Here is a 144,179-nt window from a genome sequence, read left to right as displayed (position 1 = left end):
GGATTGAGTATAATGCTTGGCCAAAGGCAATGAGGTGTTGGCTGACCACAGTGGGTTGGTCAACAGCTGGTGGGTTGGGTGTACGGTTTGGTCACAGGTCAGGCCCTGTGATCAACTCCACCACCCATGGCCAAAGGCTGTCTACATCAGGAGTTGGGAGTCTGACAGCTGGATATAGTATATCATAAAAAATAGAAATACAGTAAAATAAACACAGTTAACAGTCAGTTGCTTTTCAAAGAACACACAACTGAAGAACCACTGAAATTCAACAGGTAAGGCATGCACCACAGAATTCACACAATAGATGATTGCCCACCATGCTCAGTACACTCTTTTGCTGAAGGCCTGGATGAAAACGACTGGCTTATGTTATGAGTTTTGTAATGCATGCCACAATTGCTAAATTTCAGTCATTTTCTGGTCAACTAAGCTGTAGCTGTGTTTTTTCAGTATTTATAAGTAGAAAGGGAGGATACCTTTAATCATCATCCAAGAGTGACAGTTGTCCCACCCGAAAGTGACATCGTCATTGACCGGGACGTCCGGTCCCTTGCGGTCCCGCCCCAGAACTGACGTTGGGGTCATGTGCCCTTTGAGTGGGATCAAGTGTGTTTTGAAATCACTAAGGTCATGTGATAGTCACGTGTTCAAGGTCCTACAGGTGGGGCGTGGCTATGCGTAAGCCCTCAGCGAACCAGAACCGTTGGAGATCCTGTGACCACAATGTGATGTAGAGGTGTACGCCTCTTTTGGGGTGCTTAAGATACATATAACGAGCTCTTAAGCAAGCTGTGCAACAACCAAGAGCCGTCCTACAGAAAGAAAGCGCCTTGTCAATATGAAGAGATAAAGTCCCCTCATCAAAAGGACCCCCTTGGCTGGAGGCCAGGCTACCATCGATAGATATTAGCGTCTCCTAACACCTTTGGTATTTGACGTAAACGCGCAACAGGGAGCTCCTAAAGATGTGGATTGCGAAGTTATGGATTTTCACAAGTACCTCTGCTATCGGACTGAAGTGATTAGCGTCAAGGACGGACCTCAGCTGGTATCCCTGATTAAGGACGACAGCAGCTGCAGCGAGGCCTTGAGTACTGAAGTAAATGTTGGAAACAATTTCTTCGACATGAAAGAGGCTGAAGAATCTATAGTTCTTCCTAACTCACCTGTCTATGAAGATATGTGGTTTTTGGATGAAGCGGCTCCCGAGGCTGCCGTCATGCAACAGCCAGGTGCAAACTCCAATGCCTGTGACGCTTCGATGGACCTCTGCGACTGTCAAGATTTCAGAGCTGCTGCCAAGTACCATGAAAATGACGAAGTTAGTAAAAATGTTATAGACACTAAACATTTATATTGCGATATTTTGTTTTTTAACTAATTGATTGTCTCTCTTTCTTTTTTCGAACCATATATAGCCTCGCAAAAAATAACCATGGCAGAGGGGCGGCCGTCAAAAGTTAACAACGTAAATGTTAACTTTACTGCTTATGCTTTTCAGACTGAAAGTTCCACAAGTCAAAACAAAGAGTCTTGTGAGAAATGTGTTGGTACCTCTAAGAGCGTTGATTTTGAAAAGGAAACTCCAGGAGTTCCCTACGATTCCATATTGCCTGTTAAAGGTTGTGTGGCGACAGTCGTACTCGCATGTGTCAAACGTGACTATTACAACCTTTGTTATGATCATAAAATTAAGGATCCGCAGCAGGAGGCTCACAAGTGTCTGCTCGACTCATACACATCAAGAACAATCCGTAATGTATGTTGTTTGTTAGTCCCATACAGGTTGTATAAACTGTTGTGGGTGGTGTATGGGCTGTCCAAGGAAAAGAAATATGTCCACCCAGATATGATTAAGGTCTGTCAGAGGCGCTCAAAGAGATCAGATACTCCAGAGCACCATGCTCAAAACTCCGTTGTATTCCACAAAGTTTTGTGAGCTGGCGGAATTGCTGAGGCTGATGCTGAAAGTAAAACTGGAGTTGGCATTTAGCTTTTAAAACTTAATTGGTGCCAACGCACCTCATTACTCAGAGCCAAGCACTTCGTAAATCCCTGTGATCCCTGCCTCCCCCACAGCCCTCGTGCACTCACTCACTGTGGTTCAGCTGGAGGCAGGACATGAGGTGTTCGCTCACAAAGCCTCCTCAGCTGGTGCTGATTTGCGTATCAGCACCTCGGGTCCCATCCATGGGTCGGGGGCTTCAAGGAGAGCCGCCTCTTCCCTCAAAGGCCCCCCGCTCACCGCAGTCCCATGCTGAAGAAGGCACATCCTGCAAGGAGTGGAGCAGCCAGTGTGTACTGTGTGCCTGACCATGCTGCCCAGAAGGCAGCAGAGCTCAGCTCGGGTGGGCGGAGAAGGGCAAGGAGGATCAGGATGTCACATGATCTCATCGCAGCGAGTGCGACTCAAAGAGAGAAGTAAGCTGACACACGAACCACATCGGCCGTAGAAAGAGCGTTGAAACAAGCCCGTCCCCACAACAAGCAGATGAGGAGATCCACTCACCCAACTGTCAGTCTGATGCAAACTTGAAAAGCACGCATCGCGACTTTTGTAAAGAAGCCCAAACAATGTCTTGAATCCTCAATAAAAGGTGGAGGCTACAAATGTAATTTAATTTTCATATGTCTCTCATGATGGGTGCCAGTAAACTCCATTACGTCGAGGATGCGGAGTTTCTGCCAAACTCTGCACTCCGAGCAGAGCATAGGGTGAGCAAACTCCACAACCTCGGCTGGCGAAGCAGAGTTCACTGCACACCGATACCTTACACAAAACATGCGTCTTCCATTTCCTGGGCTGTAGTGGCTGATAACATGTTGGTGGACAGGTTAAGAAAGCTTTATTACGATACAAAAGGGTTCAGAAGCTTTGGAAACACTGAAGCGTTGTTTAGAAAGGCTTTATTTGAAAATGAAAAGGTAAACAGAGCCCTGGGGAAGACTTGGTTATCTAGGGAGGAGGCGTACTCACTCCACAAACCAGCCATGGGGCGCTTTAAGAGGAGACCGACTATAGTTAATGCACAATTAGATTATCAATGGCAGGCGGACATAATCAGTCTTCAAGATTTAGCAAAGCATAATAACACCACTCCATGTATATTAACGGTCATAGATGTATTGTCCCAGCACACCTTTGCAGAAGCGCTAAGCGATAAATGTGGGGGTAGCATCACAGAGGCTTTTAAAGACATCTTTGGGAAATGTCAAACCCCTCCAAAACTACAAACAGACACTGGAACAAATTGTTTCAGAAACTATTAAAGCAGCACTCTGTTCATAATTTTGTAATGCACACTGAGGTAAAAGCAGCTGTTATAGAGCGCTTTAACAGAACTTTAAAGTCTAAGATGTGGAGATTTTTCACGGCCTACAACACCTACCAATATGTGGATGTTCTACAGGCTTTTATAGATGTTCATGACGCTAGTTATCATAAAACAGCCCCTGTAGACGTAACACCGGATAATTCGCTAATGGTACAGTGTACAGGAGCTGTAAAGAAACCTCTTTTCTAAAAAGGTGATCATGTTAGGATTTCAAAGTTGAAAGGGGTTTTTGCAATGGGGTACCAGCAGACTTTTAGCGACAAGATATTTACAGCAGAAAGTGTGGAGCTTAAAGAGGGTGTACATAGTTACAGGTCAAAGGACTACAATCGGGAAACAGTGTCGTGCGTCTTTTACAAGGAAGAGTTACAAAAGGTACTAGACGATCCGCACATGGTGTACAGGGTTGAAAAGATTCTGAAAAGGAAAGGTAGCCAAGCTACCAGACAGGCATTTCTCAAATGGCGAGAATGGCCCAAGAAATTTAACAGTTGGGTGTTAGCCAGCTTCCTGCAGGGTGTGTGAGTACGGGGTGGTCTCACCGCAGTCGTCAAGATGGGTACAGCACCCTTTTACATTACCCTCCCATCCAATGCCTCTAAGGACATGTTCCCCCGAGAATCACATTTCTAATTACACCATGAAAATAGCTAAACATATGGGTCTGAAAAGGGACTGGGAGGTAGCCCTGAAAGAAATCCAAAACCAGAGAATCTGGCATACAATTACAATGACCAGGCCAAATTTAAATTAAAACTCGAACAGGAGCCTTTGAGCATACACGCCGACTTATCACCCGGTTATTGCCCAAACATCGCAGCGGTTGTCAATGCCATCAACAAATCCATAGCCAGCATTGAAACATATACGAATATTCACCTGGTGTTAGATAAAGTTAGAAGGAAGGTGTTTCTTAAAGCTCCAAATCCAAATACCATGTTTTGCTGTGCTGGTAAATTAAGAAGGGTTCTAGGCAGGGCCGGCTTTAGCGCTGGTGGCGCCCTGTGCGACAATGTTTGTTGGTGCCGCCCCCCCCCCCCACCATGACCACCTCCACCACAGATTCTCTCACTAGCACCCTTTAACAGTCTCCATTAACCACACTCTCTCAGATACATTGAATTAGTTATATAGCGCCACTCATACCAGTGTAGGGTGTCAGAGCACTTTGCGTCACACACACATTACACAGAGACAATCAATCATACGTGTTTTAAATCAGAGTATAGGAAATGTTTACATAAGCCAAAGGACTAAAAGTGTAGGACTCACATGTCATCCATACTGGTAGGCAGTATAGTTTAAGAGTGCTTGGTGTGGAGAAGCACACACTCGAAAAAGAAACAGCATAGTTGGGAGTTTTCTTTAATAATAAGAATCGATTTCTAGTCAAATTAACCCTTTATGCAACATTAATCAATGTTCTAATGTATGCTTTGCAGTGTGTATGCAGTTCTGTGATGAAAGTTAATAGCTCACTGTTAAATATTCGGACTTTAAGTTATAAATTGCAAGTAACAAAAGGATGTCTCTTTTGAAAGCAGTAACCTGCTGATCTGTTTACATCATACGCACTCTGTAATCTACTTGGTACACGTTCTTTGCAGCAGGCATATTAACCCTCTGCACTAACTTCACCTAAAAGTCAAAACCTCAACTATACACAACACTGATCTCTCTCCAGGAAGATAATTAATCACAGGAGTTATCTTGACATTTATGTGAGGCCTGGTAATTGCCGGGAGAAAGAAACACTGCAGCAGGTGCTTCAAAAGCATATTAAAATTCAAACAGGGCGCCCCCATCAAGCCAGCACCCGGTGCAGTGGCACCGGTCGCACCGCCCTAAAGCCGGCCCTGCTTTTAGGTACCGTGCAACATATAAAAAGCCAGGTCGAGCCTGATACTATGTACACCGATATTAACAGGGGTTCTATACACTCTGCGTGTATAGCGATATTGTAGAGGCATAGAGGATCGGTGATAGTTATTCACGGCTGTTACGATGGGTCCAGGTGAAGGGCAAAAATAATACAATAGTTAATATTCAATTTAACAAGGCTGACTAGTAGCACCATTTTGACACTATTTCAATCATGATCTTCAACAACCAGTCTAAGCCGGTATCCTTTAAATACGGCAAAGTTATTGTTAATCTTCATTTAAGACCGCGACTGCGACTATTAAGAAGGAGTCATGTTGATCATGAAAACATACGGCGATTCTGCTATTTACAGGGTCTATTACAGAAACCAGGCCAGATATGGAGGGCCGCCGCACTTTCAAGGGGCACCCTTTATGTACGGGCCGGTTTGGGAGGTTTCTTCTTTAGTTTGTTTCAAAGAGCTATTCCTTTCTTGAGAAGAGGTTACAAAATATCAAAATCCTACCTTAAAGCGGCGGCTACCAACAATGCCCATGATGTGGTTGGTTCTGTGATGTTGGCTGTCGCCAAGCACATGAACAAGCAGCCCCAAGAAGGAGCAGGACTTGTGTACAAGCCACGCACAAGTGTTAAAAGGAAGCAAAGGTCTTCGAGGAAAAGGGGGCCGCCGGCTCCCTATAAAAAAAGGATGAATTCTTCAAAAAGTGCTCACAAAAGAAGAACCCCAAGACAGAAGAGAGTTTCAAAGAAGAAGAAAACAGCCTCTAAAGTAAATATTTTTTAAGGCGCCACAATCTGAAACATGGCCTTAGTACATTGGCATCGGGCAAATGCGCCAAATCAGAGTTAAACTCGCTTTCTCTAAAACCCACGCAGACCAGCATCGAAAGCAGTTTTTTTATGGAGTTGTCGCCTGGTGTCGCCTCCAGCCACTTTGGCGCCGTTGGTGCTGATAAAGTTTTTTGTGTCAGGGTCCATGGATATGTATCTGGATCTCAACAACACTCTGCTGCTGCATCTGTATGTAAAATCGTAAAAGCGAACGGTGCCAGCAGCTAAAGTGTGACGATCACTTACCCCATCGCAGCCATGTCTAATCAGATGGACATCACCCTCGGCGATCGACTCACCATGCAGAGTGATAAAATTCATGCCTACAGATCCTACATTAACAGTATTCTAAATTACAGTAGCCATTCCCTTGACACGCAGCTTTCAGTGGGTCTCTACAAGGATACATATGCTCAGTTTAAAGACAAGCAACTGGACGGTGACAATCAAGGTTTTGTAAAAAAGAGCAAGGTTTGTGCAGGCAGTAGACAGTTTGACCTCCTAGGGCGTATACATTCAGATGGTGTGCTGAAAAAATATTGAGTTGGAAATGTCGAACTACAGCAATATCGAGTCATAAATATAGTCAGTGAGAAATATCGACAGAAAGAATATCGTGGTCAAGAATTTCGAATTTAAGGTAAGAAATATAGTTTTTGAAAATTTAGAAGTCAATAATATCATTTGCAAAAATATAGTTGTTTAAAATATCAATTTTTTAATTACTGTTATGTATTTTAGTATATATTTTAAATGTATGTGATGTATTTTTTGTATACATTTTGTTTATGTTTTTTAATAAATGTGTTACATCTTTAGTAGTTATCAATTTTATTTTGATTAAATGTTGCAGTTTTTAGTTCCATAGCGGGTTGTGAGTTTATAGGGGAATAGGGTGGGAAGTAATTTAATTATAAGAAATTAATGATATTTTTTTATTAATTAATATTTGTTTAATTGATATTTTATAGTGTCAACTGTGGGAAGTAATTTATTTTTAATTAATTATTCATTTGTTGTTAATCAATATTAATTAATTGAAAATTAAATGTGAAAATCATGTAATTAATTTTAGGTGCAGGTTGTGGGGTTTATATTGGTATAGGGTGGGAAGTAGTTTATTTTTAATTAATTCATATTTAGTTGTTAATCAATATTAATTAATTGAAAATTAAATATTGTAATTGTGTAATTATTTTTAGGTGCAGGTTGTGGGGTTTATAGGGGTAAAGAGTGGGGAGTAATTTATGTTTAATTAATTAATAATTAGTTGTTAATTATTAATAATTAATTAATTGAAAATTACATATGAAAATTGTTTAATTAATTTTAGGTGTGGGTTGTGGAATTTATTGGGTTAAAGGGTGGGAAGTAATATATTTTTAATTAATTAATAATTAGTTGTTAATATTAATTATTTAATTGAATCCTGAGTTCTGTAGATGCGCGCAGACACTGATCCCAGCCTCTAGGTGCATTCTGGAGAGATATTGGTTTGAGGTGTGTGAGACCTTTGCCTAGGTCGAACATGTGGGTCTCAACACTCGTCTGCCCCTTGTAGAGGAATTCGCTCCACTCATTCCATGAGGTCAAGTCTTTAGAAGCTGCAATTTTACTCAACAACATTAGCGCTGCTCCCTGGTACCTTTGACTTATATTTTTTAACTGGTCGTCAACAAAGATATCTGTGGCTGGGGGTGGTGTCGGCGGTGGTGGTTGTTGATGTTGAGGCATTGCAAGGGTTGGTGGCTGTTCAGAGTCAGGGGTTCGCTTATTTTTTCTGTAATGTTTGAAAAAGCTTTGTAGAGAGTTGAAGTAAAGACCTGCTTCGTCGTACGGCTTTAAATCAGTCTGGTTCAAAATGTCTTTGATCTCATCATCCAGACGGAGAATCTAATTTTTCCTTACATCCCATGCATTGTCTGTAAATGGACCCAGCTGTTCCAGCTGTTGTCTAGGTACCATATACATCTTCATGGTATGCTCCATCACTGCCCAGATAGGATGCTTGTAATTATAGGTATAGCTATACCCAACAAAGAACCTATTAAACCACCAACTACCTTACCAGTTTCTTCTTGGAAATAAGGGAAGTCCTTTTATTACTGAGCTTCTTGATAAGGCAACGCTTCATCTTCAGCACCCCTAACTAGCGCTCTGATATAGGGACATTACTTTATCGGTCGATTTCTGAAATGGCTGCCACTAAATCGTTCGAAGCCGTGCACAGGATGATCTTTCTTTGGTGGGGGCTATCTGTAATCAGCATTTTTAGGAGAGCGAAATGATGGCATAGATGGCCAGAAAGGGTCAATACCTTATATCATAAGGTCTAGATCGTAAATGTTAGGAAAATTCTATAACACCTCTTTTTATAGGCTCTGGGCTTGGTCTTAGATGTGTTAGCGATGGGGAAGTCAGGGGGCGAAATGCCAGCACGTAGTCTGTAGTCTTCTAGAGTATTATTGTTAGAAATGGCCCTTTTTGCAGGGTTATCCCCAAACATTTTGCTACCTCCTCCTATTTTGTTTCCTGACCTGTTGTTGTTGGCTATAGGACTCTGGGCACTTTACCACTGCTGATCAGTGCTAAAGTGCATATGCTCTCTGTGTAAATTGTTATTGTGATTGGTTATCCATGATTGGCGTATTTGATTTACCAGTAGGTTCCTAGTAAAGTGCACTGAGTGTGCCAGGGTTGGTAAATCAAATGCTGCTGGTGGGCCTGCAGGACTGATTGTGTCAGGGGGCGAAATACCAGCACGTAGTCTGTAGTCTTCTAGAGTATTATGTTTTAGGTTGACCAGCAAGTAGCCGTGGGGTTTCTTGGTAGTGTTGTTAAATGCTTCCAAGAAAAACTGTGTGTTTCCTGGGTACATCTTTTTAGATATGATAGATATCTGCTGTTCCTACCCTTGTAAAACAAGTTCTGTATGATGTAGCATATGCTTAGATTGCAATGGTGTGACTATTGAGTAAAAACTTTCTCTAGCTCTGGATGATCCCCACCTTCATGCATAAGGTCATCTACAATCACCATGTTTACAAGGTTCTTAGGTAACAATGCATCATCATTGAGATTATTAGGTATACCTTCTATAAACCTGATGTATGGGAATCTTAGGGATAGTTCAGTAGAAAGATCTTGCCAGCAAGAATAAAGCCATTCAATATTGTTAGGGGTATGAGATAAAGGCTTAGGATGTATATAAATTATTCAAATAAGTTGGACGGCTCAACCGGCGTAATAGGAATGAATCTATAATATCAGCATACAAAGTATTTATTGGCTGCACGTACGGGAGAAGACTACTTTCACTAGAGATCAGCAAGGAATTGAGGGGCTTATCATAGAGCCCTAGATGCTGTGTAAATTATCATCTATACTTCCTACGAGAATATTTTGACATACAAATATTGTATACGAATTGCCCAGGACACGACCAAGGGGTCTATTAGGATGGAGGTCGAAAAATCACCCTGGCCGCCTGCCTTTCCTGTGGCAAAACAGGCAGTCTTATTAGGATCAACCGCCCAAAAAATCCAACCGCGGCGGAACGAGGCCACCAAAGACCGCCCGGAGCAGGCGGAGCAGGTGGAAATCTGTCTGCAGTGGTCGGATTCGCGGCGGAAACACACCAAACCGCCGCCAGGGCAGCGGAGAGACCGCATGGAAAATTAGGATTCCCCCGCTGTGACAGGGTGACGCAGCGGTCGCAAACAGTGATGAATAGGAGAGCCGGTGGAAGGGCTGTTGCATATCCACCGCTGTGGACGCTCCGTGACAAATATGGCGGTCGTCCAAAAAAAACACACAACAAGGCCACCAAATGCACACAACAAACTAGCCCTGCCCCCAAAAACACCTAACACATCCCAATGACACACCTCCATGGCAACTTAAAAAATACAAATCCCAGGACAACCCACACAACACACCTGACAGCAATACTCCATTTTGACACACCCACATAGGGGAGTATAAAACCAGCCCCTTCCCTGACCAGAATCCTTTTCACTACTCCAGCACTGAAGGAACCAAACCCTGCAGCACATTGGATAGGCAAAACACCACACATCTCACCTGCACAACAACACACACACACCACCTACACCACCCTCACAACTGCACCTCAACACATTAGCACATCACACACCATGGCACCACACAAAATGCCCAAATTCACAGAGAGTGAGTTGTAAGTCATGGTAGATGAGATAATCAGAGTAGAAACACAAGTGTTTGGTACCGGGGTCCAACAGACACCATTAGCCACAAGAGCACAAATGTGGGCAAGGATAGTCGACAAGGTCAATGCAGTAGAGACCACCCCACGCTCCAGAAATGAAATCATAAAGCAGTGGCATGACCTGAAGAGGGTTGTGAGAGAAAAAAGGAACAAGAAACGTGAGCTGGCTCAGAGGACTGGCGGCGGCCCTCCCATCCCACCAAAAACATTCACTGCATGGGAGGAGAATGTGCTTGCCGTACTGCATCCAGAGAGTCTCACAGTAATAGCCGGGGGACTGTAGGCTGGTAAGGACAAACAAATGTCTACCATTACACTGCCATGTACTGTCTTACACAACTCCAAAGCTACACCTCCTAGGCCCAATCCCCTTCATCTGCACCACTATACCCAACAAAGGTCTCACAGATGCAACATTCACCCCATCTAAGTCCCCCCGAAGGTAGCCAGCTACATTCCCACGGTTGTATGTGTACAGGCAGCCAGCCAACACTACAACTCCCACCAATCCCCCTGTCCCACCCCTGAGCAGTATAGAGCACTCCCTCCCACCCAGAAGCATGTGGCAGCCATTACATTGCCCTCATCAAACTAACAGGTAGGTAGCCATCTAAACAGGGAGGGGTGTCTGTGGGTGGGAGGCCAGCACTACAACTCCCAACAGGCCCCCATGTCCCACAGTTCAGCAACATGGAACACTCCACCCCAGCCAGAAGCATGTAGCAGCCATTGTATCTCACCAAACAAACTTACAGGCAGGTAGCCATCTTCCCAGGTTGTGCTGTCTGGGGGTGGGAGGCCTGCACTACTACTCCCACCAGGCACACTTGTTCCCCAGCTCAGCAAGATAGAGCACTCCCCACCCACCCAGAAGCATGTGGCTGTCAAGTACCTGTCCCAGAACTTCAATCTTCCGCAGGAGCCGATAATTGTTCCGCGATTCCCAAACTCCGCTACCAGTGTCATATGTTACTCTGACAACGAAGAGGGGGAAAGGGGATTGGGAAGAAAAGAGAAACGCCACGTCTTCTTTCTGCTGGACAGGACTGCTACCTCTCTTGTGTATTCTTCCTGCAAATAAAAAAACGTTAGCAATTTCTATATGTTCATTTCTAGTCTAATTTCAAGCCCCTAAGAATAATTACCTGTCCTAACTTGGTGGCTAACGATTCTCTTGTAAATATGCTTTCTACTAAGCCTCAGCTAATCTGTGGTTCTCCGGCTAAGTAGACATCTAAGGTAGAAAATGCAATAACAAGAAATTAGATTAGGTCTTGATCCCTCTCAAACCTCTCCCTATCTCTTGTTCTGTACTTTCCTTTACCTTGCTAATATCTAATGATGCATTGTACATTCTTCCTTGGTTGTGTAGATGTTCGAGATCATCACCTTGGCGAAGCTCCAAGAAAGTTCACTCCACTAGGTGGGAACTTCACAAATGTCCGTAAGTATCTATCTATATATATATTAAAATAACAGTACATAAATGCAATTAAGTTTGTTTCAGCTCATGAATGGTATAAACACCAACCTCGTGATAATATATGATGTGAGATGCGAAGTATCTCTACTATGTTTATTGGGTGATGGTCACGTGATGTATGATGCAACTGGTTAAAAACAATGGCGGATGTAATACCCTGTGTGTGATCAAGGGCACTCAGTGCTCGAAACGCGTCGCAGAGGGAGTTAAATGAAATAAAATCTTCCTGCCTGAGCCGTGAGGGTCCGTTTCTCCTTTTTTCGCGAGTGGAAGCAGAAACTTCGTGAGAGTGTGGAGACTGTACTATTTATATATATATATATATATATATATATATATATATATATATATATATATATATATATATATTCAAAACCACAGTTTGCCCAAAAGCGAGGCGCACTCCCCCTCGGCGTTGTCAGGTCAAGGAAGGTTGCAGGTAACACCGGCGTCTGCAGCAACCGACGCGTTTCAGGCTGACGCCCTTCTTCAAAGGTTTATGCTGCTTCCCACAGAATACCAACAATCAGAACATCCAGTGAACGCCCTTTATTTGAAATGAGAAATAGGATTCAGGTGAGTAAATGTCACAATGAATTCTGGGACTGGAAGTTCTTTAACAATAACACCCCAGTGGGCTGCTGGCAACTTAGAGGCAAATGTCCAAATTAATATCCTCGGTATGCCCACACTTCCTTCCTCCATACTGCCTTTTGCCTGTTTTGCCCACAGCGCTATCACAGAAAACAGCAGCGGGACCGCTCATATGCGGCAGTGCGCCTCCCGGCCGGACCGGCCGTAAATATTCAAAACCACAGTTTGCCCAAAAGCGAGGCGCACTCCCCCTCGGCGTTGTCAGGTCAAGGAAGGTTGCAGGTAACACCGGCGTCTGCAGCAACCGATGCGTTTCAGGCTGACGCCCTTCTTCAAAGGTTTATGCTGCTCCCCACAGAAAACCAACAATCAGAACATCCAGTGAAAGCCCTTTATTTGAAATCCGAAATAGGATTCAGGTGAGTAAATGTCACAATGAATTCTGGGACTGGAAGTTCTTTAACAATAACACCCCAGTGGGCTGCTGGCAACTTAGAGGCAAATGTCCAAATTAATAACCTCGGTATGCCCACACTTCCTTCCTCCATACTGTCTTTCGCCTGTTTGGCCCACAGCGCTATCACAGAAAACAGCAGCAGGACCGCTCATATGCGGCGGTGCGCCTCCCAGCCGGATCGGCCGTAAATATTCAAAACCGCAGTTTGCCCAAAAGCGAGGCGCACTCCCCCTCGACGTTGTCAGGTCATGGAAGGTTGCAGGTAACACCGGCGTCTGCAGCAACCGACGCGTTTCAGGCTAACGCCCTTCTTCAAAGGTTTATGCTGCTCCCCACAGAATACCAACAATCAGAACATCCAGTGAACGCCCTTTATTTGAAATCCAAAATAGGATTCAGGTGAGTAAATGTCACAATGAATTCTGGGACTGTAAGTTCTTTAACAATAACGCCCCAGTGGGCTGCTGGCAACTTAGAGGCAAATGTCCAAATTAATATCCTCGGTATGCCCACACTTCCTTCCTCCATACTGCCTTTTGCCTGTTTGGCCCACAGCGCTATCACAGAAAACAGCAGCGGGACCGCTCATATGCGGCGGTGGGCAAACTGTGGTTTTGAATATATATATATATATATTCACTGAAAAACCATAGGTTTCACACATGTTATAGTTAGCTGGACATTTTACTGATAAAAAACCAATGAAATTCCCCCGTTATAGTTACTGTAGGCAACTATAACTCACGCGACCGTAATCCTCTGCTGATGCTAATACTGTATTTAGACACTTATTTGCCCATGTCTTCTTCCATTAAATTTTAGCTATACATATATTACAAATATTTTTTTTTCATAAAGACACATATGTCATCAGCAGAGGATTACGGTCGCGTGAGTTATAGTTGCCTACAGTAACTATAACGGGGGAATTTCATTGTTTTTTTATCAGTAAAATGTCCAGCTAACTATAACATGTGTGAAACCTATGGTTTTTTCAGTGAATTTGCAAGGTTTTTTAAATGCTAATTCCTAACTATAACGTGTGTGAAACCTATGGTTTTTTCAGTGAATTTGTATGGTTTTTTAAATGCTAAGTTACTTTACGCCATTTGTGGCGTGCGCGCCCACTTAACGCAGTTCGTTCCGTGCACGCGCGGTGCGCTTCGTGCACCGTGCACGCACAGTGAGCACGCGGTGCGCTTCGCGCACCGCGTGCCCACGTTACGCTAGATGGGCCATGAACGCACGATGCGCTTCGCGCACCGTGCGCACATGGAGGACATATGATGAGCATCGTTGTGACAGGTAAAATATATGTTTTGTTTTGCTGCAATAAGTCATGCACAAATGGTGCCCTTCGGGCACCATTTGCACACGGGGTGGGGAGAATGTGGATATTTTTTTTTATTTTTTATTATTTATTACCGTACGCGTACGGTAAGCGTAATCGGCGAAATTTTCGAAAAAATTAAAATTGCCTTTTTTCACTTGGGGGATCGTTGGGGACTCCCTCGACATGGCTAGGTGCTTGGGAGCTGTCTAAACAGCCCCTTTAGATATTTTTGCACTTTGTTTTTCAACCCCCTGGCAGAGTGCGAGAGAGAAAATGGCGTCCGCCGCTTCCTGGTTTCGACCGATTCGAATGTTTACTAAGATCTAACGGCCAATCAGAATCGCGCTCGCGCACGTCACCGTACGCGTACGGTAAGCGCACCGTAAGCGCACCGTAAGCTGGCTCAGATATATATATTGATTTAAAGGCTATTTTCTCAGAATCTACTGAACAGATTTACACCAAACCTACAAAAGGCACTTCCTTGACCTGAGGACTACCTCTCTGCCAAATTTCATTAAATTCTGTTCAGCCGTTCGGGCTGTAGCTCTGTCTAAAGGTCCTATGGAAAAATGCATGGGAAAAACGCGTTTTGGGACCCCCCTTTTATCTCAGCCCCCGCTTGACGAATCCCCCCGAGACTTTCAGGGTAGGAGCGGAGCTCAACGCCCCACCTATTTTGAAAATTTTGCGAGGATTCGTCGACCGGCGCCAAAGTTATTCAAAATAGAATGTTGCGGATTTCCTATGGTAAGAGGGTCCTAACTATAACTATCTACTGGCGACCGCCAGTAGATAATATATATATATATATATATATATATATATATATTACCTACTGGCGGTCGCCAGTAGGTAGTTATAGTTAGGACCCCTTTTCCATAGGAAATCCGCAACATTCTATTTTGAATAACTTTGGCGCCGGTCGACGAATCCTCGCGAATTTCTCAAAATAGGTGGGGCGCTACGCTCCGCTCCTACCCTGAAAGTCTCGGGAGGATTCGTCAAGCGGGGGCTGAGATAAAAGGGGGGTCCCAAAATGCGTTTTTCCCATGCATTTTTCCATAGGACCTTTAGACAGGGCTACAGCCCGAACGGCTGAACAGAATTACTTGAAATTTGGCAGAGAGGTAGTCCTCAGGTCAAGGAAGTGCCTTTTGTAGGTTTGGTGTAAATCTGTTCAGTAGATTCTGAGAAAATAGCCTTTAAATCAATATATATATCTGAGCCAGCTTACGGTACGCTTACCGTAAGCTTACCGTACGCGTACGGTGGCGTGCGCGAGCGCGATTCTGATTGGCTCTTAGATCTTAGTAAACATTCGAATCGGCCGAAACCAGGAAGCGGCGGCCGCCATTTTCTCTCTCGCACTGAGAGTTAGGTTGTTAAATAAAACCAATACACATGTAAAGGAGCTGTTTTGACAGCTCACACACACATAGCCATGATGAGGGAGTCCCCCAAGACCCCCCAAGGCCAAAAATGCCATTTTTATTTTTTCGCTAATTTCGCCGATTACGCTTACCGTACGCGTACGGTAAAAAATGTAAAAAAAAAAACACTATCCACACTCTCCCCACCCCCTGTGCTTTTGGTGGCCGCAGGCCACCCAATGTGCATGGCTTATTAGTTGTGTGAAAAACCACAATATTTTTAACAAAAATAATAAAAGAAAAAATTATCCACACCCTCTCCACCCCGTGTGCAAATGGTGCCCGAAGGGCACCATTTGTGCATGGCTTATAAGCACCGTAAGCACAGTAAGCACCGCGTGCTTACTGTGCGCGCACGGTGCGCGAAGCGCACCGTGCGCGCACGGAACGAACTGCGTTAAGTGGGCGCGCACGCCACGAATGGCGTAAAGTAACTTAGCATTTAAAAAACCGTACAAATTCACTGAAAAAACCATAGGTTTCACACACGTTATAGTTAGGAATTAGCATTTAAAAAACCTTGCAAATTCACTGAAAAAACCATAGGTTTCACACATGTTATAGTTAGCGGAAATTTTACTGATAAAAAACCAGTGAAATTCCCCCGTTATAGTTAGTGCAGGCAACTATAACTCACGCGACCGCAATCTTCTGCTGATGACATATGTGTCTTTATGAAAAAAAAATATTTGTAATATATGTATAGCTAAAAATGTATGGAAGAAGACATGGGCAAATAAAGGTCTAAATACAGTATTAGCATCAGCAGAGGATTGCGGTCGCGTGAGTTATAGTTGCCTGCACTAACTATAACGGGGGAATTTCACTGGTTTTTTATCAGTAAAATTTCCGCTAACTATAACATGTGTGAAACCTATGGTTTTTTCAGTGAATATATATATATATATATAACTAAACCTACCAGTAAATTTAAGTCTTGACTCTGCTCTTGCCTCTAGTGTCTGTAAATGTATTGTTTATTTCCAAACAATGCTGATGAAAGAACTGTCCTATGCTGACCAAAGAACTGTCCTTGGTGTCGCTCCTTTTCGTTTGCCTTCAGATAATTAATGTCTCTGTAAATAAAGTCACTCTACCACTGTGGTCTGAACTGGTACTAAAGGAGCACTCTTGTACTTAATCTCCTTCTTCTTGAAGCCGGCACCTGAATCTGAAGCGCTCACTAAGATCTTGTGCCCTGACTGAGGAAGCTCAAAAGATTAATTTTATCTGGAATTCTCCACGTAAATATTGGAAAACTTTCCACTTACCGCAGCTCCAAGCACTACTTATGACTCTGGAATTTGTCACGAACGAAACACCGCAAAGGAGATGCAACCGTTTCACAGGATTCTTCAGTTGAAGTGCGCAGTTTGCCGCGAGCGAAGTCGCGAGCACAGATGCGCTTGAGGAGAAGAGAAACACTAGACCTGCAACATCAAACTTCTCCACCGGCGGCCATCTTGGAATTCCGCCGCGAGAGAAGCATTCGTCTATCTAACAAAAGGGAAGACCATCTATTAGGTAGGTATTTTCGTGATCTGCCCAAACGGCCCAGATGACCCTTGCAAACTACAGGGAGGAACTTTAGACATAGGGGTGGCTTGGTCTGAACAGTCCTGACAGTGGCAGCCATTGCATTGTTCACTTTCACCTAACAGGTAGGTAGCCATCTTAACAGGGAGTGGTGTGTGTGGGAGGCCAGCACTACAACTCCAAACAGTCCCCCTTGTCCCACCCCTGATCAGGATGGAGCACTCTCTCCCACCCAGAAGCACGTGGCAGTCATTGTATTGTTCACCTTCACCGAACAGGTAGGTAGCCATCTTAATAGGGAGGGGTGTGTGTGTGTGGGAGGCCAGCAGTCTAACTCCCAACAATCCCTCTTGTCCCACCCCTGAGCAGGATAGAGCACTCCCCACCCACCCAGATGCAGGTGGCAGCCATTGCATTGTTCACTTCAAACTAACAGGTAGGTAGCCACCTTATGCTCTCTTGTCCCACCCCTGAGCAGGATGGAGCACGCAACCACACACCCAGAGAGATGTGTCACAAATTCCACCCAAATGTGACTACAGGACAGATAAGTAGACAGTGCATGCACCCCGCCATCCCTCTAAAAAAGCATGGAGCCAAATGACAACACCAGCCCTCACATCCCACCAAAATGTACACAGATACAATTGCCACTTACAGTGTGCAGACAGCTAAGCGTATGTAACTGTCACAGAAACAGAAGTGTGACTCAACAAATCACATCTCAAAGCAAATCAGGGCAAAAACATGCACAGCACTGAATGCTATCTGTAAGTTAAATGGCTGCTGAGCTTGAAGGACCATATGAAAACAAACCAAACATGGTCTGTCGAACCAATAAATCTAAGCCCAGGACATGACAAAGGTATGCATGAGATGACAATGCCTAGTACATACGCAGATGTAACGCCTGCCAGGCAGAGTAATCAGCAAAGAAGCCTCACATCAAGTTGTATTGCCGCCAGTTGTCAGATAACAACATGTCCTCGTAATCACAGAGTCTACACGTGGGGCGTGGTATCTATCGACATGTCACACCATGGAAATTTAATGTATGTACCCCCAAATCATGTCATGATGCACATCACTGTGCAGACATACAATGTGTGAAATAGTTAACTGTGTGTTGCATAACCAGTAAATAAGATACATCAACCACAAAGCTTGAGGGGTCAATGACCATTTCCTCTCTGTCCCACAGGTGACCAACAACTGACTGGAGAGGACGACAACATCAACCTGCAGATCCAGTCTCCACCCCCGGAACATGGACTCTCGGATGAGGACTTCCTGGAATTTGAGGACGCTGAGCTCAAAGCCGGCCCATCTGGTGTGCCAGGACGCAACAGGTCCCAGGACGCCACTGCCCCCCCCCCCCCAGCACCCCAGCAGCACCAACAACATCTACGCTTACCCCTGCTGGAACGACTTGTGCGGCCTCCACCACCACCACCACCAGTGCTGCCTGCAATGCTCTCCCTGCCTCAGAGGATGAACACCCCACCCCACCAACTGAGGAAGGCAGGGAGAGGAGGCGGGTGCCTACAGTGGTGAGGCAACAGGTCCGTAACAGCAGGGCAGGTGGGAGGGCAAGGGGGAGTCAAAGCCAACAGGACACTGGGACCGAATCCCTGGACAACATCAACAGAGTCCTTGGAGCCTATGAAAGGGGCCCAGGGACGAACGGGCCAGGCTGAGGAAGATTCACGTGAGCTCCGCCTGCTGCTGAGGTCCATCGACACCCGCATGGGCCAAATTGTGGACCTCTTGGGCCAGCTAGTGGTGGTTCTGAGGGACAGGCCTGCGGCACAACCAACACCACCACCTCCCTCCGTTGTCCCGCAGGATGACAGTTCCACATCCTCCGCTGCGGGCACGGAGACGGGGGACTCCTCAGACCCCACTGGCCCCGTAGCAGAGGCCCCCCAACAAAACTACCAAGGGGCCGTCCAAAGAAATCTGAGGGAGGAACCCGTGGCAAAGCACCTGCCAAACGCCAGTCAAGGAGGCAGCCATGATGGCAACCCTCTTCACTATTGCATTGACTTTGTTGACTGTCCTTCCCCACACTGCCTTGTTAATAGCATCCGTCTGTTGGACTGGGTCACCACATCAATGTGGTGACTACTCGATTGTCTCATCTACCATCAACGACAACTCATTGCTTCACTATTCACCTTTTTGTAAATATGGACTCCTCTGTCACATGTACCCATTTTAAATAAACACTCCTTACACACACATGTCGTTGTGTCTGCTCCGTGTTTATTACAGAATGTGCAGTCTTCACCATGATCACAATGTACCTGGAGTACGGATTGTTCGTAGGCAAGGAGTGGCTGAAGAGACCTATGAAAACACAACAGAACAATATTCACTAGTCAGGTGGTGGCATCACAGCCATCACACAACACTTGTCAGCAGGGTATTCCAATCTGCACACATTACAATGAGCAAAAGTACCGACATGAACATCCTGTATCTGTGCCAAACTACCCTGTCCCAGAAACATTGGCACCCAGCAGGCTGCAGGCTGCAGTCACAAAGCTCACATACACCTTACCACCAACAACGACATCAGCAGACAATGGCTCAGTTGTACATTGTCTCTCACCTTCAAGTAAAGTAGCGGTTGATGAGCTGTTGACGCAGGTCGACACCTTCCTCCTCTCCACTATCCTTGTCACTGGACATGGGTTGGTTTGCAGGCGGGAGCCTTGGCTGCTCATCAGCATCCAGGAGCAGGGAGATCTCCTTGCGCAAGGCCAGGTTGTGGAGTATGCAGCATGCAACTACAATCTGACACACCTTTTTGGGCGAGTACATCAGTGCACCTCCGGTCTTGTCCAGGCAGCGGAAACGTGACTTCAGGAGACCGAAAGTACGCTCCACCACACGACGTGTCCTCCCATGGGCATCATTGTAGCAGACTTCGGCCGGGGTCCTGGGATTCCGCAGTGGGCTCAGCAACCAAGGACTGTTGGGATATGCAGAATCACCTAGGTGGGAGATACACAGAGCAACTTTGTAATGTAACTGTGGCAGAGGACAGCATGTCACACACACAGCATGCTACCTGACTCTTCGTACTCACCCACAATCCATGCATGCTCCAGAAGCAGATTATCCATCAGCTGTGGCACAATGCTGTTACACATGATGTACGAGTCATGGGCCGAGCCAGAGAATTTGGCACAGACGTGTGAGATGATCATATCCGCCTGGCACACCACTTGCACATTGATGGAATGGAATTCCTGTTCCTGTAGATGTGCTCCCGTGCCTGTGGTGGAACCAGGTCAACATGTGTGCAGTCAGTGGCACCAACAACATTGGGGATGTGCCCAAGTGCATAAAAATCTCCCTTCACAGCCGCCAATTCATGCCTCCTGGGGAAATGGCTATATCTGTCCTTGTAGATCATCATAGCGGACAAGACATCACGTGGCACCATGCTGAACATAGGTTGCGACATCCCACCTGCGCTGGACACCGTGCACTGGAATGACCCAGAAGCAAAAAAAATGCAGGGCCGCCATCACCTTAGAAGTTGGTGTGGAAGACTCGGATATGTCCTGTGAGGTAGCAGGTGGGGCTCCAACATAGCACATAGGTCTTGTAGGGGGGGTCGATACAGACTGAATTTCCATATGACCTCCTCATCCTCCATGTCTGCCAGCACTGTGAAGGGACGATGCACATTTGGTCTCCTCCTAGGTGAGATGAAAGCGGACACATGTCAATGCAATCCACCAGGAGATGTGTCCAACATCTAACGTTTTGACTGACCCAACGCCAACAATGACTAGCATCACAGTTCAGCTTACAGCACAACTTACATGTAGGGACACCTTCAGCTACACCATCCATACACCTGTCCACTTTTCACACAGCTAGCACCTCCAAAACAATATCCGACTATGTGAATGCCCAAAAGGATATGGCCACATCTTGCATGAGAAGCCCTGATAGTAGTTCATACAGCATATGTGTGACACAGCATCACTACTGTCTCCTACCTAGCTGCTGCACCTGCCGCACCTTCTTGCGTAAGTCGAACAGGGCACACATCAACCACACAATGAGTCCAGTCTGTGCCTAAAAAACAAGTATGTGCATGAGCCAAGAAATGTTGACAGTCAAATATGCGAATTGTGTAGTAAGACATTCATCACTGTGAGTTGCTCAGCCCTTTCACACATTGACATGTGTACCCATTGGAGAGTCCATCACAACACTGTTCTGTGTACATGCCCAGCAATATCAAAATTGACATGTGAGGGAGTACATGCCAATGTTTTCAAACATATACAACAACATGGCATGTGTAGTCAACAGTGGGGTAAATGTTACATTGGCATTGAGTGCACAATCTTGTGCCATGAATCATGTGTCTGTTGTGCACTGGCCATTGGCCATTCACACAGCATGACGCGTCCATAGGTGCTGTCAAAGTGATCTGCATCACAAGTCATGGTCACTGGCACCAATGTATGGCATCCATAGCACGGTAGCGACCGCCTGGTCCCAGTGGTGTGTCACCCCCAATGCCCAAGTCACACTTGCGGTACTGATACATATATGTGTATTGCCAAATGGCGGTTGGCATGCTCCGCCACCTGAATCACGGTCACTGGCCCCAATGTATGGCATCCATATCGCAGTTGCGACCGCCTGGACCCAGCGGTGTGTCACCCCCATGCCCAAGCCACACTTGTGGTACTGATACATATATGTGTATTGCCAAATGGCGGTTGGCATGCTCCGCCACCCAAATCATGGTCACTGGCACCAATGTATGGCATCCATATCGCGGTAGCAACCGCCTGGCCCCAGCGGTGTGTCACTCACAATGCCCAAGCCACACTCGCGGTACTGATACATATATGTGTATTGCCAAATCGCGGTTGGCATGCTCCGCCACGAAAAATCACGGTCACTGGCACCAATGTATGGCATCCATATCGCGGTAGCGACCGCCTGGCCCCTGCGGTGTGTCACCACCAATGCCAAAGCCATTACAGCCAATGGCAACCACGATTGCGGTAGCCTAATGCAATTTTGAAAATCGTGGTAGGCGTGCTCTGCCACCGCGTGGCCGGTCATTGGATGCAATTGAAAGAAGCATGATCGCGGTAGCGCCCGCCTGGCCCCTGCGGTGTGTCACCACCAATGCCAAAGCCATTACAGCCAATGGGAACGGCAATCGCGGTAGCCTAATGCAATTTTGAAAACCGCAGTAGGCGTGCTCCGCCATCGCGTGGCCGGTCATTGGATGCATTAGAAAAAAGCTGACCTGGAACACCAATTGCCGTAGCCCAGAACCTCTGAAACGACCCCAGGGGGCTATATATGTGTGGGAGAGAGCATCACATTTCCACTGCTTCCAGAGCCTGCTGCCTGACACCCCTCACCACCAACTGCTGCTGCTCCTGTCTCCAGAGCCTGCTGCCTGCTGCCTGACACCCCTCACCACCAACTGCTGCTGCTCCTGTTTCCAGAGCCTGCTGCCTGACACCCCTCACCACCAACTGCTGCTGCTCCTGTCCCCTGGACCCAGTGATGGCGAGGACTGAGAAGATCCGGGCCCGTCCCTTCACCACCGAGGAGCTGGCGGTCCTAGTGGACGAGGTACTCACACAGTATGCGAGGCTGTATGGTGCTCCAGATGTCATGGTAAGTGTTTCAGAGTTGACGTAAGAGTGCAGGGAGTGCACACACAAAGTTGATCTGCTGCAGTATGTGCCTGAGAGTGTGGGTTGGTGTCATACGCTGCCTAGCATGCTGTTCCCAGGGGTCAGGGGTGTTAAGCCTATTTTACACGTTTCCCTGCCTGCACATCAAAATTGGAGGGACATGTGTTATTTTGCCAGCCATACAGTGACGCAGCAAGTCGGTTATGCAGAAGTCAAGACAGAAATTGCCTGTGTGAATGGATGTTTGGGTCCTTGATGTTCATCACAGGCTCATCTGTGGCCTTACCAAGGGTTTACGTCCAGAGGGTACTGATGGAAGTGTGTCTGACTCAAAATTGACATCATGTATAGGTCAGCACTGTGCTCAGGACTTAAATGCCAGAGGGTGACACTCTTGGTGGTAATTCACCTATGACACAGCAGATTGTCGTACTTCTGTACAGAGCCCCTTCTATTTCCACCAGCATGTGTACTGACTCGCATGTGTGGGCACTGTTTACGCTCTCAATTTGTCCCTTCATGTGACATTTATGATGCCCCACGTTGGACCTCAGTGTGAGCCCACCTGGCCTGCACAGTCACTGCCCAAAATGACAAGGACACATCACTGAATGTACAGAGTGAAACATATGGGTTGTCTTATAGACTATCCATCAAAGAGCCATCTCAGCCCTGTAGATTGCACACGACAGGCCTTGTGAGAAGGGTGTGAGATTGTAAGGTCATGTCTCTAAATGTGACCTCCATGACACAGTGAGCCATTCACAGGGCAAGAACATTGAGGGCTACGCAGTGTTGGACACAGTGAGCCTGCCCCGAAACATCACTCCCTATGTAATGTTTGTCTTGCTCACCCACAAACTGGATAGTAGATGTGGGCAGCCTACACACAGCTTTCTGTGCTGGAATCCTGCATGTGTATGAGATGGGCAGGTACTGTGTCCAGTCTCATATCTGCATGCATTTTCGTATGATTCTCCCATGCTAATGTACTATGTGAGATGCTGTATTGTCTCTGCTAGACATATCTGTGAAGTTGTGCTCAGTTAGTATCATGCTCCTGTACTGAGAGATAGTGGTACATAACCCTGTGTCACTGATTTTTCCTCCTCTTTTCTCCCATGCCTGCAGCTCAAAGTCGACCAGTGTAAGGCCATGTGGAGGGCCATTGCACGCAAGGTGCGGGCTCTGGGTGTCTCCAGTCGACGGCGCACACACTGTCACAAGAGGTGGGATGACATCTGCTGGCTGAGCAAAAACGTGGCAGAGATGACGCTAGGGCTGCTTCCCCGGATTGGCTGGTTGGCGCGCAGGAGCATGACACCACTAATGGCCTGCATCTTAGCTGTGACACAGCCTGAGCTGGATGCACGTTTGAATGAGCATCAGCAGCAAGCTGGGGGTGAGTATTCTGGGAAGGGTGACTTTGGTTGTGAGTGGCTGTATGTGTTCCAAGCCTGGGCCAGTGCTGGTCTCTGTGATGTTGCAAGTGTGATGCAATGGCTTGTAAGAGGCCTCTGTGTTGGGTGCAGCTGTCATGCATTTTTCCTACCTGTACTTTATCATGTCATTGAAGTAATGCCCCTTGACATTGTATTCTGTGTTGTGGCCTTCTGGCATCGTCCAAATTGTGGAGGTCAGGGACATCCCATGGAAGGGAACGGCAGTGTGCCTCATCTGACTGTGCTTTCCTCAATGTGTGCATTGCCTGACATCAGAATTGTGAGGACTACATATCTGACACCAATGTGCAACTGTAGTTGTGCCCCAAAGTACGACATGGTGGATGGCATGAGCTCATGGCCATTGTAGACTGATATGTTGGAGTCTGTATCTGTGTTGTCCACTTCTGCAGCCTCCAGATGCGACAGTGGCAACATGTTGGGAGGTACATCTTTTCCCCCCTCAGGGCCCTAGTTGTGCCCAGAGGGATCTGTGTGTCTGGTTACACGGAGCCACCGGCAGGCTATTTGGCTGTGTGATCATCACATGGGTCACTTATGCCAAGTTTGCATGATCACTCGCAAAATTAGAGTTTGGAATTGAGGTTGCACAATGTTACTGCACAGGGTGGTGTGCAACATGGGGATGTCATCATCTTGTTCAGTGCTTTGCTTGTATATGATGTTTGTGTTAATGCCACTGAACTGACCATACATCTCTGTCTCTTGCAGCATCTACCGTGGCAACAGAAGGACAGTGGACGGACACCAGTGGTGAGGCATCAAACACGACTGCTACACACAAGCACAGTGACACTGATGTGACCAGCGCCTCAGAGGGGGACAGGAGTCTGCTTGAGGAATCACAGCCAGAGACAGCAACCTCAATGCCATCTGACGGCAGTGGTGACACATCTATGTTGACGGGCACAGGGAGCGGGAACTCGGCCTCCTCTTCCACCACACAGCGTCCAGTGCCCACCCTCCCAGCTACTTCCAGTAGTGCTGCCCGTGTTCGCACCAGTAAGAGGGGAAGAGTGTCCTTCACCCCAAGCACCGATGCCCCTGCCCCTGTCTCCCTCCCCTGCTGCCATCAGTGTCAAGTCTGTGGACATTTTGCACCAGCTGTGTGTGAGCCAGACAACTCTCATCAATGCCTTCCTAGACCACGACAAAAAGTTGACACAGGTAGTTGCTTTCATGGAGGGCATTCATTCAGACGTGCTCGGGCTACACTGGACTGTCCAGTCTTTGTCCTCAGCAGTGACGGCAGCCATTCAGCTGGCACAGTCTCAGAGTCCAGCTCTAGTCCCTTTGGCCACCCCCCTGCCAGTGGTTACATCTGACGATAGTGACCACACACCACAGACCTCAGGGTCAAGATACAGCACACGCAGCACACAATAGCAGCAGCCCAAACGGGCCAGACTGCAGACACCATCCCCCCAAAAAACCAAAGCCACCCCAGAGCACAAAGGCAAAAACCCTTCAGGCGACACTCAGGGGCATAAAGCCAAGAAGCAGGCCTCAGGCTCACATGCCTCAGAGGCATCCCCAGCCAAGGACTCTTCTGTCCCAGAAACGTCTCGCAAAGAAAAGCAGTTTGTTTCCGCTAATGCTGTGAAGCTGGTGCCTGCTAAGGGTCCACAGAAAAAGCCCGCTGAGGCAGATTCACCCACAACCTCAACTCCCATCCCAAGCCCAGTGAAGTAGGGGAAGGTGGTCAGTGTAGGGGGTTCACCAGTTCAACAGGTGATGGGGGAGAAAAGGCAAGGCCAGGCCAAGCGTACCTCCGGATCCTGCAGGTCCCCAGAAGGAGGGCCACCGGCTGCACCTGGTGCAGCTTTGGTGGAGAGTGTGCCTGTTGTGGCCGCAACACCAACCACTCCTCCCAAGAACAAACCTCCATTTAGACTCCCCAAGAAGTGGAAAGGCACCCCTCTACATTCTCCCTCCCACACTGTCTCACGGCAGCATTACTCCACCTCCACGTGCCACCACACCACCTGATCCAAGCAGCCCTCTGGCTTCCAAAGCCACTGATCTCTACCTCAGCTGAGCCTCTCTCTCCCCGGTCCAGTCCTCCGACTGGCCACGACACTCAGCCACCTCCCAGTCCGACTGACAACCAAGTCTGAGTCAAAGTCCCCCTCACACACCTGTCTCCCCCAGAGCGATGCCTGGACTGCCCATTATTATCCCCCTAACTGTGTTGCTTACTATGGCAGGGTACAGTCTCACCCATTCCCTGTGCAGGATCTAATGCACACATGTACCTACTCTGCACTCTGGTCTGGCCACTGGCCTTGATGTTCCTTGCTGTGTTTGCCCATTCCCTGTGCAGCCTCTCATGTACCTACTCTGCACTCCAGACTGGCCACTGGCCTTGATGTTCTTTGCTGTGTTTGCCCATTCCCTGTGCAGCCTCTCCTGTACCTACTCTGCACTCTGGAATGGCCACTGGCCTTGATGTTCATTGCTGTGTTTGCCCATTCCCTGTGCAGCCTCTCACGTGCCTACTCTGCACTCTGAACTGGCCACTGGCCTTGATGTTCCTTGCTGTGTTTGCCCATTCCATGTGCAGCCTCTCATATACCTACTGTGCACTTTCCACTGACCTTGATGTTCCTTGCTGTGTTTGCCCAATCCCTGTGCAGCCTCTCATGTACTTACTCTGCACTTTGCACTGGCCTTCATGTTCCTTGCTGTGTTTACCCATTCACTGTGCAGTCTCTCATGTACCTACTCTGCACTCTGGACTGGCCACTGGGCTTGATGTTCCTTGCTGTGTTTGCTCATTCCCTGTGCAGCCTCTAATGTACCTACTCTGCACTCTGGACTGGCCACTGACCTTGATGTTCCTTGCTGTGTTTACCCATTTCCTGTGCAGCCTCTCATGTACCTACTCTGCACTTTGCACTGGCCTTGATGTTTCTTGCTGTGTTTGCCCAATCCCTGTGGTGCAGCCTCACATGTACCTACTCTGCACTCTGGACTGGCCACTGGCCTTGATGTTCCTTGCTGTGTTTGCCCATTCCCTGTGCAGCCTCTCATGTACTTACTCTGCACTTTGCACTGGCCTTCATGTTCCTTGCTGTGTTTGCCCATTCCCTGTGCAGCCTCTCATGTACCTACTCTGCACTTTGCACTGGCCACTGGTCTTGCTCTTGTCTACTTTTCATGCCTATCTGTGTAATATGCGAATAAAGACATTTACTCCTGCTGTCTGCTTTGTCAGTGTCCTTGCTAAATAAAGGGTTTTCTGTGTGGGTATGGTGTAATTTGACACATGCTCTGTATGCCACTTTAACATTGCCAATGGCTTGTTTACATTTTCAGGGTTTTGCAGAGGTGACAGACACTTCAGTTCTTCTTTACTCTTACGCTTGAGGGTGCAATGGTGGTTGTTTGTGATGATCTACTGTTATCCTAATCATTCTATGGTCAGGTTTGCTAAATTGTGCAAATGTCATGTTAGGATGCACTACCAGCACAGAGGGGAATTCTATCCACAGGATTACATGTGGGCTGGCCAGGGTCCATTAAGTCTGTGTGATTTGTCTTGATGTGTGAACAGCATTATTGATGTATGGTCATCTTGTGATGGCCTGTATTCCTAGTCACATGGGTACATTTGAATGTGTGCACTTGAATGGTCATGATGTTTGAAAGGGTGACTTTGTCAGTAGTGTTGATGTGTGTTTGCCCCTGCAATACCAACTGCACACAGATATGACCTAGGAGCTGAGTGACTGCTTGTTTGAATTGTCAGCCCTGTGCTTGTGATTGTGGACACATGTGGGAGTTGTAGGTTGTGCACTGTGCAGTGTGTTGGTGTGTCCTTGCACATCTGGGGGACACCTACTTGTTGTTGTTGCCGCCTATTGTGAGTATGCAGAGTGTGTGACTGGCAAGTCAGTATTGTGTTTTGTTGATCAGCCATGTGTCTTGTTACTGTTTGTGCTCACTGTGCAGACCTGCTCAGCCACACTGACATTGTGGGTGTGTTTTCTCATGCATTGCTGTAACTTGGGGCATTTCTGGCTCCAGTATGGCATGTGGGATGTGGAGTTATAACATCAACTATCTGTGCTTCTGATGCCCACCCATTGTGAGTGAACACTCTTATCTATTTGTGTATGGTGCACTCCAGACATGTTCACTACTGACGTACACACCACTTCACTCTCATGTCATCTGTCCCCTTGGGTTGCCAGTGTGTGTGCCTCCCCACCACTTTATTTGTTACACTATGCTTTGTGGTGCTGATCTGTGCACAGGAGCAATGTGCCACTCAGGACAGTTTCCCAATTGGTTATGTGTGACTTTCTTGTACTGTTTGCAGTCATGGTTCCTCATATGCAGTTCAACTGTTTGTGCTGCACAGTCCTCTGGTCATGCTGTTTTCACCTGGGTGTCCCTGACTTGTGCATCTGTGGGTGATGGGTGAGCTGTATGTGTGTTTGCTGAGGTACCTCTTCCCTTCCTGAGTGTGATGTTGTCTGTGTGCTATGGGGATTTGTGTTATGGGTGTTCATGGTGTGGCACTCATGTCTGTGTGGAACTGGTATGTTTGGTGTGCACACACTGCTTGTCGTGCATGCAGTGCTGTGAGTGTATGTTGCCTTGTCCTTGCCTGGTGTTCATCCCCTGATGTCGAGCTGTGTTTGCAATGGGATGGATTTGCATTGCATCTGTTGTGTGTTTGATGTGGATGTGTGCAGTGTTTGGCCTCTGTTGTCTCTTGCAGCTGACAGATGCTCTGTGTGTGATGTTCTATTTGCATGTCATTATGTGTGAGTTGTTTGTGCATTGTGATACATTGAGATGTGTGTTGCAGGTGTAGTGTGCATTACTTGTGTGTGTGTCAAGTGCACTTAGGGCTGTTCTTGTTCCTGGGCTTGTTTTGGGTGCATCCTTGGGGTTTTCTCCTCTTATATTTGACCTGTCACTTGTCAGGATTGTGCATGTGCTAGCATGCGGTACACTATGACATCATGTTGAGTTGATGGGTGGTGTGGTATGTTTGTCTGTGTTTTCTTATTGGCCCATTGCTCCCAGTTGGTGTCCATGACTGTTTTGAGATGATGTACTTCTTGTCTGTGTTGGAGTATGTTGCCTGTGCATTGTTCCTGAGTGATGATGTTGTGTACTCCTCTTCTATCTGAGCTCCCATTGCCTTTCCACTGTTTTACTGCACATGTCTGGGCTTGTTGTACTTCTGTGTATGTTGTTAGTGAGTTTTGTGTTTGGCTGTTGTTTTTGTGCCAGCATTGGTTCAGGCATCCCTGAGTGTGTGTATGTGATATTTGTGGATGCCCCCCAGGAAGTGTGATTGTTTGTCAGTGTATTCACTGGCCATTATTGGCACCATTCTGTGTGTTTGACACTGGTGTTGAGTGTTGCAGGTGTGAGGTGGGTGGGGAGGGGTATGTGTGAATGATCCAACTTGTGTTTGACAGTCATGGAGTGTGTCAATGGGCCCTGTGTGTTGTGCTGATGGCATACACCTGTCAAGTTGTTGGATACAGATGTGTGGCTGATCACTGTTTGACTTCAGAGACTTCCTATCATCCCTGTGCCTATGCATGGGTTGCCTTACTGACTCCCTGAGTTGTTGCACAGAGGTAACTGTGGTTTAATTTCACTCACTGTGCCAGCCATGTATGATTTGATGGCCTAAGGGTGTTGTGATGTGTTCCTTCTCTTGCATGTGATGTACACATGATTTGTGGCTAGCTCCTTGGCTTTCCATTAGTGTCCACCTCACTTTGGTCTTGCCCATTTGTTGTCCTCCATTGCTGCTGACATCTGGTCTGTGTATGTGGCTGTGTGTCACTGTGGGGTGTGCCTTTGTGACTTGACAGGCTGTGTGTCCAGTCGAGTGATTGTTCATATTCAGTGTGAGTGTTCATTTTGTGTTTGGACTCTGTTTGCTTGACATGAGTGTAGTGTAGGTGTGGTGGGAGGGTTGCCCCGGCCCTGCGCTTCTGTGCTGTGTGTTACTCTGCAGCCCCACCTGCTGAGACTGTCTCCCTGGTTGTTTGGTGTGTGGTGCAGGGTGTGGGTTCGCCTGGCTGGTTATTGTGCATGGGGGAGCACAGGAGGGGCACATAGCATGTCCCTTAATGGGTGTGGGGGACCTAGTGTGTGGAGGGTGGAGGTGTGGCCTTATGTTCTTTGTGCACTGACCATGCCTGGCGCCGGCCCTGCCTTCTACATTGTGCGCATGTTTTCCAGCGTCTTCACCGCTGTCGTGACGTGACCGGGACATTGCATTGATATCGCGGTTGGTGGGTGACCTGGATGCGGAGGGGTGATTTGGTGACAGGTAGGACATTTGTGGGTACACTTGTGGATGTGTTCCTGTCCCCACCAGGGTGTCTGGTGTGGACAGGAACCCTGCATCAGCCCATGAGTTGTGGCTGTGTGCGGAGTTGAGTGATAGCGTACCTGCGGCGTTGTCCGCGACGGTGCATAACTTGCTGGTAGTGTATCAGGTACAGCACCGGGAAGATGTGTAGAGCTGGATCCATTGCGGTCGGGACCGGGTGGAAGGGACCAGGAATCTGGTATCGCGCTCCGCAGTCGTGCTTCCGCCGTCTCTGGTTGGGCGGTTTCTCCACTGCGGTGCGACTGGCTGTTTAGGACATTCTGATTTGTACGGCAGTCGGGACGTCATTCCACACGGCGGTGGGTCTCCATTGGCTCCTACCGCCATGGTGGCGGGGGCATTTTTATGGCAGTTCGTGTCGAACTGCGGCGGACAGGAAATGGGCTGTGTTTGACTATACTAATATGGCGGGCGTGAGGACCGTTGCTGGCGTGCGGAAAATGGCATTTTCCGCCACCGCCAATACCACGGTGGTGCCTCCGCCCGCCATCCTAATAGGCCCATAAATGTATTAACTATGGCAATGGAGATTGAAAATGATCTAGATACTAATAAAGACTTTGTATGCTGATTTTCCAGATTCATTCCTATTACGTTGGTTTAGCCAACATATTTGAATAATTTATATACTTCCTAAGCCTTGAGAAAGTCACGGTGGTGGCGAAACGCGTGTTGGCTGTTTCATGTTTCTTGGAACAAGGGCTGAATCACTGTCTCCGTGATTGCATCAATCAAGGGTCTGTTCTCGCTTCACACCTTCCCACGTTTTAAGTTCTCAGAGTTCAGCTTGTGTTTTAGCTTTCTGACAGCCTGCTGTATGTCTTTGATACATGTCCCTAGTATAGTTTTTTGGTCTAGAAAATCATATTCCGGAGCATTAGGAGCAGCCATTAGGGCGGTGCATATATTACCCTGAAGCACTCCATGGACAGTTCTCTGGTTACCCTCAACAGCCCCTTTCTAAGAGGTGGGACTTGGGGGGATCAAAGAAATGGGGTCCCAGTGTGAACACCCTGATGCTCAGGAGGATGGTTCCCTGCTTTGATTTTGACATCAACTCCATCCTGTACTACTGTTGGGGTATGCTGAGGCGGGTCATGGCGGATTTACACTTGACGGGGGCTGGTGGGGGTCATACATGCCTGATAGTGTAATTGGGGACATAGGGTACATAAGGTATGGGGAATTTAAATGTTGATCGCAATAACTCAGGGCCGCCAAGGTGTAGGAATCGGCGGGACTGTGAGCAGGTATTTGCCGAACAGATGCCTACAGCTCTTCGGGGTCTACACAAGAAGGACCTCGATGTGTGGCTTCGGCAGGTGTTCCAGGACTCTCCACCACCCGTGCCAGTGCCTTGAGAAACCCTATACACGCAGAATAAGGGTCCTCTATTTTCATGCCTAGAGTCCTCTGGGGAGCACATCTACATTAGACACCTCAGTCGCTAAACATTTAGAGGCCTGAGAGTTATGGGGACCAGTCTGAGGTGTAACGGTCTTTTTAGGTCGAACCTAGCAGCACGCATGCGCTGGTCTGTGAGGCGTCATGTATCTCTTAAGTGAGCATAAATCACACCCCTCGCTCTCCATTAGTTCTTTTGTTTACTTGTCAAAAATCCCTTTTGTTCATTGACTCTTTTTCGCATTTGTCCCTCCTTTCGGTTGGTGGATCTTGTCTTTGGCGAGTGGCCCCACTACATGCATAATTGCTCCTCTGTCTATTAAATTTAATTAGTGCACTTCTTTTCCTGTTTCTGTTTTCCTTTGGTTTGTTTATCTCGCTAGTTTTGGTGGGCATTAGGAAAACAGACTCTGGGCGACTTATGGAATGTTTTCGTACTAGTTTCATTTTTCTTTATTTAACCTTTTTAACACTTTGTTACTGCATTGGTGCACTGAAACTAAACACGCACGCTGATGGCATTGACACTTTATTTGAAATATGTATTTTTCGTTTTTCTTCATTAAAACTTAGTAGCTGCATTGGTACACTGAAACTATACATGCATGGTGAAGGCATTTACCTTTCACTGCATTCAAACAAGGCCCATATGTTGTGTGGTAGAGCGATAGCAATCTTTATAGTTATGCCCCCAACTTTATTTTCATTATACATTAATGATATAGCTGATCGCCTCCTAAAAGCGAATACTGATGCCCCCACTCTCGCCAACACAAAAATCCCAATTTTAATGTTCGCGGATGATGCGCTTTTAATTGCTAAGACACCTTGCGGTCTCCAGCGTTCATTAGATATTTTTGAGAATTTCTGTGTAGAACGTGGCCTTGAAGTTAATGTAAAAAAAAACAAGCTTATGGTATTAGGCCACACAGACTGTTTAAAAATAAATTTGTATTGTTTAACCATCCTTTAGAGCAAGTACAGACTTTTAATTATTTAGGGGTTAATGTTCAAAATAATTTTATGTGGAAACAGCAGAAGGAATTGTTTACTTTAAAACATAGGCAGCTTGCAGGAGCAATATCTGGTGAATTCAAAAAATCGTTAACGAAACCGATTAGACCCGTCCTCCAGATCTATAGTGCTAAAGCTGTAAGTGCAGCACTCTATGGTGCTGAGCTGTGGGGATATGAGAATTTGTCTTCCTTAACCATCTCGGAAAACAAGTTTCTGCGTAGTATTACTTCTCTCCCACAGAGCACGCCCATAGTTCCCTTAAGATATGACCTGGGTATGAAGCCCATTGCAGATGTAGCTAGACTACGACCTATTATTTATTGGTGTAGATTGTGGACAACCCCGGCCTTAGCCCAGTATGCTGAGGGTTTCCTCGATGTAATGTCCTTGGTTGGTTCCCGCAATATTGGCTGGTTCAAAGAACTTAGAAGATCTCTAGTGGCTCTGGGAATGAGTGATCTTTGGGAGAATCCCTCGGGTGCCTCTTTTCCATCTAGAGCACTGTTGAAGGAGAAATATTGGGAGTCGGTTAACGCCAAGGTACTCTCTGACAGTAAATCCCTCTCCTTATCTGATGGCGTTTTGAGCATAAAACTCGCTCCAAGGTTAGAACCTTTCTGGGATCTTGTCACGAAAGTGCTAGACAGGAAACTATATTTCCAGATGCGGGTGGGATCGCTGCCTTTAAAATCATTTACTGCTCGGTGGGACTTTGATAGTAATAATCTATGTTTTTTGTGTAAATCCCACGAGGAAACAATTGCCCATATGTTTTTGTATGCCCTGCCTATTTAGTTCCGAGGCGTGTCTGGCTGAGACCCATCTGCAAATTACTAGGTACTAGACTGAGTGGTGAAGCAGGAAGAATTCTCCATACTAGTACTGATCCGGCCATTGTTGTGGCTGTTGCTAAATCTTTGGGGTGGGTATGGATTATAAGAAGCTAGAGTATTTGCCAGTAAAGTGCTAGCTGCCTTAGATGTTTCCCCTTATGATTTACTTTGAAACTGTTCAGATTGTATGTATATTAATCTTGTATATATGTTATGAGGTATTGGATTTTTAAGTGTCTTGTTCCTTGTTTTACTCTGATCTTTTATGCATTGTGTACCTGTACTTGCTTTGTATTGCTTTTATGACTTTTGTCGAATAAAGCTGTTTTGGATTGGATTGGTATCTCTTAAGTGAGCATAAATCACACCCCTCGCTCTCCATTAGTTCTTTTGTTTACTTGTCAAAAATCCCTTTTGTTCATTGACTCTTTTTCGCATTTGTCCCTCCTTTCGGTTGGTGGATCTTGTCCTTGGCGAGTGGCCCCACTACATGCATAATTGCTCCTCTGTCTATTTAATTTAATTAGTGCACTTCTTTTCCCGTTTCTGTTTTCCTTTGGTTTGTTTATCTCGCTAGTTTTGGTGGGCATTAGGAAAACAGACTCTGGGCGACTTATGGAATGTTTTCGTACTAGTTTCATTTTTCTTTATTTAACCTTTTTAACACTTTGTTGCTGCATTGGTGCACTGAAACTAAACACGCACGCTGATGGCATTGACACTTTATTTGAAATATGTATTTTTCGTTTTTCTTCATTAAAACTTAGTAGCTGCATTGGTACACTGAAACTATACATGCATGGTGAAAGCATTTACACTTCACTGCATTCAAACAAGGCCCATATGTTGTGTGGAAGAGCGATAGCAATCTTTATAGTTATGCCTCTGCTTTCAGTTCTTAACCAGAGCCCATTCAGTTCTCCTCAGTTATCCCTCCCTCCTTGTCGCACCCTTTTCACTGCCTAGACAATAAGGTGTCAGCGCTTACCAGACAGCTTCACTGCTGGCAGCCTTTTCACCCCATGCCACAATTACAATAAAAATACACAGCAACAAAGTCACAAGCACACTCTCCATAACATGCCGCATAAGAAGCAAAACACAAAGCAAATGTGCACTTTTTAAAGCGCACACAATCCTATACCAAACTCAAAGTTACAATAAAAAGATACAGATACTGTCCTGTTAACAGCACGTCAAACGAGTCTGGGATAAGCTACTTATAAGGTGCATGTTTAAAGGACTACTTCTCTGTTTACATTTGGGGGATGTTCTGAAAGCAAAGCAGATATTTAATAACGTGACCGCATACAAACTCTACACCATATAAATGCATATATAATAACTAAGCCATCTTATTTTTAGTAATTAGCACATAGATAAGACGCATTAAAACAGTCTGCCCTTACCCTCACTATTAGCACACAAACTGCCTGTGCACCGTTTTGTCACCTTAACCTGCCACATGTTATTTTTTGACAATTCAGACAATGTGGGCATATAAGATACTCATGTTTTTCAAATCTATTGAATTATGACTTCATTAGCATTTTACATGGTGTATCTTTACATATTTTAGGGCTATTGCTTTGCTAGGGGAGGGAGGAGGACATATGTGCCAGAAAATATTTGTAACCTTATTACCCACGGCTTCCATGCAATCCAAGAAGCTACTGTCTGGGAATTCTGTGCATACTGTGTAACACAAGAGACCTACATACTGCCCAAGTGTTCCCAAACACGTAAAGCAGATGCCAGCAGAGGGCGTTTAATCAGTCAGCCATCTTGTCATGTCTCCTTAAGGCATTTGCAATACCAGGGCATTTTGGGGGGATTTCTGATTTTTCACATTATTGCAGGTTGTGGGTGCTTGTGACATTTCTGATAGAAGGACATCTCTAGGTACAGTGCAAAGTGGTGCCTGAGACCGGTTTGACTGCAGTGCACTGGTTGTACATGTAAGATCTCAGAGTGCAGTGCATGGTGGCACCTGCGAAACGTCTGACTGAAATGTGCTGGTGGTACGTGAGATCTCAGAGTGCAGTGCACTGGTGGTGAGAATAACGAATGCATCAATAAATGTTTCCTGAGGCATGCATGTATTCCTGAATGAGACTACATAATCCAGTGTGTAGCCATTATATAGCTCTTCCGTCGCTGGTTGCAGAGCACCCAGGATAATGTGCTGCATGGCTAAACACTTATCAGGTCCCAAAGGCGAGACCTATTGGCTATGCCACTGCTTGTTTGAGGAGAGGTCCAAAGGAACTGTTTGTAGCTCAGGGGCTGCCTGGTTCTTCTTCCGATTCTTTAAGGAATGGTGATTCACTTTTGTATTTTGCGGTTGCTTTAGATCCTCTTCAATGGTTTTACACAACTCATGCTGGTGCTTGTCGTGGACTGTAAGCACGCACCCGCTGGGGTATCCAATCGCTTGCAGATATGGAGTTATTGTAGGAGTGTTCAATGTATTGGTTGTAGGTTTGCCTTGTAAAGTGGTGTGCGGATTAAAGACAGTACTGGGTCTATGACAAATATATACAGAGTCAGAGCAGGGTTTGTCCTGTTGCACACGCCTACTCTCACCGGTTGTTGATGTCTGACAGTTTTGAAGGGTCTTTGTTAAGTCCTTAAAAGGTGTTGACGTCCTCTTAGCCTTATGGGGAACTTCTCCACAGATCTTTTGCGGCATTTCTATGATGTAAACATAAAAATATATATATTAGAAAAAAATTAAGAGCATGTACAGATGTTTACAGTGCAGCTAGACCACACCCCATCCAGCATAACGTCTACATCACACTTTATACACCCCCTTACTATATGTTGGAGGACTGGGCTGTTTGAGAGAAAAAGGCCTTAGGGTTCTTTTGACTCATTTTGTAAAAACACACCTATCATGCTCCTTTGCGCCGCTCCATTCTTTGTAGCAGGACCGTCTTTAGGCGTTGTAGCCTTCCTTTTGTTGGCCCTCTTTTTGGATCGCTGTTCTGCCTTTTGTGCCGGCATGCTGTCCTTGTATACCTCAGCAACTGTAAAGAAAAAAAAATTAATAAATGTCACATTTACAGTATAATACAAGACCTTGCCCAGCTCTCTGAGGACCCCTCCTATAGTGCTTCTATGGGGTTTTTTTTAACTATCTGGGCCTAATGATTACATAGCGTTTAGGGCTCTCTTTATTTACCTGTTAGAGCAGGATTATGTTGTAAACTGAGTAATGCGTCTTGAGTCTCTAGTATTTGCTGTAATGCGTCGATAGCCACTGGAACCACAAAGTCATAATCTGAAAAAAGACATATACATAAGAATACAATTAGAGAAACCAATGTGTTGTGACACACCGGTTAACGTAGACCTCTCTTTGGCCCCCTTGGTCAAGGCAATCTGCCCGTACTCAGATGCTAAATCAAATGTGCTGAGGAACTTGGCAGATACCAACCGATCTATGAGCTAATCAGTTCGGGGGATGGGGTGTACGTCAGTGGTGGCAATGAGCCCGCAGTGATCTGTGCAGGACCTAAGGTCCTGGGTGGTACCTGGAGGAGGAGTCTTGGGGACCAACACATCTGGGCTGGACCAAGGACTGTTTGTGGGCTTAATGACCCCTAGCTTCAACATTTGGATACTCCCTCCTTTATGCTGTCTCTCACCTTATTAGAGAGCTTGTAGATTTTACTCTTCTCAGGCATACATGTCCCCAGTCATATCATGGGTGCACCATGTAGTGAGTCCTGGCGTAAGGGAGAATAGAGAGGCAAACTGCCCCAGCAACTGGCAGCAGTTCCTTTGTTGCTCTGGCGACACGGTAGGAGAGAGGCAGGCACCCTCCACTGACCCGTCCTGCTCCTTGGAAGAAAGGAAGTTGGGTAGAGGTTCACTCTCCTCATCCAGTTCATCATCCATGACCTGGAGCATGGTTACCTCGGACCTCTCAAAGGTGGGCTTAAGGCAGTTGACATGCAACACCCTTAAAGGGCTCCTGGGAGTCTGGAGGTCCACCAGGAATATGACCTCACTCTTACGCTTCTTCACCTCATAGGGCCCATAGTATCTGTCTTCGAAGACCCTGTGCTTTACAGACTCTATCACCCACACTTTTCGGCCAGGCTGAAACTCAACCAGAGTGTCCTTCTGATCATATCACAATTTATTGGCGTCCTGGCTTGCTTTTATATTCTCTTTGGCCTTCTTCAGAAGCCCTTCATCTGTGTATGGAGCGTCAGCATGTAGGTGACCACATCCTGGGAGGCTTTCCTGGCAGCCTGTTCCCAATGCTCCGTCACCAGATTGAGCGGCCCTCGTGCAAGGTGCCAGTATAGAAGCTCAAAGGGGTTGAATCCAACCCCTTCTGTTTTACCTTCCTGTACGCAAACAATAGGCATGGCACACATCCGCCTCAAGGGCTCTGGTATGCCCATGATCATGCCCTCCAGGGGCTTATTCAACCTCACAACAAGTCAATTAGTTTAAGAATGGAAGGGTGTGGAGAACTTATAGGTTACCCCACACTCCTTCCACATTGACTTCATGTATGCAGACATGAAGTTGGTGCAGGATCAGATACTACATCCTGGGGGATACCACATGTGTAAATATCCTTATCAGTGCCCTGGTCACTGCAGGCCAGTCATTGTTCTCAGAGGTATCGTCTCCAGGTACCAGTGGCATGGTCCACCAAGATCAGGATGAACCTCTTGCCCAGTACTGTCTTGGGGTCCAAAGGCCCAACAATGTTGGTGCCCACCCATTCAGAGGGGTTGCCAATAACAGGAAAAGGCTGCAGGGGAGCCTTGCTCTTCCCTTATGACTTGCCACTGGCCTGGCAAGTAGGGCATGACCTGCAGAACACATCTGAGGCCATCCTTATCAGGGGCAAATAAAAGTAGGTGACAAGCCTTTCAACGGTCTTGGCCTGCCCTAGATGAACTGCCAGGGGAACATCTTGAGCCAGCTCCAGTAGAAAGGCCCTGTAGCACTGGAGGACCACCAACACATAGGTTGCACCAGGCTCAGGAACTGTTAGAAATGGGGGTCTCTAGTTGACAGAGGTAGGTACCTTTGTCCAAATAGGGACCCTTGCTTCTAGTCAGAGTAAGGGGGATACACTTCCAAAATAACCCCTGCTCACCCCCTTGGTAGCTTGGCACGAGCAGATAGGCATATCTCAGCGGCAGCGTGTAAAGCATTTGTGAACGCATACAGTAATACAGTGAAAACACTACAAATGGACACCAAACCAGTTTAGAAAAATAAGTAATCTTTATCTAAACAAAAACAAGACCAAACGACAAAAATCCACAATACAGTATTAAAAATAAGTCTTTCAAATGGTATAAATAGTTCAGGTCAATGCAAGTTGTAAATGCGACACTTTTCTTACAAAGTACCTTGGATGCGTCACGCAAAACCAACAAAATGGCCGCAGGGAAGGTGATGCGTTGGTTCCTTACACTCAGGGGAGGTGATGCGTCGATTCCTTACTGCGTGGGGAGTTGATGCATCTGTTTCTTACTGCGGCCCCCAACGATGCAACAGTCTTGCCGCCTCAATGCGATGTATCGATCTGGTACGATGTGTGGTTTCGTGCAGCCGCACAGCAGGCTTGAATCGGAATCGGTGCGCGATCTCGGACTTCAGAGATCGGTGCACCCGATGGATCGTGCAGCGATTTCTCGAGCCACGGCTGGCGCTGCAACGGTTTCTTCGGAGATGCTTCGGAAACAGGTACAGATGCATACGCTTCTTTGATGTTGCGTCGATTTTCCAGCTCCCAGCGACAAACAGTCTCCAGAGGAACTAAACAGCAGCAGGCACCTCTTTGCAGGTTGGAATTCCCAGCAAGGAAATTCAGGGGAGCTGGTGGGGAAGTCTTTGTGTCCCTGAGACTTCAGAACAGGAAGCAAGCTCGGTTACAAGCACTTGGAGAACTTCCTCAAGATGACAAAGCAAACAGCAAAGTCCTTTTCTCCTTTCCTTGGCAGCAAGCAGCCACTGCAGGCCAACCCCAGACAGCAAACAGCACAGGGGCTGTATTCCTCCTCAGCTTATCCGGCTCTTCTCCTTGGCAAAGGTTCCTCTTGATTTCCCAGAAGTGATCTAAAAGTCTGGTGTCTGGGCCCCTCTTTTTATACCCAAAAATCTTTTGTTCTCTGAAAGCAGAGAGTGTCTGTACCCATCCAAAACCAGTTCTGTGGGGCACTTTGCAAGTGCACAACAACCTCTATTGTCAGTGTGAGCCCTGGCTCCAGACAAACCACGGGTGGCGGAGCCGTCATTGTGGAAGGCAGGCACAGCCCTATTGAGGTGCAGGTGTTACTCCTCCCACCACTCCAAATGCAGACCAGGCCTATTCAGCCCAGCCCTGACTCATCAGACTTCTGTAGCCGGTGCCCCTCTCCAGCCCCTGTCACCCAAAAGCCAGACATGCAATACACAAACCTAGCAGAGGCACACTGGATGGTTAGGCAAGAAAATACCTACTTTCTAAAAGTGATATTTTCAAACACAGAATGTAAAAATCACCCTCACTAAAAGATGCACTTTAAAATTCTGAGTTCAGGCATACTAAACTTTATTTTTCAACCTTGTTCTCAGGGCCCGTTATGTTTATAAGATGTTATAAACAAACTCCCCATTCTGTCCTACCTTTCACATACAATGCATCCTGCCCACAGGGGTACCTTGGACCTACCTTAGGGTGACTAACATGTAAGAAATGGGAAGGTTAGGGACTGGCAAGTGTGTGCACTTGCCAAGTCGACATGGCAGTCCTAGACTGCACACAGGCTCTGCAATGGCAGGCCAGAGTTACATCTTACAGGCTGCTTCTGTGGGTGGCACAATCAGTGCTGCAAGCCCACTAGCAGCATTTGATGTATAGGCCCTGGGCACACACAGTGCACTGTACTAGGGTCTGACTAGTAAATCAAATATGACAATCATGGAATCACCAATCCATAAACACAGTTTACACAGAGAGCATATGCACTTTAGCACTAATCAGCAGTGATAAAGTGCCCAGAGTCTTAAAACCAACAAAAACAGGTCAGAAACAATACAGGAGGAAGGCAAAAAGTTCTGGGATGACCCTGCAAAAAGGGCCAAGTTCAACAGGAACCTTAGGCTTGCTATACAGGAGATCATTCTTTCAATAGATCAGATTTACCAGGACATGTAAGACTTAAAAGTAGCTGTCCGACTTTTTAAATACATTGCACCCTACCCTCTGGGCTGTCTAGGGCCTAAATAAGGGATGCCTTATGTGTATTGAAAAGGAACATTTGGGCTTGGCAAAAGGTTTGCCAGAGCAAATTGGCAATTTACAAACTGTACACAGGCTGCAATGACAGGCTTGAGACATGTTTAACGTGCTACTTAAGTAGTTGGCACAACCAGTGCTGCAGGTCCACCAGTCGCATTTCATTTTCAGCCTCTAGATACACATTGTAACACCTTACTAGGGACCTACACGTAAATTAAATATGGCAATTGGATATAAGCCAAATCTACAGTGTTTTAAGGCAAGATCACAGCACTTTAGCACTGGTTAGCAGTGGTAAGGTGTGCATAGTCCTAAAGTCAGCAAAAACATGGGGACAGATTTATAAGCCCTGTGCGTCACTTTTACTCCGCCGTTGCGTCACTTTTGTGACGCAGCAGTGGCGCAAAGCCAGCGCCATGCTGCGGCAGATTTACAACGTGACGCATCTAGGGAGATGCGTCACGTTGTAAAGCTTGCGCCACATGTGCGCGTACCTTCACGGGGGGCGTTCCGGCGCAGGAACGCCTCCGAAAAGTGGCTGAGTGAAATCTACAAGATTTCACTCTGTCACTTTTCCGGCCATGCTGCGTCAAATCCCTGCGCCTGCTTGAAGCAGGCGTAAGGATTGACGCAGCATTGTACCGATAGGGCACCCCCGAGCCTTGCTGGAGCTGCGTCGTGCTTGCGACGCAACTCCAGCAATGCGCCGCCCTTCCGCCATCAGAGGAGTCACGCATCTGTTTATCCTTGCGCCACGATGCGCTGCATTGTAAATGCGGCGCATCTATTGTGGCGCAAGGGTAAACTTGCGTGACGCATCTTCCCTGGCGCATCCATACTGATTTGCAGGGATGCGCCAGGGAACATAAATCTGACCCAAAGTCAGCAAAACAGAAGGGCTGAAGGCAAAACGTTAGGGGGGAAAACCAAGTCAAGGGTGCCAGGTCTAACATATTAAGACAAATGCAAAAAATACAACTTTCAAATAAAATTAAAACTGATGTAAAGGAAAAACTGTGTGGTGGGTGAATAAAACATATATTTTTTTTTACGGTTGTACTTCAATGCTTTATTTTAAAAAGTGTCTTTAAATAGTTGAGACCCTCAACTTGTTTGCGATTAGATAATTAAGGCTACCCCAGCCGAAAGACATAATGTTAAAAGTTTGTGACGTATTTGTGTTTGACAAATCTGAAGTGACACGTTGTCATTCTGTCCCATCCTGTGGCAGGAACAGGCGGTGAACTTGTTCTCCAGCAAGCAGAACGGAAACAAAGGACGGACAAAACTGATCAGAAGACGTGAAAGCCTCACAAGAGATGAAAGCTGGTGAGCCTCGATTCATCTTCCATTGATTGCAACGCAGTCGAGGCACCACCAGTCAAGATCAAAGAAACGCCCAATAAAGAGCGGCACAGTGAACTCCGAGCAGGGTTGTGGTTTTCAGAACTAGGTCGATTTGCAGTATTGAAGGGAACTCATACAAAACCTTTGTCCCAAGGCCGGTGCATGATTGTAAACGCATGCATGTCTTACTAAGTATTGCGAAAAAGTGGTGAGAATTTTCAGCTGTATAGGCCTAGTTGAATATAAACTATGGCAAAGAAATTCCAACTTGTACAAAGGGTTCGAGCCTCGAAGTCGCGTCCACATCCTGTGATTCTGGGCAAATCACTTAATCTCCCCGTGCCAAAGCGCTCCAATACCTTCGGGTCGAGTTCTGCAAAAAAAAATAAACAAGCATTTACAATGCAATGGTCTCGGCAATATTATAGGTAGAGCTATTGGTATTGCTCATTATTTTTTTATCATTTTTGTATCCCTAAATAAATGGCATTGTCATTTCTATTGGCATTCGTTTTTTTTTTTGCATATGTGATACCTATTGCATTAGCAGAGAGAGAGTGAGGTAGGCAGATAGAGAGTGAGGTATTGAAATAGAGAGTGAGGTAGTGAGAGAGAGTGAGGTAGAGAGTGAGGTAGTGAAAGAGTGAGTTAGTGAGTGAGGTATTTTCTGATGTAGTGAGATAAAAACAGTGAGTGATGTTGTGAGAAAGATTGAGGTAAGGAAAGAGAGAGTGAGGTAGTGAGGGATGTTGTGAGGTATTAAGATAGAAACAGATAGTGATGTAGTGAGGTAGTGAAAGAGTGAGTGTAAGTGACTTAGTGTATTTGAGAGAGAGAGTGAGGTAGTGAGATAGAGAGAGTGAATTAGTGAGTTAGAAAGAGAGAGTGAAGTTGCGAGGTAGTGAGAGAGTGATGTAGTGAAGTTTTGAGAGAGTGTGTTGTGATATAGTGAGGTAGTGAGAGTGAGATAGAAATAGATAGTGATGTAGTGATAGAGAGTGAGGTAGTGAGATAGAGAGAGAGTGCATATAATGTATTTTAACCTGCGTGATTGTTGGTAAATCTGACGTATATACCCCTCCCCCCCAATCTTCCTGAAGAAGTTACCCCCGTGCATTATGCGAGGCTGACTGCAAATAATCGAGTCCTGTATTTCACAAGAAGCATTGACCAATAACCACTGACAAGAAGAGCTTGTGCCCCAAAAACTTGCCCAGGGCTGTCTGCCTTGCAGGCCAAAGAAGGCAGAGTTCCCCCCCAAGCCGTGATCTTCGTGCGAGCAAGCAAGTCCTATCTGCCGCCATTTACTGTAACCTCACAGACTTCGCTCAGGCGTCCCTGCAAAGGACCCCCAGGGGTGAAGCTTCCATTGGTGCAGCAGGTGCAGTGGCACCAGGGACACACTGAGCCTTGAATATTATTGTATTTCACACTTCAAACAGCAGCCGGGGAGGCATGTCCTTCCTTGCACTAGGACCACTGACACACTGACTACAATAACAACACTGTGAACCCCGCTCAGTCAGGGGGCAAGCCTCGATATCCGCATCCGGCACGAAGGCGCGGTCCGACTGAGGAAACTGCGCACTCCGTGCCCCTTTGAGGAGGGAGATAGACAGTTGTGTCAACAGAGCTCAGTCCTCAGGGGGACATTGTGGCGACGAGATTAGTAGCTTTCTCAGTACTGTCTGTAACGCATGCGGGGCCTGAACTCAGCTCAAAATTCATATTCAACATCAGAAATTAGGTATTGCCTGAAACCGACTCAAGCGGGCATTGACTGCTGGTTCACACACACTGGACATAGACGCGCCGCTCGTCCGCACTTAAACTACTCTGATAACTGCACAACGTGCACGTCAGTTCTTAGGTTTCACGCGCTAGAGGAGTTTATGGAAACTGTAACCATTAGGGAAAGCCCCTCTGTAATGGTCACGGGGACACTACACCCTCAGTGCTCAGTCTTGTTAAACACTGATATAAACTGTGTCGACGGCGCATCACTTGTTAGTATGACTGACGCAAACTGACCACAGCTCAATTTTTAGTCAAAATGTCGTTTTTGTGATATAATGAATATTTCTTGTAAACTGTAACAGTTACTTTCGCAAATCTTAATTTTCCATTTGAATGCCATATGGAGTATTTATTTGTCATTTTGTTTGAAAGTGTGCACTTGTGGTATTTACGTGGGCTGCATACATGCACCTCGCTGCTCCGGTGTAATGTGATGAGAGTGGTATATTGTTAACTTTACCCACGCGGTGGGACTCGTGGTACACAAGTACCGATTTTAAAGACGCCCCATGTTCATAATGAAGCGCTAGGATTTGCATGTTTGTTGTATTGGCAAAATGTGCCCATTCTGTAGTACTTTGGGTAGACTGGCACAGACTCATTCAACACACGCCTCGGTTTTCAGAATAACCCCGGCGAGGACTCAGCAAGACAGGGGCATTGTGTTGGAATGTGCGAAGATGCCCTTCCGGGATGGGGCATCTCTTGAATGTCAAAGCCCCTTTTCCAGGGGGTCCGGGCTTTGTTTATATCCAGATGGCGCCGATTACTTCCCAGTAGGGACAGTGGGCGGTCATTAGCAGCTCACTGTGAGGTAAATTGGTAGGAGTCGCTAGGGATACAGTGGGGGTGCTCCCGTGTGGGCGGGGGCGTGCCTAAGGTGGTGGTGGGCTGCATGGCTTTTGTAAGTGCGTTTACATAGCGCCTCAAACCTGCCGAGGCGCGAACAATTAGGGCGTCGATGTTGCAGGGTCAGATTCAGGCAGGGACAGAAAATAGACCCGGGCTGATTGACAGAGACTCGTTGCACGGCCTTTTCACAGAGCCTCGTTCGCGTCCTTTCAGCTGTGGATTACGGGCGGGGCAGCCCCACTTCTGTGGAGATTTACGTGGCAGCGCGCGCAGCCAGTCACCCTGGCAGCGGGCGAAGCAGCAAAGCTAATGCCGCACAGATGGTGGCATGGCGTGTGTTTCAGTCTGGAGCAAAACAGGGCTTTAACAAAACATTGATTTGCACACTTGTATGATTTATTGTCTCTTTCTAATGTATGCGTATGCTCTAAAGTGCTCAGATGCCCCATATTGGGATGAGAGAGGTATTAAAGAATTAAATTAAACATAAATTAGTGCATTTAACTTATTTGTTTTGGTATTCATACAGACAGATATATCCGATATTCTTACAGTGAATGCATATCTCTTACACACAAAGTCAAAAACATGTCTCCAAATCACAGTTTCTTTTAAGAATTTATGAAGTGATAACCTAAGAGCCTTTGTTTCCCTCCGTGGAATTGGCATTTAGATGCTACGATCAAGATCGCTTCCAGCCAGGACGATACTGGAACACAAGTGAGACTGATGGCTCTTTAAGTGAGGCCTGTGTGTTTGGACCCAGTTGTAAGTGAAAGTGGGAGAGACGCCTCGTCACCGGCAGGCTGCTGCTCTCTACGGAAAGCATACCATGCTACAAGCACATCTAGAATGCATCCCGGTGTTGGCAAATTCAGCATACTCCATCAGGCCAGCAGAACCAGAGCAGGCTCCATAACAGCTGCTGGTTCCCTGATCTAGCTTGACCCCCTCACTTCCTGCACTGCCTGCACGTACCATACGAATCTATGCAACAAAGACATTAACCCACTGAGCTCAGCTGTCTTACATAAAACACATCTGTAACCGACATTTATAGGCGATGCTGTGAAGCAGGAACATTAACCTGCTGTGTTATTGTAAGAGCTAAACATGAGATGAAAGCCCACGCAGGTCACTCCTGCAAATGCATTTAACACCACAGTCACCGTCTTCCACCCAACAAGTCCTGGATACGCACCGATCGTTGCAACTGGTGCCTTACCCCGTAACCTAGTGTAAAACAGAGCCTGCCTGTGACTAAAGTAAGCCAGAAGAAATAAAATGTACTATCCAACTTTTCCCTGCTGCTAATTTCTCTGAGGAGGGAGTTTGTAAAAAGAAATAACGCATAGCTCTCATGACTACCGAATTTCTGCAGCAGCCTTCGCTGAATATATATCGATTGTCCGAGCATTGTTTTATTGCTCATCACCCCTGCTCTCGCTTGCAGCTAGGTACATTACTCTATAGGGGGACTGGAGTTCGTAGCTATCACTTCTGAAACGGTGAAAGCAGCAGCACCGAAACATGAAGGAAAACACACGACGAGCCAAGAACAGCGCAGACACAAGCAAAGCCGGAGTTCGTGGACGGCGCAGTTCTCTGCCCGGCGGGTCTGTTCCCAGATAATAACATCGCACTGCGGTCTGCGGCGGGGTACGCAGGACAATCTCTCGGAAAGGGAGGCGCTGGCCGAAAGTTCATGCACTCTTTGGAGAACCTACTTTCATACACGGACCCAAAGACCTTTCATTTGACAGGCATCCCATTTCGACACTGCGCACAGTTTATTTTAGTGTGCAAACTGCATGTAACCACGCTGGGCAACCTACACTCGGATGGTGGTGCTGTGTCGTATCACAGCCCCCGTTTTTCAAGGCGGGCCCGACTTGACGTTATGTTACGCCTTATCACTCGCTCGCTGTAAGCTGAAGCGCCTCGCGCTGGAGGCAGATGTCGCCTGCCACACAACGGAAAACAGGCAGGGATTTGTAGGAGAGCTCCATACAATTTAGCGATAACTTCAGGCTCGACATGAGGCTGCATCACATAACAAACACCTACCTGGTTACTCCTAAAGCAGGTCAAGCCACTTAAAGTTTTGTACGCTCAACATGAGAGGACTTAATAAACCGGTAAAACGCAGGTGCTACTGTCCTAGCTAGGGGGAGAGGACGCCATGAACACCACCGCCTTTCTCGAGCGAAGAAGAAATGCCTCGGAGAAAGGCAGCGGCCGTTTCAGATTCGGGGGCGTGTTTCTTTTTCTCTCCTCTTGCCATTGGCTGGAGGAGAGAAAAACACGCCTGAGAAAGGGCGTGGCTAAAAAGTAGAAAGAACAGCAAGAACACGCCCCCGAATCTGAAAAAGACGGAGCCTATTTGGAGGGACGGCTCTCTCCTCCAATGCCTGGCCTCCGTTTAGGAAGCCAGCCAATGGATGAGAGGCAAAAAGAGAGGCGGGCTAAGGAGCCACTCTAGGAAACATTAAATCTCGACTTCCGGTTCTGCCTTCGGCAGACCGGTAGTCCTCGACCTAAAAAGGAATCTGTTCTTGAGTAAGAAAAATGTATATATGTACTTTTCTCGGAGACCAGTGTTCGGGTCTTTGAGTGGCAGTCCTTCGCAAGTCTGCTGAAAGTGCAGATAATAAAGGGCATGCGCTCCAGGACATTGGAACTGTCAGTTGGATAAAAGTGCTGACTGTAAAATGGTATAGCTCACTCAGATGGAAAGAGTACAGGGACGGTACTTCTAAAAGTAGCCTAAGAGATTAAAATGTGTTTGGCCAGGGTTCACGTTCCCCGGAAATGGTCATGCTGATATGGAAAGACCACCATAGGCTAATGGGGACTGAACATTTTTTACGGAATAGCGTACAATGCTAATTACATACAACCGGAATATCACATCGAGATATTTATCAAGTAATCATATTCTTATCAAAGAGCATAGGACAACCAGTCAGATGCTTAAATGTGAGCGGCATATCTATCATATTCGGTATGACCCAGAGCACTTCAATTCAGCTGGGTCCGTCCTTTACCGGCATTGAGATAGTCCTAGTGCAGAAGCCTTCCAAGAGCAGCACAAAGAGAAAGCCGACTTTTGCAGCACGAGGAATGCATTCACAGCGACATCCACGAAAAACCCAACACGAGTTCTTGATTTCTGCACCTTGTTTATAATCACACTCGGGGGCATATTCACAAGAACGTGTGATAACTACCGCAAGAGTAGCGTAACGCAACTTTCAATATCGCAGCCCATCGTGAGAAAATAACCCTGTTGTCAATGTGGAATTCACAACAAGGCGGTACCATGCGATAGCAGTCAGATAACGCCGGCACTGTCAGCGTCAAAATCAACACCACACCGCAAAAATGCGAAACGAAAAAAAACATGCGATGAACCCAATCACGGTACAGAAATCAGCGAAGACCAGCCACAGGCCTGCAAATCCCAGGCATCTGGCGGAACAATGTACTATAAAAGCAAGAAAAGAAAGCCACAAAACAATTCAAACTGCGTAGCAACATGGATGCACCTGGACCGAGTGCAGAGGACAAGCCGAACACCACAAGCCCCAAGGCGGATCAGCCAGGAACCCCACGTCTGGGGAAGGGCAAGGACAAGAGGAAGTGGAAGACGGAGTTCAGTCGCAGGAAGACCGGATCATCGTCACAAAGGTGACCCAACACCATCAACAACTGTTCGGCACCTCCACTGCAGCACTGGCAACCCAAGCAGAAATATGGCAGGCCATCGTCACCACTGTCAATGCAGTCGGAGTGTCAAGGAGGTCACTGGAGGACGTCAAGAGGCGCAGGCATGACCTGAAAAGGCAGACCAAACATAAGCTCGCCGCCAACAGGGAGGCAGCAACGGCGACGGGAGGTGGGCCTCCTGCGACACAGGAGGAGCTGTATGAGCTGGAGCAAATGGTGGCCAAAGTCAGCAGTGAGGAGACGATGGCAGGATTGGGGGGCCTGGACACAGCATGATACAACCTGACACAACAGCAACAGGGTGAGTAACGACCAGGGACAGGGAGGACGGGGGGAGATGGGCACAATGGCACACATGCACAAGTATGCGTAGCACACTGCACACCCACAATGACCATGGAACATGTCCCTGATTGGCTTTTCACACTGCAGTACACATAGAAATTCCAAGTAGGCCTCCACCCACAATGTGCACAGAACCAACATCACAACCGACCCATGCACATGTGCTGAATCCAGAAAAGCAGCAGCTCTGTAACCCACACTGACTACGCAAGTAACACTGCATGTCCGATAGCATGGCAGCAGACCAAAAAATTACATGGCTCACGAATCGACATGGAGGTAGCCCAGTGCAGATCACATCCGTAAAGGAGCAGGTCACACTCTGACATATCCACGTGCACCCACAACCCATGCCCTATGAAACACGCAGCAGACGAACAATCACCAGGCCACAAAATCTGTCCGCGAGCACACATGACCCAAGTCAAAAGCAAATCAGGCCCCGATAAGCACATAATTCTAAGGCACTCCACCTCTAAGGGAGAAGGCCACACGAAATCAGAGCTGCAGGGGCAACTCCCCCACAATGCAGCACACACACATAGCAATCACAGGACATCAGCAACGACGGCAATGTGGTACAATGTGCAACACCAGCACCACAGAACAGAGCTCACAACAGGTTCCGCTCGTGCGTAGTCACTGTCCACTCACATCTGGCATTGCCTGACACAGTGTGATGATAATGAAGGGGTACTACCACACATCCGTCATGTATTCGGAAAACACACTGTCTGCCATCAAATAGCCAGCTCCTCCCAAACAGTCACAATGTACATTGGCATGCAGTCTGAATGTAAACATCTGAAAATCAACAACATACATGTGAAAGTCTGTTAACCTGCATCTCCCCTTAACATTTCAGAGGGACAATCACCACCTACTGCAGAGCAGAACACAAACCCCATCATTGATGATGTAGACGACAACCTGCACATATGTCAAGATACCCTCCAACGGATACTGGACAGCCTCTGCACCCCAGCCCCAGGAGCAGGGCAGGCCAGCTGCCTCGAGGTGACCCCACCACCTGCACAGCCCACACAGCAGGAAACACACACCACCACGGCTGTCTCCCAGGACCCCCCGACCAATACATGGAGCACATTCAACGTGTATGGTCTTCCCAGGTGGAGTTGGCTGAACAGCTGCGGGTGGGTTTCGAGCTCATGGCAGCCAAACTCGATGCCATACGTAGGTGTCTGAGTCCCATCAGGGACTACGTACAATCCCTATCAGACATCCCCTGTCCGCACCATGCTCAGCCAGAGATGACTGCAGCAGGAACATCGACACACACAGCTCCGACCCCTGATGGTTCCGTGGTACACAGTGATGCTGCACCCTCACCTTCACAGTCTGATGTGCCAATGGCACACAGTGATGCAGCCATCACCCCGCCACACACACCGGACACACCGTACACAGAACCCATATCAGGGGAGTAAGAAGGGGATGTGAACTATTGTGTGAGGAAGGAGGCAGTAGTAGCCATCACAGCCGTATGGCCTGTCCCTGCCTGGTTATGACCTATGCATCATAGCCTGGGAAACCCCTCCTAGTGACCCCCGGAACACTCTGCGGCTTTTACCCGGACCCCAACATGGACTGACAGGTCAATTACACAGCTATCCTGCTGCTGACTGCACTCTCCCTCTTCCCAATCACTGTGAAATCCCCATAGGACTCTGATTGGCCCACCACTGGGCTTCCATGTGATGTGGGCTTGGATGGCCATGTACAGCCCCAGCTCCATCAATCATCTGGATGTGAATAAAACATTCTAAATCACACAGATGTGTCATCACTATGTTCACTCATGTATGGAGGTATGGCTGGAAGTAGGAACAATGTTTGCACATGAAGGTACACCCTGGTAGCTGACATCTATGCGCATGTGTATCCCTGAGAGACATGGCAATTGGCTGACTGTGAAGGTGAATACTAGCTGTGTCGCCATGCACATCAACAACAATCTCACAACCCCCAACGGAGGCACACATACATGTACTGAATAGGGCTGTGTGTAGGACTGACCCAAACTAAAGCAGGCCAGGAGTGGTGTCCTACACCACATGTGACACCAGAAGTTCACGTCGCCTACCTACTCACACACAGCTGTGTGGACACATTCTGTTGTGATATATGACATTGTTCCACATGGTCAGAGGTTGGACACCATACTCACATTGCTGTAGTCACGTAAGTGCACGACGTCCAGCACCAATCCAAAAACACTGTCTGGCTCACAGAGGTGGAGCTTGCCAAAGGGACACCCCCCATTGCACAAGCATCAGTCAGTTCCTCCCTGTGTAGGGACGATGCTCATTGTGGTACACGAGTGGACAATCCAAACAACACACCTCAGAGTTAGACACCAGTGGAGTTGCATTGACTTTATTGGCATGTGGGTGTCAGTACAGACGAGGCAACGGCCACAACAAGCAGGGACATGCTTGAGACACTTACACGCAGCATGGGTACATGTCAAGGTTCAGGAAATGTTGGGGATAAAATGGGCAACAATCATCACAGATGGCAATGCTCTCAGTCCACCTTGCCTCGATGGATGAGTCATGTTTTGTTTGGTGTATGCCCATTGCCCCTTGTGAGGGGGAACGATTCACTGCCCATGGGATCTGCATGGTGCTCTGCCTTCAGAGTGCGCCGATTGTCTGCTCTGCTGATGGTGATCAGGTGTGACGGTCCGAAAGGTTCACATGTCGTGCTACATTGCCATGTGTGTGCTCTCCCCCAGCAGGGTGTCCGAATTGGCAACTTTGCCAAACGACGCTGTGTTGCACTGGGCATAGACCTGCAGCACCTTGCACAGGTGTGTGTACACAGGCGTTGTACCACGCACATGCATCCAGAGCCCGGACGAAGGCAGACGTTTTCCGATGTTGTGGTGGGATATGTGAGCAATCCCCACGATGCAACAAGTTGTTGGGATATGTGCTGTGGGTGACAATCGGATGTGGCTGCAGGAACGTAGTTACTCATCCATGAATGCCCGTGCAGCTTCATGTGCAATGTGTTCCAATAGTACGTCGTTGTCGTGTTCAAGGAACACCAGGGTGAGCCAATCCATTAAGTGGTCCGGGCAGGTGTGCTCAGCCCACGCCGTTTCACCAATCTGCATACCAGCCCAATAGGGGAGCGCCGCGATGTGGTCACTGATGCACAACTACCAATACATACGCAGCATGTCAGGGCATCCCATGCACGGCTGACTCGGTTACACTCCTGTTCGTGATCCAACAGGGGGCGCAGCCACAGGTCATAGTCCAATTCATCAACAGTTGTGTTGGATAGGCAGACATCCATGGGACACTCGTAAGTGCATGGTCGGCAGTGGAACCAGGGCTGGACGCAGGTGACGTAGGCAAGGCGGAACCTGAGTCGGTAAATGATCCGCAGTACTGCCAGTGGCACTGCGCCCAGTAAATGCAGCATATGTGCACGGTACTGTTCCACATGATGGGGGTTGTGCATGTGCCCGGTGTGGCCTGCCATTGCGTTGGTGCGTCTGGTGGAACCGGCACTATTCTGAACTGCTGCAGTTGTGTGGAGGATATGCTACAGCTCTGAGTAATGATTTGAATGTGTGTGCAATGTTGGGGAGAGTGGCTTTCTGATTCCATGTTTGTCAAGGGCATCCCATGCGTGGGTACCACAGGCAGGGGCTTCTGTGTATGGGGTTGTGGATGAGTTGGATAGTTAATTTGCGGAATGCATGGTGTGGGTGTCGTACCGGTATGCCACTCAGGGTGTTCCAGGTGCATTCTGGACCAAGGTCAGAGGTGCTGGTGTCCTCCCGCCTTCTGCATTGGAACAATGGAGCTTTCATCCCTGATGTTTGTCTGACTACTACTTGCGTTCTAGGGATGTGATGTGGCTTTGCCGCTGAGATTGGGACCCAACCTTGGGCTCATGGTGTACGGATGGCGATACACACACACCCATGTTGGTATGTGGAGCCAGGTGGCCGAGAGGCCTTGCACTGCTTGTGCAATCTCACTCCATCTCTCTCCCTTGCTCTCTCCCTCTCTTTCCTTTGGTGGGTGCATGGCACACCTTCGTCTCTTGGATTTGGTCTTCCAGGCTGTGGGCTACGGATTGTCCAGTGAGGAGCCGCTAGGACTCATCCTAAAGGTTGTCTTGGCTTTTTTTTGTATGGTGTGTTGTGTTGGTGATTGCATTGCCGTTTGACTGAGTCTCCATTTTCTGCCAACGCAGGTCTGTTGAATTTCCTGCTTGTGTGAAATCAGGCAAAATGTTTGTATTGGGATTCATGGTGTTGGTGTGCAGTCTGTTTGTCCAGGGTTGGGGGTGGTCCCGAGGGGGGTGGGGTGTTGCGGGCCTGGGTGTGGTGTTGGTGGGTGTTGTGGCCCTCTTGGCTGTCCGGGCCGCATGATGGGTGGCTCCATGGCATCTGTTGCCCTTCCGATGTGGCCCTGGGCTGGTCTTCCTTTTGTGGTGCTGGCTGCCGTCCGACTTTACACCAGGTCAGATCAGGTGTAGATTTTCTGGTGCTAACGCGCCTTATCGCCGGTTTTGTGTTCTTATCGCCGATCTGGCTGGTCGTTGTGAATGTTGAGGAGTGGTGTTGTTGCGGCTTTTGGCATGGGAACACCTACTCTGCATCTAATTAGCGATAGTTGCGGGGATCCTCTGTGGCGATGTTTTTTGCAGCTGCTATCGCAGGTAAACTGGTGCTGTGGGCTGTTAGCACCAGCATGTGAATGGGGAGGTAAATTTATCACGACTTTTCGGCAATGGCTCCTTGTGAATATGGCCCTCAATGCTTCCATAAGGCCATACTTGGAGGAACGTTTTTCCAGCATAGAAGCGCATTTTGAGAAGCATATTAGGAAAGTTATTGGGATTACATCTGCAATTTAAAATACAGAGCTCCAGCTCTCAATTAACCAATTTTAACTCGTGACAGAGAGTTCTCAATGATGTAATTGCCTTTAGAACTGATATTCAGCAGAGATGTAGAATTGGCTCACCCTATGACTGACTATGTGATGTATTTGTGTGTGGGTGATGGAATGATTTTGGAGCTCACAAATATGCTGCAACCTATAGATGGCTGTTCTCAATTGATCAAGAACATTTGTAGCTTTAAAGATTACTTTGCCTTGTGCCTAGGTGGTCCGCAGTGGTTCCTAGCACACTGTACCCTATATCTCGCCCTTATGGTCTGTTATTCCTGCGAACCTGTGCACTGTAGCATGGACTGTATGCACCCTCTTCTTGGGTGTATGCATGGATCCTATAGGGACAGGCGGTGTTCAATGGTGCATGCTGGATGTGCATGTGGTCCACTAGCCCTTGATGTGCTTCGGAGAGGCCCATGAGTGTAGGTACAGTGTCTGCCTGTACAATGTATGTTGCCTTCTGAATACTTTCAAATGCTCCCTCAACAGGTGCATTCCCTGGGGCAGAGCCATTGAGTTACAATCTGTCTGTGCGTCAGAAAATTCATAGAGCGGGGAAGTCCATGGAATGTTTAGAATGTAACCATTGGTTATAATAATAAATAATTCAATGGACTGTCATTGCAGTAACTCTTTTTTGTGATAACTGCACACATTAATAAACTTTTCCCTTTATTTGTTGACTGCTGTCTGTTAAACAGGTTTCGTTTAGATGTGTGGCAGTGTCACAGTATCTGCTTTCCTTAAACCTTGAGTAAGTGTTCAGAACTCAGGGGCATATTAGCAAGGGCTACTTTTTGCCGCTAAAGCGGCGATTTTTTTATCGCTCTATTAGCAAGCTGTCGCTAACAGCAGTTAACAACAGCTTTCAGGCGATAGCGACCCGTTTGGGGCCCGCTTTGCATGTCAGCGATATGTATCGCTAATGACATGCAAAGTGGGCGTACCCAAACTGTTAGCGACTGAAAGCAGTCGCTAACACAGCTATCGCCTATTAGCAACGCAGGCTGTGTGATAAAAAAAGTTGCGCTAAGATAGATTATCACCAGAATCTAACACCTGCTCAAAACATTACTTACCTGTGTTATCAATGCAAGGTGGATTGTCAGGTTAAGTCCCCATTGGCATTAATGCGTGAATATCGCTGGATTTCCAGCGATATTCAGGCATTTCGCCGCAATCGCTGGATATATTAGCACAATGAAGATAAACGTTGCTAATAGCATGCTTTCTCCGCTAACATATCCAGCGATAGGCACCAATAACAATAAACGCGCTAAGCGAGTTTTGCGATAAATATCGCAATTCCTTGCTAATATGCCCCTCAATTACTTAGCCAGGTACACGTTCCATGAATGGTCGAACTTAAACTGGTTGTCATTGTGGAATGTTGTGGAGTTTAATTGAGTGCAATCAGAGGAGTAAGGAATATGGTTCATTGAAACAAAACACAGCGACATTTCACACATGGATCGTTGCAATCCAGTGGTGTGCAAAGGCACCTTAAGAGATAAATATCAAAACAATTACCTCTAATGAATCCTAATACCCATTTGGGGTTTTCGTTTAAAGTTCACATTAGAAAAACCTTGTTTCATTAAAGCAAGTGTCTGTCGAATGCATCAAAAAGAGATGATATTTAAAAGTAATGTTTCCTAGATGTTACTGTGAGTCTCTATCAAGCTGCCAGAGGAATGGATCTTTGGGACCATTCTACAAGAGGGGGATGAGAGCTCATCAGGAGTAGTGAGAGTTGAGATTGGGCATATATTCAGTGGAGGTGGCAAACAAAGACTTTGAGAGTGATAAACATAAAAAGAAAGTGTGAAAAGAAGAAAAGGAGGGGAAGAATAAAGATGTTATAACACGTGGGTATCCATGCTGCTGAGGGCACATCAATCAACTGAAACCAATCAAAAGATAAGGAAGGGGGAATTCCTGGATATTTGCAAGTTACTTCACAGGTACATCCAGGCGAAGGAGGAATCCAAGGATGAGGCTTGGGAATTAGCTTGGAAGCCGAGAGTGTCTGTCAAAATAAACACATGGGCATCTGCCTTTCTTACGTATGCCAGTGGGAATTGCAAAAAAAACCCAGAGAGGAATTTGGCCACATTTAAATATATTGACATCATTAGAAAGGAGCAAATGCATTTTGGTAGTTTAGCCTGGCTACGTAATGATGAGGAATTTTGGGCCATGTTTAGCATTGCACCGGAGAAACCATGAGGTGAAGTTGACATTGAGCTGTGTCTCCAACAGATGTCCCCCACCAGAACAGCATCCATATTACATTCAGCCAGTGACTTACTGGTGCCATAGAGACCTTTTTTTTGGGTGATCTACCCTTACGAGGTGGATTTGGGTGCACAGGACAGAGTGCCAATTCAGAGGCATGTTTTGTGTTTAACAGAGGTTTCTGTTGCAAACATCTATGCAGATACAAGCAAAAATCTCGAGATGCACAGGTAGGCTTTCTATCATGCAATGCTCGGGAGAGTTGCCCCTCCCTGGACTATTTCAGCATGTAGAGGGCAGGGCTTGCATATGGCAAAATGAACTTTTAAAAACTGAGCATGCGCAGAATTGGCAAAATGTGATATTAAGTCAGCCTTTATCTTATTATCAGTTTGCCCAATTAATTGTTTATTCATTCATTTTGAATGATAGTTTTTTGTGAACAAGATCTTGGCAATGGGCTGCATGATATCCTGCAAACTGTTTGAAAGTTTCAGCTCTTTTTTGAAGTGGTGTTTTGTCACAGGTTCAGGTCATGAAAATGTTACACTCAATCTTGATTTTGGCTGTTGCTAGGAGAGAGACAGACCGGGCATGCATTTGGTCCCCGAGAAGACAGCAAGGCCAAGTACTACCCTTATGTCAGTTGCTTTATTGGAGGATGCGGTGGTTGTCATAAAGTTGGAGTTGAGGAAGGTGCAGAAACTATTGGATCATCTGAATTTTGTTTGCAGAGTGGCCAGGGTGAGGAGGTCTTTTTGTAGGCACCTAGGTTTTGACATGTCAGGTGCAATGCTCCCTCATCACAGAGTGAAAGTTTTAGCCTCAACTAGGTCTGATTTGATGGTGTGGTTGAGATGCATAAGATATTTCAATGGAGTGGTAATGTGGTCCCTGCATGATGAACTTCACTGGCTAATTCAGACAGTTTCAGATACAGCATGAATGAATGGAGTTGGTCTCTTTTCAGACGGCGGTTGGTGTTCCCAATGCTGATTCAGAAAATGGTGTTAATATGTGTGAAGAATCATCTTCTTGGAGTTTCTTTCTTTGCTAGTAATGTTGGTGTTGTAGGAAACGTAGTTGACGAACACAAAGTTAGTGTTCAATGTGGATAGGCAGAAAGTTGTTGCGTTGGTGAGTGGCCAAAGGGCAAAAGAGGCTGCAGAACTTGCTTGATGTTAGATGGATAGTCTGCTGGATCTTTAGAAAAGACAGGGATGTCATCTAAATGCACAACCATTTTTAGATCAGATCAGAAACAAAACGCTTTCATAAAGAGCTGAAAGATAGCAGGAGCATTGCAGAGGCCACAGAGTGGCACGCAATACTCATAAGGCCCAACTGGTGTTCTGAATGCTTTCTTCCACTCATCACCTGATCGCACTGTCATCTAATGGCAGACTCCTCTCAAATCCAATTTAGTGAATAGCATATGGCACAGGCGATATTGTATGAGGATTGGGAAATGCAGTGCAGCAGCGCGAGCAGGGAGTAGCACACAACGATTTACCAGTAAATGCCTTCTGGAGAAACATGTATGCATCACAATGTATTGTAATCCCACTTCTGTAACACATTGTTGATATACACAGTGTTCTTATTGTGTTGCTTTGTATATGTTTGGATAATGTCTCAGTTACTCCTGAACTGTTATGCAGTATAAGAAAAGAAAAAATAAGAAAAGACCAATAAAGATATTTAAACAAAAAAAAAAAAAAGAGCAGTCCACATGACTGTGGTCATCAAGATACATGTTTTCTTTCTGTAAATCTTCACCAGAACATGTAAAAAAAAAAGATCCCATTTGTTATGTGAATGTCCTGAAGAAAACTGTATTGTCCAAAGTACTTTCAATTGGGGAGATATGCCGGTACCATCTGGACATGTCAAATGTACTCAAAACCATATTTGTGGTGTCATTGTTTGTCATCGGGAAGGTATTGCATGATGGGAAGGTACTGAACCTGGAAACATTACCTTCTCATAATAATAAGAACAAATCTTAAGGAAAACCTAAATATGATACACTCCTACAATTGTAAGTGCATGTCATATGCACCTGACCTCACATTTGTTCTAACGTTAGCTTCCATAAAATGAAAAAGTGAAACACCCCTAAACACATATATAAGGGTGTAGTTAATTGAACAACAGATATTGTCCATATTCCAAGTTCCTGGCCCTTCTGATGGCGTGAGGTTACAAACGCCCCAGGCACAAACAACTCCATTGTACATGCTCACGTTTAAAGCTGACATCTTTTTTTAAGCTATGACTTAAACAACACATTTGCCTGCACGTCTATATAGGACAATGTTCTCAGAAAAGGGTTTGCTTACACTTCTCCGTAGGCACATTATCAGGCCTAGGAACATTATGCTCAAGGACTAAGTTCACTGTGCAAAATGTTGTTGTTTGTTGTTGTCTGTTCGGTGACAGCTCTGGGTGGGTAGAATCAACAACAACAGACATACCAGAGCTCCTGCATAGAATGAATGGGTCAAGTTTATTATATAAACTGTACAAAGCCTTTGTTTACACAGAAGAGCATTTTGATGAGATTGTCGAGGTACCCCATGCCAGAATTCTAGCCCAGCAGAAGCCCGTCACCAAACTGAGAGGGACGGTGGCCTGTTCAATACTAAGATTTGTTCCCAGATGTCACCCGCCCACATGTAAATGAAGAGTTAGACCACTCCAAGGTATTCTGGCAGACACACACACACTATGCTTTAGCGGATAGGCAGTGCTAGGCATGAGTTCAATTATATGTGTGCATATACTCAAACGCAATTGTACAATGGTTGAACTGTTCATTCTTTTCACCATTCAGGTAACACTGGTAACAGTATTATGCTCCATTCTATTAATCATTGCAGCGCACGTATTTTACAAAAGAATCCGATTGTTCTAATAAATATTTGAAATGCCAATATGTGTACTTCTTCTGTTTCCCTTTGGCCATGCCTGAGTTAACAACGAAAGGGTAGATCTGTTTCCACAATTTCCTTGGGGAATGAGGGTTGTCATGTTCTGAGGCTACATACACCAGGGCAGATTTACAAGAAAGTGACACATCTGTAGAGATGCGACACTTCCCTGCGCCAACATGCCAAATCCTTGCGTCACCATGGATGCGCCGTATTTACAATACGGCGCACCATGGCGCAAGGATTGACAGGTGCGTCAGAAACTCTGACGCATCTGTTGACGGAAAAGTCACGCATTGCTGGAGTCGTGTCGCAAGCACGACGCAACTCCAGAAATGCTCAGAGGCGCCCTATGCTTCACATGCTGCTTCACTCCTTACGCCTGCTTCAAGCATGCGCAGGGTTTTGACGCAGCATGGACGTAAAAGTGACTCAGTGAAATCTTGTAGGTCTTTTACAGGGCTTCCTGCGACGGAACGCCCACCCTGCATACATTAAACCTGACGCAGGTTTAATGTGGCACAAGGCTTCACAACGTGACGCATCTCCCTAGATGCGTCATGTTGTAAATGAGTCACAACTTTTACGCTGCAGCTGCACCACAAAAGTGACGCAACAACAGTGCAAAAGTGATGCAAGGGGCTTGTAAATCTGCCCCACCATCCGGTACCTTGCAAAATGTAGAGGTCCAGATGGCACACTATCAGCTAGCCAGGAATGAGGTCATCATGTTCTGATGGCATCATGTTCTTTCTCCAAGGGAAGAAATTTGTGATGGTGTGATGACATTTGTCATCAAAGGGGGGAACTGATAGAGCGTCTTGAGATTTTGAAATTTGTAGGGGTGCATCATATTCACTGTTAGTCAGCACCCGCATATTAATCGATGTAGGTTTAGAAGTATCATAGAAATGTATTGCTGTAATCGTTTAACATAGAGGTGACTAGAAATGTAATAATGCTTTTGTGAAGATCAACGTTGCAAGTTATCGTGAATGTATTTAGCAAATGTATAATGATTAGATTTGTGCAATGTAATGTATTGGTTAAACGTGTGCCATGTTAAAGTTATACGTGCAGATTGCTTATTCATGCACATGAAAATAATGAACTAATGCTTAGAGTGTGATTTAATAGTGTGTTTAATTTCGGAGAGGCCTGATCGCATATACGTTGGAAGAGAAGGCCTGTTCATTTTCTTATGTTAGCTAATGTTGTAGGCCGAAAATGATTCCCTTGGTAAAGGCTTAGGGTTGCAGGGAAATGTAAAATCTTAAAGATGTGAAATATTTTTTCTCGTTCCCATGTTTCTGTTGCAGGTGCAAGGACATTTAGCTCGTTAGAGCGACTAGGTCTTTGTTTTAGGAGTTAGGATGCTGTGGGAAGCCAACAGGGGAGTGCATTGGAATGTGAAGAAGATACTTCTAGCGAGGAAGGTGCCTGGGACCCAAGGTCAAGCTAACGGACGTTGGACGACTGAAAATTTCTGATGGAAAACTATTGAGAGAAGACCTGGCCGAAGAGGTGTGCCGAGGGGCGTGTTCTGTGATTTTGGGGTTTTGTATTAGGGACAGTGCCCCGTGGGTTGAGCAGATGAGGTTTAGACGGGAAGCTATAAGGAGCATCTTAGATCGAGCTCTGACTAAGTGAATGTACTTCTTAGGGAGTCTTCACTTCTGACACCTTTTTCTTGATTCTCTTGCCTGGGATGGGAATGCTAAGTAGGGATGTCACCTTAGAGTTAGTGTAGGGACAGCTTAACGTTTTTTTCCCCCTTTGATTAATGATTCCTAAAATAGATATTAGTCTAACGATTATATTTTTGATGATTTTAGAATCAGTGATCCTTTTTGTTCTAAGTCGAATGAGAATCTTGCGTAGACTTGCTTTTGTGTTAGTACCTATTTACCTTTTACATCTTATATTGAGGTGTTTGTATGTTCAGCTGTTTTTGGCTGTAATAAAATCCTACAAATTTTAGATTCGGAGTCAGTGGTCCTTTCCAAATGAAATCTCATTTTGGTAAATATATTTTGATAATTGTGTTCATCCCCTCTACACTATTTGGCAGATAAAAAGATCCTGGCGACCTGTGAGGATTCTTGGAGATAACCAGGTAGGCAAGAATCCGGCCCTATCAGTTGGTAGCAGAGTAGGATGGTTATCTCCGATAGTGAGGGGAGATCTAGATTAGGATAAGAGATCCTTGAGGTCCATAGAAGTTAAGTGATGGTGATTCATTGGATGACGAGCAGCGTACGGCGGCGGCTGATGGAGATTGACGGAGAGTAGCAGTGCGGCGGAAAGCAGCAGTTCGTAGAAGAGTGAGTATGAATAGGGTGAGATGCTTGTAGATTGCGGTGTTGATTTGTTGTGTGATGTCTTGCGGAGTTGGAGTGAGTGTTGAGTGATTGTGAGATCAGGCTGTGAGCGCGCGCAGCCCGGGAAAATCTTATGCTAGACGAGTAGCTTAAGCGATTGTGGTGTAGAAGACACCCGAGGTAGATTTTGTTGACCACCGAAAGGGGATCGTGAGACGTCATCGATCACCTGGACCGAGATAGGGGTGCGAGTGCGTGAGTGCGTGAGGAACCAACGCTGGTCGTGGGTTGTTGTACGTGGAATTTGAGTATTTGTAACCTATCAGAGGTGATTGTCTGGCCGGACGTGGACAGACATTTGCCAACCAAGGTCGACAACTTTGAGAGACTGTGGACGAACAGTCAGAGAAGTAACTTGTTTGGGACAAACGGTTATTTCAGCGTATGAATGGGACGAATGCAAGGGTGAGACGTGAGTTGTGAAGGAGGGGAACTGCTGCGAGCGGAGAAAGAGTGACGTCAGGAGGTGCCATGCTGCGATAGGTCGGTTGGTGTGGATCGCGCTGTTATTGGTAGGTTTGACATCAGGAAGTAAACGAAAACATTGTGTGCGATCGAGATTTGTTCATCATGAAATGTTTTAAAGTTTTCTGAGAATTGTGCAGAGGTGACAAACATGTGGTTACTCGTGGGGGAGAAGAGGCCCCTCCCGAGGATACTCCAGCGGATTACATGGCAAGAAATGTGGGGTTGCATACTATAATTTAGCTTGAAAATTGGCATAAGATGACTCAGGGTGAAGGAGAATTAGCTTTCCCGTGATATGGCTCATTTAGATTGGAAGTGTTGTATCAGTTGAAATCTGTGATGGCGGCATTATGACCTTTGCCGAGACCGACACAATTTGAAGCATTGCATGCATGGATTAGAGCAGCACATGACAGGAAAAGAGATCGAAGTCAGGAGAGGGTGAAAAAGTCGATTAAGGTATTTCAGAATGCAAGATGGGATGCAGAAGAGAAAAGGTGGAGAGTACAAACAATAGAGGGGGACAGGTTGTATCCATTATTGGTAAAGACTGATGGCTCAAAGATAAAGAGTGCGGATGATGACAGCGATACAGATGATAGCCTATTAGGGAGGTTGTTGTCTGAGAGACCACCTCCATACAATCCCGATCCTTACGAAGGAAAGGCGGGTCAGGCAGAAGGGACTAGTGGAGTACCGACTCAGTCGGAAGTGAGAATAGAAGGGAAGATCTCGACAGGAGCTGAGGGTACTAGAAATCAGCCTGTAGCCAGCACAGAGGTTGGGGGAGGTGTGCGGTTACCGGATGCTCTAAAGGTACCGGTCACCATTGGACCTATTGTTTCTGTCTACAACCCAGATCAAGAGAAGGTTGGAAGTTCAGTGCAGTCAGTTGTAGGAGCGAGGAGTGTGATTGAAGGAAATGGATCAGTGAGTGGAATGGAGCAAACTCCAAAGCCTATAGAATGGAGTATGCCATTGCCAGCTACAGCAGACTCCTCTAGGGGACAGACAGAGGCGAGACCAGTGAGGCCGAAGTCTTTGGCCGAGTCAAGATCAGATTTGCGGATGTGGGCACCGCCAGTGAGGAATCAGAATCAGAGTGTGAGAACAGCAGAAAGCGAACGAGGCACAATAGTGAATCGTTCAGCTCCTATGAGTATGTCAGAAGAGAGTAGGTCTCAGGAACGGGAATGTGATTATGATGAACGAGATGGAGCAGCGTGTCGAGAAGTATTGAAGGGAGCCCTGAAAGGAAGAATGTTAGATGTTGTAAGGTTGAAAGCAGAAGTAGATGAGATGATAAGTGGGAACTTGCCTCTTGAGAGGACGTACATGTACGAACAGGATGAGTTACTCTTTGTAGCAAAAGATGTGACTCGCAAGGCACGAACTGCACATGAGAAGTTGTCAGAATTGGCCAAAAAGTATGATGCGGATTTGTCCAAAACGAAATCATTGCAGGGAAGTTATAGACTACAGTACAGTGATCAGGAACTGGAAGAAAAGAGAGTTATGGGTTTGAGAACTCATATCAAAGATTTGATCATAGCAATGGGTGCGTGGATTATGCTTGATAAGTGGGAAGAAAGATGGTCCAAGAAGAAAAGTTCTAGGAGAACGATAGGAGAGATGCCACCTCCAGGTGGAGGGATGACGGAGGTAGGGAATTTTCCTTTACGAGAGGTACAGAATGGAGGATACGTACATGTACCTTGGAGTAGGGGTGATTTGGCTGCATTTACAAATGATTTTCCCCGGTTAAGGGAGAAGCCCGTGGAATGGTATAAGCAAGTTGATCGGTTTGTTAAGATTTCAAAGGTGTTGTGGGTCGATTTGAACACATTATTTGACATTGTGGTTCCGAGTGACTTGTGGTCAGCATGTAAAATTGCTGTCGAGTGGCCAACCTCAGAGCCTGACTGGGACCCAATTTCAAATGGTCCGTCGCCCATAGTGATGAAAAAGTTCGAATAGGTGGTCACATGGTTGAAGTCGAAAATTTCACCTCAGGACATTGATGGGTGAAGATAGACCGGACAGTGCAAGAGCCAAAAGAGACGGTGCATGAGTTTAATGAGAGACTTTTGCAGGCTTTTAACCCCTTCGCTGCGGCGGAAATTCCGCCGCAGCGCTGGGGGGTGCGGGGGGGCAGTGCGGTGGTGCGGTGCTCATGACGGAGCCACTCCGTCATGAGCCACGGTTGGGCTGTGCTCATGACGGAGTGGTTCCGTCATGACTCCGCCCACGGCGCTAATCGCCAGCACAGGCGGGGAATTAGCGCCGCATGGGCGGCGCGGCCGCCAACGGCCGCAGCATGACGGAACCACTCCGTCATGAGCACACGGCAACCGTGGCTCATGACGGCGTGGTTCCCTCATGAGCACGGAACGAGTTAAACAATATAGTGGATTAGACGTGTTAGACACAAAGGACATGGGACAGTTTGTTTCGCAATTTGTGTTGGGATTGAGGCCAGAGGTTAGTCTCATGATACAGCAGCATTTGATTTGTTGGCAGAATAAGCCTGTGGATGAGATTTTACGGTATGCTAGGAACTGTAGTGATGAGATAGAATCAAAGCATAGGAAGTTGAAAGATAAATTGATGCTTGTTCAGATGCAAACAGCTCAGGGACAGTCTAATGGAGGGACGTTGGGAAGAAAACAGGGAAATAACCAAGGAGGGAACCAGAATGTCCAGGGTCAGGGAAGACCAAAGTCAATTGATCCCAAGACAGGGATGGATGTGGCGACATTGAAAAAGACCACTGCGTGTCATCTGTGTCACCAGATTGGACACTGGAAACGCGAGTGTCCCTTGAACCCATTGAATCAGATACAGCAGGAAGGAGAGGTAGTTCAGGTACCCGTGTCCGAGATGGTTCCGACCGTGACTAGACCCAAGATGGTCAAAGGGGGGACTAGTGTTCAGCAGGTGCAGGTTCCTCAACCGCCTAGGGTTCAGAACATGCAACAGCGAGTCCGAACTTACCTGCAGATGCCTATGTTTGAGGGGAGTGAGGAATTTGACCCAGATCCGTTGGCATGACGGTGCCTGAGAGGGGAGGAGGACTGCACACTTGGAGCAGTCTTAGAGGTGGACCAGACATTGATGGTCACCCCACAACTTTTTTGGTTGACACTGGTGCTACCCGGTCTACTGTACAATCTGCAGTAGTCCCTGACCTACCCCTCTCGGGACAATCAATCCAAGTTGTTGACGTAGCGAATAAGAAACTGACTAGTCCATTGACTGAGCCAATTCCGGTGAGAATAGGAAATTTCAGAGATCGACACCAGTTTGTGGTGTGCGACTCAAGTCCAGTTTGCCTGTTGGGTAGAGACCTGTTGTGCAAGCTGAATTGCACCATCTATTGTACCCCGAAGGGTGTGGAAGTACAGACGAGAGATGATGATGCGACCTTTAAGGTTGCAAATCAGCGTGTGTGCATAGAAATGTATCCAGCGTTGACAGTGGAGGAACTTCCACTTGATCCGAGGGATTCTGCGTCAATTGATGTGTGGGACCTCAGTGGAGAAGAGATCGGATTGGTCAAAGGTGGAGATCCAGTGCAGATCCAGGTCAAGCCCAATGTAGAATTTCCTAGGACGCCCCAGTATAATCTGTCACCTGAAACGATTGCAGGGATCAAGCCTGTAATTGAGTCTATGATCAAGCAGGGAATTCTAAAAGAGATCATGGGTAGCCGATGCAATTCACCTATTATGGGACTACAGAAACCGAGTGGAAAATTCAGGATAGTACAAGATCTACGAAAAATTAATGAGATAGTCGTTCCATGTTGTCCAGTGGTACTGAATCTGTCTGTGATCTTGTTTCAGATCCCATGTGAAGCTGAGTGGTTTACAGTGATTGACTTGTGCCAAGCATTCTTTTAGATTCCTCTACACGAGGAGAGCCAATATCTTTTTGCTTTCCGGCTGGAGAATCGTGTGTTAACGTGGTGTCGTATCCCACAGGGGTATACGGAGAGCCCGTCTATCTTCAATCAGATCTTGAAGAAGAATCTTGAAGGTCTTGTGTTGCCGCAGAACTCTGTTCTGATGCAATACTTCCACGATCTGCTCGTTGCATCAGAAACTGAAGACGCTTGTAGGATCGATACTATTGCCTTGCTGAATTATCTGGCAGAGAATGGACACAAGGTGTGATGATGTTGACCATGGCTGATACATGGGAGGAGCTAAAACGGTTGCAGGATGAAGTTACTGACCAGGAACGAGATAGCTGGATACGAGCGGGATGTGAAAAGGGAGATGTGGATGTGTGGGTTTCGAATGATGGACGTGCTGTGCTACCGGAATGTCTGTTGAGTCCAATGGCAAGATTGATACATGGTGCGGTATATCTTGGCAGAGATGCGATGATGCGAGTGTTTCGACAGACATGGTATAATCCGAAGTTTCGTGCAGTAGCTGAAGCTGTGTGTCAAAGGCGTGTTACATGTCAGCAGATGAATGCAGGAAAGAGAACTGCTGTGACTTTGAGCCACATTGGGAGGTCAGGAGGGCCTTTCAATAGGATGCAGTGGGATTTCATTGAGATGCCAAAGTGTAATGGGTTGAGGTACATCTTAGTGGTGGCATGTGTCTTTGCAAGATGGGTGGAGGTTTACCCAACACGCAGATGTGACACACTCACTGTAGCTAAGCTGTTACTGCGAGAGCTCACCCCGAGGTTCGGTTTCCCGACCTCTTTGGAGTCAGATACAGGGACACACTTTCATAGTGAGATCATGAAATTGCTTTGTGCTGCCTTGAATGTGGATCAGCAACTGCATTGCAGTTACCGACCAGAGGCTTCTGGCATTGTGGAACAAGTTAATGGGACTTTGAAAGCACGGATGGCAAAAGTGTGTTCTTCGACATCCCTGAAATGGCCCGACGCACTACCCTTAGTTCTCATGAGCCTCCGTAGTGTTCCCGATAGGAGGACTGGGTTGTCACCGCATGAGATACTCATGGGTAGAGCGATGCGATTGCCAGCGATACCTGCTACTGCCTTGATTAACATCACTGACGACTTGATTCTCGACTACTGTAAGGGCCTGGCTGACGTAGTCCGTTCTGTGTCTCAGCAGGAGCAAGCAGCAGCCGTTCCAGCCGCAAGTGACCTGTGCCACGACTTGTGCCCAGGGGATTGGGTGCTTGTGCGTAAACACGTGAAGAAGAGTTGCCTGGATGCTCGTTGGCGTGGTCCGTACCAAGTAATACTGGTCACGAACACGGCAGTGAAGTGTGGGGGACTGCCGAACTGGGTGCAAGCCTCCCATACCCGCAGAGTTCCAGCACCCTTGGAAGATACAGCCCCTCTTGTGAATGAAAATCCAGCTGAGGTGGCAGGGCCATCTGAGAGGGCAAGTCAAGCTGTGAGGGTTGCTGATGCAGTTGGTTGTGCACTAGATCGAGCTGAAAGGGGTTGTGCAAATCGAAGCCCCGAATTTGACTCAGATGGAGAAAGTGTTGCTGTGGGTGGAGTAGAGTCAAATTTTGCCTAAGAAGGAAGTAGTGCGCAGGGTAGTCAAAGGGAGAGCAGAGGTGTCGCGGAAGCAGAAAGAGTTTGGCCCGTGAATCGGAGACGGCTAAACTTGAGATTGGCACCTAGGAGAGACCTTGCCCCAGTTTCTGAAACGTCTGAATCGGAGCAAAGTGACGAAGAGCAAGCTCGAGTCAATCTGAGAAGGTCAAGGAGAGCAAGAGCGCCGTGTCAAAGGTACGCATCACCGGAGTGGACATACGCTGTGACTGATGCCAGGCATACCGAGCACAGGGAGGTTGCGATCCTTGATGTTGATCAGCAATTCTCCGAACTTGAAAATAGAAGTGTTGCTGAGAGTTCCAGGATTGGAAATCGAAGGAATATTGACCCTCATCATTCCGAATCCACCGCTTCTGAGTAAAGTCCGTGAGTTGATTTTGGAGACGCTGGTCTTTCCGACTTTTGGTATCATGCCACCACATCAGGAGTTGGTGATACTTCGTCTTGAAATCTTGCAAGGGGTTTTAGAGCTTTTGGGAGCGAATATCGTTCTGGACTGAAGGTAAACCCTTTGTTGTACATAAAGGTCCAAAAGAAGAAGATAACCTAGGCCCGAGTGGAAGAAGAATACATTTAGGGACTTTCCGTCAAGATACTGAAAGAGGGCTAGGGAAGTCTTTTCTTTGACTGTGTAAATAAGGAACTGAAAATTGCTTGGGGACTTCCAGCTTCAAGGTGGTGATTGAACTGGTTTGACAAGCAATACCCGGAGGAGAAAGAGACTCTTACATGTTGCTGTCGAACTTTGAATTTTGAGAATTTTGCAAGGATGGCAGATGCTGGAAATACTCACCGTAGAGCTAAATTAGTGATAGGTACACTTTTAGGGGTAGTGATAGCTGCTATAGTTGCGAAAGTTGTAGCCTCATATATCGTTTCTCATGAGCAGGAGGGGGAGGTACAGGGGACACCTACACCTACCACCTCTAGCCAAAAAGAGGTTACTATAGGAGCTCAAAGAGCTTTGATACTTGAAGAGAGTCGTAGATTTCACATAGATCTGTCTAGAAGTGACGTTAAGCTTAATGCTTATGCAAAGCTGTTGTATAAATATGTTGATGCAATGGATGCGAAAGATTGCTATGTGTGCATGCAGCTACCTTCTTCAGTAGATGAGGGTATTAGATACCATCATCTTCCACTAACCTATGGGATTTCTTGTAGCTTATTGCTTAGCATCTTTTACGCGAGGATAAGTACGACTATTATAAGTCAGAAGACAGGCTTCGGAAGTATTTCATACCGACTTTGGAATTGGATACTGCTTATGCTCATCGACATAACTTGACATGTTCATTGTCAGATACAGAAAAGAAGTTTATAGGTCAAGAAGAAGATAGGTATAGAAAACTAACACAGAAACGAAATACAGGTGAGAGTCCAGTAGATTGGACTGATGAGGAGAGATTGCACAGATCTAAAGGAAGTTATGGACCCATAGCTTTAGATCAGACGCAGAAGGGGAAGTTGTGTGTGAGACGTCCTCAGACCTATTATGAGAAGGTTTCGGTAGGACAGAGTACGTGTGACCATATCTTTACTATGGAGGACTCTGCTAAGAACTTTTTGCAAGGTCCGGTGCAAGTGATTCCAACTGTGTATTATGTGTGCGGAAGGAATGCCTATGTGAGGTTGCCTGCGAATTGATATGGTACATGTTATTTGGCTATCATTTTTCCAAAGATTTATCATGGGGAAGATTTAAATCTTTTGGAGACTGGACATCATTCTAAAGTACGGAGAGCTGCAAGTGCAGGAGCAGTGATTGGTGATATCTTTGGAGCAATGATACCAAGTTTGGGAGTGATTTTGAATGATGTGAAGATAAGAAAGTTGGCGACTGTGGTTGATGAATTGTCGATGAATACTGCAAGGTCTTTGCTGTTGGTGGATGGAGAGATGTTGTCGATAAGGATGATGGTTTTGCAAAATCGTCTTGCTTCAGACGTATTATTGGCAAAAGAGGGCAGAGTCTGTAAATTGTTGAAAGTTCAGGAATGCTGCACGTATATTCCTGACAACAGCAAGGATCTGGAGAAATATATAGACAACATTACCACGATTCATCAAGAGATTGCGGATTTGACTAAAGAGGGGGTGTGGGAAAAGATTGGAAAAGGATTTGGTTGTGTGGGAAGTTGGTTTGCGAGCTTGGGAAAAGGGTTCCTTGGATTTGTGTTGAAGCCTCTCATTATTGTTGTGGTTTGTGTGATTTGCCTGTGGGGTCTCATCAGAGCCTGTAAGTGGTACAGAGGAAACAGAGTTGAAAGAGCTCTCAGAGCGAGTGAGAGGCGAATGACTAGACTGCAGGACAGTCAATATCAGAATCTTAAAAGAATGGAGAGGTTTCGATAGGGGAGGATGGCGACAAGCACTGTTTAGGTCAGTTCTTTCTCCAAGGGAAGAAATTTGTGATGGTGTGATGACATTTGTCATCAAAGGGGGGAACTGATAGAGCGTCTTGAGATTTTGAAATTTGTAGGGGTGCATCATATTCACTGTTAGTCAGCACCCGCATATTAATCGATGTATGTTTAGAAGTATCATAGAAATGTATTGCTGTTATCGTTTAACATAGAGGTGACTAGAAATGTAATAATGCTTTTGTGAAGATCAACTTTGCAAGTTATCGTGAATGTATTTAGCAAATGTATAATGATTAGATTTGTGCAATGTAATGTATTAGGTTAAACGTGTGCCATGTTAAAGTTATACGTGTAGATTGCTTATTCACGCACATGAAAATAATGAACTAATGCTTAGAGTGTGATTTAATAGTGTGTTTAATTTCGTAGAGGCCTGATCGCATATACGTTGGAAGAGAAGGCCTGTTCATTTTCTTATGTTAGCTAATGTTGTAGGCCGAAAATGATTCCCTTGGTAAAGGCTTTGCGTTGCAGGAAAATGTAAAATCTTAAAGATGTGAAATGGTTTTTCTCGTTCCCATGTTTCCGCTGCAGGTGCAAGGACATTTAGCTTGTTAGAGAGACTAGGTGTTTATTTTAGGAGCTAGGATGCTGTGGGAAGCCAACAGGGGAGTGCATTGGAATGTGAAGAAGATACTTCTAGCGAGGAAGGTGCCTGGGACCCAAGGTCAAGCTAACGGACGTTGGACGACAGACAATGTCTGATGGAAAACTACAGAGAGAAGAACTGGCCGAAGAGGTGTGCCAAGGGGCGTGTTCTGTGATTTTGGGGTTTTGTATTAGGGACAGTGCCCCGTGGGTTGAGCAGATGAGATTTAGACGGGAAGCTATAAGGAGCATCTTAGATCGAGCTCTGACTAAGTGAATGTACTTCTTAGGGAGTCTTCACTTCTGACACCTTTTTCTTGATTCTCTTGCCTGGGATGGGAATGCTAAGTAGGGATGTCACCTTAGAGTTAGTGTAGGGACAGCTTAACGTTTTTTTTCCTTTGATTAATGATTCCTAAAATAGATATTAGTCTAACGATTATATTTTTGATGATTTTAGAATCAGTGATCCTTTTTGTTCTAAGTCGAATGAGAATCTTGCGTAGACTTGCTTTTGTGTTAGTGCCTATTTACCTTTTACACCTTGTATTGAGGTGTTTGTATGTTCAGCTGTTTTTGGTTGTAATAAAATCCTACAAATTTTAGATTCGGAGTCAGTGGTCCTTTCCAAATGAAATCTAATTTTGGTAAATATATTTTGATAATTGTGTTCATCCCCTCTACACTATTTGGCAGATAAAAAGATCCTGGCGACCTGTGAGGATTCTTGGAGATAACCAGGTAGGCAAGAATCCGGCCTTATCACATGCATAGACTCATAGTTTTGATGCTCAAGTTTCCTAAACACACGGTCTTACTGAAATATTAGGACCCGTACAACACTAAAGGCTGAGCAGAATAAATGCTCACCCTCACCTCTCCTGCCTTCTCAACATGCCTGTAATTTTCAGAAATATTGACCCCTTACCAATGTAATTACAGGACAAAAATGTATGTTACATTATTTTTGCTAAAACCTATCTTGAATATCATTGAACCTTAAAAGTCCACGATATACTGAAGTTAATGTAGGCATGGCAAATGCATCTGATTTTGCATGTGTCACAAAAACACTTGCAGCTGATACTACAGTATGAATATGGAAAAGTGGATATTATGCCTGCCAATACATGATAATGTAACTCAAGGGTATAAATAAGTAAATAGGAAAGTTTCATCACATAATGGGTCCTAAAGCACAGAGCACAAAGTTTAAAGTCCGAAATCTCTCAGGACACCTTACACTTCGAATAATATGAATATGGAACCCTACTTATTAATGCGTATAACATATATATTTTGAACCTTGAGATGATTGTACACCAAAACAAAAACCAGGCGGAAACTAAAATGCATTAGAAAAGGAGATTCCTCTCTCATAGAATAACAAAAGAAAGCCAAATAATTCCAGTGGATAAGTGAGAAACAAATACAATATAGTCTCACAGACCAAACTCTAGCCACATGTTCCCATATAGGAACTTTGCCTCAAGACTCACTGGTACACTATAGACCTCCTGCAAATGGGGCATATGTTCCTCCTCGAACAGGATGGAATCTAAGTACCTCTGGTTACCAATCGGGAAGAAGGGAGGGTCTTTTCTTCAAGGGCTTGGGACTAATAGGGGTGGTTGCTGAAGGAGTAGAAAGGTCAGATAGGGTGGGTGTAGGATGTATGTGGTAAGTAGAGAGTGTAGGAGCAGTTGCAGTGGTGGTGGAGGGCTGTTGTGTGGGTGAGTGTGTGTCTGGAGTGGTATGGCAACGTGTAGCTTTGCTCTTGCATAGTGTTTTTTCCTGCAGTGTATGTGTACTTTGTGATTGAGATGAATGTCTTGGTGCAGTGGAAGTTATTGTTTTGGGTGTGTGCTTTGGTGGTGTGTGTTAGAAATTGAGGTTTCTGGTTGTCAGAGTATACGCCCTGTCAATGCAGGAGCCACAGTCCTATTCAAGGTAAGGCAGATACACAACCTAAATTAACCTGTACTCATCCTCTGGTGCTTGCAAAGCGCAGTCAGGCTAAACTTAGGAGGCAATGTGTAAACTATTTGTGCAACACTTTAATTACCGTAGTACAGTCAAAACACCATAAAAAGACCCCACACCAGTCTAGAAAAATAGAGAATATTTATCTGAACAAATCATCATACAAGTGTGTCGGTTCCGATTCATGCAGTTCGGTCGAATCGTCAGAGTCAAGCCTTGCAGTCGGTGTTGAAGGATCGGTGCTGCATCGAAGTCAAGGCACCTTTGGATGGGTGCTTCATCGTCATCACACCTCGCAGGCGGGAACTGCATCGTCGTTGAATCGGACACTGCATCGGTTCGAATTGGCGCAAAGGGGTCACTGCATCAATCTTTGCAGAACACAGCTATAGAAACCACTTCTGAGGCCCAGGACTGGAGGGGGGCATTTCAGGCAAGGATATGACTCACAGATGACAGAGTCCAGCAGCACAAGCAGAGTTGCATGAAGTATGTTGTGACCCTGAGACTTCAGAGAACAGGAGGCAAGCCAGCAAACCCTTGGAGGAACTTGGGTTCAAGGCTGCAGAGAGCAGTTCCAGTCCCTCTCACTCCCAGGCAAGAAGATGCAGGCAGCAGGCCAACACAGCAAAGCAGTTTTCAAAGTGGCAGTCCCTCCTACAGCACAGCAATCAGCAGGCAGCAGGGCAATACAACAAAGCAGTTAGCAAAGTAGTAGTCCTCCAGCAGCACAGCAGCTCTTCTTCCAGGCAGAATGGTTCCAGCAAAGTTCTGATTTGGTGGTGTCAGGGGTCCAGTACTAATACCTAAATGTCCCTTTGAAATGGGGGTGACTTCAGAGAGGCCTTTGAAAATCACAATGTCCGTGCATTCCCTACTCTGGCTTCAGACTCACTATAGGATGTATTCAGCTCTTTGTGTGGAGACAGGCGCAGCCCCATTCAGGTGCAAGTGTCAGCTCCTCCCTCGCAATCTACATCAGGAAGGCCCATCAGCCTGGTGATGGGCCATCAGGATGCAAATATCACTCTCCAACTCCCTTTGTGTGACTTTCTAGAGGGAATGCACAAAGCCCAGCTGTCAGCCAACCCAGATGTGTATTCAGAGACAGGCAGAGGCACAGAATGGTTAAAGTAAGAAAATGCCAACTTTCTAAAAGTGGCATTTTCAAACATACAATTTAAAATCTGACTTCAACATAAGTTGTGATTTTAAATTGTGAATGCAGAGACGCCAAAGTTCAATCTCACTCTTTTCCCAATTGGAAATTAAATTTAAAAGATAGTCCTTGCAGTAGTGAAAAAGGATGTCAGCAGTTTTTCACTACCAGGACATGTAAACCTCAAAAAAGAGGACTTCCTACCTTTTAAATACATTGCACTCTGCCCATAGGGATGCCTAGGGCCTACCTTAGTGTTGGCTTATATGTAACAGAAGGGAAGGTTTGGGCCTGGCAAGTGGATTAACTTGCCAGGTCAAAATGGCAATTAAAAATTGCACACATAGGCTATGCAGTGGCAGGCCTGAGCTATGTTTCAAGGGCCACTGAGTGGGTTGCACAATCAGTGCTGCAGATCCACTAGTAAAAGACACACACTTGACGGACGGAATGCAGAACAAATCAAAACATTCACCCCAGTGAAGAGATCTGGGTTAAATCCATCATTCTTTTGCTCACCATGCCACCCCAGTTTAGACCTGGCCATATGAGAATCAGTCTTGACCCTGTGCCTCATAGGAACAGTCCAGCCCGAACTGCCAAGCCAGGTCCTCCCTGGACAATAAACAAGCAAGACCGGTTACGGGGTTTCACCCCTCTTCAGCCAGGATATCTTGATTCCAGTGGCACAGTGAGCCTGGGACCCACGTCTGGGCATACCCGGCGCACTTAGGGCGAGAAAGCAAAAGACACACAATTGATGGACGGAATGCAGAACAAATCAAAACATTCACCCCCAGTCAAGAGATCTGGGTTAAATCCATCATTCTTTTCCTCGCCTTGTCACCCCAGTTCAGACCTGGCCATATGCAAAACAATCTTGACCCTGTGCCTCATGGGAACAGTCCAGCCCGAATTGCCAAGCCAGGTCCTCCCTGGACCGAAACAAGCATCCTAGGACCGGTTTAGGGGTCTCACCCCTTTTCAGCCAGGATAGTTTGATTCCAGTGGCACAGTGAGCCCGGGACCCACTAGTAGCATTTAATTTACAGGCCCTGGGCACATATAGTGCACTCTGCCAGGGACTTATAAGTAAATTAAATATGCCAATTGTGGATACGTCAATTATATCATGCTTTGAGTACAGAGCAAATGTTCTTTAGCACTGGTCAGCAGTGGTAAATTGCTCAGAATCCTAAAGCAAGCAGAAATAAAGTCAGTAACACAGGAGGTCAGAAGGCAAAAAGTCAGGGAAACCACACCAAGGATGCCAGTCTTAAACTGTATGTGTGGCTGATGTTATTTGTCCTTTTGTGATGTCTGTGTTAGTGATGTTGGGTGCTTGTGTGTTGGTTTGTGTTTCTGTGACCAGCATTTTTTGTGAGTTTTACAGTTTTAGCGAATTCTGTTTGTTTAATAAATTGGCACTCGCTCTTCAAATGAGAGCTTGGACACTTTTTTCAGTCGTATTTCTTTATTAAACCTAGTGAAAACCTAGTGCTCTATTTCCCGTGATGAATTCTATTTCGTGCATTTAGCATTGATTCTGACGCGGTCTAGTGGTTGTGATGTACTGAGTTCCGCGTCAGCTTTTATACTTCCGGGTTGCATGTTCCGGTTTTACACTACCGGTTGGAGTCAGAGGCGCCAGGACGCGTACCCGTGTCGGAACGATGTAAGTTATTCTGGCTTCCCTTGGAGCAGTTTTTTTCCCTGTTTTATTTTATTTTTTGGCTGATATATTAGTTTGTGGGATATGGATTAGGTGATTAATATTGGCATGTTCGTTTTCATTTGGTCCCTTTTTAGGTCTTGGTAGACACACACACGTGTCTCCAAGTGATGCAAAGAACCCTGTGATTTTGGAACATGTAAGATTCCCGGTGAGGGGGACACAGGGTGTGGGTTCACACTTGGTGTTTTAGATTGATATGGCTATTTGGAATGGTATTTTTACCTGTTCTAGGTATTGATAACTATTGGAAGGATCCGTGTTGTTCGTGTTTTGTACTGGCGTGACTTACCTGGATTAATATCTCTTCTTCTGAGGTAAGCCGTACATGTGTGTGTTGTGAGGACAGTCGTGGGGCTATCTGGGATTTTGAACTGAATTTTGGGTTTTTGTGAGTTGGAGTGTTTAATATGGTTAACAGTCTCCTGAGTGTTTGTACCTCTTTCTTTGCTTTCAGGACTTTGTTTATAGCAATATGCCCAGTCTTTTTTTCTTACAAGGCTGATTGAGCAATTATTAGTTTCTTGATTTGACGTATCATTATTATATCTTTCCTGTTTTGGATGACTTCCTGTTCTTTAGGTAAGGTGTTGTGAGTATGAATGCTTATATTTGATTTGGTTGTTTTGTTTGTTTGGTTTTTCATCTGCATTTCTACTTTGGTGTTGACATCAATCTCTGTGAGAACCTTTGTGCTCACCAGGTGTGGTTGCACGTTAACACATGCTAATGGAAGTGGTAGTGGTTTCTTCTATTTCTGCACGTGATCATTCTAAAGGATGTATTGAAACAAATTAATAATTATTTTGGTAACTTGACACCTATGTGGGATTTATGGTTGTCTTTCTCTTCTTTTCTTTCCTTTGCTTCCCTTTTAATCATAGGATGTTTGTTTTTAGCAATTTGAGAGCAGAGTTTACATTGTATTGTGCTCAAATTATGTGTTTGTATTGTTTCCAGCCCTGAAGAGTCAGAGTTTGACATTTTCTCTGACGAAACACGTGTCGGCTGGCTGTTTGTGTTCTTGCCTGATGACCTATTAAAGGAAACATAAAGATTGCCACGCTGCAGTATCTTCATGTCATACCGAAGACACACATACCTTGTGTAATTGATGATTGTATGAGTGCACGGGACTGTTCTTATATGTTTAAGTGTGGGTTTCTCCCATACTGATTGAGGGGTTTTAGGGCCTTCCCCTCCCTGCTAGCACCGTACTATTTACCTATTTTGCATTGGTGATACTATTGCGTATATCTGGTTTGTGCGCCATTATCTTCCTGTTCATAAAACCCTTTTTTTGTGGTATTTAGTTGTGTTTCTGTGGTGTTGATGATTTATGTGATGTTGGGTGTTGCGATGAACGTGACCTTTTGGATGATGTTATGATCGGTGTGGTGCTTTCTGGGGTGGTGGTGGTGGATATGGTGATAGTGGGTGATGTGGTTGTTGTTGTGGTGGTTGGTGGTGTGGTGGTTGTTTTTATGGTGGCGGCTGTTGCTGTGGGTCTAATGGTAATCAGTGTGGTGGTGGGTGGGGTGGCTGTGGTAATGGGGATGGGTCTGGGAATGGAGGTGATGACTGTGGTGATAGTGTTGGTGTCTGTATGTTTAGGTATGGGAGTATGTTTATGATGTATTGTATGACTGAGTGGATGCATGTATGTTTTTGTTTGGCAGAGTGTGTGGATGTTAGTGTTGATATAATGGGTGAAGGACAAATAGAGGAGGATGGTGGTGTCATGGAGGAGGTAGATGGGGTGCTGGGTGGGAGACAGTGAGGTCTGAGGGAGGTCTAAAACGTGCCATGTCCCTTTGTACAGCAAACGCATGCCATCCTGGAAAGCCAGTAATTCAGTCAACTGTTGACTGACCCTCTGGATGGTAACCAACAGTGCATTCTGCCCCGTCTGGGGCAAAGGAGACTACAGCCTTTTTATGGGTTGGGTATTGGCCAACATATGAGGAATCAGTAGGGAGGGTGTGGATTTTCCTCGTGATGATGGACGGTGCTGTAGGTGCAGGAGATTTTGTTGGGTCCACCTTCACTTGGGGCTGGTTTTGAGTTGTGGCCTTTGAGTCTAAGGACGTTGTATCCTCCTCTCCAGTCCCATCACCCTCTGTGCTGCTGGGTCATTCAGCTTCGGTTGTTCCACCTTTAGACTCCCATCAGGCATCTGTTTCCCCACCTTCCTGGCCAACGTCTCCCTAGCTTCAAAACCATGAGCAAATAGAATATTTACCATAAGCCTCACATAGTCAATAAAAACAGCAGCCCATAGTGAACATTCATGCAGGTTCCTGATCAATCACATTTCTGAACACCGGTAAGGTTTAGCTGGATGCAACAATTATTAAATGGTCCAACTGACACACAACCGTAGCATATCTCAGACATCTTAATTATATACATGAAGTAGGGGATAATGCTTTATGGATATGAGTCAAAATCTCATCCTGGATGGGTATGTGCTTAAACTTTAAATTTGTCTAAAGTAGTCTTGCAGAGTGCACAGCAGGATGCAGGAGCAGGCAGTCCTCTCAGAGACCTTCTTTAGGTCTAGGAGTAAACTAAAGAATGGGTCTAATGCTCCTATATTTATTCCCTAGTGCCCTTCCTCTGGAAGGTAGAAGAAGCTTCTTGAATGGTTCTTTGAAGTGCATTGAATGTCCTGACTCACATGCCCTGGTTCAAAGCTAGCTGCAGTGACAATATTGGATTGTTAGGCCCTTTGTGTGAAGACAGAGCATACCGTATTTAGTTGCAAGTGGGACTGTGATGGCGCACCTAATACACTATTATGTGACTGTCTGGGAGGAATTCACAAAGTCTAACTGTCAGGTACACCCAGTCATGTGACCCACTACAGGCCACAGGCACAAAAGGGCTTAGAGCAGGAAAATGCCAACTTTCTAAAAGTGCAATGAAAATCCAATTTAACCATTAAAGATTTATCATTACAATTCCATAGATACCAAACATGGTAAATCTACCTGCTCCCAAATGAAAATTGCAGCCTATTAAATGTAATAAAGAATCCCCAATGTTATCCCAGGCCTCACAGTAGTGAAAATGGGTTTAGGGGTTTTTCACCACCAGTACATATTAAATCTAAAAGTACATGTCCAAACTTTTCATTAAACAGCACCCTGCCCTTTGTGCCTAGGGCCTACTTTAGGGAAGACTTATATGTAATAAAATGGGTTTTTAAGGCTTGGCAAGAGGGTTTAAATGCCAAGTTGAGATGGCAGTTTGAAACTGCATTCAGACTGCAGTGGCAGGTCTGGGACAAGTGTTAAGGTGCTACTTGAGTAGGTGGCACAATACGTGGGCAGCTTGCATTTGATTTACAGGCCCTGGGTATATTCTATAAGATACATATGAGTAAATTAAATATGCCAAATACGTGTAAGTCAATCAAACCATGTTTAGGAGAGTGAGCACAAGCACTTTAGTACTGGTCAGCACTGGTAAAATGCACAGTGCCCTAAGGCTAACAAATCGATTTTCACCACCAGAAATTGAGGTGAGTAGGCAAAATGTTTGGAGGAAGACCACCCTAAGACTGACAGGTCTAACATTTACCCTGTATTAAGGAAACACATGTTGGGCCATCATGTCAACAGTAAACTCACACTAAAGTACTGGAACATATCTTTAGTGATGGACAAGCGAATTGTAAAAAAAAACGTTACTTATGGGATGTGGCGTGCACACAATATTCATAAAATAACTGGACATATAAAGACGGTAGGGATCAACTGTGCAGACTACAACTTCTGTATCATGACATCATTAATAATTTTCTAACATTATGAGCAATCATATTTGTATAAAAATAATGGAATGCTCTTTCTGGTAAATATGCCCTCAAGAAAGATATGTAGTAACATTAATCCCAATAATATTAAAGTAAAAGCTACCAAGATATTCCATAACTTCTTGGATGCCATATTGCATATATGTCAAAGTACAGTTTTCTTTGCAAGTATAAAACTATTAAGTAAAACATATTATTTTCAATCTCTCAATAAAATGATGTACTACAAGAAAAAAAAAATTGGAGCTAAGAACCATTGCAGTGAACTGTACATCAACTGTTGTATGCCTAAAGGCAATTCCTGGACATTTTAAAATACTGAGGTGATAAATAGCACAAAATGGAAAGGAAGCACATATATATGTTGATAGAATTCCTATGTCATTTGATATGCACCCTAGTATCTTTTTCTTATATTTTTGGTCCCTGTAACCAAACAACCCCTGACTAAGGTTCATATTTTGCAAAAGAGTGAGTTCAGCAAAATAGCTACTTATACTCAACATACTCTTATAAGATACACCTACAGATGCATAAATATTTGTTACCTCTATGTTGCTAATCCAGAACATATGCACCTACTGAATTTCATCTACTAGAGGAAAAGCCAAGTCAGACAACACACAATAAACTTCACAGAATACTTACCCCCTTGTTGGGGCCGCTCTCTGACCTTCAGCTCCCCGTCAAGGAGTGGATAGGTCACCTGCAGTATGAGGGCCATTAGGGGGGTCAGGGTGCAACACACCCGCTTCGTCTGCCATGAGGACTTGCCCAGCTGGACCTCTGCCACTACTCTTGGTACACTAACAATGCTGAGGTTACATATGAGCCACAGGGAGCAGTGACTAATAATAAATGTTGCTGAGAGGGAGACACAATAATGGTTGTACAATGGTGTGCTGGACAGAGTGACACTCCCTTGAGGTGCCTCCCCAGATACGTCTGATGGACAAGGCTACTCCTCATCCAGATCAGGACCAGCAGGAGGTGCATCCTCACTGAAGGCTTGTGCAGGAGATGTAATTGTGATAGTAGTTGGTGGAGTCAATTCAAGACCTTCTGATGTTGGAACTGATCCTACAGTAGGAAAGGACATGATCATTGTTATTGTACCTCTGTGTAATGGTATGATACTGATGATGAATATCAGAGTTTGTAAAATCATAAAGATTACATATAAGCTCCTATTTTGACCAAAATATTTCTTTACATGTTAATTTATTCAATGTTTATGGGTTTGTGATATCACTTTGCGTTTGTTCATAAATCACTGTACACTTCTAAATTCTTCGAAGATTCACAAATTAACAAGTATGAAGTAGTGATATGTTTCTTTTTTGACAACATCACAAGTTTCTGTCATGACCAACCAGTGATATGGAGCACTTTCAAATTTTTCAACACGCCATTAACTCACTCTCGAAACAATTCTGTCCCACATTTGTCTTTTCTGAGTATATTTGTAGATTGTGACCGAAACAAGTGGGGCTCTACTCTAATGATTTCATCCACCATAACAGTCAATTCTGTGTCTGTAAATATGAGGTTTCCTCTCCCAGCCATGGTTAAAAAAAAGTAAAAGTATGGTAGTTTAAAAAAGGGAAGAAAATAATAGCTATTGAGAGAAAAAATTCTAAAATATCGCAAAAGATAAATTTAAAGGTCTGTCTCCAGAATGACTATCTGCTGCTGGTTGCTTCTGAACAAAGGCAAAGGATGATGGTATAGCATGGGGTGTGGTTTACACTGTGTTCAACAGGTGGAATTAGTTAGGACATTAGTATCAGGTGTGTACGTTTAGCATCTGTCATTCAGATGCAATGCTTTACCACAGAAATCCTATTCTGTAACATATTTCCTCCAACAATAAACCACCGCGAACCCACTTGGCTGACAGTAATATATACATTTGGCAGACAGAATCCTGCCACACCAATGCCGACATGTGTTACATGACAGAGGAGGATTAATTGCCACAGGCATGGTAGTTGCACTATCATGAAGGATCTCCCTCCTACACGATGGACGGCAATTTCACCACTATGGGGCCGATTATGATCTCATTAGGAAACTCCTCCGACCGAATCAGTCTCGGAATCATTTCCGAACAAATCAGGTTTTGCTAGTCCGACTGACCGATTACGATGCTTTCCAACATCGTTCGGTCGGACTCGCATTGACTTCAATGGGAGCCTGTGTCCTGAACGAGAACACAGGCTCCCATTGGAAAAAGGGGTGGTTGGGGAAAACCTTGCACCCTGTGGCAGGAAACCTATGGTGCCTGCCACACTGTGCATGGTTGTAAAGAGGGATCATATGGGTACCCCCATAGGCCCCAACCGGAGACCTCAGGGTGAAGGGGGGCCTGGTACGAGCCCCAAAGTCAGATTCTGATAGCCATTTTGTGTCGGGCAAATGGAATAGGAACATTTGTCAGAATCGGTCATCGTAATCACTCGTTCGGAAACTGTCTCCATAGAGCTGTACAAATTGGCTCCGAATGACTCAGTCTGTCCGAATGCCGTTCAGAACCGACTTGGGCAGCCCGAACGGTTTCCTTGCATCGTAATCGGTTGTCCAGATAGGTGTCCAATTTGGTCGGAAAAATAGGTTCCTAATGGGATTTTCTGAATCCAAATCCCGTTCGGAGCCTTTCCGGATGGCATCGTAATCGACCCCTATATATATAAATCAGACAGGGCGTACTCTGCAAGGCCGGTGGCCAGAATTCAAAACTCCACTGCAGAGAACAGACTGCTGGACCACCAAGATATAAATCGGGCCCTAAAACAATAAAGATTATACCCAACATGCATAATAATAATGGTGTTCTTGTATGCAGTATATTTTTAGTAAAGCCCTTCTTGCAAGTGGCATATTGATGCCAGCATGCAGGAAAGTCACCCCACAGTCCCTTGCGGGGTCAACTGAGCCGAGGTGCAAGGAACAACAAAATAGCTCTTCAGGATGCCACCTAATGCTGAGGCAGGAGCTGATGTGTGCACAGGACCCTATGGGGAAAAGGAGCAGCAGTGAAGTCAGCAGCACCCTCCCCGACCATGGTATAAAAAGGTAAGGTAGGGACCCATACATTTGAGCGGTGAGACATTAGAAGTTTGGGCAGGTGAACTTCTAATTGCTGCACACATTAACTTCACAAAATTGAGGAGCAATGTTAATTTAGTCAGGTGCTTAAGTTTTAACTTTTGTTTCTCACAGGATGTGTTGCCAGTCCATTTTTGGTGTTCTTTATGAGATGGATCATGGCTATTCTTTTATTAGATAGGTGGGGAGACAAGTGACAAGTATAAAAGAGACTTTTTGGGAGATCATTAGGCAAGTAGACTGATTCCGTTGTGGTTGAATAGTGGAGTAAGAGTGGTATGAAGATGGGGCAATTGTTACCTTGGTTAACAAAATTGGTTTTGTTGCGGGCATGTCCATTTGTGTTGTTGATTCATATAGTGAAATTATCCTTGGGTAGCTCTCTGGTTTAGGCTTGTTGAAAGGGATGAAGAAGGATTTGGACATGATTGTGAGGGTGTGGTCATGTGGTATGGACAGAGCTAGTGCTCAGCAGATTGTGGTGAGAATTTTTGAGAAATAATGATATTGAAAAGATGGATGGTAAACAGGCAGAGGAGGCGTTTTTGTACACAAAAGGGAAGGGGTTTATTGCAGCACAGTAACATAGTGCAAAATTATTTTTCACTTTCCTTGCAAGATGGAGTGCACCTGTATTTTGTCGGTAACAAGCAATGTTTACTTGAAAGCAGTGTAGTTTAAAAAAAATAATTTGCAGCTGATTTGTGGTGCTGAAAGGAGATTAAGAGATGGCTGTTGGAGAGGCAGCCGGGCTGGTGAGTGAGTGAGAGAAGTGTTTGATTTGTTTTTTCAGAAGAAATTTTCAGGAAACAGAATACAGCTGCTTGAGGCTGGTGAGAAACAGAAAAATGCCTTGTCAGGATGTTACTGGGTGGCAAGGAACCACAGGCATGAGTCAAAGAGGCAGAAGACTTGCGGTGTCTCAGGGAAAGGTTGGAGGATATGACACTTTGAAGGCAACGTTTGGGTCACATTGAAAGAACTGTCTTGAAAGGATATTTGGATGGGATTGGCTATCAGGATTATTTAATTGGGGAAATTTCATAGTTGGGGAAGCTTAAGGGTGGGAGGGGAAAGGTTTTCGCAATGTATTAGTGAGGAGTGAATTTTATTGATTGTAATATTTTTGGAATCTAGTTGCAGACCTGTTTGAAAAAAGTGGCATTTTGCTCTCTAAGATTGGTGCTGGTTTTTATGCACATCCTGCCTGATGGGGGCCCAGGGGAGAGGAGTCCAGGACATCTACCCTCGGGGTTTTTCGGGCAGGTTGTGCATTCCAAGGTTGAAATGCAGTAAGATGAGGGGGTGGGGTGTAGGTAACAGGCAGGGTTCAAGAATTGTATGGCTTCTTTCCCCTTGTGTTGTGCTCCTGGTTAGGGTGAATTTGTAGGTGGCTCTTCCCACCACCTTCGTGTTTTTGGCATTCCTTGTGGGTTACAGTAGGACTTTATTAGTCATTTTTAGCAGTCATATTGTAGGGGGTTTCCTTACTGGTATGGGGCTAGTTTCCTCGCTGCAGTTAGGACTGGTTGTAGGAAAGCATAGTTCTGATTGACGAAGACGGAAGGATTGGGGTGTCGCCGAGAGACATTGGAGGATGTGACACTTTAAATGCAACGTTTGTGTCAAGTTGGATGAACGGTGGTTGAAAGGATTTGTGGATAGGATGGATGTTGGGTTTTATTGGATGGGGTTTCATAGTTTGGGAAAGGCTTTAGGGTGGGAGGGATACGTTTTTGTCAATATGTTAGTGAGATGGGTTTTTGCTGACTGTAATGTCTTGATAATCTAGCTGCAGACCTGGCCTATTAAAGCAGCCTTTTGATCTCTAAGAGTGATCCTGGTTTTTATGTGCTGTCTTGCCCAATACATGTTTTAAACAATTACATTTTTCACGTTCTTTTATATACACTTTCTATGAAACATGCACGTTTTAGTTTCTAACCCTGATTTCTGTCCTATGAATAAAATACTGTCACATGGCTAGGTTAGGCCCAGGAAGAAACATTGCCATTTTATATGTACACGTTTCGAAAGTTGCCTTCTTTTTCCACACAATGACGTTTGACACATATTTGCATGTGTGACAGTGCAGGATTTGTTTCTCTGAAACCACACTGCTTACAATACCACTGTGTAAGTAAACTATGACAACACCTTGAACACACATTGTGCGAATGTTGTTGTTTATTGTTCATCAGCTTAGCTGAAGTCTCAACACATAAGCATGGATGCTGTTGTTATAAATATACACGTTCTTCCATGCTCAAATTAGAGGATAACACTACTGTCATTTGGAGGTCATCGCTATCGTTGGCATTTTGGCACAGGTGATTCCCGTATACCCTCTGCGAGGAGGGATCTCCAACTTGTGTCCAAGACAGGGACCTTCATACCCTGGCTTCAGGTACTGGGGATTTAGATCATCCAGTTAGGGATTCTTGACAGAACACACACCCTAGGCAACTAGGTTAGGGAACGCATATCAGGAGTACACTAAACACAGTACTTAAATGCCCACATATATCCACTGTTTTAGCACGATGGTGGAATCGAGCATTTTTTTCACTGTCCTTATATTGCTTATCACTTTTGTCTGCTTCTGTCTATTAATCATTGCAGTGCATATACTTTATACAAGAAGCATGATGGTTCAATTAATATTGAAAACGCCTCTTTGAGTATTTCTTATATAGCTCTCTGAGTGAGCACAAGTGATTGAGCGAAAAGGTTCTATATCTGTTACCACAATTCCCTGGGGAGTCAGGGTTGTTATGTTCTATGTACCATTTGCTACCTTGGGGGTACTTGTGGTGGCGCTGTGGGCTAGCAGGATTATAGACCAACATATCCTGAGCGGGTGCACGGAATCAGTCTGACACCATCCCAACATTTATGTTGTTCAGCAAACTAACAGTTCCTACTGAAAAGTGGAAACCATGTGACAATACTTAATCAACAAGAATTCCTCAAGAACATCCTAGATGTTAATCCATTTCAAAGTCTTACCTGCTCTTGTGGCTCTATTCTATTTCTCCAATAGGAAACCTGCAACTGGCAGAGCTTTCCCAACATACTGTTGTAAAGTTTTTAGGATTCCAGAAAGTCATAAATCTTCACCCATGTGAAAGTTCACATCACTAGGTGAAGATTTTTGGTTGCTGAATTTGGTCCATAATGTTGAAGTAGCTGCAAAAAGAAATCTATTTTCTCAAGAGATGACTTTTAGAAATTTGGGGGGATATTCTCAAGAACGTGTGATAACCATCGCAAATTTAGCTTAACGCAACTCTTCACATCGCAGTCTATCGCGGGAAAATAACACCGTGGTAACGCGGTATTCCCAAGCCGGCGGTACCATACGATAGGCTCACGATAACGTGTCGCTCGTGCATAGAAACTGGCCAATCACATCTGGCATTGCATGACACTGTGAGATGATAATGTACGAGTACAACCTCACATCTGTCATGTAGTCGAAATGTCCACTGTCTCCCATCAAATAGCCAGCTCCTCCAAAACAGTCACAATGTACATTGTCATGCAGTCTGTATGTAAACATGTACAATGCGTGAACATACATGGAACACCGTGTTAACCTGCATCTCCCCGCTACATTGCAGAGGGACAATCAACACCTCTTGCAGAGCAGACCACACATCTCTACAGTGATGATGAAGAGGACACCCTGCACATTTGACCAGACACCCTCCAACGGCTCGTGGACAGACTCCACACCCCATCCCCAGGAGCAGGGCAGCCCAGCTGCATCGTGGTGACCCCACACCCTGCACAGACCACAGAGCAGGAAGCACACACCACCACGGCTGGCTCACAGGACCCCCACGACCAACACATGGAATTCCAACGCCTTGTGTTAGGGTACCAGGAGGAGATGGCTGATCAGCTGTGGGTGGGTTTTGACCTCATGGCAGCCAAACTCAATGCCATACGTGGGTGTCTGAGTCCCATCAGGGACAACTTACAGTCCCTAATGGACACCCACTGTCCGCACCATGCTCACTGACAATCCTTGGCTGACCTCTCTGGGACCATTACTCAGATACAAAGAACTGTCTAGTCAGACAGGCTCCAGCGATAACAGCACAGAGTTGGCACAGATGCGGAGGACAATGGAGACTATGGAGCGGATGCAGGCTGGAAGTAGGGCTGCCACGGCTGAACACCAGCGAGATGTAGCTGGGATCTTCCAGGCCTTGCAGATCCTCATCTTGCCATTGCTGCCACAGAGCCTGTCCTAGATAACTGCTGCTTGAACTTCGACGCACACATCTCCACCCCCTGATGTGTCATTGCCACACAGTGATGCAGCCCTACCACCTTCGCACCCTGATGTGTCAGTGCCCCACAATGATGCAGCCATAACACCATAGTAGCATCAGTACCCGCCACATGGCCTGTCCTTGCCTGGTTCAACCATATGCATCATGCCCTGGAACAACACTTCCCACTGTCCCCCGGAACACTCTGCGACATTCACCTGGACCCCGACAGGGACTGCCATATCTGCTCTTGTACCAATGACACAGCAATCCAGCTGAGGACTGAACTCTTCCTCTTCAGATTAACTTTGCATTCCCCCAAGGACTCTGGTTGTCCCACCACTGGACCACCACGTAATGTGGGCTTGAACTGGCCATGTACCCCTCCAGCGCCGACACTCCCCAGAATGTGAATAAAACATTCCAAATCACACAGATGTGTCATGTCTATGTTCACTCACATGTACAAGTATGGATGAACGTAGGGACATTGATTGCACAAAAAAGGTACACCCTGGTAAGTGTCATCAATGCACATGTTTGACCCTGACCCACGTGGCCAATTTGATTAATGTGAAGGTGTGAACTAGATGTGGCCTCATTGCACATGAACAACAATCTTGCATCCCCCAACGTAGCCCCACGTCCATGTGTTATATAGGGCTGTGTGTGTAAATGTCAGAATTAGTAGCCCGCCTGAAGTAGTGTCCCCCATCGCATGTGGCTACAGAACATCTCTTCGCATGACGTACTCACACACATCAGGTTGGACACAGTCTGTTTCAATGGATCATATTGATCCACATGGCAAGAAGTTGGACACCATACTCATATTGCTGAGTACACGTAAGAGCACAGGACTACCAGCAACTATCCCAAACACAATGTCTGGCTCACAGAGGTGGAGCTGCCAATTGGGATTCACCCCCTATGTACCAGAGGCAGTCTGTCCCTCCCTGTGTACAGACAATGCTCATTGAGGCACACGATTTGTCATACTAATCAACACTCATCACAGTTGTACATTGGTGAAGTTGCGTAGACTTTATTAGTATGTGCGTGTCAGTACGGGCAAGTAATGAGCCACAACAGGCAGACAAATGCTTAAAACACTTGCAGGCAGAATGGGAATGAGTCGAGGTGCAAGAAATAGGAAGGCAAAAATGAACACATATCCTTATGGTTGGCAACAGTTTCAGCCCACCTTGCCTTGTATGGTCGAGTCATGTGATGTTTGGCGTCTGCTCATAACCCCATGTCAGGGAACACGACTCACAGGCCATGGGATTTGCATGGAGCTGTACCACCGGACTGCACCGACTGAGTGCCGTGCTGACAGTGAGCAGATGAAAGGAACCAACAAGGTCCCATGTCGTGCTACATTGCCATGTGTGTAGTCTCCCTCCAGCAGTATGTCAGATTTAGGAACTTTGCCAAACGGCGCTGTGCAGCTCCGTCCATGGGGCAGCATCACCTTGCACAGGTGTGTGAAAACACGCGTAGGTGCACGCACAAGCATTCTGAGTCTGAGCAAATGCAGGCATGTCCACTGTTGTTCTGGCTTATGGGACCATTCCTCCACGATGCAACACAGTGTTTGGACCTGTGCTCTGGGTGTCAATCAGTTGTGGCTGCAGGAAGGTAGTTACTCGTCCATGAATGCAAGCGCTGCCTCATAGGCAATCAGTTCCAGAAGTACGTTGTTCTCGAATTCAAGGAACACGAGGGAGAGCCAATCCATTAACTGGTCTGGACAGATGTGCTCCGACCACGCAGTTTCACCAATCCGCAACACAGCCCAATAGGGGAGCGCCTCGATGTGTTCACTGCACACGATGACTTGTGCAATCTCCCATCCACTACTGCCAGCACATACGCCACAGATCAGGGCATCCCATGCACGGCTATCCCGATTGCACTCCTGTTAGTGGGCCAACAGGGGGTGCACACCCAAGTCATAATCCAGTTTGGCTACCGTTGTGTTGGATAGGCAGACCTCCATGGGCCACTCGAATGTGCATGATCGACAGTAGAACCAGGGCTGGACGCAAGTGATGTATGCAAGCCGGAAACTCAGACGGTAACTGATTCGCAAAAATGCCATTGGCAGAGCTCCCAACAGATGCATCATTTGTGCACGGTACAGTTCCACGAGACAGAGGTTGTGCATGTGCCCGGGATTGCCTGCCATTGCGTTTGTTGGTCTCGTATCACCAGCAGTCCTCAGACCGGCAGCAATTCTATGGACGATATGCCACACCTCGGAGCAATGAGTCGTATGTGTGTTCAACGTTTGGATGTATGGGTTGTTTTTTAGTAATGTGTTGGGGGCATGTCCTGCAGATGTACCTCGAGCAGGGACAAGTGTGTGTGGGGTGTCGATACATTGCTCTTTCATTAGCGCAGTTCATGGTGTGGGAGTCGTAGGAGTCTGATATGGTATCTCACTCAGGGGGTGCCGGGCACAATGGAGACCAAGGTCAGAGGTTCGGGTGTCCTTCCGCCTTGTGTATTGAGACAAAGTAGCTTTCATGCCTAATTTTAGTCTGACTACTGCTTGCATTTCTGAAATGTGATGTGGCCTTCGCGCTGAAATTGTGCCAGGCCTTAGATTTAGGGTGCACCAATTGTGAAACACACACAGCTCTCTGTCCTTTCGCATGGATCCAAGACAAGGCCCTCGACTGGATCCGCTCCTTCCTCACCGGCAGAACGCAGCGGGTTAGACTCCCCCCTTTCCTCTCGGACCCCACACCAACCACCTGCAGAGTCCCCCAGACTACGCACGCAAGCTGGGAATCATCCTGGACTCAGAGCTCAAAATGGACCGCCAGATCAACTCCGTCACGTCCTCCTGCTTCCACACCCCCTGCCTCCTACGTAAGACCTTCAAATGGATCCCCCTGGAACACAGAAAGACCGTCACTCTCGCCCTGGTCACCAGCAGACTCGACTACGGCAACACAATCTATGCCGGTATAAACAAAAACCTCACCCGCAAGCTACAGAACATCCAAAACGCTGCCGTAAGACTGGTCCTCAACCTGCCAAGACACTGCCACATCTCCCAGCACTTGCGCACACCACACCATCGAAGCTAGAGCCACCTCCAAGATGCTCACCCACGCTCACAAGGCCCTCCACGACACCAGACCAGCATACCTGAACAGCCTTCTCCTTCCTCGCGGCCAGAGCCTGGAACGACCTTCCGCTCCACCGCTTAGGATTTTGAGATAGTGTTAACACAATATGTTGCCCTGAACAAGCCCTTGTAGGGCGAAACGCGTTGGCTGTGCCTACTTGTTATTGAAGATAATGAAATAAAGAACTTACAGTGAATGGAATATTATTGAACATTGAAACGTCCCGTTAAGATTGTATTTCCTCTCATCTTTCTGTTGAAATTGTATTTAATTTATGACCGTGTGGCAGATGGTCGTTTGAGGTGGGCAATACACGAGCTGCGACAAATAGTTGGTGCAGTTTTTTTAGCCTTGCTGCCTCTCTCTGCCCTTAATATTTGTAACTAGAACCACAGTCATGAATTTTAAAGGATAAACTAAAAATAGTGCTTAGTAGTCAGCAGCGCAAAAAGCTAATTTGAGATCGTGATAGGCCTTGGTAAATCCAAAGTTCAGGCTGACCGTGATGGAGAGTGGCTGGCTACAGGACTTAGACAGGTCCCGCCGACAACGTACCTTAAATGGAGCGAGCGTTTATGTCGAAGACTCGATGTGAGGAGGCACCACACTGTTGTGGATGGAGGTGAAGCGCTGGCGCCAATCTGTGCAGTGGATGTAGGCTTAGTCAATGAGCCCCTTTACAATGGAGGCGCTGTGTCATCATCGAGCCATGGAGTCCATCAATGCAGATGTAGTGATGTCATTCAGAATGTAAAATGTGGTATGAAGTCATAACCACATATAGAATCATACTGTTTGAAAAGGAGGGTTGTTGAATGAAAAGAGCTGGGGAACAGTAGTGAAGAAGCTGCTCCTGCATATCAATAAATATATTTGATATGACAACTCCAGCTTTGCGTTGTCACAGATTGGCGATGAGCGCCGATTGAACCTGCAACTGTCGGTAAAAGCACATTTCAAACAAGCATCAAGCATATTTAGCAGCAAGTATTTTTAGTGAAATGCTGGCATTTATATAAATTGAAGTGAAAGTGCTCACCGTTTCAAACGCACGCCTAGCTCCCGATACAACTGCACAACAGAGCATGCGTGTTAAAGTTCTCACAAGATTGGTCCCACTCTTTGGCCATTTTCGAAACAAGCAAATTCTAACCTGAGATCTTCCAAATCTTGACAGCCATCCTGGAGTAAAGCCAGTAAAACAGACATCAATACAAAAAAGGCATAGAAGCCATTTTTAAGTCAGGAAAAAAGTTAAAATACATCAGAAAATTCAAAGAAACCCAATAATTACTCAAATTCTGATTAATACAAATACTATTAAGGAACATATTTGGATGAAGAGGACACCCTTCACATTTGCCCAGACACCCTCCAACGGCTCGTGGACAGACTCCACACCCCATCCCCAGGAGCAGGGCAGCCCAGCTGCATCGTGGTGACCCCACACCCTGCACAGACCACAGAGCAGGAAGCACACACCACCACGGCTGGCTCACAGGACCCCCACGACCAACACATGGAATTCCAACGCCTTGTGTTAGGGTGCCAGGAGGAGATGGCTGATCAGCTGCGGGTGGGTTTTGACCTCATGGCAGCCAAACTCGATGCCATACGTGGGTGTCTGAGTCCCATCAGGGACAACTTACAGTCCCTAATGGACACCCACTGTCCGCACCATGCTCACTGACAATCCTTGGCTGACCTCTATGGGACCATTACTCAGATACAAAGAACTGTCTAGTCAGACAGGCTCCAGCGATGACAACACGGAGTTGGCACAGATGCGGAGGACAATGGAGACTATGGAGCGGATGCAGGCTGGAAGTAGGGCTGCCACGGCTGAACACCAGCGAGATGTAGCTGGGATCTTCCAGGCCTTGCAGATCCTCATCTTGCCATTGCTGCCACAGAGCCTGTCCTAGATAACTGCTGCTTGAACTTCGACGCACACATCTCCACCCCCTGATGTGTCATTGCCACACAGTGATGCAGCCCTACCACCTTCGCACCCTGATGTGTCAGTGCCCCACAATGATGCAGCCATAACACCATAGTAGCATCAGTACCCGCCACATGGCCTGTCCTTGCCTGGTTCAACCATATGCATCATGCCCTGGAACAACACTTCCCACTGTCCCCCGGAACACTCTGCGACATTCACCTGGACCCCGACAGGGACTGCCATATCTGCTCTTGTACCAATGACACAGCAATCCAGCTGAGGACTGAACTCTTCCTCTTCAGATTAACTTTGCATTCCCCCAAGGACTCTGGTTGTCCCACCACTGGACCACCACGTAATGTGGGCTTGAACTGGCCATGTACCCCTCCAGCGCCGACACTCCCCAGAATGTGAATAAAACATTCCAAATCACACAGATGTGTCATGTCTATGTTCACTCACATGTACAAGTATGGATGAACGTAGGGACATTGATTGCACAAAAAAGGTACACCCTGGTAAGTGTCAACAATGCACATGTTTGACCCTGACCCACGTGGCCAATTTGATTAATGTGAAGGTGTGAACTAGCTGTGGCCTCATTGCACATGAACAACAATCTTGCATCCCCCAACGTAGCCCCACGTCCATGTGTTATATAGGGCTGTGTGTGTAAATGTCAGAATTAGTAGCCCGCCTGAAGTAGTGTCCCCCATCGCATGTGGCTACAGAACATCTCTTCGCATGACGTACTCACACACATCAGTGTGGACACAGTCTGTTTCAATGGATCATATTGATCCACATGGCAAGAAATTGGACACCATACTCATATTGCTGGGTACACGTAAGAGCACAGGTCTACCAGCAACTATCCCAAACACAATGTCTGGCTCACAGAGGTGGAGCTGCCAATTGGGATTCACCCCCTATGTACCAGAGGCAGTCTGTCCCTCCCTGTGTACAGACAATGCTCATTGAGGCACACGATTTGTCATACTAATCAACACTCATCACAGTTGTACATTGGTGAAGTTGCGTAGACTTTATTAGTATGTGCGTGTCAGTACGGGCAAGTAATGAGCCACAACAGGCAGACAAATGCTTAAGACACTTGCAGGCAGAATGGGAACGAGTCGAGGTGCAAGAAATAGGAAGGCAAAAATGAACACATATCCTTATGGTTGGCAACAGTTTCAGCCCACCTTGCCTTGTATGGTCGAGTCATGTGATGTTTGGCGTCTGCTCATAGCCCCATGTCAGGGAACACGACTCACAGGCCATGGGATTTGCATGGAGCTGTACCACCGGACTGCACCGACTGAGTGCCGTGCTGACAGTGAGCAGATGAAAGGGACCAACAAGGTCCCATGTCGTGCTACATTGCCATGTGTGTAGTCTCCCTCCAGCAGTATGTCAGATTTAGGAACTTTGCCAAACGGCGCTGTGCAGCTCCGTCCATGGGGCAGCATCACCTTGCACAGGTGTGTGAAAACACGCGTAGGTGCACGCACAAGCATTCTGAGTCTGAGCAAATGCAGGCATGTCCACTGTTGTTCTGGCTTATGGGACCATTCCTCCACGATGCAACACAGTGTTTGGACCTGTGCTCTGGGTGTCAATCAGTTGTGGCTGCAGGAAGGTAGTTACTCGTCCATGAATGCAAGCGCTGCTTCATAGGCAATCAGTTCCAGAAGTACGTTGTTCTCGAATTCAAGGAACACGAGGGAGAGCCAATCCATTAACTGGTCTGGACAGATGTGCTCCGACCACGCAGTTTCACCAATCCGCAACACAGCCCAATAGGGGAGCGCCTCGATGTGGTCACTGCACACGATGACTTGTGCAATCTCCCATCCACTACTGCCAGCACATACGCCACAGATCAGGGCATCTCATGCATGGCTATCCCGATTGCACTCCTGTTAGTGGGCCAACAGGGGGTGCACACCCAAGTCATAATCCAGTTTGGCTACCGTTGTGTTGGATAGGCAGACCTCCATGGGCCACTCGAATGTGCATGATCGACAGTAGAACCAGGGCTGGACGCAAGTGATGTATGCAAGCCGGAAACTCAGACGGTAACTGATTCGCAAAAATGCCATTGGCAGAGCTCCCAACAGATGCATCATTTGTGCACGGTACAGTTCCACGAGACAGAGGTTGTGCATGTGCCCGGGATTGCCTGCCATTGCGTTTGTTGGTCTCGTATCACCAGCAGTCCTCAGACCGGCAGCAATTCTATGGACGATATGCCACACCTCGGAGCAATGAGTCGTATGTGTGTTCAACGTTTGGATGTATGGGTTGTTTTTTAGTAATGTGTTGGGGGCATGTCCTGCAGATGTACCTCGAGCAGGGACAAGTGTGTGTGGGGTGTCGATACATTGCTCTTTCATTAGCGCAGTTCATGGTGTGGGAGCATTAGGAGTCTGATATGGTATCTCACTCAGGGGGTGCCGGGCACAATGGAGACCAAGGTCAGAGGTTCGGGTGTCCTTCCACCTTGTGTATTGAGACAAAGTAGCTTTCATGCCTAATTTTAGTCTGACTACTGCTTGCATTTCTGAAATGTGATGTGGCCTTCGCGCTGAAATTGTGCCAGGCCTTAGATTTAGGGTGCACCAATTGTGAAACACACACAACTCTCTGTCCTTTCGCATGGATCGAAGACAAGGCCCTCGACTGGATCCGCTCCTTCCTCACCGGCAGAACGCAGCGGGTTAGACTCCCCCCTTTCCTCTCGGACCCCACACCAACCACCTGCAGAGTCCCCCAGGGATCCTCCCTCAGCCCTATGCTCTTCAACGTCTACATGGCTCCGCTCACCCCCATCGTCAGAACCTATGGACTCAACATTGTGTTATACGCAGATGACACCCAATTCATCCTCTCCCTATCCAATGAACACAACACCACCAGACACAACTTTCTAGAAGGCATGGAAGCCGTCGCCAAATGGATGAAAAACAGCTGCCTACAACTAAACACCTACAAAACGGAAGTACTCATCATGGGCCCTAACCCCGATGCTTGGCACGACAGCTGGTGGCCCCCGCCCTCGGAAGCCCCCCCACCCCCACAGACTACGCACGCAAGCTGGGAATCATCCTGGACTCAGAGCTCAAAATGGACCGCCAGATCAACTCCGTCACGTCCTCCTGCTTCCACACCCCCTGCCTCCTACGTAAGACCTTCAAATGGATCCCCCTCGAACACAGAAAGACCGTCACTCACGCCCTGGTCACCAGCAGACTCGACTACGGCAACACAATCTATGCCGGTATAAACAAAAACCTCACCCGCAAGCTACAGAACATCCAAAACGCTGCCGTAAGACTGGTCCTCAACCTGCCAAGACACTGCCACATCTCCCAGCACTTGCGCACACCACACCATCGAAGCTAGAGTCACCTCCAAGATGCTCACCCACGCTCACAAGGCCCTCCACGACACCAGACCAGCATACCTGAACAGCCTTCTCCTTCCTCGCGGCCAGAGCCTGGCACGACCTTCCGCTCCACCGCTTAGGATTTTGAGATAGTGTTAACACAATATGTTGCCCTGAACAAGCCCTTGTAGGGCGAAACGCGTTGGCTGTGCCTACTTGTTATTGAAGATAATGAAATAAAGAACTTACAGTGAATGGAATATTATTGAACATTGAAACGTCCCGTTAAGATTGTATTTCCTCTCATCTTTCTGTTGAAATTGTATTTAATTTATGACCGTGTGGCAGATGGTCGTTTGAGGTGGGCAATGCACGAGCTGCGACAAATCAAATAGTTGGTGCAGTTTTTTTTAGCCTTGCTGCCTCTCTCTGCCCTTAATATTTGTAACTAGAACCACAGTCATGAATTTTAAAGGATAAACTAAAAATAGTGCTTAGTAGTCAGCAGCGCAAAAAGGTTATTTGAGATCGTGATAGACCTTGGTAAATCCAAAGTTCAGGCTGACCGTGATGGAGAGTGGCTGTCTACAGGACTTAGACAGGTCCCGCCGACAACGTACCTTAAGTGGAGCGAGCGTTTATGTCGAAGACTCGATGTGAGGAGGCACCACACTGTTGTGGATGGAGGTGAAGCGCTGGCGCCAATCTGTGCAGTGGATGAAGGCTTAGTCAATGAGCCCCTTTACAATGGAGGCGCTGTGTCATCATCGAGCCATGGAGTCCATCAATGCAGATGTAGTGATGTCATTCAGAATGTAAAATGTGGTATGAAGTCATAACCACATATAGAATCATACTGTTTGAAAAGGAGGGTTGTTGAATGAAAAGAGCTGGGGAACAGTAGTGAAGAAGCTGCTCCTGCATATCAATAAATATATTTGATATGACAACTCCAGCTTTGCGTTGTCACAGATTGGCGATGAGCGCCGATTGGACCTGCAACTGTCGGTAAAAGCACATTTCAAACAAGCATCAAGCATATTTAGCAGCAAGTATTTTTAGTGAAATGCTGGCATTTATATAAATTGAAGTGAAAGTGCTCACCGTTTCAAACGCACGCCTAGCTCCCGATACAACTGCACAACAGAGCATGCGTGTTAAAGTTCTCACAAGATTGGTCCCACTCTTTGGCCATTTTCGAAACAGGCAAATTCTAACCTGAGATCTTCCAAATCTCGACAGCCATCCTGGAGTCAAGCCAGTAAAACAGACATCAATACAAAAAAGGCATAGAAGCCATTTTTAAGTCAGGAAAAAAGTTAAAATACATCAGAAAATTCAAAGAAACCCAATAATTACTAAAATTCTGATTAATACAAATACTATTAAGGAACATATTTGGAATATTTTTAAACAAAAGAAAAATGTTGGAAGAAGGTGGAATTTCTACAAGTACAATACCAATCACACTAATGGAAGATATATTCAATATGAAGAAAATGTTTCTGGTATGATTTTCAGGAGACCTTTACCTTTTGACATAACTGAAAGCCACATGTAAGAAACACACTGATGACCATGCTAAGGTCATCTGGTGGGTGATTAAGTGGAGGATATAATAGTTACGTTCTCTGACGCAGATAAGTATACATACAAAGGGCTCATAAAATGTCTAGATGAAAGATTAGATCCACAAAGAATCTTAGACTTTGAGAGATATCATTTTTACATGGCCTGTGAGCAAGATAATGAAACCATTAATTAATTTGTGACTAAACTAAGAAACTGGTTATGTTTTGCGAATTTGATAAGTTAAGTAATGAAGAAGCGATCAAATTCAAAATTATTCAGGGATGTAATTCAGTAGGGATTCAGATAAAAGTTACTAAAAAAAGCATATGATTTACAAACAATTCTTTGCAAGCTAAGTAACAGGCCACTATTATGAAACAAAGAAGGATAAAAGTTATGGAACAAGCCAGACAACTGATCAAAAAGGATAATAAAACTGTTATGAACAAAAAAGATAACAAAACTGATCAAACAATTGTATTGAGAAAAATAAAAGAACATGCCGACGCCCTGCGCCCAGGCGAAAAACCTGGGGGTGTGGCTGGACACAAAGCTCTCCTTTGAGTACCATACTAGGCGGGTGGCAGGCGCCTGTTTTGGAGTTCTGAGGGGCCTCTGTAAAACTCTGGATATGCTGCCTACTGCAGCCAGTAAGACCATGGTCCATGCCCTGGTGACTTTGCGCCTTGATTATGGTAACATCTTGTACATGGGTGCAACGGCGAAATGTATGCAAAGACTCCAGGGTGTGCAGAATGCTGCGGCTCGTCTGATTCTTATGCGTCCGAGAAGGGCCCCCTCAAAGGTGGCACTTGCTTCCCTCCACTGGCTGCCGATAAGAGAGCGAGTCCTGTTCAAGGCGTTGTGCGTTTGCCACCGTATTATTCAGGAGACAACCCCATCCTATTTGTCTGATCTACTCACTCCCTATGTTCCAACACGCCAACTCAGGTCAGGTGGGAGGGGCCTGGTGTGCGTTCCTGCTATTAAGAGAGCTAGGATGGGTGGGCGGTCCTTTCGTTTTTTGGCTGCATAACATTGGAACAAACTCCCTTTGAGCCTCCGGGTGGAGGCCATGGAGGGCACCTTTAGGAAAAATTTGAAAACTCATCTATTTCCCCCAGGATAATTAGGACGGGCTGGGTTAGGATGTAGCATTTCAGAACAGCTGCACCGCAGCGCGGGGACACACTGGCCGAGTGTAACCATGCGCTTTATAAATGTGCTTATTATTATTATTATTATTATTATGCTACATACGTGGACAACAATTCCTACATACAAATACGTGCCTAGCACTAGGGCAACACTGTAAGGAATTTGGACAATAAAATAATTTTGCAAGTGTCTGCAGACTAAAACAGAGAGATCCTGTGAAAACATGGAAGAAGCAGACTAAAGTAATTGTTAAACATATTAGATAAATGGAAAGTATGGAGTACGAATCCTCTATGGATGAATTTGATCAGAAACGACTAAATATGAGGACTGAAGAAAGTAAAATTGAGCAAATTCATTTGTTAAAGAAAGAAAACATTGAAAAAAAGCATCTGTTGACATGCTAATAGGATCTAAAAAATTCCCTTTTGTTCTTGACAGTGGAGCAACATGTAATATCAGGTGCGTGACAGAATGTGATAAAATGGATGAGAAGCCGTCGCTTCTCTCGTCCAATGTCAATGTCTTTCAATGGGGAGTAAAACGTCCTATTACTTGCTTAGGAAATTTGAAGAAAATTGAACATATTAAAATACGTCTCTGTAAGAGGAAGTACATGTTCAAAAAGGAGAAGCTTCTTGTGCTTGCTCACTAAGTAATGTTACTGGTCAATTGATGAGACGACTAGCTATGACATTTAATATAACAATGGTACACCCTATACTAAGAGAATTTCCTGTTTTAACTGAGGGTCTGAGTAAACTGAAGGATAAAATCATCACTCTACATATAAATGAAAAGGTGAAAAGTGTGCGCAAATGCATAGGAGAGTTCCAATACACATGCAAGATAAAGTGGAAGCAGAGATACATTTACTGCTTTGGCACGACATCATTGATCCGGCAACTGGTCCAACACCCTGGGTGTCCCAAACTGTAGTGGTACCTAAACAGAATACTAATCAAATTTGAATTTGTGTGGATATGAGAGTGCTGAATACAGCAATTGAGAGGGAAAGGCTGCCAGGACCACGCTTAAATGACATGATTAGTATCTTAAATGGGAATATCATTACTAGAGATTGATGAGCGTTCAAGATATATCACAACTATTCCCACGCATTTAAGGCTGTTCTGCTACAACAGGCTTAATTTTGGGATCTGTTCAGCAGCAGAGATTTTTCAGTAAGTTATAAAAAATTTCATTAGAGCTGGGAAAAACTCAATGAATTACAGTGATGACATTCTTGTGTTTGGAAAAACAGAAAGTGAACATGATGAAGCTTTAAGAGAAGTATGTCAAGAACTCATTAAAGCTGGACTTTTGCTAAATCCAAATAAATGTGAAATTGGCAAGCCAGTATGAACGTTCTGTGGTCACATATTTTCAAGCAAAGGGATGAGACCAGACCCATGAAAATATCATCCATAAAACTGACAACCAGTCCAAAAGACATAACAGAGATACGTTTTTTTTTGGGAATGGCTAGTTATTGTTCTCATTACATCAAGGATTATACTACTATTAGCTCAGATCTTCCAGAATGAACGAAGAAAGAAAGAGCGTTTGATTGAGATGAACAATGTGAATATGCATTTAGAAAAATCAAAGACGACATAGTGTCAACACCAAACTTAAAATACTTTGACCCAGATTTACATACTAAACTGATAGTAGGGACTAGGTGTCATTTTAGTGCAACAAAAACCTGGTAATGAGACTACAAAGTTTGTAGTGTTGCATGCGAGTAAAAGCCTAACTGATATAGAAAGGAAATACTTACAGCCTGAGAAAGAAAGCTTGGCTTTAGTATCAGCGTGCGAGCACTGTCATGATTTTTTTATTTGGCTACCTTTTGTGATAGTCATGGACTATGAAGCACTGACGACTATTTTTGGTAATCCAAAAGTGAAAAGACCTCTTTGTAATGAAAGATCGGGTATAAGGGTGGTGGATTATGATTTTAAGATTTGTTCACAAGCCTGGAAAAGAATGTAATCCAGCCGAATATTTGTCCAGACATCCAATTGACATAAATGAGAATCAAAGTAATGAAGTTGAAGAATATGTAAACTTCATAATTAAGTGAGTGGTTCCCGATACAATTTCAGAGCAAGGACTGATTCATAAATCTAACAAGGATAACACTCTTACAGAAGTGAGACAAATAGTAAAGCTAAACAAATGAAAGCATGTAAGTGCTATGACAAAATGTCAACCTAATACACATAAAAGAGATATACTTGTGTTTAAAAACATACAGACTGAGTTGACATTAACTCCTTCTGGCATTCTTCTGAGGGGAAACAGAATAGTTGTCCTACATGCTTTGCAAAAATGTGTGATTAACCTTGGCACACGAAAGTCCCAAAGGGATATCAGCAAAAAAAACTCTGTTGCATGAAAAGGTGTGGTTTACAAGAATTGGCAGTCAAGTTCAAGAAACTGTACAAGCTTGCTACCTTTGTCAATGCACTACAAAAGAAAAGAATGTTGAGGAACTACATATGTCTAAACTCCCAGATGTTGTATGGTCTGTGCTAGCATGTGATTTTTATGGGCCGTTGGAATCTGGATAATATCTATTTATCTATTTCAGTGATTGATGAATACTCTAGATTTCAAATTGTGAAAATGGTGTCATCTACTTCTGCATATGTGATATTTTGTGTCTGGATGATTTTTTCTACACGGGGTCTACCCAAAATTTAGAAATCAGGTAATGTTCCACTTTTTATTGGAAGTGAATTTGATATGTTTCTTGAATACATGGAAGTGACACATAAACGTATTACCCCACATAGCCACACGCTAACAGAATAGTAGAAAGGCTGATGGCTACTATAAAAAAATCTATTCAAAGAGCCAAGCTCTCACAAATGTCAATAAATCAAGCTATGTCAAGTTTTACGTGATTATAGAAGTACACCTCATGGATCGACAGGAAAATGCCCTTCAGAGTTAAAATTTGAACAAGCCAGAGAAACAAGTTTTCCTCAAGTGTCATTCAAACCCCCTAAAGAAGATGCTCAAATTGCAAAGGGAGATGAAATAATGAAAGGAAAAATTAAATAATATGCAGATCAAAGGAAAAATATACAAGAAAGAGGTTATCAGGTTAAAGACTTTGTATTATTACGACAAAGCCAGATAAGAAAATCGGTTAGCAGATTTCATCCATCTCCATTGGAAATAACAAAAGTAAAAGGGTCAGCAATCACTGGACAAATTGAAAACAAAACATTAGTGAGAAACAAAGCACATTTCAGAAAGATTTTTACTCTATATCAAGAACTATAGAGCACAGTAGGGAATGAGTGTGATTCTTTCAGAAGAACAAAAAGAGCACTCAAAAGACCACTAAGACTGATTGAACAGTTATTTCTTTATTTTATTTATTTGTTTTTATATTTCTTTGTTTATTTAATGTTTATTTTCTCAGGTTTTATTGTTGAAGAAGGGGGAAGATGTAGTGATGTCACTCAGAATCTAGAATGTGGTATGTGGTTATAACCACATATAGAATGCTATTGTTTGAAAAGGAAGGTTGTTGAATGCGCAGAGTTGGGTAACAGAAGCCGAAGAAGCTGCTCCTGTAAATCAATATATTTGATATGACAACTCTGGCTTTGCGTTGGCACAGTGATGTCATTGATTGGCTCCTGCATCGGCGTCGAAGGGCAATGGGTTGATTCTGATTGGCGCAGAGTCGTCACTATGTCGACATTGATGCTAAAAACAGCTGCAGAACCCACTTCTGAGGTGCAGGACTAGATTGGCACTAGACAAAGGAGGACTCGACAGATGGCAGAAGCCAGCAGCAGAGTTTGTAGGAAGTCTTAGACAGCCCTGAGACTTCAGAAACAGGAAGCAAGCCAGCAAACCCTTGGAGTCACTCTGGATTCAAGTGAAATGGTTCCAGTCCTTGCCCTCAGCAGGGCAGAGATCAGCAGGCAGCAAGGCTAGTCGGAAAAGCGGAGAAGCAGTTCCTTCAGAACAGTCAGTCAAGCAGAGTGACAATCCTTGTAGCACAGCAGTCTTTACTCCTGGCAGAGTTCTTCACAGGTCCAGTAATGTACTATCATTGTAGGGTCAGAGCCCCATTACTTATACCCAAATGTGCCTTTGAAGTAGGGGTGACGTTCCCTGGATGTGCACAGGTCCCCTTTCATCCTAGCCCTGTATGCCAGGCTATCTGTGGGGGATAATCAGTCATTTATGTGGGACACAGGACACTACCTGTTCAGATCTAAGTGTCAGCGCCCCCTACCTCTTCCTGCCAAGGAAGAGCTATCAGAATGTAGATGACTGCAGATGAGTTCTCTGTCACACCCACCCTTCCTGTGTTTGTGGCTGTCTAGAGGGAATGCACAAAGGGTAGCTTTTACTCACCCCATACGTGTATTGGAGACAGGCTGCAGGCACACAAAGCTAAGTTTAGAGCAGAGAGATGTGCACTTTCAAAAAGTGCCATTTCTAAAATAGTAATGTTAAATCCATCTTTACTACTAAAGAGGATTTATCATTACCATTCCAAAGATATGAAACATGATGCAGCTACTCCTTTCCAATCAGGAATTATAGCTTTAAAGTGTTTTAAGGAATTCCTAATGCTATCCTATGAGAGGAGTAGGCCTCACAGTATTGAAAAACTAATTTAGCTATTTGTCACTACCAGGATATGCAAACAATAAAAGTACATCACCTACCTTTTACTAACACAGCTCCCTACTTTCGGGGTGACGTGTTTGATAAAAGATTAGTTTAAGGCTTGGCGAGTGGTTTTAAATGCCCAGTCGAAGTGGCAGTAAACTGCACATACAGGCCTTGCAATGAGACAGGTTTGAAAGGATACTTGTGTGGATGGCACAACCAGTTTTCCAGGCCCACTAGTAGCGTTTAAATTACAGGCCCTGGGTATGGCATACCACTGTACAAGAGACTTATAAGTAAAATAAACATGTCAATCAGGTATATACCAGCGCCATCAAGTATAGGGGTTAAGCACATGCATTTTAGCATTGGTTCAGCAGTGGTAAAGTGCTCAGAGTCCTAAGGCCAACACAAAGATACAGCAAAAAGTGGAGTTAAAGTAGGCAAAAAGTTGGGGAAAGACCACCCTAAGGATGACAGGTTTAACAATGGCTTTTTCGTGCTTTGTGTCCAATGGGGAAATGCGTTTTTTGTGAATGTCCAGTGACCCATTACAAGACCTTTTTGGAGTCTCTGGTACAATATTATGATCTTGTGTGCGTTAATCTGCACAATATTCCTGTTTATGTTATAACTGTATGACAAATCGTATGATAACCTAAAAATGTGCAACAAAAATGTTTTTGAAGTGTATTTGCTGAGTTATTACATGCCTACATCCCACTTTAGCTAAAGACCAGATATTATATTTCTCAAATTTAGTGGCATATGTTAGGAAGGTTGTAATCTCATAAAACCATATCATCAAAACCTGCCAGTAATAGGAAAATGACATGCCAAAGTTGCTTACAATAATTAGTTACAGCAACTACTGAGATCCCATGCAATCATCCTTCCAACTGGCTGCTTTCACACTGTGAGGCACGTTCGACCACAGCAGCTCTGACACTGTCTTTGTCACCTGGCAGCGGTGTGTAAGCCACTTTGTTAGTCCTTACAAGACATGGAGACAATAGTTTCATTTTTGAAACTACTTAATTTTCTGTCTACAATAGTGAGCTGTAGCATGCAGTCTACAAGGAACACTGACAGTGTATTTAAAAATGAAATAGGGGTTGTTGGCTCTTGTCCTTTTTGCAGTGTCACCCTTAGATATTTGCCTTCTATTACTGAAATCATTTTTGTTGGCATTAGTATTCTATGCACCTGCTCACCAGAGGTAAAGTGCTTGTGCTCTCTCCCTAAAAACAAGGTACAATTGGCATCTCCCTGATGTGTAACTTTCATAAACATATAAGTTCCTTGAACATGGTACTACGTGTACCCAGGGCCTACAAATTAAATGCTAATTGTGGGCAGCAGCACTCATTGTGTTACCAACTAAAATAGCCTTTTTAAAACCTGCCTTAGTTTTGCCACTGCAGCCTGTAGTACAGTTGTCGACTTGGCAAAATAAACATCTTACCAGGTTTAAACCTTCCTCTTTCATCCTGTACGTCACACCAAGGGTAGGACCTAAAAGCTCATAAGCGTGGGTGCATTGTATTAAAAAAGTAGGACATGTAGATTGAAGTTTTGCATGTCCTGGCAGTGAAAAACTCCCAAAGTAGTTTTCCACTGTGTTAGGGCCTAGCTCTCAAATTGACTAACTTTGGGTTACCTCATTACATTTATTAAATGCTAACTTTAAATTGGAATCAGATGGAAATTTACTATTTACACTCAAATGAATTGTAATTTAAAATTGTTTCTAATGGTAAAATCGGATTTTAAGTTAGAATTCTGAAAATGTCACTTTTAGAAAGTTGCCATTTTCTAGTCCCAACTATTTGTGCCTTCTGACAGTCTCCTCGGTCACATGTCTGTGAATAGCTTTGCTGTTGGGGTTTGTGTATTGCTTGCAGATAGTAACACAAAGGGAGCTTAGGTGTGGACATGATGGACCATCCTGCTAGAATGATTGGGGAGGGCATGTACCCAGTTCCGCCTACACTTTAAAGGGCTTTACCTCCTGCACACACAATGGAACCCGACACCAGGCCTGCCTTTTGTCGCCCCCAGACAGTTTGGAGCCTTGACAGGGGAAGGAGAAAATTTCCAGAACCAGATATGGGGGTAGGACTGGGAGTCACCCACACAGGTGTAAATATTGGACCTCCAGAGCCACTCATCAAAACACTCCTTGACCTGTCGAAGTTACAGAAGAAGGATTGACCTTCTGCCAGAGGCCTGCCCCAATACTTGAAGGACTGCCTTCCTGTCTGAGAAGGAAGACTGGACCTGCTTGCCTTCATCTCAGGCTAACCAGAGTGGCTCCAAGAGTCAGTTGACTAACCTTCTGCTTGAGCTACAGGTACACTACAAGCTTCAGAGGCCTCCCTGCAACTACCCAGCTGACCTGCATAATGACCTGCCTAAGCCTTGCTGGCATCTGCTGGAATGAGCCCATTTGTGCCAAAACTCTGCCGCCTGTGACAACCGCCAGCGTGAAGCTCTGGTGAAACCAGTGTTTCTGGCCAAAATTGGCTGTCCATAGTGACAGGCACCACAAGAACTGCACTTCATGCTACAGCAAAGACAGCCCGCAATCACTGTCAACATAAAGCTACAACAACCGTCTGTGATGCTCAACCAGCTCTTCGTGCTACAGCGACAACTGTCCATGACACCCGACCTACTGTTTGCGCTACAGCAACAACCATCCACGACACTCGGCCACCTCCTCTTCACTCCGGAATTAAAAGGTACCTTTTCAGCGGGTCTTACTTGGTACCTGTATCCGATCCGCGCTCTATTGTGGTGAACCTGAACATGTCACTTTACCCAATCTAGCACGACAAGATTACCTTGAGAGACGTTTTGTGTTTTTAGGTGCTATTTTACTTACAACTTTAAAACTGAATATCTCCAGTTGGTTCTACTGATTGGATTTTTGTCATTCTGGTCTCATTTTATTTATTAAACTGTACTCTAAGTTTCTAAATTAATTTCGGATTTTTTTGTCTTGTATTTTCACTTTATTACTATTTGTGTGCTGCATAAATACTTAACCCGTTGCCTCTGAGTTAAGCCTGGCTGCTTTTGTGCCAAGCTAGCAGGTGCCATTATAGAATGAAAAAGGGTACCTGGCAAAGAGGAGGCGTAGCAGCAACAGATTAATGTGTTTGAGTCAGAAACTTCATAGCTGCTGGGAAAAGAAAAAAAGAAAGAGCTGTGCTTGGTGCCAGGTAGCTTTAAGGTCAAAATGTATATTATAGAAGGAAAAGGAAAAACAGGTGTAAAATTGGATAACTGTAACAGTTGTTATTTATAACATGTAGAAATGAAAAATGTGTGGTATGAAGCTCTTAAATGTTTTATTATTGTGGGGGTAAAAAGGCCATTCTAAGTTGTGATAAGGAATTAAAAAAACATGTACATGACCCTATAAGAGCACTCAATCTGCAGCCTCATGTCTTTATAGGGTCAGGGAACTCATTTGCAACAGCCCTGTAATGAACAGCGGGGTGTATTTCCTCCTCTGTATAATCCAAGGCACTAGAACATGGGTCTGTCATTTACAACTTATGCTCATTGTGATATTAAATACAGTTGCATTGCTGGAGTCAACCAACTGCCGCATTGCAAGAAAACTAACAAGATTTCGCAAATTTAACACCTTTATAGCAACAAATTCTAAAAAAGTCCATCAAATTAAACAAGCATTGGTAAAGCCAATATGTCTCAAATTAGTAATGAGTTTGTATTGTTTCAAATAAATAAAAGAAAAATTTAAAACATTAGAGTAAAAACAAACATATTTCATAGAATCACAAAACTGGTCATTGAATTTAATGTTTTCAATCTTTTAATGGAATTGTTTATTTTGTAAATACATTCCACTGAGGATTCTGTGAACGGAATTTATATAGAATAAGCAAGTGTCAGAATGTAAAGGGAAATGATTGCCAAGATTCATGCTAACTTCTTCCTCAAACGCCAGGTGTGTGCAGCAGATGCCCTTTCCACCAACACCATAAAAGCATTACAGTGTCAAAGCTTGTGCCTTCATGAAATATATGTGGAATACAGGCGATAAGACAAAAACATCATTTAGACTCTGCTGTTCAAGCATACCCTAGCAAAAATATCTCTGTTGATGTGCTATTACCGACAAGCTGGGAGGAGTGGGGAGCAACGCAATGTGGGGATAGGAGATGTCAGTATTTGAGGTGGAAAAGAAGCCCAAAGGGAGAGAGCTAGAAAACACATGCACTATCAATCAATACTGAATGAAAAAGGAAAAAAAGGAGTTCCCTAAAAGTGAGTGGTGGTAGGAGACAATCCAGAAAATCAGAGAGAGGGTGAGGGTATGTCCTATGAGAGGGACGGACTGAAATCCTAACAAAGGTTCAAGTTAAATATCTAAATAATAATATGAAAAAGATTTTCTTTAGCAAGTAATATTTTCTAACAAGTGAGACATCTAAACAAGGTCACAAAAATGTGCGAAATGCAGCGGATTGGGTACTTATAGATTTTATTATTGGAATTTTCTTTTGGATGCTCTGGTATTTATTATTGTCTGTCCTGATGATGACCATCAATTTTAATGTGGTCGAAACGCCATTGACGCCTCCATGTGGCCTTGATTAAAGAGGACGCATTTTTTGCAATGTTTTCTTTTTGTCTTGTAATGCTCAAAACAAATTCTCTTGGACCAGATTTAGGAAAATTATTACTCAAAATTCACTCATACAGCCATTTCAGTACTTCACACTGATCACACACATATGTGAACCCAGAAAACAATTGCAAAAATACACAAAAAGAACCTATAACTTATAAATGCAAAAACAGTCTTATTTTTAAATTGAAATATTTTTTTAATTTTGATAATTCATCATCATATAAAAGATCTCGTTGGTAGACGAAATGCAGAATCACAAACACATAAAACAATTTTATGCAACAAATAAAAACAATGTTTCAAAACTATGAGAGACAAATGACATGTGAGACATTAATTACGTATGTATTTTGAATAACGCATGCTTAATTTGCACAGCGTTTTTCGTTTTTTTCACTTATTTTATGCACCAATTTAGGTCTTCTAGGAGTGGTATTCACACTGGGCTGGTCCCAGTGTAGTCCTGATGAAGAGCTTGGGAAGCTTGAAACTAGTCGACAACATATGCTAGGTACACTTACCCATTATAGTAGTTATCTCTAGCATATTACCCACTTTTTTAATTAATTAGCTAGGAGCAACAATAAATTTAGATTGGCCCACTAGTTAATTATTTTAACTCACTTTAAACCACTCCACACCACAACACTTGCACAACACATAGTCTTGTTCAGTGCTCCTACGTAAATCCGCAAGTCGCAGCACGCCTCAGTCCGTAGAGGACTGAGAGGACCCCAATGATGAAGCATGTCACCGTGGGGAAACCCTGGTGAGTGAGGGGACTAAAGAAAGGAATTGCCCTTTCTTTCTTTTTCTTGGGTTTCTCGGGAAACAAGTGCTTTCCCTATACCCTTTTGGTTAGGTTCTCATAATCTGACGACTCAGATTATTTATTTAATTATACATACATTGGGAGGGTGAACCTAACCGTTAAAAACCTCTCTTTTCCCCCCTTTTTTTGATATACTTGATTACAGCTTACAGCTGAGGGATTTTGTACCTTGATCACAGAGTCTTAGTCTGACATCCAACATTGCACACCATACTCACATTTTTACCAACCATGGCTGAAGTGACGGGCCTTACTTACTCACAAGAAGAGGTAGACAGAATCATAGCGTCTATGCTACCTCTAGCAGGAACTAACACCAGAGATACATCCGAAGCAAGCCAATGCTGGGACGAATTGACCGAATTGAAGCGTGAACAGATAAAAACACTAATACATGGTATTATGATGACAGAGTACGTGAGAGCCAACATCGCGCCACGTGGGTTAATTGTTAGAAATGAACCCTTCATTTTTCAAAATGATAAACTATTCAAGAAAGACTGGTCTCTAATATCATGGCACTGCACCAGGGATTGGTTAGTGCTAATTATAAAAACAGCTACTCGTCTATCTGAGGAAATGAAAATAGGAATCCATGATCTTGAGATTCGTCTGAAGACCTATCAAACTACAGCGGAGCTAAAAAAACGATTGGAAGAACTCAACAAAAGCATGGCCGAATTTGAAATTGGTTTGAAAGACGCCAAGTACATAAAACTAAAAAAAGACCAAAAGAATTTCTCCCAAGAGAAAATGTACCCCTACACCAGGGACGACTATACTCCATCCAACCGCAACCCCGGTTACAACACGGACAGCGATGGCTCGGATACTGGCTCTGATTTTTCAGACCCTGGTGGTAATTACATCCCCACGAACCGAAACAGAAGATCAAGGGGAGGACGCCCTAGGAATAGAGGCGGAGCAAAGTTTGGCTGGTCCCCGTTCCAGAATGCCCCACACTATGGACCTCCACCCCCACAATTCTTCTATGGGCCCCCACATTTTCAACAGCCATATCCTCCACAACCTTACCCGTATTGGGAACCCCAGAATCAAGAATCTAATCAGCCTTTTTTAGGGAGAGGCAAAAATCCACCAAGAGGAAGAAACAGACGCGGCCAGCAAGTCCAATGGGCACAGCCACTGGAATCAGTGAGGAGTCACACACGGAGCATGGGCCCACCGAATCTGCCCTCTACAAGCAACAACCCAGTTTGATAGTCAACCTATCTAACCACTCTTTAACACCAATTCAAAAAAATGTGTTGGAGAAGGGTTTAGGGTTTGTACCCACAGCAACCTTGGATAAATTTAAACTGATCTGCGAATTGAAAGAATTTATACGCAGAATCAAGTTGGAAGTTTTTTTCAAAGACAAAGAACCAGACCTTACATCTAAGACGGACACAGGACTGCACAAAAAATCTAATTTCACACCTCCTCCCAATACCCTTCCTATTGAATTACTAGCATTCGAAAAAGCAGTAATTAAGGAGATTAGGGAATTGGACCCTAAATCCATAAGAGTCTTCCATAACACAAGTAAAATTGAACAAGAGGCGATTCACCAACTCTCCAAAGACGAAACTGTCACTATTAAACCAGCCGACAAGGGGGGAGCCATAGTCCTCCAAGAGACATCAGATTACCAAACTGAATGTCTCCGACTGCTGGACGACAGAAGAAACTACCTAGCTACACCAACCAACCCAACTGAACGGCTGAGGATTGAGATTGCGAACCTGGTTGAAGAATCCCTTGTCAATGACTGGATTAGTAGAAAAGAGGCGGAATTTCTGGAAAACAAGCAACCAGTCATCCCCTACTTTTACACTATCCCTAAGATACACAAGTCTATGGTGAAACCACCTGGCAGGCCCATAGTTTCAGGAATTGGTTCTATTCTAGAACCCCTGTCGAAATTCGCCGACGCTTTTTTGAGACCACTTGTCCAAGCGACCGACACGTATCTACAAGACACTAAAGCTGTTCTGTGTCTAATTCAAAATCTAGAATTCAATCCTACAACCAGCATCTTAATCAGCCTCGATGTGGAAAGCTTGTACACCAGTTTACCACACAAGGATACACTGGACATCCTTGAGGAAGTACTCTTCGAAAATGATTGGGCTTACCACACACCCAGACATGTGGTGTTGGAATGCTGTCGCCTAGCTCTAACAGAAAATTTCTTTCAATTCAATGATTCTTTGTTCAAACAAACCCACGGTACGAGCATGGGAAGCACCTTTGCGCCGAGCCTGGCTGGGCTCTACGTACACCATCTGGAACGACATAAGATCCTCCATAACAACAACCCACACATCAACAATATCAAGTTATGGAAGAGATACATCGACGATGTGTTCCTCATCTGGGAGGGTAACGAGACGGATTTTGAATCCTTTTTTCTCTGGCTTAACCAACAAGATCCATTTCTAAAGTTCACCTTCACCATGAGCAGATCAGATTTGGTCTTTCTTGACCTTAACATATCGGCGCGCGACGGCCGCCTGATCACGACTACACATTTTAAACCTACGGCAAGAAACTGCCTCTTGGTATATGAGAGTTTCCACCCGAGAAGTCTCAAAGATAATCTACCCTTCGGGCAATTCTTACGTCTAAGACGCAACTGCACCACGAGAGAGGACTACAAAAGGCAAGCTCAAGATTTATCCAAAAAATTGATGCAACGACATTACCCATCACATCTTGTGTCCAAAGCACAAAAACGAGCATCCAACAATAACCGTGATGCGCTTCTGGAACCTAAACCTGAAAAAACATCGGATAAGAATGTGAAACGACAAATCTGCATCACAACTTTCAACACCGCATCTGATCTGGTGACCAAGATCATCAAAAGACATTGGCGAATCCTCAACAGTGGGGGTCTTAATCTGCAACTACCTATGTTTAGCCATAAAAAAGCAAAAAACATCAAGAACTATTTGGTACATACCAGACCTAATTCAACAAGGACGGTTGGTCCAGTACGCCTACTACACCCACTCCCAGAGGGACATTACCCCTGTGCCAACTGCAGTGTATGTCACCTAACCACAGCAACTAAGACTGTCACCTGCAACAATGGCATGACGTGGAATCTGCGATCCTTTACGAATTGCAACACTACCGGGGTAGTATACCTCATTACATGCGTATGTAATCTTCACTACGTGGGAATGACCACAAGAAAAGTGAGCACGAGAATGGTCGAACACCGCAGCAACTTCAGATGCAAACATAATAACACCAAAATGACGACGCATTTCTTGGATAAACAACATACACCAAATGACTTCAGCTGGGTCATTCTCGAACATGTCAGTAACTATCCCAACAGGGAGAAGAATCTACACGAAAAAGAACAACGTTGGGTGTTTAAACTGCGTTCAGACGACCACGGCCTTAATGATGATATACCATGGGGCCATTTCACTACAAACTGAGTTATCTGTCAGCAACCTCTTGTTATCCAACCACTTTGTTTTTGGTACCCTAAATGTATCAGCCTAAAATATTATATTTGGCAATTCGAGCACGCCATTGCGTTTTATTGGGTCTAATAATACGAGTGATATAATTTTCTCGAGTTATTTTTCAAGTGGCCCTTACAAGCAAGATTACAACTGAAGTAACTATCTTTTCATTTCACCCATGAGAGGTGTATATGGTTTTGTGTCGAACCTAGCATGGAGGTTTGTTAAAAACCTAGCATGGAGTCACTAATGGGACTACTAGTTCCCCCAAACTATGGGCTTATACTCATTGTTTTTCAAAGAATTAGTGTGGCACTGCTTGGTTACCTTTTCTTACACGTTCTTCCCTACCTAAGATGGCCGAACCTATTTTAGTTACGAGATTTGACACCCTAAGGCTCTTTAGCCTTCTCCGTTTTTTATGCACTGAACGGAGTAGATGAATTTAACACTTATGACATTGCCTATTATTAATTTCTCTTGATTTTGTACGTCTTAGTAACTTTGACAACTGGTACCTGCTCTAAGATGGCGGCGATCGAGGGGAACCACAACCAGCGAATTTTTCCTCTCCGTTTTCTTAGATACACACAGCGGATGGCTAATCCCTTGCGTTCCTGTTAACTACTAACTTCTTTTTCAATTACTCTTATCCCTCTATTTACGATATATGCCAGTACTAAGATGGCGGCTATGGAACACGACCGCAACCGGCGAGTCCCTTCTTCCTTTTCACACCCCCACCAGGTAGATATCTAGGCACCCGGCTCGCATCCAGTCAGTATGCGGTCGGCGAGGCAGTGTACCAGTAGGTGTTTTCCGGCGGGTGGCCTGACAAGTACAAGTGAGTAACCACGCAGCAGGGGGTTGCCTTTGCCCCTCGTAATCTTAATGGTTCTCCACTCTTACTCTCTTCATTCTGCGCTGGAATTCCTACCAGGACAGCGCTTGAAGTACTTTGTTACTTTATGGCTTGTACCTTTATCCTAGGTGTACGAGTGTCCAACCCCCCCTCAGTCGACCATGAGGCACAGTTTTGCCTTTTAAAATGTATGTATTTTCGTTATTTTGTTTGTCTTGTGTGTAATTTATGTTGTCAGACGCATATTTTTTGACTTTGTGTGTGCTATTAAATGTGCACTTCGTGCATTCACGATCACCTTTATTCACTATATAGCTAGACGCCAGCATGAATGATGTACTGTCGGGAGAACTATACAGTGGCACAATTATATTTTGTGAATAATGAGCATTGCGACACTGGTGCATAGTGTTTTCACCTTTTTTTATCCTAAGACAATAATGCATAATCTGCCTTTTCTCCCCTAATGTCTGTTTTCCATCCTACAGAATTCCATGAGACGTACATTACGTATGTATTTTGAATAACGCATGCTTAATTTGCACAGCGTTTTTCGTTTTTTTCACTTATTTTATGCACCAATTTAGGTCTTCTAGGAGTGGTATTCACACTGGGCTGGTCCCAGTGTAGTCCTGATGAAGAGCTTGGGAAGCTTGAAACTAGTCGACAACATATGCTAGGTACACTTACCCATTATAGTAGTTATCTCTAGCATATTACCCACTTTTTTAATTAATTAGCTAGGAGCAACAATAAATTTAGATTGGCCCACTAGTTAATTATTTTAACTCACTTTAAACCACTCCACACCACAACACTTGCACAACACATAGTCTTGTTCAGTGCTCCTACGTAAATCCGCAAGTCGCAGCACGCCTCAGTCCGTAGAGGACTGAGAGGACCCCAATGATGAAGCATGTCACCGTGGGGAAACCCTGGTGAGTGAGGGGACTAAAGAAAGGAATTGCCCTTTCTTTCTTTTTCTTGGGTTTCTCGGGAAACAAGTGCTTTCCCTATACCCTTTTGGTTAGGTTCTCATAATCTGACGACTCAGATTATTTATTTAATTATACATACATTGGGAGGGTGAACCTAACCGTTAAAAACCTCTCTTTTCCCCCCTTTTTTTGATAGACATTAAAAACATCATAAAGTGGTTATCCCAACAAGAATCAATCAAACATATAGATGTCCACTATTCAATAGTTAAGTGGGACCACAAAAGTTCCTTGGGTATAACTCTCAACACACAAAGCGTTGACGGGTTTCGGTGGTAGCAAGACAGTTTATACAACCACCTTCATCAGGACACAGTTAATAAGTAGTCTCTCCTATTGCTGACATGATTTCATTGCACCTATTTAAAAACACAGAATGTTACAAATATTTTTTTTTACATCAATCATAGTAATATCTAAACACAACCTAACTTTACACCTATATAGACTCCATTAACATAACATAGTCAAAAGCACAGGCGTTTATCAGAGTCTTCTTACAATTGTTTATAAGGGTCCAGGATTACTCATACAACACTATGCTCATACATTCATTTATTAAAACCATCATATTCATTTTTTCATACTATACCCTATTTTCGTCTTAGGGGATCAGAAAATATAATGTCTTGACCCCTTACTCATGTGTATATAAAATATCACATGATGTCGTATCTCTGATTACGAGTTCTAATAATTGTTCTTATTGTTATTAGGTTACACCCACCTTGGCGTGGTCGTATCCTATCACCCAATTTTGTGAAGTAGCGAGAATTAAACCTTTTTCTTTCGTTACGCACTGGGATCTCAAATTCTTATAGAAACGAGACTCGCAATTAGTTTAAATTGGTTTCAAGAGATATATATCTAATATTTCAAACGCCCAAAATGTCCTCATTTTGCACAAAAACTATTTAGTCAAACCTACCCTAATAGAGTTGGTCAAACCAAAGACTGAATAATCCACAGGTCTTTATTAGAGTTGGGTAAACTGTACATCAGTGGCTCCCCTGTGGTATCAGTGGGATCCTTAACGGGGGCAAAACCATAGAAAATTGTAAATATGTCACTTCAATATTTAACAAGCCCCTGTTTACCCATTAATGTAACTAAGCTGTATCATTTAAGGTTACATACCTTTGAATACTAGTCTTATGTTCCTCTACAGAGATGGATTTATCGGTAGTCTTCGGTATTCTAATGGCGTGCCGTAATGATATTCTATCCGGTCATTGTTTTAGGCATCCCCTTAGTTTCAATCTGAAATAATATTAAATTACTGCTCAGCGAGTTATACTGCAAAACCCTATTTTACAAAAACATATATGCCAAAATTTGTCATCCCGAGGTTTGATCAGTTTAGGGAATGGTAGGGAATGGTAAATATTAATTAGTACTTTTTACTTTCCTCAGATAACATAAAGCCGTTTCATTAAGTGGCCGAACCTCTTATATTTATGGGTTTGTATGAGATATCTAGATGGAGCTCCATTATTCATTATCTCCCGTTATAGGACAAGTTTTAAAGCTAAAAATACAAATGCTACGCTCTTCTCAAATCCTCCTTACTTGTATCAAAGTCTCCAGTGTAATGTATTCCGCCGCTCCGTTCTTCCTGGTAAAACGATCGCTGTCTAACCCACGTTTCCGCGTGGTATAAATACATTAGTTAAAGACTTGCTCCTGGTGCAACCCCCTTTATGTCATCACGTAGCGACCCGCTGCATAAAAAATTAGCAATTCTTAAAGCGGCAGCTATTAAAGCGGAACTGTGTTTCCATATCTACTGATGGGTCCCACAAATCTTCCTACTCCCATATGAATGGAAAGATGGGCCTAGGGAGCATATTAAAATGATCACTTACTGGTTCAATCACTTCCAAGGATAATCCATAGGTAGATAAAAACAGGCTACTCGTGGGCTCCACCGCCACCACTGAACTGCTCAAATTCGGGATGTTTCCGGTCCAGGGAAGATAAGACTTGGCAGTTCGGTCTGGACTGTTCACATGAGGCACAGGGTCAGACTGATTTGCATATGGCTATGTCTGAAGTGGGGTGGCGGAGTGAGCTAAAGAATGATGATGGATTAAACCCAGATCAGTTGACTGGGGGTGAGTGCTTGCAATGTTCAACACTCCGTCCATCATCCCCTTTGGTTTTGCGAAATTCGGGATGTCGGCGTAAGCCCACGAGGAGCCCTGAAAAGGCCTCTTAACAAGGACTCTCTCGAAAGTGCTAAATGCATCTTGTTTCCTAAATTATCAGTCTATATTTCCAACAAAGTGTGGAAATATGCCGCCATATAGCACTACTGTGTAGTTAATTACTCAAAATAAAGAGCGGAGGATTTCTTTTTTTAACAAACTATTTGATATTATTTGTATGTATGTACAGAGGATAAGAGATAAACGCTATTTATATAACAAACTACTCATATTATTATACGGGTACAAACTACATATATGTAACTTTCCTCAGCCACTTGTTTTGTTTACACAGTGTATTGTCTCTATGGTTGTTTGTGTAACTTATTGAGCGCCATTGATGTTTTATTGTTCTCATAATCATCTCCTTATTAAAAAAAGTGTACATTTTTGTGAATCTGTTTAGGGGTATCACTTGTTAGAAAATATTATTTGCAAAAGAAAATATTTTTCATATTTTTATTTATTTCCTACTTTTTTTCTCATTTTCTTGTATTAATTTGTATTTTACGTTAGATATTTAACTTGAACCTTTGTTAGGATTTCAGTCTTTACTTTGCCCCAGGTTCAGGTCTTAGGGCTGCCTCTGTTGGTGGTAATTACTATGAGAGGGACAAACACAAGATGGACAATCTGGGACAAGGAAAGCCATTGAATATGATGCAAGCAAATGTGAGTGACAATAAAGCCAACTAGTGGTAAATAATGGTTGGGCTGCAAGCTCCTTTAAACACTTAGTAGGTGTACAATGAGTTATTTGCAACCAGTCAGCTGCACTGTCTGGTACGTTCGACCTTTAAAAACAAAAGGCCTGACTTAGGGTTTGGTAGATGCAGACGGGCTGTCAAAAACCTTCTGTTCACCCCTATGCAACGTTGAAGGTCTGACAATCAGATCAAGAGTAAGGCAGGTTGTCAGTTTAAATTCCATCAACCGTGCAGCACCTCCATCGCATTTCCCTTCAATGGAGTTATACCTGAATCTCAGGGGCACTGTGAGCAGCCATCCTGAGCCTAACCCATAAAGACACTCTTGACACACAACCCCATTATGGAAATAGGTTGATTTCTTGAGAACAGCATGCTTGCTATGTAACCTAGAACTCCTGAATCAACTTAAGCCTGCTTTACAACATGTCTGGTTTATGACTGTTCCTATTCTGTGACATAAGGCTTTGCTCTGCTTGTCGGCAGTGTAAGCATTCTCACTCTAGATTGCGAGGTCTGCGATCCCTCATCGGTTTGTTCTGAGCCTTGCCGAAGGGGATGCTGTAATAATGAAGCATCAATCAGGTAGCCAGGTAATGTAGAACAGGTTGTATATTTATTAGGCAGGTTACAGGATCAAATACCATGGTAAGATCACAAGTAAAGCCTCTGTTAAGTCCATATATAAGCCCATTAGATCTCTTGTAGAGCTTCTGTTAAGTCCCTATGAGAGCCCCACCAGGAGCAGCCTCCCTGCTGCTCAGCCCCATCTCTTCCAACTGCCAACTCCCCAGTCCCTCACACCCAACATTCTAAGTGACATCACTCATGGCTGAGCAGCAAGGGACAGAATAGTAATAAGGAAGATGCACACAACACAACAGGTTATAACAGATGCATTTTGCTCGGAGAGCCTCAACTCTGGCCCTGGCAACTGAGGATGTCATGTTTGCATCCAGTTTATGTTTGATAATTTAATTTTTTCCCCTTAGTGTGTTTGCAATTGAGCTGGGTGGGTTTGAAAGGTTGGGTAATGGGAGGCGGCATACTGGTTTAGCCCTCAACTATCTCATCTGGTACAACTATGGAAGCATGGGATGCTTGTTCTTGTCAATTCATGTACTTTTGCTTCAGTCTTCATTTTCCCAGTGGCTATTTTTGTATGTTGCTGGATTTTGTTTATGCGAGGCTTATGACCTTAGTTGAAAAATATCATGATGCCATTATAGATACTCTTTCATCCTCTTCCATCGTCAGGGGGCTGGAGGGTGGCCCTGAAACAAGGAGGGTAACGTTTTCTTGGCCTTTACATTGGTGTGCCAAGATGGGTGAAACTTCTAACCTAGAGTGTCCACAGTCTAAATAATTACACTAAAAGACACAGAGGAAACGAACCAGAACCTATTAGAGCATGAGCAGGTAGTGAAATGAAGGGGGACATTGCACACACTTTTACTGTACATTCTCTAGAGGTCTGGCTATATGGATTGCTACTGGATTCTGGTATAAGGTCACAATAGTCCTAGAGGAAAGGTATGAGGCAATGTGTGGCACTCTTGGTAGACAGGAACTGTGTTTTCATAATATCTATGCACCGTCTGTGGCGGATGTGTGCTTTTTCAGTCACTCATAAACTCACAGACAACTGCTTAATTCTATGAAAGAGGTTTTGATAATACTAGTCTTTAAGTCTATTGACTTTAAATTGTATTGCCACTTGTTGATGCTGAATGTTGACATGAAATTTCTCTGTGAATCTATGGCGTGTAGAATAGAGGTCATATTGGGATTGATGCACCTTAACCGGTTAGTGTTCATAGCATGACGGAAAACTATTGTGAACCTATGCAGGCTGGCCCATGTTAAATAATTTCGAGATCTTGATCAGCAGGAATATGTAGTAGCCTTGCCTGACCTCGAGTGAACCTTTGACACAATGGGGTGGGAACTTTAAGAGGTGTGAAGTAGTGGTTCTGCTTATGGTAATAGCCCTCATTTACTCAAAACCATATGCAAGGGTTTAACCCAGGGAAAGAGGTCTGAGAGATGGCCACCAGGGATAAGATCCTTACTAGGATGTCCTCTCCAACCCCTTCTCTTCGTGTGGGTCATTGAAACTATGGCTGATATGCTTAAATACATTCTTTGGGAATGAGGTATTACAATAGGAAATGTGGTCCACAAGGTATCTGCTCTGCAGATGACAACTTCATTTAATTAAGTGACACCTCGTGGTCTATGCTCTAGATGTTAGAACTACTAGATAACTATGGTGCTCATTGGAGCATGTGCAAATTGGTCCTAGTCACAGTCATTTCAAATGGGTTCAATGGCGGGCAAAGCATTGGTTGATCTCCCAGAACCAGGGGTCCATTGGCGGGTTGGAGAATTGAAATATTTGGGTATAGAAATGACACACAACACAATTATGTACAAATAAATGTGGTAATAATCACTCACTTACTGAACCAACTTCCTGTTATCAGTAACATCCAGAATAGCTTCAATTGAAATGCTTAGGCTTCCTAGATGCCTTTATGCCTTCCAGGATGTTTTCTGTTTGTTGCCAAGGCCATATCTGTACAGAACTTAATGGCCAACTAACTACCTTGATCTCGGCAGAGTAACACCCGAGCCTCAAAATCATGACTTGAAAATTACTCTTTGACTCAACGACCAATTACAATAGCATATATTTCTTGCACACTAATGAAGTTTCCAATGCATGCTAAAAGATTCGCTTTGCTGTATAGAGCAGTGACTGTTTATAGTGTGCCGGTGTTTTTTTCACTATCTAACTTGAGCTGGGTTATTGTAAGGAGAGTCTCTAATTATTGTGTCCTGATGAAACTGCCCTACATTGTCCTTCGAAGTGAAACATGACCTTGACTCCAAGAAGAGCAGGACCGCGTTTTCAATCTTGAGCTGGATATAGCACGAGGCTAACTTTCGGATGCAGTTTTATCTGTATTGTTTCTTATTTTGACTTCTACAAAACATTTGGCATGGTGTATACTGTACGAGGGTCAGCACCAGTCGGCTATGCTGGTACTGATCCAAAGCGCCATCATTTTTCAAGACATTGAAGGACAGCAGACGGGAGTCATCTGTAAGATGGGCTTCCTGGTACACATGATGTGTGTGGACAAGAAAAGAGGCTGTTCATAAGAATCGGGGCTCGCTGCTGATGCTAGCCGATTGACTGCTGATATGCCCTGAGGTGTCTTTTTGAGTCACAAGTGGGGTGAAAAGCGCTTAGCTGTATTATAATCAATTCTCAGGTTTAAATGAGTTTCTTTTACATGGGTCATTGTTTGCAGCTGTGGAGTTACTATTTACTTGACATTATCCTCCTGCTCCAGAGTTGTGCATTTTGGTATAGTAACATGTATGTTACCCTTGCCATAACACTTGTTCTTTAGATTTACACTGGAGCATGCGCCTCCTTCTGTAGTTCACAATTCTGCCCATTTATTAGGTCCGCCTAGGCAGCGTGCATACGCTGTAAGCAAGACCTGCAGTAACCCTAAAAACTACTTTGATCCCGCTTGCTGCTTACCATAGGTTCACTCCAGTGTCAGTCTTCTTTCCTGCTTCCTAACTCATTCGCGCAGCAGATACTTCACTTCTGTTCAAGGCTGAGGAGCACCGGCCAAGCACAGTTTCCTTACACTATCCTTCTTTAGCTGTTGTGTGGTAGAATTTTTTTTTTTTTAATTGTTACTTTATTCCTGTCGCTGCTTGTTCTCATTAGCCCATCCGGCTTTTCATTTGCTTTCACTGCTTGTTTTTACTAGCCCCTCCTGCTTTTCATTGGCTTTGTCTATCATTGGCTGTGCATAGAGCCCGCCCCGCTTTTCATTTGTATTTTAGACAGTGCTATGGATTTTAATGTATTGGGACGCTTTATTTGAGCACCAGTTACATCTCACAACAACACATTTCCCAGAATCATTGGATGTTAAGCCGACATTGAGACTCGAACCTGGTTCACCAGCTCCAAAGTTTACAACTCTGGTTGTTATGCCACATTCAAACCATCACCCTCTTACTCCGAGCCCAGCTTTCTTCAGCTGTCTGATGAAGGGCGCTTTAAACACACCATGCAGAGGTGTAGCAAGGATGTATGTGCCTATTGGGAGAGGTGTCCAACTCTAAAGTTGAGCAAACCTCCAGCACTTATTACACTTGTTAGCGCTGTCTGGGCATAGGTTGCAGCTCATTAGTACCAGTTCAACACTCAAATGTAGCAATAAGCAACAGAAAGGTGACCAGTCAACCTTTGCAAAGAGCATTCCACTGCGTGGCAACACAGGTCACTGCATTTTCAATAACTTTTGAACTGTTTGGACTTAAAACCTTTTATGTCTTAATGATGGATTATGTGGCAAATTCGGCAAATCCATAATTGTGTGAAAAACGCTGTTACTGCACATATTGCCTTTCTCAATAAGCAAGTTATAATACTTTAATGAAGTTTCAGTAACTTATATTGCACAACTGCTCACCAAACTAAAACATACAACCGAAGAAAATGTATTATTCACATAGGCAAAACGTAATGCATTTACCAATGCTTTAAACAAAACAAAAAAAAGATCTGGAGCTTAACTCCTACCTATTTGTTTTTTAACTCACCAAAAAGGCAAAGCTATCCACACTGTTCCACGCCGCACAATTCAACTCAACACATTCCCAATCCACACCTCATAATTTAAAACCAAACCACATAATTCAACTCAACAATACAATTACACAATAAACCACGTACTTCCAATCCTCAATACAGAATTCTACATCATGCCACAAAATTCAACAGCACACTACATAATTGAACTCCACTACACACCACTCCACAGCACATTCCACATAATTACACTCCATATCACACAATCCCACTACACATAATTACAGTACACTCAATACCATATAATTAATATCCACATATTTCCACTGTACACCATGCCACATATTTACTCTGCCCAAATCCATTCCACAGCACAACACACAAGTCGCATGCCACACAATTCCACAACTAGCAATTCCAATCCAAACCATATAATTCCACTACACGCCACATACATACACTTCATAACACAAGGGTAAAAGGCATTGTCATTTACAACGCCAATAGCTATATCACAACCAAATGCGAGAACTATTGAATTTCCAATGCTTGTTTTATAATGGCCGGCCCATCACCAGGACGGCAGCAGCTTTTGGTGTGTGGCACTTATAAAAAACACACAATTTAAACATTTATGGGAATTATGAGACGAAGCCAACCATCTCCAGACGAGAGAGTACACAATCTATTCTGATCTGTGTTATTATGCAGTATGAACCAGGGCTGACCCCGCGCAAACCTTCTGACAAGATGAAAGAATGTGGAAGAGTAAATTTCAAAGCAATAAAGCATTAAATTGTGAAGAGAGGGTAAATTGATCTCAGGTGGTGAAGTCTCTTGGGAAGGTAAATAAGCTGGTTTACCACAACAGACATCCTGATGACCAACGTTTTCTCCTTAGGGGGTCTTGACCTCAAATCCAAGCCACATGTAGAGTAAATTAGGGGCACACAGCCCTGCATGAATCCTTGCAGAGAGTTGCACAATTAGCAAGATAAGCATTTCAAGACCTGCGATGGAGGCAAGGGGGGGGGGGGTGTTCTAGAAATCCCATTGCTACTGAACACATTGAACCATTTAGTGTTTCTGTACAGGTACAGAGTACCATTTAACACAGCCTGGCACAAATAGACATATGTACACCAAAGAAAAGTCTGTAATTGTCACTCCTGACACAGACTGAGATGTAGCCGAATGATGGCCCCTAAACTAACCCTGCAAGAATATTACGGAACAGATCAAATCAGGTTCCGGTTTTGGACTTCAATGGGAACGATTATTCTGTAATCTCAAATTTAGAACACGATATAGCTCGCTTCTAATTGTTTCATTTTTTTGTAGGTAAGGAAACTGAGACACGGGAAGAGTGTTTGCCAACGATCACACAGTTCAGCCAAGAAGAGGAGCGAGGTAGAGAACCTAGGGCTTCACGTTCAAAAAGCAATGATTAAGCCACTGTAATATGGCATACAATGGATGGATGGATGGATGGATGGATGGCTGGATAGATGGGTGGGTGAGTGGATGGATAGATGGGTGGGTGGGTGGGTGGATGGATGGATGGGTGGACGGACAGGGATTGATGGACATGCAGAGCACTGTGTATCCTCTAAAGGGGATATGTCAAGTACATGTGTCTATTACGTTTGGTGTAAAGGGGTAATAAGTAATAGACTGGCCTTTGCAAAGACATCCACTGGTGAATTTTTGACAGCGCATTTATCCTTTTATGAATACATTTCTCCCTGTGTAGTGCGTGGCTACCCCCACAGGAATGCCGAAAACATACTTGGTACTCATTGGCACTTTAAGAAGTGATATCACATCCACCAAAAACACTTCGAGCCACCCTCTAGAATATAAATCTGCCCTCAGAAGAACGAGTATTGACTCCATTTGAAGACAGTCTGTGGTGGGAGGGTCTGGCTTGGGGCAGAACTTGAAGCTTTCAGAAGAGGTTTGCAGTAGGGTGACCAACCGTCCGTAAATTTCACGGACAGTCCGTAATTTCGGCCGTCTGTCCGTTGTCCGTGAAGGATTCTTTAACGGACGCCATTTGTCCGTAATTGTAACCTGCACCGGTCGTACCACCCTAAAGCCGGTACAGCTTCCACCCACCTCCCTGCTTGACTCCGATGCTGTTGAGGTCGGGTGTAACAGACGCCGATGCAGTACCCAGCAGCATTGGAGAGGCACAGCTGGATGGCAACCCTCACACCTTCAGCCCGTGATGAGCTGTTAAGAGGTGCTTGAAGGTGATTGTGAGGGAGGGGTTGAAGCGTCAGGAGGGGGGGGGGGGGCATTTATTCAGATGCAAACAGCCCTGAGTGTGTCTTGTCTCTGCAATTTAGAGGGGCCTCACACATTCCCTTCCTACCCAGGGCCCCAAACATCCTAGAACCGGCCCTGATTACCCCGAGGCAGCACGTGGTTCTCTTCACAGAGCTTAATTACTGTTACTAAATTGTAAGCAAACCTCGGTTCTTCAAACATGCAGTGCAGGCGCGCAACACCCATTGGACTCACAGGGCTTCAGCCCCCCCCCGTCGTGTGTGGCAGCCCGGGATGAGACCGCTTCCCGGGCAAAAAAGCAGCCGCACCCGGGCACTTCACAGGTCTTTAAAAGACCATCTGCATGTTAATGAGGCCTCGCTGTTGTTTCACCCCTTCTAAGAGCCCCTGCAGCTCCACTCTGCCTATTGCTTAAAGTTCAGCCCCCCCCGAAATTTTTGCTCAGCCCCCCCCGAAATTTGGCTCTAGTTGCGCCTCTGATGCAGTGTATAATGTAATAAAATAAAGAAATGGCACAATCGCACCCACACTGATTAACAAAGTATGGAGGACAATCAGTTAAATCAGTTCTCTTGAAGTATCTCCTTTAAGTACTGTACATCACAGTGGGGGATGGCAAAACTTAAATCTTGGAAAGAGAGCCTGTCCTCTCGTTGTCTTGCCCAGGAGAGGGTGAGGAGCCCTACCCCACCCTGGAAAAGACCAAGATGATACTAGAATACTGCATGCCCACCCCTGTGCCCACCCTGGTGGATCCTGTTCCCCCTCCTGTGATGGCTCCTGCCCCCCCCCAGTGATGGCTCCTGTCCCCCCATGTGGTGGCTCCTTTCCCCCCCCCCCCCGCCTGTGATGGCTCCTGCCCCCCCCCCCTCCTGTGATGGCTCCTGTCCCCCCTGTGGTGGATCCTGTCTCCGCCCTGGGTGGCTTCTGCCCCAGTCCTGGAATGGCTCCTGCAGCGAGGGTGAAGTTTTTGATCGGCCTCTTCTCAAAAAGGCTCAGCTCAAAATTAATATGAAAAGGTGGGTGAGTGAGTAAGTGAAGGGATGGGTGGATGGCTGGATGAATTAGTGAAAGGGTGAATGGATGAATGAAAGATTGACTAGATGGATAATGAGAGAGGATGGATTGATGAGTGAGTGGAAGGATAGATGAGAGAAAAGGTAAATAGCTGGATGTATGAGTGGAAGGGTAGCTGGATGGGTAAAATGGTGGATGGATGAGTGAAAGGATGGATGAGGGAAAGGATGGATGAGGGAAAGGATGGATGAGTGAAAAGGTGGATGATGAGTGAGTGAGTGGATGGGTGGATGGATGAGTGAAATGATGGATGGATTGATGAATTGATAAGGGCAAGGGTGAATGGATGGACAGATGAATGAAAGGGTGGATGTAAGGATGGATGAGTGAGTGAAAGGGAGGGTAGATGGACAAAAGGATGAATAGATGAGTGAAGGAGTGAAAGGATAGATGGATGAGAGAAAGGATGGATGAGTGGTAGGGTCAATGGATGGATTCATGAGTGGATGAGTAGATGGATGGGTGGGTGGATGGATGGAAGGAAGGATGGCTAAGTGAAAGGGTTGATGGAGAGAGAAAAGGAGGATGGATGGATGACTGAAAGGGTGGGTGGGTGGGTGGAAGGATGAGTGACTGGGTGACTGGGTGGATGGATGAGTAAGTGAAAGGATGGCTGGATGGGAGAAAGAGTAAATGGCTGGATGGATGAGTGAATGGATGGATGGGTAGAAGAGTGAATGGATGAGTGTACAGATAGATAGGGTGAAAGGGTGGATGGATGATGGATGGATGAGTGAAAGGATGGATGAGTGAAATGATAGATGGAAGGATACATGATGGACAGGTTTGCAAATGGTTGAATATGTGGGCTTACTTATACACTATTGCGCGACCTCCTCTGATGTGTCTGTAAAACTTATCTATTGTCCTGACGTTTTGTCCTGAATTTTGACCTCCTGTCCTGAATTAGTGTCCTGAATTTTGACCCTTTGTCCTGAATTTTTACACTCACTGTCCTGAATTTGCACCAATGCCAGTTGGTCACCCTAGTTTGCAGCCTGCGAGGAACTCTTTCCAGAGTAGCGTCAATGCAGTAGGATGCTGCTAATCCACCCCACTCTGATTCTCTCTTTCGCTGCTTCTCCCATTAGCGCTGTTTGTGTGCGTGTGTTTGTGTTTTGGCGTGTGTTCCTGTATGTATGTGGGAGTGTGCGTGTGTTTTGGCGTGCGTCTGTGTGTCGCTCTAGTTTTTCAAAGCCCTCATTCAGAAATTAGAAACCGAAATTGATTCCAGGTTGAAAAAAATTGCAGTACTCTTTCACAGAGCAGGCACTTTGATATTTAAAGCAACACGAAGTAGGGACGACCTTTACATGGTACTGGTAAAGGGGCATTTACAAACATGTCGAAGAATATCACTCCGCTCAGGGTCTCCCTGTGTGACGTCAAAGAGGCCGGACCATGACAGATCCGGCCGCGTGAACCAGTAGCTGGGAGGGACCTCTTACCACCGCATGTTGGTTGACGGGTCACTAAAAGGTCCTGGCCTTAAACCTGTTAACATTGCTTTTCGAAAGTAAATACTGTCAACATATAAAAATCTGACTCTAGCTAACGGAAACTGTGGGGCAGATTCTTCATTTTTGTTTGTGAGGTTTGCTGCTCTTGTGACTGGTATTTTCATGTCTCCGTAAAATAATGCTGAAAGTGTTTTCACAGGCAAGATAGCAACTTTCACCAGAATATTAGATTGTTGTTTCTGCAGGATTAAACATTCAAGGTATCACCCAGCTGTTTTAGTCGAATCGTGTAAAATGTAGCAATGCGTGTTCGAGCGCAGGTGGTGTCCGTGAGAAGCTCCATGTTGTAGAATTGGGAGAGATATTTCTTGCAGCTGTTTCACTCTAGTAAATTCTGATCGCACTATTCTGTGGGAACCATGTACAACTATATTGAATGTATGAAATCCTTTGTCCAGACCCTAAAAAAGTATGCTCTTTTAGGACGTGTAGGATGGATTGCTCTTCAATTTTGTACTCTGTATTTTGCTGACCTGACCTGTACTGGGTTCTTTGATTGCTCTTGTGCTCTGGCTGAGCTTTGCACTCTGATACATTGATTAACTAATTATGACCCTATTACCTGATTTCTGTATGACTTATAACTTGAAAATAAATCTTTAGGTTAAACCTTCCCTGTCATTCTTGTAGGACCAAATGGATCTACGTGTCTAAATTGTCATTTAGAGTGCTTTGTAGAGAAACAGGACCAGCAGGACCTCCAAAATTAATTCAGGGATTAGCACCGCTCCTCGTCCAACAATAAGTCACCCTTTCTTTGAGTGCTAATGAAATGTGAACATTCTGTGGTCAATGGCAGACGTCATTTCTGTTGCACTACATCTTGATGTTTGGCAAGCCTTTCTAAAGACCTCTACTGGGTGTGCACAAAGAGGGGAGATGGGAGACAAAGATGGGCATAAAGGTCGAATGCTATTGTGGTGATAAAGGCAATAAAAATGCATCAGTGCACAGATTGCCTTATCCTCTTCCTGTGTAGGGACCATTGAAAAGATATGGCACCTCCATGGGGTAGGTTTGGTGGTGAAATTCGAAATGTATCATTTCATATCTTGGGAAGGTGCAAAACCTGCAAGTACCACAACTCAGATATACTGCCCAGATTCTCCCGCAAGGGAACGAAAACTCCAGCTGGTTGGTTAATTACTCCTGTTCCCTTCACTGCTCAGGGTATGTAAGGAAATGCTTGCTTTGCTAGTTTCCCACGTTTTTATAGTTTTCTTCAGGGACTTGATTTTTTGGGGGGGATTTGTGTTTGGGCCTGCTGTCTCTCTGTGGCTGGCTTAGCAGCCCTCAAAGATATATGCATTGTCTTTAAACAGTGCCCCTTCTGCCTTTCAGTACTGCCCATGGAATAAGAGACTAATTTGCCAGTTTAATAGACTAGCAAGCTACCAATGAAAGCTGCAAAATGCTGATCAATAGCACTTTATAAATTGACCACAGAAAGGCAGCCAGGCCCATTACTAATGCATCAGGTATGACATGGAGGAGTAGGGCAAAGTGTCTCCTCCTTCACTTTAAATGTCACATAATCAGACATTTATACAATAATTAAAGCTAAAACTCTATTTGTAGCTCTTAAAAATATAATGACATGATTTAAAAGAACTATTTGTTGTATAACTGTGGCAGTTGATAAGATTCAGCTAAAAATATTATATTGAGTTGGTCATGATTGGACTTAGGGGCTGAATATATGTTGTTGGTAAGGTTATTCCATCGTAATGGCAAAGAGTAATGGTCCAGGTGCCCGATTTAAATGTGGGCGGATGTTAGGTGTAACCATGGTGGAGACTATTACGTCTCTGCAATGGTTACACCCCTCCGAAGGCTCTTTGGAGTAAGAGCCATCAAAGGTTGACCTCTATGTCCGCTCCCCTAAGTTAGATGGGTGGGCATACTGATCAGTTTTCAATGCCCGTCACAGACAGGAAAACCCTGGTGGTAAGGGGCAGTGAAAAACATCTAATGCTTCCCTCACCATGGGAGACAACTCCCATGGTGAGGTGGCATTTTTTATTTCCTTTTAAAAGGAAATTCCCTCTTTGGGAAAATAAAAAAAGTTTGTAAATTTGCTGTACGGCTCCATCATGTTTGTTGGAGCCATAGGTTAAACTTACAATACATTCACAGGAACTGCCTTGATAGCGGTTCCTGTGAATACTAGACATGTCTGTCAGGCTGACGGACATTTCTAAATTTGGTTGTTGGGATCTCTGCCAGGCCGATGGAGTAATTAACTCCGTCACCCTGGATGAGGACGGCCTGACCCCCGAAATATAAATGGGGCCCTAGCTTTAAAGAGAGAGACTGAATATATATTGGAATTTATGAATTAGGGAATGAAGTGATTTACCAAACTTCCCAGGTCAGAAGGATTAAAGGGATTTAACGTTTCTGTCTGGTAGAAAAATCTTTTATTACCAAACATTGGTAAATGCATTAGGTTTCACCTATGTGATTAATAAGCTGTTTTTGTTGTAATTTGTAGCTTGCTGAGTAGATGTACAATATAATTTACTGAAAGTCTTTTAAAGTGTTATGACTTGTTTATGTACAAAAAGGCATATATTGCGCTGTTACTAGTGGTATAGTGCGGGTAAGTAATAGCAACATTTTGAAAAATGACATGAAAGACGGAAATAGTAGAATTAATTGATGTAATAGCAATATTATGTGTTTAGAGGAATTCTGACAACTTTTGTGCCTGATGCCACTGCACCTGCTGCACCATTCAAATCATGTCACTGTGCAAGATAACTGCAATTATGTCTGCCTATATAGTAGTAAAGTATAGCAATATTAGGATTTTAGAGGAGTTCTGACAACCATTGGGCCTGGTGCCACTGCACCTGTTGCACCATTCAAATCATGACCCTGCTGTCTGCAGGGTCACTACACTTATGGTTGCCTGTTTAGTAATAAAATATAGCAATATGAGGTGTTTAGTGGGCGGCCTGGAGCTTTTGGGCCCGGTGCCACTGCATCTGCTGCACTATTAAAATCATGACCCTAATCCTTGCTAGATAACTGCACTTATGACTACCTCTTTAGTTGTAAAATATAGCAATATTAGGTGTTTGAAAGAGGTCTGACAAATGTCAGGCCCGGTGCCACTGCACCTGCTGCACCACTCTAATAATGATGACCCTGCTGCCTGCCAGATAACTGCACTTGTGACTGCCTGTTTAGTAGTGAACTATAGCAATAATTGGTGTTTAGTGGAGTTATGACAACTTTTGGTCTAGGTGCTCGCTACACCATTTAAATCAAGCCCCTTTTAACTTCAAGGTAACTACAATTGTGACTGCCTAAATAGTAGCACAATATAGAAATTGTAGGTGTTTAGTGGGGTGCCTGGAGCTTTTGGTCATGGTGTCACTGCACCTGCTGCACCATTGAAATCATCAGTCTGTTGTCTGCAAGGTAACTGCACTTGTGCTTGCCTGTTTCGTTTTACATTTTAGCAATAATCTGGGTTTAGTGGGGTGCCTAGAGCTTTTGGCCCCAGTGCCACTGCACCTGCTGCATCATTCAAATCAAGTCTCTTTTAACTGCAAGGTTAACTGCAATTGTGACTGCCTGTTAAGTACTCAAATATAGCAATATTATGGGGCAGATTTACAATAAACTAACGCAGTCCGGTGCGGCAAGTTATTTTGCTGCACCGCGCTGCGTTAGCTTGGAAGTACCGGGAGGCGACATATTTACAACAATATGTCGCATCTCTGTGCTACCCCCTGCACTGACGCACAAACTGCTGCCATGCACTGATGCAGGCACCCTTGCACCATGGTGCAAGGATGCCTGCGTCGTGGTGAGATTATATATGTGCAGGAAGGGTTCCTTTCCTGCACATAAACAATCAGAAATGGCATTTTACAACTTCTATCTGTGCTGCATTAGCACACATAAAACTTGCAAAAGTCACTGTTTAAATGATTATTTATGTGCAGGAAGGGATACCTTCCTGTACATAAACAATCACCAGAGGTGATTTCCTCTTTCTATGTGTGCTGCATAATGCAGCAAGCACAGAAAGAGGAAACAATGAGGAGAAATGAATACATTTCTCCTCGTTGTGCCTCCCTAAGTCTCCCCTTGGGAGGCATAGCATTCAGACGCATTTCCAGATTTACAATTTCTTGTAAATCTGGAAATGTTTCAGGTTCCATGGTGTTGCATGGGAACACCCACAGCAACACCCATGGAACGCCCTTTTCACGCAAAGTGCTGCATGTAAAGGGGCCGTATTTACAAGGACAGGAAAAGTCACGCAGGGAGTCTTTTCCTGCCCTTGTAAATATGGGGCAGTAAAATGCACTGCTGGTGCGTCACAAAAAGTGATGCACCTGTGGCGCAAGGGGCTTGTAAATCTGCCCCTCTGTGTTTAGAGGAGTTCTGACAACTTTTGTGCCCAGTACTACTGTAGCTGCTGCACCATTCAAATCATGACCTCTTTGCAAGGTAACTGCACTTGTGGCTGACTGTTTAGTTGTAAAATATAGCTTAGCTCTTGTATATTAACTTTATTTTTAACGTGCAATGTTTATTACAACATTTAGAATTTGATCATAATGACTAAATAGATTAAGTTGAAAAAATCAATCCGATAATTCCTACAAGGTGCATAGAAACGTACTGAAACATGAATAGGAAATGCCACAACCATTCTAAGGCTAAAGCAGTGCTTTAAATGGGCCAGTACTGTACGGTACTGAGTACCAGCACTTTTTTATTTTGAGAGCGAGAGTACCTGCACTTCTAAAGATCTATGTAATACTTTTAATTGGAGATTACCAGCAAGCATTCCAGCATACTATTAGAGGCTGTCTGCCTGTTCCGTGGAAAGAGATATTATCTTGACAGTGAATGGAGCTTAAACTGTGTGAGCAGCTTTAGTATAAGCATCGTAAATGTGTGCAGCCAGGGCAAGATACAAAAAAATTAATTCCACACAAAACAGAACGAACACAGTAATTCGGCATTGGGAACTGATAAGAGCCCCCTTTTGAAATATATTAAATACAAGAGATTTTATAAGCACAGCTCAAGTGCTGTGCAGGCGAAACCCAAAAATGCCATTTGAGAAATACCCATTAGGCTAATGATCTGATTGCGAAATGGAAACAAAAACCAGTAAGAGCTTTCTTTACGGTAGAAACTATGTGCTACTTTTCCAGCCTTATCCACTCATACAGGAGATGTTTTTTGTTTTGCAGGGGGCTCGGGTATTCAGTTGGGTCTGAGGGCATCAGGCCTGAAAGCAGCTGTGATCCAGGAACATTTTTACTGGCATGTTGGAACTTCTCTATACAAAGGCTTATGAGGGACTTTCAAGCACAAGGCAAATTTGCAAGGTAGGTAATATGTTAAACAGGAAGGGGTGGGAGCACACTGCTGACCTCCCAGCACAGTTCACCCCTTAGTATTATGGTAAATGCGGTTTGCAGTGCGCGCTTACTTGGTATTTTGCTGGAGGCCGTGTGCTCCCAACCCCCATTCTGTTTAAAAGGCTCCCTTGAGCCAGCAAGCTGATGGGCTTTGGAGATGTACCTGTGTCCCTGTGAGTGGTTCTGTGACCTGAGAGAAACTTGACAGCATTTCCAGCAACCCCAGATGATTTTTCTTTGCTCTCTAATACTGCTGCTCTCTATTGATGCCGGGCTCAACCCAGAAACACGTGTCTAGAGATATACAGCAATGTCTGCACCAACGTTGGTGAAAAACTCCAGCTAATTTTGAAGTAAGTTTGAACTGTGTACTGCATTTACCAGGATGCAAAGGGGCGAACTGTGTTGGGACTGTGAGGCAGTGTGCTCTCAACCCACATTCTGTTTAAAAGGCTCCCTTGAGCCAGCAAGCTGACGAGCTTTGGAGATGCACCTGTGTGCCTGTGAGTGGTACTGTGACCTGAGAGAAACTTGGCAGCATTTCCAGCAACCCGAGATGATTCTTCTTTGCTCTCTTTTAATACTGCTGCTCTTCTACTGATGACGGGCTCAACCCAGAAACACGTGTCTAGAGATATACAGCAATGTCTGCACCAACTTTGGTGAAAAACTCCAGCTAATTTTGAAGTAAGTTTGAACTGTGTACTGCATTTACCAGGATGCAAAGGGGCGAACTGTGCTGGGACTGTGAGGCAGTGTGCTCCCAATCCCCATTCTGTTTAAAGGCTCCCTTGAGCCAGCAAGCTGACACGCTTTGGAGATGCACCTGTGTGCCTGTGAGTGGTACTGTGACCTGAGAGAAACTTGGCAGCATTTCCAGCAACCCGAGATGATTGTTTTTTGCTCTCTAATACTGCTGCTCTCTACTGATGACGGGCTCAACCCAGAAACACATGTCTAGAGATATACAGCAATGTCTGCACCAACTTTGGTGAAACACTCCAGCTAATCTTGAAGCAAGTTTGAACTGTGTACTGCATTTACCAGGATGCAAAGGGGCGAACTGTGCTGGGACTGTGAGGCAGTGTGCTGCCAACCCCCATTCTAGCTAATATGTTATTCTATAGCAGCGGATGGTGCACTTGTTGTGGGAATTTTTTAATGCTCAGATATGTATAGGTCTGGACTATTCAACTACTTCTACCAGGGAAACTGTTCTTTGGCATAACCTTTGAACTTGTGAGAGGAAGGAAAACACCCTTTCACCCTTTCTTTGGTATTGGTATGTACAAGACAACTTCCTGGTGTTTACTGACAGGGATATTGAATTCTGCAGACATCTGGAAACACTTTACTCTCTCGCAAGTTAGGTCTTGTCTGTTCAATGGGGCTCTTTTCCTACTCTATGGACGGTAGATCACTCTTAGTATTCTGAGAGATGTGTTGAGTTCCCTACAATTGCCTACCAAGATGCCAGTACGCTGTGGAAAGTGACCTGAAGATCTAAAAGAACTTAAGAAACCTTTTAAGCTGTTTCATCAAGTCAAATGCTACGCTGAATTCTTGACATCATGTCCCTGTGGGCCACAACAGTGTCAAATTACTGACTCTAACCTTTGATTTAGTCTCAACAAAACTCAGCAGCTAAAAGCCTACTGCTCATACAAGCAAATCAAACAGTAGCACCTTACTCAATGTGGCTCTATATTCAGCTCTTTATTGAACTTAAATTTGTCCTCACCACGCAGGAGACTTAAAAGGGAATCAAACTGCCTGCAGTGTAACTAGAGAGCTACAGATGCTCTTTCTACTCAATTAATTTCAGGATGCGCACAACATGCTTAACTCTGCATGCTGGTTGTGTCAGAGACGCTTTACTATTAATCTTCTGAATATACAGCTCTTCAGGAGCAGAAGAGGGTAGTGGGGTGCATATAGTTTAGCCCACAACCGCAAAGAAGAGTTGCAGCTCAAAAGGACATGCCATGATAAAAATCTGGGTGAAGTCGCAAAGGACCACATGCCCCATGGAGCCATCTGAGTCTCACAAGAGTTGCAAATGGTGGTGGCAATCTTGAATACTTCGATTATATTCTTATGGCTCATAGCGTCCTTGATAAGCAATCATGACACATAGTCACTTCAGGTGGAACCTGTTAGATGTTTGGGATCCTCACAATTTGTTTTTCTGGAAGACATAAGACATCATTGGAGTCAGAGAACTATTCAAACATTAAAAGTAAATTGTGAACTCTCTTGCTCTTGTTTTGTTTTTGAATAATCCGTTAGGAATACAAACTCAAACTCTATCTTGCACTTGTTTATTATACAAAGAGTCATTAATTCGGATTACACACTGTATATTGGATTTGCATTGTATGTGCAAGAGGATTGATGAGAGACTCATTTTGCATAGACTTTGTATACTATAAGGCAATGTATTGTATTTTAGTATTGCTTTGAATGAGATGTCTCTTCATTGTCCAGACAAATTATATGATATTTATGAATGCTTTTTATATTACAGTTGTTAACCAGTTCCGTTGAACAGAATCAGGACCATTAAATGTTATCACGTAATCTTGGAGGTAGTTCACTTTATCTAACAATTCAGTGTAGTGCAGTTACAATAGTTATATGAACTCTAATTGAGTTTCATTTCTGAAATCTAACAACTTTTATTTCATCATAGAGAATTGGAAATACAGAGATTGCTAGAAGGCGCAACTTATACAATATCGTAAATTAGATGTGAAAGCTAATTGTTTCGTAAGAATCTAGCTTAGCTCTACAAGGTTTCTTTTCACACCCACAGATGACACAAGTGAACTTAGTTCAATGCACCAGTGAGTGAATGTGAAAGACGGGTTATTGTAGCCCAGCAGAACCCTAACCAATATATAGTTGAAGTGGCGGTTCCCTTATAAAAACAGGAGGCCAGTCATCTTTAGCTAGTATGATGTCATAATCCTCAGATAAATGCAGCCAAAAGGCAGCTTTTCTAATGTGATAGATCCCCTTCAATCTGTATCCCTAAATTATAAACCCTATCAGGAAGATTTAAATGCTTATCTGGAGTCTCAAACTGTAAGAACTCATCAACTGAACTCATCACCAGATACCTCTGAAGTGTCTGATGCACAATTGTAACCTCTGCTGCGCTGTCTAGAAGCGCTCTCACTCAAGTAATTTTTTTGCAGGCGTATTCTTAGCTGTCTTCTTCTTAACTGGAGTCTTAGAGTATATTACTTTATCTTCCCACTTTACTCTGACCTCGGTCTCTCACCCTGTTTCAATTTCCTGCTACACTCTTCCTTTCTACGGTACTCGGATAGACTCGATTTTTCCGCTTGTTTACTATCAATTTCCTGAAAACAACATGGAGAGCGGGTATAAGAATACTGGCATAATTTGTTTTTTTTATTTTTCTGCTATCCCTTAAATTATAACCACCTCTACTAGACTCTCGAAATACAGGAGAACCAGTGCATCTTTGCTCTCTCTCCTTCTGTTTCTGCCTACATTCCATGGCAGATTTCCCTTTAAAAAACCCTCAATGTCACTTTAAGGTTTTAAATGTGGCTTAAGGGCTTATGTAACCAAGGTATCACGGCCCATAGAGGTGTAAACTTCCAGTTATTTTCAGTAGGGCCCGTTCATGATCTGCTTATGAGTTATAGCCATAGATTAATCTTCTCCCTTAATGTTGCTTAGGATGAATTAGGTAACTTTAGAAAAGTTCCTTATTTACTTCATTCTTAAGTCCAGAGCTGGTGCAGCACCTTGCCTGTTCTGTACTTGTTTCAGTACCTGAGGGTGTGCTGCCAATTAAGGCGTGCCATGCGTACTGGTGTAAAGGAGTGCTACATTACTCTTCGGGTTGCATCATCCCAAGAGGAAGACACATAGTCAATATTCTATGCTTGTCTTGGAGTTTCATGTGCGGATACACCACTTCTAACTGGTTGGTCTTTCGAGCCATTCAGAAGGCAATCTCATCACACTTCGTTGGCATCTTTCCCATGATAGTGTCTATAGTTTGTGGACTAAATGATGGTATCTGTCCCTGACCTGCTGGTCCAGCAGTGAGAGTTGGTCTAGAGTTTATGGTACGTAGCACAAACTATACAAATCTCCTATTTAAGATGACTGTATAATTCAACAACAGCAAGTGCTAATATACTTGGAAAGGATGTGTAATCAGCTATTACTGGCCACGTAGCCACTTCTTTGCTCAGGGGTCCCAAACAGACACTGCTGTGTGTATGTGGTAACGGATCAGTCAACCAGTTTTGGTGTTCCTGGTAAATCAAAGCGATTTTCAGATCCTGGTATGCCCTATAATGCGCAGGCGATGCTACAGCTTTATAAGCTGGAAAATGCCCTGAGGCAGCGTCTATAGCCTCAAATTCCACCCAGGAATAAAATGTCTCAAAGACATATGCTGTGTGAGCAGCTATTACAAAAGTAACTGTGCCCCCTGCATTGAGGACACCTCAAATCTTGAGAAACTGACTTAGAACTTCCTGTTCACAATAGGGGCTGCCACGTAAACAAACATATTCAAGTAATTGGATTCAAGGAATTAGAAAACCCGCAGTTGGGGAATAACCTTTGAAAAATCAAGCTTCACACACCTATGGAAATAGGTGCTCCAGTATCCCCAGTAGGCGGTAATAACCTAAGCCTGACATTGGGCGCCAATGTTGCATAAACTAAGATTCTGACTTAGCTCTACAAGGCTTTGTTTTCACACCCATGGGTGACATGAATGAACTTAGTTCAGTGCACCAATGGTCGAATATGAAAGACAGGTTATTGTAGCCCTGCAGAACCCCACCCAATACACAGTTGAAGTGGTGTCAATGCTTGTGGGTTACTAACACTCCATAAACAGGGACCAGGGATACCTTGGAAATTGAAAAAAAAAAACAATTTAATTCTTCACAATCACACACACAACTTGCACTAAGAAAAATACACCTCAACTAAAAAGTGTTTATTTCAACAGTCTTGCTGCTTAGCACATCTAAAATCACCACATAGATTAGCATTAAAACAGCAGAAATACATGACCATATCTACCATAGTTAAAATGTCATAGAACAACCTAAAGCCCGACAACCTACTTCTATGCCTTATACTAGCAAATCATGGAGTAGCATAACCTCTTAGGGAGAATCAACACACTGCATACCTGTTTATAATAAAACACTGCTGTTATCAGAAGTTGGGGCATCATTGTTCCCTGCGAAAGGAAAACACTTGTCACAGCAGCTCCTCTCGTCACGGACTAGGACTAAGCAGTTGGGAAATTTCAATCCCACTACTAAAAGCCATTGTTTCACTATATAGTGAGATATGGGTAAAAATCTAGGTAGCAGAAATTTTGTCCACTTCTGAAAAGAATATTACGAACAAAGGTCTTAAACAAGGCTGTATCCTTCCCACCGTACTTTCAACTTATACATGTCAGACATGGAAACAAACTTGGTCTTTGCCAGGACGTACCTCCACATTTAGCCAGGAGAAAGGTCCAAATCCTGTAATATGCAGATGACATGATCTCATTAGATCACACCCGGCTGGGCCTTCAGAGGTCACTGAATACCTTAGCCTGCTACTGCACAGACAATGCCATCTCCATCAACCTTTCTAAAATGAAAACGATGATCATTGGCAGGAAGCTAATCAAGCAGAACACTTGGTTTATCGAGAACACTCAGCTAGAAAGGGTGAAAAGCTTTAAATACTTGGGTGTTTGTCTGGATGAAAGGAGTGGCAAAGGGGTGCAAGTAGTTTCTCTAAATACAACTGTCAAAAGCATGACGTGCTCTATGGGAAGCCTAAACAAGAAACTGGCGAGAAAATCCATGCCCACAATATCTTATGAGGCCATCAAGTTAAAAGTTTTGCTCTTTGAGTGGCTAGAAACCACAACAATGTGCCTGCTACCACTGGCTATTTGCCCTTCCATACTGCACAAACCATGCACAATCCAGGTTGGAATTTAACCTGACTAAACAGGACTTGGTGCTTCGTGCAAAGTAAGAGAATAGTTTGCTGCTTAAGCCTCGCTATGATGAGTGAACAAAGCATACTCTACAGCAAAAACCAAAAGCCTCCCGAAGTAGCACAATAAACTTCTCCTCTGGGAGAAAATCCAGGGATCCAATTCCCTTTGAAGGTCTTTACCAACAACCCCAATCATAGCCTTGACGGTGGGAGTGATAAGAGCAGCAAACCTCCCAATTAAACTCACATCAAACTTATTAATGAAGAATTCTAAAATAATCTCAGCAGAACAAGATCTAAGTTGCCTCAAGTCCAAAGCACACAGCAGTTGGGCAGTAGACTTTTATTCACCAGACTCTCTCCCAGAATATCTGATACAGCCACTCCCAAATCAGTCTAAATATAAGCATATGTGAATCCGATTTGGGCTAATCCCACTGACTTCCTATTGGTATTGGCGTAAAAAGAGAGCAACCAACAATTGTTGCAGACTATGTGATCAAGCGGAGGAGTCACTGATCTGTGTAATATGTATCTCTGGGAAGGAATGAAAGCCCTGTAGGCACTTTGGGTATGCCCGTTGTTTCATGCACTAAACCTATGCATCTGTAAGACTGTGGTTTTGGGCTGCCTAAAGGGTGAATCCTGCTAGTTATCAGGGTGTTTTTTTAAATGTAGTAAAGCGGCAGTTGAAGAACAAACCAAGGTAGATCAAGGTAACCGCCTAGACTTTATCGAGAATGAGGAAGGTGCAGTCTTAGGTTATTAACTCAGGCTTGACACCAAGTAGAGTAGAAAAGTTAAAGGCACTTTAAAATTTGCGCTTCATATAAATATTCCACGGATTGGCACTAAAACCCAATGATAGCATGGCCAAGGATAACCTTGCCAGAAATTTGGAAGTGTAGATTAGAGGCTCGCAATTTTGGGTGGACACCAAGTGGAGCGGAAAGGCTACAGCACCATAAATCTTTCACTGTATACAAATATTTAATTAATTGATATTATTACTCCATGGGTAGCGTGGCGACGATATACTTGCCAGAATGATGTGCAGACTTGAGGCTTCCAGTTAAGCATGGACACCCAATGGAGCTGAATGCCTACAAGCCCTTTAAAACTCCTTCTTAAGATGAATACCCTGCACTTTGCAATTTAGGGCTTTTTTGCATGTATGACTACAGTGCCGGAATGATGAAACTGCAGACTGGTAGTCTCTCAGTTTAGTATGGTCACCGAGTAGAGGGGAAAGCCTACAAGGATTTTAAAATTAGCTCTTAATATAAGTCATAGCCTTGAAGGTGAAGGAGATAGTAATAATATCCTGCACTTTGAGGTTTCTTTGCTTATATAAATTAAGGGACTGATCGAGATGAAGTGATGTTCTATGTAGGGTGGGGAAGGGTAAGAAAGAATGTTTTTTATTTTTTGTAATGGTAATTAATCGAACATTAATAAATATCTATTTATCTCCTCCCAGGCTCGGCTCAGTATCTTGTATCAGCAAAAAGTGTGATGTGGCAGCCTCTCTGGCAGTCAAGATCTTCTATGGCAGTAACTTATGAGGTAACCTGGGACAAGAAACCTCTCCCGACAAGTGGTTAAGTGGCAGCCCTTTTATACTGTATCTTATTTAAGACGGGAATTTCTGACATAACGTCAGGATTGTCTGACATAACACATGTGCATCAAGATGCATTCTTTTAAACAAATAAGGTAAAACATGCCAATTCAGACTACACTGTTTTGAATATTATTCTTGTCGACCTTGAAATAGAGATAACAAGGCACTTCTCCCAGACTGATGTCGCTTCAGGTGTTCTTATCAATATCATTGTCTGAGTGACTTTCCAGGTTCTTGAAATGTTGACAGATGACATCTGCTCAAAGGCAGACATGTCAATGATTCTGCAAAAAATAGAGAAAATTGAGTCTCAGCCTGCTCAAGATGAAGTAGGGTCTTATGGATTTTATGTCACAATACCATAACAATACTAACATTTTCTCTAGTCTTTAGATATCAAGGTTGTAGTGCAAATCAAGCCAAGCTGTGTTCCTAGGCACAGTGAAAAGATCCAAGTTCTCAGTTTGTCTCTCTTGTTCCTTTTCCTTTTCCATGGGTGTACTTTTACTTCGCATGTAGTTATTATACAGTTGCCAGTGGGTTCAGAGAAAAGTGGAAGAATACATTGCTCGCATTAGATCTGGATTTTAATGCTAGTGCACTTGACACACATCCTTTCAAGTTAGTATAACATGACTCCCATATTTATCCTTTTAAGTAAACCTTCTTTGGACTTTCTTGATATTTTGATTGTACTAAATATTGCATGCCCACAGTGAACAAAGCATACTCTATGGTAAAACCTGTTTGGCATTTATAGAATATGTGCTTGGGCATTGAGAGAGTGTGGATACAGGTGACATCAAGGCAAAACCTCTCTGACCCCACAGACATACAGTCCAATTTCTTTCAGAGGAACAGGATGGCACCACAGGAATGTGATGTTTGGGACTTCTACCATCATATCATACAATTGGCACCATTTCCAATGAGGTATTACACTTCCTGTGGGTTCAGGTTTGACTAAACTATTCTAACTAATGACTGTTTGCAGACTGCATGCAGCTAATGAACCACCAAGATGTACTCCATTTAACCAATATGCATATTTCATGCTGATTAGAATCTTGTGGGGGCAGCTTATGGGTTTACTGAGCAGCAATTATCAGTACTGATGCATGCCATCCCTATCTCTAATCAACTGCCATGTCCAAAGAGAACTTAACCTCTTGTTTTTCCTGAAAAGCGTAATACTCCATCGGATGACTATTGCACTGCGACCAATGCGTCTGAAAACATCTACATTTAATAGGTCAATTCCTCCCCTTAAAGGTCTCACAACCACTTTAAGACTAACTCTGACACCCAAGACATCCCAGTTGTGCATTTAACACATCACAGCTTTGCCTGATCAGTCCTGCTGACATCTTTTCAACAGAAAAATTCAACCTAGGAACATTTCAGAGATCCTTTTAGATTGTTCCTGGTATGAAGTTATTATCTCCTCCTCATTATGAAAGGCTTCACTTAAATGTAGATCTATGCTTACACCTTCATTAAAACCACTGATGTGATCATCAGTAGGGACAATGACTTTATGGGGCATATGTACAAGGATGTGGCGGAGTGAGGCGTTAGCCGTCATGGCTTAATGCCTCACTCCGCCACTTCAGAAACACAAGGCTGCATCATATTTACAAGGATATGGTGCAGCTTTTCTTTTTCCCCTGTGCTTGCGCTACTCTTAGCAGTGTAGCACCAACACAGGCACCCATGCACTATAGTGCAAGGGTGTCTCCGTGCAGGGGAGGATTGTTAACGTGTAGGAAGGTGCCCCTTCCTGCACATAAACAATCCTGAAATGGCATTTTGTCACTTCTATGTGTGCTTCTTAATGCAGCACAGATGGAAGTTGCAAAATTTATTTTTTTAAGGATTGTTTATGTGCAGGAAGGGTCACCTTCCTACACATAAACAATCCAAGGTGTTTTGCTTTTTCCATGTGTGCTGCACAAGGCAGCACACATGGAAAAAGCAAAAACGAGGAGAAATAAAGCATTTCTCCTCATTTCGCCAAGTTAAGACCAGGTTTTCCCTGGTCTTAAATTTGGTGCTGCCTCCTTTTTACGCTGCTCTTGTAAAAAGGAGGCAGAGTCAAACTCAATGGGTGTTGCGAGGAACACCCACTGCCCCCCCCTTTCACGCTAAGCATAGCGTGAAAGGGGGCCTTATTTACAAGGAAGCGTTAAGTCACGTTAAGTGGCTTAACGCTGCCTAGTAAATAAGGCAAAGCCCCTATCGCCACGGAAACATCACAAAAAGTGACGTTCCCGTGACGATAGGGGCTTGTACATATGCCTCTATGTTTCTCAAGAAAGCCTGGATCTAGAAAGAACTTCAATCTGTTATGGGTCTACTTATTCTTCAACATTACACCATTATGGTCTGGATAGGGAGAGTGAAAGTGAGGGTGGCAATGAATTACGGAACTTCAATTTGCTTTCATCACGTGGCATGCAATTCACTTGCCCCATTTCAATATCTTACTGTTGAATACAAATATTTTCCAAAGAAACCTACAAGAATTTCTATTACCCAACTGCTGAAAATAACTTGTTTGTTGAATATGATAGTGATGTCATAACTTCCTAACTCGTCTTGCCTAACAACAATCAAATGTTTGCTGGGGATTCTAATATACACTGGGACAGGTCCTATTTTCTTACTTTCTGCTTAGAGAAGTTACCTGCTCCATGAGGAGGGATAGTCGGAAATGAAGCTACGGAGGCATGTCAGATTTCGGAATGCTTGCTTCAATGTATGTCTTTTAAAGAAACAAATAAAGGAGGGAGGAGAAAAAATGTGGGCAGCTTGAGTGAGTCTCTGTTCTGTCTAAGTACTCTGTTGGTTTGTTAATATACAGATCTTCTGCTTGAGGCAGCTTGAATGGGTACTTCTCCCTCCTACGCTTGTGAGACCAATGCCACAAGCATCCTCGGGGAAAGACCAGAACACCCAGGTAAGTACATGTAATGAACACAAAATTCTCTTTCTTTTATGTAGATGCCTTTGTTCAATTGCTCGAGTTGTCTCCAGCCTTGATTAAATATGATAGCCCATTCACCCATGTGTAATCATGCAATCAATTGGTGTGGCAGAAATGATGTCCATGTATCCCCAGTCGGGCCAGGTTACTCTGAGTGGCGGTGTGGGGTTAGAACTCAGAACTCAACAGACCATCTAACAAAAATCAATAAATCACTGTCTAGCAAGTGCTTTTCCTTAAAAAGTAAAGGTAAATGAAGATAAAGTATTTGTACAGCACACATTCATCCTTAGGCCCCCTGTCGCTGAAATAACAGTAACAGATGTATATTGTTACCCAACTGAATGATACTTTTTATTGACCTAAAAAGCATGAACGGTTGAGTGGAGCCACTGGGCTTCGAACCTGTGACCATAAAGTCAATCACAGATCCCTGGAGTGGATGTACACTTTACGTTTACACACAACACTATACTGTGCATACAATTTAGAAAGCACTTTACATTTTACACTGTTATCTTATACATGGGTCACAGTGTAGCTGGGGGGCAGCCTCTGATATTCCACTAGGAGAGAAACTGACCTGTTATGCCCAAGTGGACTTTTAACCCTCTAGAGGGAAATCCAGGGGGAATAATTATTTTGGTACCTCCCCCTGTGATTTGGCTGGTCCGCTTATCCAGGTGTCAGGTGGTTTCAAGTTCACTGAAATATTGGTTTCCCTCCCTTTAGGAGTTATATATCCACAGTAACCTTTTATGTCCTAGCTGATTTTCATGATCTGTAGGCCAGGCCTCTACTTGTCTGCGATTGGTGGCCAGCCCTGCTTAAGGCGAGGTGCTCCTTGCATGGCCCACCATGTTGGGATTCATCTGCTTTCTGTCCCAGCCCGGCCGACGTGACTGTGGTCTGCTGTGTGTCCGCCTGCACACACCTGATAAGGTGAGCATCGTACTGCCAGTATCAGCAGTGGAGCAACTGTCTGCAAGTCATGCTGCTTGCAGTTGGAAGTCTGATACCAATAACTCGCCTTAACTAAGACTTTCCTGATCGTGGTCACTTGCTAGGCTCGCCCTGACATCAGGGAAGTGGAAAGCCAAGCAGGAAGAATCCAGAAGAATTCCAGCTTCTAATTCTCAAAAATCAACAAGAGCAATGGGTGATGAACAGAATGAAAATAGAGGAAATTAATGTGTTGCGATGCATCCACCTCTTGTGGTTGCCTCCTTTTATATAATTTAAACATGAAATGACGTCACAGAACAGAAGCTTACTTCCATCTTAAAATGGGAATCTTAGAGAGGTTTCCCTGGACAATCCATCATTTTGAAAATGGCCAGTAATAAGGCTTGATTAGAACACTGTAGGGGCATTTTTACAGCAGAATGGACAAGCGTGGCATTAAGCAAACATTGCTAACGGCATGCTTCTCCTTTCTGAAAATGCGGGGATGTGCCATATTCACAAGAATGTGGCGCACCCCTGCTTTTTCCCTAGCGCTGAATTCCGCTTCCTAGCGCCACCGCAGGCCCCCTTGTACTATAGTGTAAGGGTGCCTGCATTGGGGAGAAGATTGTTTAGATGCAGAAAGGTCCCCCTTCCTGCACCTAAAAAATCTTTAAATGCCCATTTTGTAACTTCTATGTGTTCTGCTTAATACAGCACACATAGAAGTGGCAAAACGTTTTTTATTTTTAATGATTGTATATGTGCAGGAAGGGGTATCTTCCTGCACATAAACTATCATAGGCAATTTACTATTTATATTTGTGCTGCACAACGCAGCACACATGTAAACAGCAAAAACGAGGAGAAATAAAGCATTTCTCCTCATTTTGCCTGTTTAAGACCAGGTTTTCCCTGGTCTTAATTGTGGCGCTGCCTCCTATTTATGCTGCACTTGTAAATAGGGGGCAGAATCAAAATCAATGGGTGTTGCAGTGGAATGCCCACCACAACACCCATTGTCCTCCCCTTTCATGCGAGATACAGCTTGAAAGGGTGCCTTTTTTACAAGGCAGGGTTAAGCCGCGTTAAGTGGCTTAATGATGCCTTGTAAATAAGACGAGGCCCCTATCGCCATCACAACATCACTGAAAGTGACGCAGTGGTGGCAACAGGGGCTTGTAAAT

Source organism: Triturus cristatus, chromosome 4_1, assembly GCF_964204655.1.
Source record: "Triturus cristatus chromosome 4_1, aTriCri1.1, whole genome shotgun sequence".
Lineage (NCBI taxonomy): Eukaryota > Metazoa > Chordata > Amphibia > Caudata > Salamandridae > Triturus > Triturus cristatus.
The sequence above is the reverse complement of the archived record's forward strand: the minus strand, read 5'-3'. Positions refer to the sequence as shown.